This window comes from Phalacrocorax carbo, chromosome 9 (genome assembly GCF_963921805.1).
Source record: "Phalacrocorax carbo chromosome 9, bPhaCar2.1, whole genome shotgun sequence".
Lineage (NCBI taxonomy): Eukaryota > Metazoa > Chordata > Aves > Suliformes > Phalacrocoracidae > Phalacrocorax > Phalacrocorax carbo.
Window position 1 is genome coordinate 34101814 of NC_087521.1, and position 144179 is coordinate 34245992.

General features: G+C 45.9%; 1 protein-coding gene and 1 long non-coding RNA gene across 3 annotated transcripts; one reads left to right on the forward strand and one right to left on the reverse strand.

The window, feature by feature from the left end:
- Positions 1 to 70367: 70367 nt before the first annotated feature.
- TMEM260 (transmembrane protein 260) lies at positions 70368 to 106667 on the reverse strand. 2 transcript variants are annotated; one of them, XM_064461059.1, is made up of 17 exons: positions 106515 to 106667; positions 100947 to 100978; positions 100044 to 100195; positions 86272 to 86449; positions 83794 to 83907; positions 81270 to 81449; positions 78783 to 78823; positions 78330 to 78413; positions 77847 to 77964; positions 77496 to 77668; positions 76155 to 76326; positions 74313 to 74461; positions 73254 to 73430; positions 72647 to 72700; positions 72127 to 72217; positions 71383 to 71461; positions 70959 to 71045 (listed from the first exon to the last, which is right to left on the reverse strand). In XM_064461059.1, the coding sequence occupies exons 1-16, from the start codon at positions 106618 to 106620 to the stop codon at positions 71408 to 71410; spliced, it is 1875 nt and encodes a 624-aa protein (XP_064317129.1). In that variant the 5' UTR covers positions 106621 to 106667; the 3' UTR covers positions 70959 to 71045; positions 71383 to 71407. The 2 variants fall into 2 exon arrangements, with proteins under 2 accessions (XP_064317128.1, XP_064317129.1); XM_064461058.1 differs by lacking the exon at positions 71383 to 71461 and having other exon boundaries at positions 70368 to 71045; positions 106515 to 106666.
- Positions 106668 to 111531: 4864 nt separating this feature from the next.
- Positions 111532 to 116032, forward strand: LOC135314956 (uncharacterized). The gene is made up of 3 exons (XR_010374368.1): positions 111532 to 111836; positions 114733 to 114843; positions 115932 to 116032. It is a non-coding gene; the product is annotated as an uncharacterized LOC135314956 (long non-coding RNA).
- Positions 116033 to 144179: the final 28147 nt, after the last annotated feature.

Here is a 144179-nt window from a genome sequence, read left to right on the forward strand (position 1 = left end):
ATAAGTAGACTGAAGTAAACTGCTGATAGATTGAAGATATTGTTCTCGGTGTTTCTCCTCTCGCTTTGTTCATTACATTACGCCTATAAGCTTGCATAAAATGTTCATTGTGGCAATGCGCCTTTGTCATCAGTTCTTGTGGTGCTCTGTATTTTTATGAAACGTAGTTCATTCACAAATGGAGTGATTAGGTAATCTATGCCCGTGTGTATGGGTGTATTTTACACACAATGCAGACGCATACAACACACAATCCCAAACACATACTTATCCATATAAACAGAGGGACCAAACCATCATGTCCTACTTACGTTGAGCAAATACTTATAATCCAGTTTCTAGGGTTCATTCTCAAACTAAAATCTTGTTGACTACGGACATACTTTGCTGCCTTGGACCTGGCCCAACAGCAGAGACACACAATGCCAGCTGGCACTATCCGGCCCAGGATTTCAAGGCAAGACACATACAACAGCCCAGGATAACCCACACGACACCTGTGTGACTCCTTATCATCGGTATCATTATTTACAAGGAGGCAGAGGAGTTAAGTGGATACCTGCATCTTGCAGCAAGGAGACAGGAGGTGGGAACTTATTTGTGGTGCTTGAAGCCTAGCCTGGCTCCTGCTTGCTTTGTTTATAAACCACACGCATTAGGACATGGCCAGGCTAGAAAGCTGGGCTCCTTTTTAAAGAGAACAGGTACCTAACCCCACCGATTGCCCTCATTTAGTGGGAGACAGATGTCTCGTTCCCAGGTTTCTCTGCAAATCAGAGCTAGTCACTCCATCACGTAATTAAAAAACTGTCCCACGTCCAGGACATGGCTAAGCTTCCAGCCAGCCTTGACTCTGTTCCACGCCTGTACATCTACTGTGTGCAGTATATAAAGGTGTGATTTTCGTATGATTCCTCCATCACTCTATCTTCATCCTATTTTTTCCCCTTTATAATCTATTTTATTCTAGTTATACAAAAGAGAGAGGAGAAAAACTCTCCTTTGTTGTTTTTTTTTTTCCTGAACAACAGCAATCCTCCCCCTCCAGCTTGAGTCTGGTTGAGCAGGGCAGGTGAAATAGGAGGCCAGAGATGATGTGTGATGACAAGAAGCTGCTGAGCTACATCCCTTGGAGTGGGGTGACAGGGGGAGGCCCCAGAGTCATGCCTGAGCTGGAGGTCAGGTGGTTCCTTCCAACCTGTGAAGGAAATTATTGATGGTAACATCAGAACTTGTGAGGAGGAGAGTGGCACCATGTGAGCACGAATTTCTGTTGAAACCAGGAAGGCTTCCAGCAACAAGACCTTCAAGAAATAGTTAGGCAACTCAGCACTCAAAGCCCCTGGTCCTACAGTGGCCACCATCCCTACGAGTGACAACACCTGAGTGACCTGCACCATCAGCAAGGATCTCTTCAACTGCCAAGAGGAGGAGGAGAAACCTATGAAGAAGATGATTGGGCAGGTGATGGTGCCATGCCACATCCAGGATGACGACCACTGGACAACACATCGCCCTCATCAGGGTATGCTGGGATCTGGAAAGGAGCTCTGTGAGAAGCTGAGGTAAGAAAGTGAAGCTGTGGGAGAGCCTGAGCTGGTGAAGTCCTGGCAGAGCAAGGCAGGTGAGTATGTCCCACCCTGCCTGCAACAAGCATCCAGCCACCATGGGAGATCCATGGACCTGCACTGCCGGGCTGGCTGCAGCACCTCCAGCCCATCCAGCCCTGATGGCTCCATTCCTTCAGCTCCATTTGCAGGATCTGCACAGCCAATGTCTGGCACTGGGCACATCATTAGCTTCCTCCTCAGGTAAGATGGGCCCATGCTATTGCATAACTGCTTTTTTGCCACTCGCAAGGGGCTTTTCCACTCCTAAATGGCTTCATTTTGATGTGTGGGGCAGCCAGTACTCGGTGATGCGTTCCAGTAATCCAGCTTGCACCCTGCAAGTTTCATTCTGGCATCTTAAAGCCCCAAACTCTTCCTTGGAAGGCATCTTCTCTTTCTAGCCTTGGTAAATACAGTGTCCAATTGCAAAATGCTGATATTGTGCAGCATGGAAAAAGCTTTTTTCCCCCTGAGTTTTATTATATACAATTGATTATACACCATTTTTCTCTCCTTCTGAAACCTGCACAATTGGACTCATGTTGCCAGAAGAACCTGCTGTTACCCAGCCCCAGGGAGAAGAAACAGAGAGCAGGAAGAAAGCCATGTTTTAAAGCTCTTAAAAGTTTTAAAAAAACATTTCTCTATAAAATATCTTGCAGCTGTATGTACCAGAGGCCTCCTGATTGCCACACAGTATCGGAGTCACCACACCAGCCTATGTGCACTTCTGTGTAACCATTTCCAGGCAGAGATGAGCTCGCTGCCTTCCCTCTCCCAGGCCACCTCTGCCTTTCATACTCAGGATACCAGTGTCTTTTTGCCCCTCGCAACCTGTTGAGGGACACAACATTCCTCAGTAGACCAGAACCAAATGAAATTCAAGAAAGGAAGGGGCTTGCTGAACCCTATCTTCCTGCAGGGTTTGACTCCTGGTCTGGAGGCTATGAAAGACCGGAGGATCTCCAACAGCAGAGACATGGCAGAAGAGAGAGAATTAAGCCAGAGACATGACTCAGAGATTACATTTCTAGGCATTGTGGTTCAAAGGTTGGGCCATGCTTCCTCAGCAGATGGGTCTGGTTGCACAGCACCATGCTGCACTGTGTGGAGCTGTTAGTCTGGGATCAGAGTAGCCAAACAGTGATGGCCGCACTGGGATTCACTGGCCCAGCATTGCTGGTGTGGCTCTACATCCCTCCACGTCCTGGGGTGGCCTGGTCAGCACAAGCTCTGGACTCTGCACCTCACTGCACTGGTATAGATGGGCCAGGAAAGAACAAGAACACGGTAGAAGATGCAGTATGAATCACCTGGGATGAGCAGGGCAGGAGCATGTGGGATTTTTTGGTTTGCCAGAACTGCAGCATAGGTCTGAGACCTTTTTCCCCGGAGGTGGCAGGCCAGCTGGGTGCCCTTGCTCAGCCCTACCCACCCTCACGAGCACCGAGTAGCTCCTGGCTGTGCCACTAGCAGTAGCTGGGACCAGCGCTGCTCCTGGGTCTGCGCAGGGAACACATAGCACATAGCGTATACACACACAAGTGACCACTTGCAGCTCCGCTCCCAGCCGGGCTGAGTTAGAGCCACCTCACCATACGGCCCCTGTCTGCATCCTGCTGATACAAAGCCGGCAGGTGAATAATCCTCACTGAGCATCAGGTGAGCCGAGTTTAGCTGCAGAGCATTACAGCTGGTGGAAATGGTTTGAGCCTCCAAGTGCTTCTGAGAGGAAAGGGGAGGATGTTGAAAATAAAAAAAAAAAAGTACAACCTTCCTCTACCTGACCTTCTTAACACAAAAAAAGGATATGTAGAACAGGAGCCATTATTTTTAGTATGGGGCTTCAAAGATGGGTTCAACATTTGGGTGGGTATTACGGATTATTCCTTTACATATATGAAAAAGGAACCTAACATAGAGATAGACTGTAAGACCCGAAGAAGCCCTCCTAACGGTGAGCATTTCCATGGCCAGAAACCCCCACACTATCCTCTAATCACACTTCTATATAAATATATATCCACATAGGCTATTCTTCCTAGCTGTGAAAATTTCCATGGGTTGGAGCCCCCAGATTATCCTCCAGTCATGATTATGTTTACACACACACACGCACACACACAAATAAATAAATAAACATTTTGCTCAAGGGAAAAAAAGCCCAAGTTTTCCTCCATTCTTTCTTTTTTTTTTTTTTCAGGCTATTTCAGCTGATAAATCGTCTTGATTTCCTGAATTATTGCTGCGTAGATCGGCATTACAACAGCCTTTGCACATCTCGGTCTCGCTACCGAAGAATGTAAAAACACTTTATGTGACTTAGTTATTTTTTCAGTGACTGAGAAATGCTAAGCGGTTGGGAAGGAGCAGTAAACACACGCTGCTAGCGTATAGAGTAGCCTTCCGAAAAGGATTTCAGGGTCGAATCCTGTCTCTGTTTACACTGCGTAAATCAGGTGTAACTCCAGTAAAGCTAATAGAGGTAGTCTGGTGCCAAAGCCACGGGGATAAAAGGATCAGGCCCTCTAAGCTTTAAAGTTATGAGTCTTTTCAAACTGCAGATCTACTGTCAACATTTCGGTGATTACTTCTCTTTTTTTCCAACACACAAACATAAAATAGTAACAAGATTATCAGATTAAAGAGCCAAAGAACAGCCAGTTTATTATACTTTTGCGTCTAAACCACTCAAATCTTATAGGTTTCCTCCCCACTCCACATCTTGAGGGGGGAGGCTGGTATGTTTGGTTTTATTTGGTTTTAATTTTTTTAATGGCAGTCCAGTATAGCTATGTAGGAAAATAAACCAGCCCTAGTGTTATGAATTGCATGGTGCAGCCAGCAAGAAAAAAATGCTCCCAGACCCCCAAACCAGCCCTTCTGGACATTTCAACTTAAAAAAAAAATATATCTTTGCTTTCTTTTTGTCAGTCCCCATGAAGAAGAAACGACAGGACAAACAGAATGAAAAGGACAGAGCTGTTTAAAGCTAAAAATGTGCAAATGCTGCATTCTTCCGGGAGAGGGGAAAAAATACAACCCACCACCTTTGCATCTGTATAAATTATTTAAATCAGAGATGGTTACTGTTAAGGGTCTTGAACAGATTGCATAACTGTTGCACAACTAATGTGTACAAGTGTGTCACTAATTTAATTTTAATTTTACTGTATGAGTTTGTATAAGATCCCCCAGCTGTCATGTGCTCATCATCTGTCACAGAACTATCACTAAGCCATGCTGGGCTAAGACAGGATTATAAACGATGAACTGCCATGTGCTCTAAATCTTCTTATTTGCCTAGCCTGGAAGGTATGTCCTGTAAAATTTGATTGGCAGCGTGCTCTATTCTGTCAATTGACTTTGAAGGCCTTTTCTATTGGCGCTTTGAGCGGATCTCAGTAGCTGTATTGACTGTCACCTGCTGACTCCAGCACGTGCCTGACCTCAGCCCCGCGCCGAGGCTCCTTCCCACTCGCCGCTGCATCGCTGGGCCGGCTCGCTCTGGTGGCACGTGCGGCACATAAGGGCATATGGCTGCCTAGCTGTATGCAGAATAGAATAACTGAAGCCAAGCAGCCCCGCACTGTTATTACAGCAGATGGGGGAAGCGTGGCATTCAATATTAAGACAGATGCCACCTCCTTATTCCACCTGTCTAGAACTTGGACATGGGACAGAATGAACTGTCTGCCTAATAATTAAGGAAACAAAGACTGCATTTATGAAGCTCAGCAGAGCACCATATCTGCGAAGCATACACAGATATAATTGTCGACTATAACAATAAGGAAATGTAGACTACTGCTCATCAGATGCTCAGATACGTGTACACAATTACAGTAGGAAACTCTACTGTTCCCAGCTGCTTTTGTAGTCTTTTATTTAGGCTGGTTGTGTATTAAATTAAATGGGAGGAACAAGTTGGCTGGCATTATTACTATTATAAATAACGCTTTAAAATTACAGTGAAGTTCCTTAAATAACAAAGCGCCTACCGTTCCCCCTAACAGGCACTGCTGCTATTGTGCTGTGCCCTTTCTTGCAAATTTGCTCTTTGCTTCTCAGTAGTCAACTGTTTTTGTAACAGCCAGAGAGAAGAAAAACATTCTTTCCAGGACCACTATTATTTTCACGTATTTTTACACAACAATTTGCCTCTTTCTTTGGCGTTGTTAAAAAAATGATGACTGTGTAAAAAAGAAGGCCTGGCTTCTTGGCATTATTCTATGTTACGTTTCTGTTATTTAATCCTACTTAATTTGGGACCAATTATTGTTGAACCTGCCGTGCTTTGTGATGGGAATGATTGTGCTGGAGAGGGCCCGATCCTTCCCGGGTTTGAGCCTGGGCTTGCCGGGGTGGCGGCGGGGCTGTGCAATTGCACCAGGTCTCTGGCCCTTGTGCAGGCCATGTGCCTCCAGGACTCTGCAGAGTCTTGCAGTTATCGTCTGTATCTACAGTGTCCATATAACAGGGTCTGCAATTATCGTGTAGGCTCAGTAGCACCTGTATGTTGTCTGGGCTTGGGTCTCTGCCCTCCTGAATGGCAGGCGTCAGGGTGGCCAAAGGTACGCCCCCCATCAGGGTGTGTTCCTCCCTCGTAAGGGAAACCCCGAGCACGGCCAAACCCAGTGATGCTGCTGACGGCCCCAGCCTCCCCCTTATGCATCTGCACACCCCCACGAGTTCGGTGGAATTGGGTGCTAGGATGTAAATTGAGCAGGTGAGGGTGCGGTGGCCAGGCCAAGATATTTCTCTGTAGAAGCAGTATGCAATTAATGCCTACGATGAAGAATCGAATGTGATCGAGGAGGTATTTTTAGTATCTACTTACCTACCTCCAACCCTCTCTTAAATGCCCTGCACTGATGTGATCACGCCCATTCTTAAATCTTTCTAATTAATTTTATTCTTTTTTGACTGAATGAATTCAAAGGCAGCTTAAAAAAAATTGTCTGTGTGTCTGTCCTGGGATTTATCTGTAGATGGCAACTGGAATAAAGATGAATAAGTTGCAGAGAATGAAAATGCAGGAGCAAGTGTTAAGGGCATGTGTAATGCGTATACATTATATACGAGCTTAAGGACACAGAGAGTGCCTATTGTCTCAGCAAGCCGTCAAAGTGGGCTTTTACATTTATATACATATATTTGTATATAAGTACTGGCATACATATATAGTCGCTATAAATAAAAAAGAATAATTGCATTTTTAAAGGTAGAAAGATCATGTGCAACACAATAAATGAAACTTGATCTTCACATTTATGTGCATATATAATATATGTACTCATTTAGGAACATATATGCTTAAATATTTACAGCATAATGTGATTAATTAGACGTCATAGATATATGCGTGTATTTAAATATATACACATAGACAGGCATGCTGAACCTAATGTAGTGCTGTAATAATACTGAATGATTGTTCTATACTAATTTATAACAGATGTATTTAAACCAGACAGCTCGTCTTCAGGAAAAAACAACTACCAGATGTATTAGAGTCTCCAAAGCACAGAAATCGCATGCAACAAATTGCAAAAAGTAATCAAAGCCTGAACTTTTTTTTTTAGTAGAAAAGCTAGCATTTAAAAAGGCACAGATACATGTTACAAGACGAGGATCAATTTGAAAAGATCCCACAATATCTGTTACCGAGAGCTTTGTTAATCTTTAAAAACCTAGAATAGTTATTTATACAGAAGCTGTGAATTAACTAGGCTTTAATAAATAGCTCACAGGCACGTGTGTCAAGATTGTGCTTTTTGTTTTTATATGTGTCTGTATGTGGAAAAAAAAAGAAAAAAGGAAGCTATTATTTGTTAATTTTTTCTGTAACAATTATTTCAAATTAAAAGCCCATCTGACGAAAGGCATATGGATGGAGAGGGGGTTCAGTCCTAATTGAACAGCCCAGGACTCGTGAGGTTAATTACAGATATTAACGCTGTTGTTCTTCAGCTTCTTGCCCTCACGAAGGCTCCAGCTTCCAAATGACCTGGCTCCAACAATAAGACTCTCTTTAGCCCATTAACTAATTGATAAAAATGTGAGTGTTTAGAATGAGTCTAATTAAATCACCGAGCCTTACAATTACGAGTCCATTTGGTAGCTGTCGGGAGATGGGTAACCTCAGCTGGCATTGTAGGCGAATAAAAGATAAAAATAAAAGGGAGCTTAACCAAAGATCATTTTGAAAGCTGTTCATTTGAAGACAAAGTACACATTTGCCTGAAATGTATACATACACCACTTCAGACTAGCAGTGTCTTGAAAAGAAAATGGAGCGTTTAGCAATCATGATTTTTTTTTTCCCAGCACATGCATGAAATTCTCTGCAGCCTGTGTGATGGAATGAGCTACTTTTATAATCACTTCTGAGTTACAGTGAATACCTAGATTCTTCAAGAGCACCCGAGTGGCTGATACCAGGTACCTCTATGTTATTGACATTTTTTTTCTCACTCTTTCCTAACTGCAAACTCTCTGCAGACTGACATCCCTGAGTCCCCATTCTGGTTGTGGTTACTGCTGTAGGGACAGTCACTAGTTCTCAGATGTCCTGTTTGTGAGGTTGGCTTGCTACGGTAGGGCAGATTTTCTCATATGCTTCACAGGTGCCCTTGGCAAGGGAGCTGGAAAATATTTTGTGTGTAAAGACTCCTGTTGAAGGTGTGCCTAATGTCCTAAGCATCACACGCAATTCTCATCTCATGGTGCCAGGCAGAGATTTAGATCTTAAAAAAAGATGAAGAGGTGAGTGATAATGTTTGCTGAAGGAATGGCTTCCATAGAAGGAATCCTAAACTGACAGAGACTTCACAGGTCAAAAAAGAAAAGATTGAAGTTGGTTATAACAAGAGTCTGTAATATCAAAAGAGGGATGGAGAAGGTGACCAGGAATGACGATGCACCGTCTCATGGGAATATCAACCAAAATGATTATTTGATAGATTCAAAACAAATGAATGAAGTAACTTTTTTGCTGTTAAGCTGCTGAACTCATTGCCAAAGGAAGTTTAGGATGCTAAAATTCTAAATCAAAAAGGTCCTAAACAAATCGAAGGAAGAAAAATCCACCCCAAACCAATAAACATGAAGACACTCTCTACCTTAGGAAGTCTCTGAGCTGCAGACATCTGGAAATTGGAACAACATACAGAGGAATTTTCACTGTATGTCTGCCCTACCCTTGTAGTCTATAGCCATTACCAGTAACAAGATATTGGGCTAAATTGCTTTTTAATTCACTCCAGGACTGCAGTATTTTTCAGTCTTAAGGTGCTTCTTCAATGAGCAGACTACAGAGTGTGCCCATGATGGTGTCGTAGGCACGCAGGGAGCCTGGAAGGAGTTTTCCACAGCCTGTGCATAGCAGAGAGAAGACAAGGCTCATCAGGTCAGTGAACTATGGAGAGTTTGCCTTGGCCCCTGAAATATGGCCAGGGAGCGAACTGCCCTTACAGCATTTCTTGGCTCCCTGCATCGCTCTAAGGCACGTGGCTGGAGTCCACCAAGATTTGTCTCTGCCCAGTGACGAAATGGCCAGCATAATGATTTGCAGGTAGTCATGTGTCGACTAAGAGTTCCTTCCCTTAGTGGATGTCTTCCCATTATTTCCCAGGACAGAAATCTTAAAAAGCCCAAACCCTGTAAGACAAACAAATCCCAAACACCTTTCTGTGTCACTACGAAGAAACCACGCTGCTTGCTGCCTGGCGCGAGTCTTTGCTGACTGTTAAAACATACTTAGAGGGATACTGGGGGTTGAACTAGTTTCTGTGCATGGTTTGATGACAGGCAATGCTACACATCAGCATTAACACCAAATACACTTAAGTCTCAGCTTCCAGGTGTCCTCTACTGCAAGTGCTTTCTGCACAGGCAGGAAAAATATCTGTCCAATGTTAGCATAATAGGAGAAGTAGCCATCTCCCTATCTTCCACTTTAACAGCCTCTCAAATCTTTCTCCTTCTTCCTTTGATGAGGAAGCCTAGCTCAAAGATAAACACTTATCCTTCTCTTTGCTTTTCTGCTCCTGCTCCCTCTCTCGACACAATGTTCTTGTAGTTCACGCTCCCCACTTTGCTTATGGGAGAACTCCCCGTGATTTCCTGGGCTTTGGGTTCCGGCCCCACAAAGCAATGGGCTGTTAATAGAAATCCTCAACCAAGCAGGACATCAGCCATGAGGATATGGGTCTGGGCTCAGATGGTATTTCAGGTGTTGTGACTAGGGAAGGCAGAAAAGCAGACTTGGATCTAGTCAGAGCTTAGTTCATTTCCGGCTTTATCGATATTTAACCAGTCTTGGATGCTACCCAGGAGTGACTTGGCAGCCAATTCAGAGCATGGAGCACAGGTGTGATACGCTCCTGCCAGTTTGCCTCACTCAGAAGATGGGCAGCTGTGCTCTGCACTAGACGATGCTTCCAAGCAGCCTTCCAGGGTAGCCCAAGGTAGGGCCTGCATCCTTAGATTAGCCTTGAAATGGCAGAGACAAAGATAAGCACGTGAAGGTCCCAGAGAAAAAAGGTGATCTCTTGGGTAGACCAAAATGAAAGTGAACATTTCAAGACGTTGCTGCTATCGGGGTATTCAGGACTGGGGCTACATCTGTTCACAAATGACCTGGAGAGAAAAGGACAGAGGTCTTTTAATAGATGGAGCAGGCACTGTCTTCCAGTTCTTCAAGACTGTCTCCCTCTGCCAAGCAGCACAGCTTCTGCCTTATCTGGATTGACCTTCAGCCAAATGGCATTGATCCACAGCTCTGCCTCAGCCAGGCTTTGGAGGGGGAGGGAGATGGCACAGTCAGGCAGGGGTAACTGGGGCACAGAGCTGGGCACTGTCAGCAGGCGAGTCTATGGCACAGAGAGCTTCACCGCCCCTTTTCAGGGAATTCACACATCTTTTAAGGAATATAAATTGCAAGAGCAGGTCTGGAGGGATGGGACAAGCTGGAAATGGAGGAGGTTCTGATCTAGCTTCTGACAGAATGGAGAGGCTGAGTCGAGGCCCCTTGAGCTCTGCTCCAGATGTCTGCCTACGCACTGACACCAAGATAAATATCTCCATGAAACTCAATTAATTAGCAAAGAGATTTTGGTAGTTAAAAAACACAAGGATTGGAGATGGTTGAAATTTTCTGTATTTTCTACATTTTTCATCTGCCCAAAATTTTCTGAAATTGTTTCACAGCAGAAACTCAACCTTCAATAAAAAGGAAAAAATAGCATTTTTTGGAATGAGATTCTGTGCATGGATTGTGAAGGCCAGCAGAGGGAGGAGAGGGTCTATCAGCCCATGGTACACAGGCTGACATTTTCCAGTCATTCACATTTTCCTCCAGTGGTGGAGGTCATTTTCAAATGGGAAGAGAGAACCCTTAAAAAATCCAACATGGTGCAAACAGGCTTTCGTGAAAAGCCTTGCAAGAAAGTGGAAAATAGATATATATATATTTTGAAAAAAACTAAGAGATTGTCAGACTTAGGTAGTGGACTGCTGCAAGAATTGGTGCCTGCCTACCCTCCCTTTTTTCTTTTCTTATCTCAGGAATAACCCTCCCCTTAAACCTCGTGTCCTTTCCTGCAGCCCCCCATGCACGTGCTCCTATATACAGCAATTGTATAACAGTTCCTACCTGACTCCTGCTCTGCCAAATCACTCCTGTCACCAGAGAATCACAGCCTTTGTAGCTGAAATAACAGCATTGCTGGGCAGAGGGTTGAATGAAGGCTGGATACTTGGCAATCAGTCTTGTCCAAGGGTACTTGCAGAGTTGCAGCTTGATTGGATTTAATTGCCTAGGATCACACGCAGTATTATATCGCAGGTGTGAATGGAAAAGTATTAAAACACACAAAAGAAACATAATTCAGCTCAAGCACAGATTCAGAGCTGCTAAGAAGACACCTTCTGCATAGTAAAAAACTCTCACTGTCTTTCATGCTCTCAAGCAAGCAAAGAGGATGTAATACAGGAGGCTCAAGAATGGGGGTGTGTGCAGGGAGGGGCAAAGTCATTTATAAATGCCTGCGGTAATATCTGAATTGAAGTGTTACCCTGCAAGTCACTATTTTAAAGACAAAGAAACTACTTACAAATATAAAGTTCCAGACCTGGGAACATATGGCGTAACTTCAGGGTAATAAAGAAATGGCCCATTAAGGAATGAAACGCTTGCTTAGCATCTACCACGCCTGCTTTAGCTCAGGACTTATCATAATAATTGCTTGGTAACATACTAAAAATATTAGTCTGCGTTCCACCATAGGCCCAGGAGGATGAAGAGAACAGGTTTCAATTTTAGAAAGTGTCGTATCCTTAGCATGTAGTCAACAGTGGCTGTCAGCCAGTAACTTTTTTAGGTCTCTGAACTTCAAGATTTAAGGGCACAGATCAGAGAGTTATATATTTATATTCTAGGGATTCTTATACTTTATTACGCTGACAGAACTGATTAAGATGAGAAAATAATGAAGGCAACGTTTAGATACATTTAAAACCAGTTTCTCACTAACCATCAGCCAAAACTGTCTTGTTTCTGACTTAACTTTCAAGCTGACCAGCAGATTTCAAGAAATTAAGTGAGGTTTGCAAAAGGAGTTTTAGTAAACCTTATTTTGAATCTGTGAAATTCAAGAAAACATTAAGAAAATTCTTTTCATATGTAGATGTAACTTGATATAGCCATGGAGAGGAAATGACAATATTCTGCAAGCATAGACACACCCACTTTAATGCATATAGTCTCTGAGGCTATAAAATATTCTCCCAGCAAGTCCAAAACACTTTCTCCTACTCTGTGCAAAAGATGAGAAGATCCAACCAGCCATTTCTACCAGCCACCACAAAGAAACTGCAGGCATCTGCTCAGGTTTTAAAAAACTCCGTCCCTTCGTTCTATCTTCCCTCCCTTATGTCAAAACCCCATCCCAATGCACTGTTGCAGAGGAGCACTGCAGAAGCTCTTTGTTCCCCTGCAGGCCAGCCCATCTGCCTCCAAGAATCTAGACTTGATCACAAATGTATTTATAATGTACTGGTGAAAGCATTTACTCAAAATTATCTCATTTTCCCTCAGGGAATTTTCAATTAAACAAACACAAAATAATTATTTCCTTTAATTACTCATCTCTGCTTACCTGGAGCTAGGGCACCTTTGCCCTGTTACACATCTGAGAGCTGTCAGATTGATTCATTAGTATTTATTTGTTTCTTATTTTCAGAACATACCTATGTACTAGGGGCCTTTAATGCAATACTGCTGGTGTCAAAGGGAATTTTTTCCCTAGATGTTGACAGCAGAGGTTCAGTTCCTATGCGGTGTTCGGGAGCCTTTTCTAATGAAGCAAATGAGCCGGCTGCAGCAGTTACCAGGATCTTGAGGTGGTGCTTTGTCCCCAAGGCTTTCCCTCATTGTACCACACTTATCAAATATCAATCCCACCCTTGTACCATGTGCCAGTGAGGCTCGTCCCAGCTGGGGGATATGCAAGATGGGGTAAGGCTGATTTTTACAGCTGTACTGCCCAAACCAACCCATTAGCAATTCCCAGTCCCATGTATCCTACTTTGTGTCTCTGCTGAGCCTACCTCTAGCAATGGGATGGGAGAATATATTTCTCTCAAACCTCCAGCACTAGGGAGGACTAATTCTGTTCTCAAACTCTACAGCCAGCTGTCGCCAAGCCTTGGCAAACCTTTACAGTTCTGCTTAGTGCAGGAGCTCTTATAAATACCTCCATGCCTGAACGGTCTAATGGCAGAGCCTCTGCGTACTCTCATCTCAAAAAAAGCAAGGATTTCATGAGAGAGAAAAGGAGGAAGAAGGTGGTCCTGAAACCACTACCCGAAGCATCTCTCAGCCCAGGGCCTTGCAAGCAACAGCCTCCCCCAGCCCTGCACAAACACCACCAAAGTTCTGGTGTTTTTATCCTTCTTCACATCCCTACAAAGCTTCCCACAGCTCCTGAAACCTGCTGATTTTGCCTTAGAGAGCAGCCCACAGAGAGTCTGCTGGGATGCAAACAAGAAAGGGCTGGACAATACCTCTTAAGCCAGTGTTAATATGACCAATAAACAAAATTATTTTTAATGAAACCATGAATTTCAAACTGAATCTCCCACTCCTGGCCCTGTGCACTGTCCTTCAAGCCTTGCCGGGTCTCACCTGTCTCTTTCCAAGGTCCCACCCAGACCCTGTTATGCTTTTCTTGTAACATTGCATATCGATGCCCTAAGGAGGAGGGCAAATAAAATCGATCTTCCTTACACTGCTGAGCAGCCTCAAGCACTGGTGGTGAATCAGGGAAAGACTGTGACTTTTACCTCCCACAGAATCCCCTCGGGCAGGAAGGAGTCCAGGTTGGGCTGTTTGTTCTTTAAATCTCAGTTCCATGCAGTGCAGCCATGTAGAGAGAGCTTTCCTGTATCAAAGGAAATGGAAAATATTTTAAATCTCCTAAATATTGCCAGCCCTTCAAATCACATGCCAAAATACTCCATATTTGCCTCCTGGGAAATGCAGCCCTGAAACAATTTTTCTGAGACACCAAAACTGAGCTGGTGAAGGAACTGTAATGTCGCCATGGGGCAAAAAGTACCTTCCCATATCAGTATTGTAGCTGAGCACGTTCTAGAGACATCTTATTAGAATTCAGTCCCAACTTACATTTGCAGATGTGTAAGTTTCTTTTACAACTATCAGAAATAACCAACCTTTTAAAAACAATCCCCCCACCAAACAGGGTCAAAACATCTCTCTGCAGAAAATTTGGTGAGTTTATTCTATTTTGCCAAATTATTTGACTGCCTTCTCTTTAAAACCTTCTCTTTAAAAGTCTTCATTAAAGTAATGTCCCTATAACTGTTCTTCCAGTGGAACACATCATGCAAATCTACTGGCAAAATACTGGCAAAGGACAGAAAAGATCGGCATCATATGCAACAACCAGCCATCATGCTACAAGTAGTCTTCTGTGAAAAACGAAACATGCCATGAACAGAAGATTTTGAAGATTTTACAAATAAGCCTTCAGTAAACATGACCGAACTGCTCACATGTGTGAAGCTAGTCATGTACATATGCATTTGCAGGATCAGAGCTTACAGAACCAGGACACAGAGGGAGTTAGAAGATAATTATCCAAAGAGACCTACAATAAATATCTGTGGGCCAAACAGCACCATATGTACTGTATATTGATTTGGTAGTAAAGGGATTACTTGAGTGATAGTGTCTATTCTGTATATTATTCAAATACAACAGATGGGAAATTGGCATGCCGTGTAAAATACAAAATTCAATATTCACCCAAGTGGGCTGATAAATTATCATAAACCATTTATGAATATCCCTCAACCATGAAGCCTAATAATAAAATAAAATTAAAAAATGGAACTCTCAGCCCAGCTCTATCAAATGGCAGAGACAGAGGCATACTCTGGAATAAGGGCCCTGTTCTGCTATCCAAACTGATCCTAGGCTGCGTCGCCTTCTGCAGATGGTCCCATCAGATCCAATAAAAGGCACATTACAACCGCTGATAAAAGGAGGAGTCCTTGATTCCATCCTGAAGAGGAATGCCAATTATTAGAAAAGTTGGTATGAACTGGGATGCTTAAAAGAAATAAACCTGAAGACGTGGCAGTAGTACATATTTTATTACGCAGTTTTTCATGGGCAGTGAATAAACCAGAAAAACCAGAGCTGTTTGACTGAACGAGAATGGGAAGAAGATTCAACAGTCCCAGACAAAGACATCAGCATATTGAAAGCACCATGACTACAGGATTCATGCAGAATATTTCACCTAAGGCAGCCAATACAACACAGTGTTCTCTGATCCCCCCTCAGTCTGCTGAAAAGACTACTAAACAGAGACTTCAAAAAATAATCTCTTGCAGGGGATAGCATCTTCGTTAGCCTTCTTTCCAAGCAGACTGCTGTTTTACATTGGCCATGAGATGGACAATGGCAGTCACTTGACATGTTTGGACCTCAGGTATATTGTGAATATCAAAAGCAAAAGCCAGATTAGAAGCAAGCCTCCAGTCCCCAGCAACCGACCAGGCTGAAGTGCTACTCTTCACATTTCTACTGACAAGGGGGATCCCCCCACACACAGAAACCAGTTATGGCCTGCTTTCAACCCCACAAGCATGGATCATACAAAAAGTAAGAATTCAGGGCAATGAAAATATTTGGAAGCCTAAAGGAGGTTGTTTTCTGATCAAAGAAAACTTTTAGCCTGGTCTGTGTGGGGAGGACAGATTTGGGGTTGGGGACACTGGCGGGGAGAGAAGGGAGGCTTGAGGGCTGCAGTTTCATTTCTGCAGGTATCAGCCTCAGAAATTTAGGCTGGGAAGTAGGGGGAAACATAGTCTCTGCCCAGAGGGTAGCGTTCAGCATTGTCTAGTAATAAGCAATTTCTGTCTCTCATAGAACAGCTCATACCAGGTCTTAAGTGGGCAGCCAAACTGATACATGAAAATTAGGAATATCCTCTGTCTTCCTTCTGTTAGTTTAACTGCCTGATAGACTCTTTTGTCTAGACTGAGCTATTGCACGTTCCTGATAAACCTATCTGTAAGCTGTTAAGAGTATTGACAGGAAGTTAGCCAACATGGCACCATCTGGACCAGGTCTAGCCAGCCTCCATGACCATGGCCAGCGATGACTGTGGCCAGCGATGACCGAGCCTGTCATTTTCAGGGTTATTAAACAGAAAAGGAAAAATTATACACACACACCCCCCACCCCATTTCTATCAGTGAATCATTCTAGAAATAATAATAAAATGGCAGATCTTTAAAGATCTCATTCTCCAGAAGATAAGTCCTTTGGAAATGCTGCATCTTTGTTCTGCGGCATGTATAGTTGTATCCAAATGAGGTATCTAGACAAAAGAATGCTTATTGTGAGTAGCTCTGCTGAGAAAAAAATTAAAGGTTTGCTTTCAGCCATAGACAAGATTTTCAGAATGAAGCGGAAATAATTCAGAAGGAATTTATAGTTAGGGGAATTAATCCTCAAACGATGCACAAAAATAAATTACCTGATTTTTAATATTTCTTAGCATCCAGCAGCCTCGTTCAGCTTTCTCCTTGAAAGAAAGGCCACCTGATAGAGGACCACAATACGGATTTATCCCTTGGTCTTTGGAAAAAAAATCCCACTCGTTTCTGTTCTTCAGAGATCCATTCAGTGTTGTACATCTTTGCACTTAACTCTGCTCTATCTGTAAACTGGCACATCAAAAGAGAATCCCACTTATATGAATATGATTCTTCAGCTAAACTCACTGCATCCCTAGGGTATAAACACCTCTGTTATTAAATTCCAAGAATTTAGAGGATGACTAGACTGGATCACCTTCCTGGTTTTATCACTGACCTGCTCTTTTAGCCAGGACACTTCATCTCTCAGGCTTTCTATATAATTCCCTATACTTTGCCTGTCTTGCCTGTAGGGACCACTTAGTACTCGAGGATCTCCGTGCCACCAGCACCACTGAGGCCAAAAGTCACTGTTCATGAGATAAACTGCACCGTTCATTATCAGTATGTGTGCTAGCTCCTTCAGGTGAGAGACAGAAAAGGAAGGGAAAGGTGCATACATCCTTCCATGGTCATGCACGAGGAATCAGGTGAAAAGACATCCAGAGTCATCTCTTGAATCCCTTGATAATAGTGCTGGGCAGAGCTGTGGTTCAGAGCGGTTCATTTGAACTTGAATACAGACATAAACTAGACTTCACAGCAACTTCTCACAATGACCAGCCTTAGAGAGGAAATCTGACTCACACCTGCAAAACATTTTCCCTAGCAATCACATAAAGCAATTCTTTGGGATTTCATCTTTTTCAAGCCATTGACACCTCTTTCCTCCTTCCACTTTTCTTAATTGTCTCACACATGAGAATCACCAGATTATCACCACAGAACACCTCAAGAGACCCTCTTAAATCTGTGGTAAATGAGTGTCCTGACTTTCAAGACCTTGCAGCTGACCCTGTTGATCCTGCTTAGGCAAAGGTCTCCTCTGCTCCCCTTTTTATACACTGACTTGAACTTCAGGACCACTGGGCCATAGGCTGAAGATTTGTCTTTGTTCTTGGCAACAGGGGCACGGTGTGTGGACCAGAGCAGCTGCTGGCACGCTGCTGATCTCAGTTTTGCACCCTGTGCCTGTGAGAATGGGAACCCGGCCCATTCTCCATCCTTTCTGAGGTAATGCCATCTCAAACCCATGCTTTGGCCACTGGTTCCCCTGCCATTTTTTTTTTTTTTTTTTAACAAATAAGGGTTTCAGGCTGTGATCTTCTACAGTCTTAGTTGCCATGCAAACTGGGTCCTTTTCCTCCTCCCAAGAACAGCAACTTCTACCTGTAGCATTCAATTTGCACACGGATGTCTGATCACACAAATACAGGCTTTTCTTACACCCCTATTATTTTAACATTTGCTTTACAACTGACAAGCAATTCCACTTTTGAGGTTGTGTAGGTTTTTGCACCCAGAGCAACAGTGCATTAATTTGCCTTTACTATAATTAAGAAATACAGGACAATTCAGTAGCAAAGAGAAAAAAAGACGGAGAGAAAGAGAAGCCCCCTGCAACATAATTGGTCACTGCTATGAATCTTTACTCAGGGGACAGATAGCACGACCAGAGGTAATAGCTTACACACGTATTCTTGAGCTGTGCAATAGATGGAAAAGTGTCCCAGATGGATTGGGCAGGGGCTTAGTTCCGGGATTATGATGAGACAGTGGGTAATTATTGAGTGGCATTGCCTCAGCGCTGATTATATCTGCAAGCTTGTTCCTTTCCTTCAGAGGAAAGCATTGATAAAGATAAACCATGCTGCTCTATGTCCTTCATGTAGCACAAAACAACACATTTCAATCTAACAGGATCAGGTCTCCACTTTGATCACAATCTGTTACCTAGATGTCTTTGCAAATTAATCAGCCCTGCTTGTTTAGCTCCAGTCAGTTTGTACTGCTAAATTAATAAATGTACTAGGAGCAACAGAATACATAATTAAATTCTACAGTTTAATCTCCACATAATAATTTTGACCTTAGTCTGGGGCCTCTGTTATAGCCAGCAACACATTGAATAGATGCAGACCTTGCAATGCAGCTTACACTAACAATCTACCTTGAACGATTACTCAGGGGCACCATAATCAAGAGCCAGTAAATCAGAGAAAGCAGGATGCACAATTAGGAAAACAAAATTGTAGCCACAGCTTCTAGCTGTATAAAATAAAAGGGAGCTAATGCAGCATAGGCATACATCTACCTCAAAAATATAGGAAGATGCTCTGCCTTGGTCCAGTTAACCAGGAACAGTCGTTTTGTATTTCCAGTATCCGCATCAAATGCAACCCAGAAGAGCAGAGGACAGCTGATGTTCTTCCCAGAAACACTTGCAAACTTTTGAGAGAAGAATGGGCCATACCATGAAAGGGTTTTCTGTGCTGGCCTTGTCAAAGACAACACCACTGAATTATTATAGCTGTCCAATATATCTGTGTATAGTGGACACCTTTCTCACATATTGTATGCAATTTACATTTAAATCTGTTATCTTCCCTCTAGTAGATAAATGCCTTCCCCTGTGTAAATTGAGTGTCTTGTTGCAGGAACTGTGAAGGGCTTTGTTCTGTGCATTTTACACATTTGCTTCTGATGCCGATTACCCCCCCCAAAAAAGATCAAAAATATCTACTGTTGCAGTAATGGGAAGAGAGAGGTAACTGTTGAACACACTGCTCATAGAACTTGATGAGGAAGGGGTATGGTGACCACAGGGAGATTTTACCTTTGACTTGCAGCCTGCAAAGGACATATTCTAAGGGACTCACAGAATAACCCCCCAAAAAAGGGAGCCAGAGGCTAAATGTCAGCATTTAGGGCTCTGCACATCCTCTGCACATTCGTGGGCATCCATAATCACTGACTGAGCAGATAAGAGGAAGACAAAAAGGTGAAGCCTCCTCTAGGGTTTCCATCAACTTCTGCCTTCCCTGTAGACATGACAGTTCAAGGGTACATGTGCTTCCTTCCTACTGACAACCAGCACACTAGACAGACATTCTGGATACCTGGTTCACCTGTAGAAACTCAGGACCTTTCTGTGAGGTTTCTGACTTCCCCAGAAGTCTATGTCTTGTTGCGGTAAAGGTAGGTACAGATCTACAAAGATAATTTGGAACAGAAGTCCAACTTCTGTTGCCCAAATGCCGTTTCAGATCTTAGCTCTGCATTGTCATGATTCGCCGTGTGTGTTCCTCACTTGTAACAGTGTTGGTGTAACTACAGGCTCTTCAGGGCAGGAGTGGTATCCTTCTGCCTTTGCCAAGTGTCTGCCACACAGCTCCCTGGACTCCAGCTAAAGGCCCCATCACTGTTGTAGTAAATCAACAATAATTAATATATGTATGGTGAAGCTACTCACTAACTCTCTCCCCAGATGTTTTGCTCCAGAACACATGAAACATCTTGATGGTCACTAAACAGGAGACAGAGCAAGTAAGGCAGACTTACGAAGCTTGCTGGTGATTTCAGTACTTAGCCTGACACACCTCCCAGGACACGTGGTGAGAGCTAACAGCTTGCTGTAGGCAAAGGCTCTGAAGCTGTTTCTACATAGGAATGTACAGTGGCAACATATATAAAGTTACAGGGTGTCCTGAGAACCCTGATCTCGATTCTCACTTTACAGGCAACACAGACAGCTAGATTTTCGTATATCCACACACCAAAACCTAGCTGGTTATTTCCAAAGAGATTAACTACCATGAATCCCTTCTTTCCACTTGCATCTTTCTGAGGTTTCTTGACTAAATAACAAAATGAGTCCCAGGCAATGTCTCAGTGTGTTGATGGGATTGGGTCAGATACTGCTTTGTTGACTTTTCGTTTTGAGCAGTAAGGCTGCAACACACAGCATAATTGCCTAGGAGATATGCACAGAGTAACGGTGAGACACACTGGATTAAGCTCTAAGATGAAGCCCCATTCCCGTGCTTAACTTCACCCTTGCTTGCCTTCAGGAGAAAGCTCAGGGTCCCCAAGGCAAAGAGGAATTGCTGGCTGCCACACAGTCAACATATCAGGCTCTAACATAAAAAGGCAGTGGTGAAGAATCAGAGAATGCTGTAGCTTGGTTCAAAACCAGCCTAATTCATCTGGTTTGGACTGGTTGTTTTGGGGCCAGCAGACTGAAGGCACCAATGATGTGATGCTACTGCAGTTGAGCCGGATCCTCAATCAGTATTTAATAGATCTCTAGAAATTGTTCCTGTTGTAGACAACCCTGTTGTAAATAATAAATTAAAATACTTGCTTTAAAAATCAACACATCTGAAGAAATAAAAACAGAATGACAATGAAAATATCTGGCAGTGATTGTACTTATGGATTTCCTTTAAAATATTTAGGTTAAAAACCAGCTAGCTGTCTTAATGCTTTGTGACTGGAGACTGTATCAGAAGCTTAAAAAACAGTTTGGCAGCCAACATTTAGTAGACCACATGAGCAGTAAAACATACTGACAGAGCTCGAACTCTTTGTCTAAGACCTTGACTGTGGTAACTGGCATTAGAATCCTCTAAAGAACTGAAGGTAAATTGTATCTCATTCACATATCTGTAAGAAAATTCAGTGTGATCAGTCCAAGTGAGAGCAATACTCAGAGAATTCGAAATAATTTAACATTGGTGGTCAAACTCTCGAACTATGTGCAATAATAGCATGGGATGGCATAGAATTACAGCTGGCAGTGCATGTTCCTCTTAGGCTTGCAAGTTCTCACCTCTGCTGACAAGGTGTAAAGTCTCTGTGTACTCACAGTAAAATGCCTGTGGCCAAAGACCATGCATTACAGGAACATGTTTGGACTCACAATTTATGGTGCAAGCTTGTTTACCATTTACCTCATTGTCCTTCTCCAGTGCTCACCCAGGTTTAGAGGAAACTCACTGCAGAACGGGGTAAATGGGTGAACTGGAAACTTGTTGAGTCAGATGAAGTTGCTTTTAGAAGGAGAAGTTCCCAGCTCATAACAATATCTTGATCTGATGGGAACACAGCAGAGATGCAGTAGCAAGTGTATGGGGCAGACTCTTGAAATGAATCATCTACAAAAGCAAAGGCATCAATCACAATGCATGAGAGATGGCAACACAACCTGCTGAAAGGTCACTGAAAACCATAGTAAACCACTCTCGCTAGGCACCTACTGCAAAGCTTGTCCCTGCCTGCGTAGGACAGAGGGAAAAAATCCTCCAGCCCTGCTGTTCTTGAGAAGTGTTTTGGATGGATGGATGGATGGATGGATGGATGGATGGATGGATGGATGGATGGATGGATGAAGTTATGGCATAGCACAGTGGGACTCAAGCAAACACAGATGCCCAAACTGGAGATGTCTCTCTCTGAGCTATTCATCTGCGGCTCGTGTTAATAAATGGATTGAGATAGGCACTTTAAGTATCTGATTCTTCTCATACCTATCTTAGTCACCTAAGCTTAGGCGATTTATATGTCTCTGGGCTGAGCTGTCAAATGGCTCCGTGTCTAGAACCTGTTTTCCTTGCCTATCAACTACACACTCTTCCTGTGGCAGCTCTCACAGACCACTGTCCCCAAGTACTGACTGCCGGGTAGATAATGGAGGAGGACTCCATGACTGGGGAACCAGCCCGGTCCTCTGCAGAGAGAACCATTCACAGCAAGGTCATGCCTTCACCCTGGCCACACAGACCTCCTCAAAACCTTCCCCCCTGCACTCGATGTTTCTGTGACATCCATCAAGGTTGGATGTTGGTATGATAAATGAGGCATAAAGTGGTATCATACTAAATTAACATGTTTTACAGCTTTTTATATTACAGAGAAGTGTAGACCACCTTACCATATCCAAGACTCAGGTCTTTTGGCAGATGTGTGTAACCTAATCAAGTACAGTACTTAATATACTTGCGTTATTTTTCGTGTGTAGTGTGCTCATTTTCATGTGTCCATGTAAAGTGATACAAACTACTCTCCTCTTTACACTGTGTACATGTACCATTTATTTTATTTATTAAAACAAGATTATACATTATGGAAGAGCAACCAGACATGTTTTGTTTTAAACAATTTTAAAAATGACATTCTTATAACTAATTTATTAATAATCTGTTGCATTAGTGCTTTATGTTAACAATTATTATTACTAATCAGTAGCAAGACACGATCAATTTAAATTTTCATATTTATTAAAAAAGGGAGAAGAAATGCAAAAACAGCACTAGGAAGAAAATTTACAATTCTTAAAGAAGAATAAATGGACAGACTCTTTATACTGAAAGGACAATTCAGGCAATCAGCCCTGTTCACCATTTATATCAATTATAAATTTAAAGATCGACTGGAATATGGAAATCTCTGGAGGCCAGGGATATTAAAAATATTATGCAGAGCTGTCATGCACTGCTTTTAAAAAATAGACTCCAAACCTGTGCGTAATGTTGGAGCAGATAAGCATTTGCAGTCAGGTTGTTGATCCAAAGAGAGTAATTAAAGAAGGTGAGGTCTAAACTTGTCAAAGTCATTTTGCCCTACTTTCCTATTTATAGGTTTCAAAATGGAAAAAGCCTTCAAAAGGATTTGCATCCTAGCTTCCCTCTGTAAAATCCTTCTGCAAGAGATTTGAGAATTAGCTGCTGTGCCTGCAGTATATTAAAATCTTTGACAGCCATCCACTTGGGGAATCCCTGGGAAAAAAAGAAACAACAAAAAAATAACCACCTCACTTTGCTTCAAAAGGTTCACAGTATCACTTGAAAGTGGAGAATAAATCACTGCACTTGGTAGTTGTTCCTAAGGCTTACCCATTGGTGGGGTCCTGCAGTGGGAAGAGGTGTGTGGCCAGGCTGGCGGTGCAGCACGTGGCCTCCTGCACCCTGTGCAGCTCCTCACCTGCTGTGAGCCAGGGCCTAAGGTGACTCCCTGCCCTTCGACCACAGCCCACAGCCGGCAGGAGAGAGGAGGGGCTCTTCCTTCTCTCTCAGCATGGTTTGCTTGGATGAGGAGTACGTCTAGTCATCTTTTCACCTTCCGCACCGCAGCCAACGAATCTGAGCAGGCACTGGAGAGGTGCTGTATGAAGGGTAAAGAAGAGCAGCTGCAACCATCTCTCACAGAAGCTTGCTTGAAAAGGCAAGTCAAGAGAGAGAGCTGGGCTTTGCTACTTTTAAAGAAAAAAACCAAAATTGTTTGGGTGAAATTTTCTCTACTTTTCCCTGCACCAGTAATTTTTAACCTTCTTTAAACCCATTAGAAATACGTTGAGAGAAATGTTTTACATGAAAAAGAAAACAAGATTTTAGCCTTAAAAGCTAAAAAACCCTCTACATTCTTGTTATTCAGTATTTTTAACAAGCCCCAGAAAAATTCATCCTGAAAAAACTTAAAACTGCAATCCTCATAGAAAAAAAGGAAATATACAGCTTCAGTGAAAATTGTTCAAATGCTACATTCTCAGCTACAAAAAAATCCTTTGTATGGATTCTTAAACATCAAGTTTCCACTTAGCACAAGAAATAAGAAGTTTTCTTTGAGCAGGCCTCCAATAGACCAGGCCATGCTTTTTAAAATTGACAGCTGAGCCCTACTTTGCCCTGTGACAGTGCAGTTAAATGCAGCCTCTGGCTCAAAGTATATTCTTATGCCCCATGGGCAAATGAAGAAACATTCAGCGAGTAGAGAGGCACGTGTTGTCAGTGGCACTAAGTTATCCAACAATGTAACTTCTCACTTCCACTTATCTTAGCTTCCTTGTGCCATGCCACAAAAAGGCAGGGACCTATCTCCCTCCAACATCATAGCTGTGTAAGCAGATAAGATGAAAAGGACAGCTAAAGTAATAAAAATTAAAATCTTTTTGGCAGGCCAAGAAAAGTGCTGACTCATTTTCTAAACTGTTGCAATTATTTGGAAAAAGAAGTCAGTGAATGGTTTTGTTTCTCGCTCACTCAAATTTCCAAGCCATCATTAAGAAGTTTGAATATTTCCCGCCAAAAGGATTAAAGGTGAGTGGACATGGGCATACATCATAAGAGAAATTGCTTCTTCTACCTTGGCACTTTTCAATCCAGAGGGATGAGTAATGCATGAGGAAATGTGTTTTTATGCCCACAATGATTTTGCTGAAGGAAACAATGTGCAAAGTGTCATTTAGATAATTAAAAATGAGAACTAGCAAAAACAGAGTCCAGAGACAATCAAAACTTGCCCAGAGGCAAGAAGATAGGCTGGAGGCCTCCTTTCTGTTATGCTTTCTCTGATTTTGTGGACCAGATTTTTAGCTGTGTAGCATGATACAAGCCCACCCACAGTCAAGAGTAAGCTGGTTTGCAACAGCTGAACATTTAGTCTACCAGCTTTATGGCATTTTAAATTCCTCTTTTTAATTCTCCCATTTTTCCACTGCTATTACCCTTCCAAGACAGCATCCATCCCACAACACCTTATCTACAAAGGGCTCTGCAGAAGATATGACCCTCCAGCTACTTCAGTGTCCTGGGAGGAAAGGCTGGATCACTTGCTTGCTACTGTTATACTGTGTTAGTTCTTTTTTCTTCCTTAAATCTTAGCCTAAATTTTCTGAGAGTGAAAACCAATGTTTTTGAAAAGGAAAACCCACTCTCCACTATGTACTGATGTCTCTAATAGGAGATATCTTCAGACCCAGTCTCTCCATCTTCAGTTTTAAATTAGTCTTCAAATGACATCCTTATTTGCTGCTTCTGCATTGCTCCCACCACCTCCTCCCCTGGCTTGCAGAGATGCAGTCACTGACTTCAGAAGCATGCACATCCCTGAAATCCAGCCATTAAACACAATACTTTTTACCCCAAATATCACAGGTATCCTGACTTAGGAGCCAAAGGCTCTGCAAGACGATATAGTGACATATCAGTGGTAATTGTTCTGACAAGGACCCTCTGAGCAGTGTCACTGGAGGTGATAGTGGCTGGCAGACTCCAGCTTAGCAGCAAGGTCACTGGGGAAAGGCAGTTTCCACTAATGCTGTCAGGCAGTGGCCATGCACAGCAAAACTGTAGACATATCTTTCTGTCCATGAGTTGTTCCTGAGTGACCACCATCCTAGGGGGCAAGAGGTGGCAAGAAGAATGAGAGATAAAGTGCAACACTTAAAAATGCCTATACTTTCCCCCTTCAAATGTAAAAAGAAAAAAAAAAAGAAAAATATCACAAAGGAAGGAGAAAGGGTTTGCTTCATTTCTATGAAGTATCTCTGCTAAGGAACTGGCAAACCCCCAGGCCTGGAGGACCTCTATCAGAGCAAGGGAGACCAGGATGCGGACCTCCCTCCATTTCCATGGCTCGCCCTTGTTGCCCAGGAGCACGGTTCACCACTCCCTTGCAAGTGAATAGCTGTGGAAAATGGCCCGTTCCCTGCTCAGGTAACTGAGCCGACTCCATGGCACGTGGCAGAGCTTTCACTTCTCTGCACACCCAGGATCCTGGCGTCTGCCTCCTATTGCAAGGGCTGCAGGCGCCAATGTCAAAGAGACATTCATTTGGAAAGAGGATGCTCTGCAAACTGATATGCAAATAAAAGCCATCAGCAAGGAGATGCAGCAGACACACATGGGGGCTCACACACATTGTGCTCTCAGTAGGTTCAGCATTTTACTGACCCAGCCTTCCCTGGAGGTACCACTTGCCCAACAGGTGATGTTTGACTCAGTGGTCATGAGGTGACAATGTGTTAGAAATAGGAAATTCATATCATTTGTATTCCTTTTCCTCTGCTATTCTGAGGGTTGAAAGGGCCACCATTTTAAATTTAATTTACAGGGTATACTGTCTATCTGTTGGAAACACGAGGAAGCAGACCTTGTCCTAGTATTTATCAGACACATGCCGCCCATCTGCTTGAGCTGGGTCGAGGAGGATTTGCTGTTAATCCTTCAGACCCATCTGCAGGGGGTTCAAAATGCTGACCAGAAAGCTAGACAAGATGAGGTTTATTTAATTAAAAAAACTGCTCCGGAGGTTACTGGAAATCACTCTGAAGAAGAAATAGCTTTTGATCATGTCACTTCTAGGGAAGGCGGGAGGGGAAGGGGGATGGGGGAGGCAGGCAGAGTTTTGCATCAAAATAAGACTGTGACTATCAGTAAATAAATAAAGTGATAGAGCTGCATCAAATAAACCTGCTCCTGTGAGGGAACATTTCTATCTACCTGTTACATCAAATACAGAAAAGCTAAGCCCCCACTCCAGTTTGGATGTTTCACCACCACATTGCAGGGCTTGGCCTCTAATCTGGGCCAAGTATGAAAGGCAGAAATTGGGTTACTCGTGCACGCACACACACACACACACACCCCCATGCTAATCTGCAGGTTTGTTTGCATGGATCTGAAAAGGAGGCAGACACAACCTAGAAAACAACTTCAGAACTGCAGCAGGTTAGTACTTTAAAACCTGGCATTGATGTTTGCCTGTTCTTTGGAAGAAACACAAGTTTCTGGGAAGATGGCTAACCTAAGCTTTATTACTTTAACAATTAATTGCAGCTTTTCATAATCAGGGCTACAACCATCCAAGATCCATTTATGTGGAAGTGAGAAATAAAAAAATCCCATCTACATTTGTTCTGCTGAAAATGGACATCTGTTAGTAACGATATTATTTCTAATGAAATATTATGTACACAACTGGTTTAATGCAGTGCGTCCGTTTGGGAGAAGTGGCTTTTCGTGGGAATAATCCCTGTTCTTCCAGCTCCTGATTGTTGTTTTATGGCAATATAATGCATGACAATTTTCAAAGTAACTCGTGCAGACAATTTGCCCCTACCTCTCCCAGGGCCCTTTGAACTGCTGGACCTGTTCCTAATCAGATTCCTGTACTGGGGTTACACAATCATTTTCTTTTTCATTTTTTTAATCACAAACATCCTTAGAAAAAGCAAAAGCAGAGGCAGAACTGAGCACCAGGGAGAACAACAGGCAGCAAATAGCAATATTCCTGACAATAAGCTGTGAGAAACGAGGTCTGGCTTTGCTGGTCCTATACCCAGCACACCAGTGAAATAGAGCTCCATCTAGGGACAAGGTACATCCATCCTGCAGAAAAGAGGGATTTTGGAAACCATGACCAGGAACAATGGGGAGATCTTATTCTCCTTCAGAGCGGCAAGTAAAGATTCACACTGCTTGGGATCAGATAGCAAGCTTTCTGCTTTGTGGCAGAAGATAACCTCAGAGCAAAGTAACTTTATCTACAGCAAATTGTTCCTTAGCTTCCCATTGCAGGATTTGCTTCACCTTAGTCTGAAGCAAGTGGTGCTGGCTGCTATCAGATAGATGGCTAGAGGGATGTCTGCTTTTTTTTAATAGACAAGTTCCCAAGGAAAGTGCTTGGGCAAGGCAAGAAAATGTCATCCATAGATTGTGGGGAGAGAAATTCACTGAACTTCTTTTATGATGACCAGGTTAACCAACTATGCAGAGATTTGACCATATAGATATAAGGTCTCTGTTGTTTAGCAGGCCACTAAAAGAGATGTTCTCTCTTCTGGATGTACGGCTTCAAGTTATCCTGAGTCTTTTGTTCCCCTGAGCCTCCCAGTCCACATCTTTTTACTTTTTACTGAGTAAACTGGGCATTTCCCGTAGTTGTTTCTTCTCAGTCATGTAAATGTGACATTAACCCTTCCTAACTGTCCATCTCAGGTGCTCACAGCCCAAGGCTGTGTGAGGGATCTGACACCCAGCCCTGCCTGTCCTGTCCTTGCTGCACGGACAGAAGATGTCACCTGCTGCCTTAACTCACCTTAACATTTTTGCTGGCAGTTATTTCACCCATAGCAGCATTGACAGAAAGAAATATGCACCCCTACTTGCCAGGGCAAATCCAGGCAAGTTCTGGATTTAGGGTATTGCTGAATTTCTATTTTTCTAAGATGTTGGACTGAGAGGCAAAGTCTCTCAGGGTGACAGCATGTTTCCTTCTGCCATCTCCATCAGAGGGAGCTGGAGTGCAAGCACCTCAAGGCACAGCATAGCCCACCAGATCCTCTTTCACGGGTTTCAAATCTCTGTGGGGCCTGAAGGTCACAAGGCATAACATCTATTTCAGACGCCTCACAGGACTTAAAGGGAATTCTTGGCCAAAGTGTTTAAAAAGTAGCAAAGCCCAATTTCCCAGTACAGAGACTTAAACTGCACAGAGATCCTGTATTTACACATGCAGCGTGGAATTTGCACATGCAATTAAGTTGATTGACATTTTCTCACTGTGTAGATACCTTCATCAGCAAACATTTGTGCAAGCAATCAAGTGAGCTATATTTTTAAATGCCCACCCTGGCATGCAGAAGGAAACGTCCCAGCCAGGCAAGGAAACAGCAAGGACGCAACTTCGATGAATTCATCTGAGCACCTATCAACAAATGTAATGAACAGGAAACCAGAAAAGCAAATGACAAAAGCCATTGGTTCTGGGAAAAGTGCCTAAGAGATGGTGTTAAAAGTGTCTCAGGAACAAGCAAAGATCACCTGGTATGTCATTTTTGTCATAATTACTTGGCAAAGAAAATAGTGAACTCAAAAACACAGTGGTGCACCACAGTCCTCCTGTTAACAAAGTGAGGCTATCGATCCCATCACTCATTTATTTAGGAGATAGAATTTTAAATAGGAATGAGAACATAGTTACCATCAAATCAGCTGTCAGCTGGATGTCACCCTAGGCAATTAGCATGCTCCCAATGTGCTACAAATTTTAAGCCCAAATTATGTCCTCAGATGCCTGCGTTCGGCTCACACTGGCTTTGCAGAACACACAGTTTAGAGCACAGAAGCAACAGAAGATCTGCAGGTAGATATTGCAGAGGCTTTAGACAAACAGCCTTGGCTGGAGAAAAGGAGTGGGAGAGGAGATCCACCGTGGATGCTGCTAACAGAGCAGAAAGTGTGAAAAACCCTTCCTGCCACACTAAGTAAGCAAGCCTGCAAATGTGCTGTCCTCTGCCCAAAGCGGCACTGGAAATGGACTGTAAATACATTTGTAAGCACTACAGGTAGTTAGCTATTAATATTTTTTGGGCTGATAGTTGGCAGGTATAAGTCATCTAAATTCCACTGATTTCCTAGTTCATACCAGCTGTGGCTCCATCTCTGTGTTATTATTAAAGACAATAAATCTCTTCTTTGGGGCAAATTTAGTCCTAGCTATGTCATGGTGACTGATTTACCTCCACTGAAACTAACGTGGGAAAGTCTGAGCTCATGTGTGGAAAATGAGAACAGAACGTGGCTGCAGCATTTGTTAGAGTAGAAAAGGACCACCTTCACACATACGTGAACATATTTGTTGCATGTTGGATTGATTTAACATTTTCCCTTAGAAAAAAGAGGAAACAAAGTACCTTCCTTTCAGAAAATGAGATTTTACACAAACTAAGGTTTTCCACACAGGGAAAAAATGTTTCCCAAACAGAAAACCGACAGGCTTTGTTTTGTCCTACGTCCACCTGAGCCAGCACACTGTGTGCTGGAAGACTCATGAATCCCCCAAGTAGCTCAACTGCTGGAAGAAATAAGGGCGCATTATGGTGGATACAGTTTAGCCAGTGGTGGGTTTTCCTGGGATCACATGAAACAGAGCTACAGCTCTGTAAGCAAGAGGATGTTCAGGCTGAAGCAAATGATGGCCTGGTTCAAGCAAAACTATTTCATTTTAGCTCAAAATATCAACATGAAACACTCTGACATTTGCAAATCGATTCTTTTTAGGAACTACCTGTTCCAATCTGAGATGAAAACAAATATAAAGAATACCAGAATTTCCCATGGGACAGAAATTGTATTTTTCAATGAACAGTAGGAGCTATCGCTATTGAGAGATCACTTCACTATTACAAAGCCACTGTTTTCTACGACTATGTCTAAGCTTAAATAAAACACAGTTACGAACCAAACACTTGTCTCAAAGCTAGATGGCCAGCTGGCTTCCACAGTGCACATGTAGATCCCACAACTTCCCAGTCCCCTGTTCCAGTGTGCCTTTCATGTGGAAAATTTTTTCTTAATGCCTACCTGGAATTTTCTGTGGTACAATTTGTGGCAGTTGCCTTTTGTCCTTTTTCCGTGTGACTCCAAGAACAGTCTGGCTCTGTCTCCTCTATCACCATTAATTCATTGAAGGCAGCTTATAGATCTTGTTCCTCTGGCTGAACAAACCCAAGGCTCTCAGTGCACATCCTGTGCTACAGGCTCCTGATCACCTTGGTGGCCTCTGCTCCTGGTCACTGCCTTGTATCAAGGAGCCCTAAACTGTACACATCTCTGTATATTTAACCAGTGAAGGACACAGGTGACAAGGGGTCTGATGTTTGAACTTGTTCGTCACATTTCCTTTCCTTAGCATCACAATCTGCCTCATGGTTTCAATGGCAGTGTCTAACTCTTAGCAGGGAGTAACAACACACCTCAACTCTGTAAGCTTGAGTAAACCAGCTCAACTCTGTGGGCTTCAAAATGGAGCCAGACTGATTTATACCTGATCTGGATCAGTTTGGCTGACTCCTGGACAACTCTGTTACCATTCCCATTCAAACAGATGAAGTCATGATAGCAAATCATCCACCTCCCTATTTCAAACAGCAAAATACCCAAGGACACAACAAATGTTCCTGGGGAGAACAACCCAGTTATGGTATTCATAAATGGAGCAGACGGAGCTGTAGCTTGTGTGTGTTTGGTGGTGGTTGGCGGCAGATGCCAGCATATGAGCAGAAAGAAATGGAAAAGTGAACATTCAAGAAGAGCAACGTGTAATTCTTTGCACCAAAGCACACAGTAGTCGTGCTACAAAACTGACTGCAAGGAAAATCCTAAATGTATTTTCAAGCAGCTTTTCATCACCTTTTAATGCAAAGTAAGAGCTGAAAACAAAACAGGGAAGCCAGCTCTCTACATACCTCCAGCCAGTGCTCTGCAGAGAAGCAGTGACATCAGGAAAAACAATCTCAAACCACAAGCCACCAGAAAGTGCCCCACACATCCAGCGTGAATAACCACTGCTACATGTGACTGCCTTCTCCTGAGACCCTGGTCATGTGTCTGGGCATCAACTGCTTTTCCCCATCACACAAACCATCCCTCACAAAACTGATACCCTGTGGAGGGATACCTGCTCTTTTGGTTGCCATTAACATTGTGTTTCCATGGGGTGCTCCACCCTTCTGGCCAAGGATGAGCTCCCCAGGATCTTTGGTTGTCCCCTGGTTTCTGTGTCTTTTTACCAGGGGGTTAGACATCTGGCCAAGGGAGGGCTTTGCTCCTCAGATACCTGAGGAAAGGCTTTCCCCAGTCTAGCTTTGCATGAGACCCTAAAACCCCCAGAACATGAAGCCTTTTCGCAGTTATTCGTCTTCTAGTCTCATTTTCTGTTCTCTTCTCTGTTCCAAAATATTTAGCCTTTACGTTTCAGCCACACAAACTAGACACCATTGACTAAACCTAGGCTTCCACATTATCACAGCAATTACACATCTCCTGTCTCCAACTTCTTTAAATAGAGCTGATTAATATTCAGACTTGCAATCCCTTGATTAAACAAGACACCCACAAGGAAGACACTACTAGAGACCAGTTGCCAAACTGGAAACTCCCTGTCAAAAATTATAAAAGAAAAAGGAAAAAAAACCCTAGCTTTTTTCATCTGCTTCCTATGAAATCTCAGCTGTGTCTGTGTCACTGTGCAGAAGGCAATAAGAGACGATGTCGACAGATGGGGAGCTGAGGACACAATTCACCCAGCCTTCAAGAAAGCTTACAGTCTCGTACTATACATTAATCCACAAGGTCAGTAATGGGGAGGGGGGGGAGACACTAACCGTGTAAGCAGATAAAGAATTAAGATGGAGGTACCAGACAAAGCGGGCATGTCTGCAGTATTTAGTGTGGATGGGGGAATCTGGTGGAATGTCACAGGGGACATTTCAGCTACGGGGCCCTTTGCCAGAGGCATGACCAAAGGGGGAGAAAAGAGCAGAAGGAAAGAAAAGGTGCAGTAGACACTCATCCAAGTGACAGTCAGTGCTGAACAGGGAGTAAATTAATCTAGGATGACACTGACAGACTAGGATTAAGTAGCTCACCCATGTCATTAGGTTGCATGCACATATAGATGAGCTAACAAAGACAGGGACAATGCTTACCCCAAATAATTGAGGACACAAGGAAAAAAAGGGTCAGGGGAAGGTTATAAAAATAGTAGATTAGGAAGCTTCCAGAGAAACCTTTCAAGACAGCCCTTTCCTCACTCACTCCCATGCTAAAATTTCTATTTCTATTCTGATCACCTCTCCTGTCACTTGACTTCCCTTTCTTCCTAGTTCCTCTCCTTCGTCTCCAGCCTGTCCAAAATACCAGTTCATTTCCCTGATTTACCGCATGCATCTTGCTCTCCAACCACTACATTACCTCCCAGCCCTACATGCAATCCTTTCAAGCTCCATTTTTTTCACAGTAGCCGTCACTATGGCTGAGCTGATGAGGGGCAATTAGCTAAGAAATATTAACTCAATCACCTGCCATCACGGGTCCAGAGCAGATACAACCAATGACCATCACTTTTTAAAATGGTTAAGACTTTTAGGATAGGCTCTGAGCTGCGTCTGCTAAGCAGGGGGCTCTGCTTCTCTCTTGCCTGCACCACTGACTCTGTGTGTGACCAGACACACCACCTCAATTCTGTAGTTTAACTCCTTCTGCTCTTTTCCAAGCCTCCTAACTCCTTCACCTGAAATCTGCCCAGGGAGTTCCTCTTGCTTTGGCAGTGTGAAACGCACATAGCACAGCCTCTCATGTATGGTTTCAGGACTTGTTTAAGCCAATCTACAACAGCACAGCTACCAATAAAGGACAGGGCTGCATTTTTTCCTCTTCTTCCTTCATACTGGTTGATATGCTCAAGTTTTAATTATTTCCAGGGTTGAGGTACAGTTCACTGTGGAGCTACAAGAACTCTGGAGCGGGCACAAGGAAGGAGGTAGACATGCATATTGGGAGATGGAGGCAGCAAGGGGCTTCAGGGCCCAGCTCTGAGCTCACCTGGAATACCAATAATACTGACAAGAGCCTCGCACACAGTACTGATTTGTCCATAGACCTGCCTGACACTACACTTTGAGTTTCTTACAGCACTCGTCTCTTCAGGGTTCTCAGTGCTCTCTGCCAGCTAACTTTCACTCTCCAACACTGGAATAACGAAAGCTGAAGACTGGTAATAGTCACATCAATGTGAAAGTGGGTTAAAACACATTTGGTAAATTAAAAAATGTTCATACTCACTCAGAGCTGGCAATGAGATAAGACCTAACTATGTATCACCCAAGTGGGAAAATGAAAAGAACTGTTTACCCTCTAAGGCCACTGTTAATAGCATCTCTGCCCAGAGCAGGGACCTTCATCAAAGATGTGTGGCTATCCTTTTGTTTCAGTTTTCCTTCCTCAAGACTGTTGCAATTAGCATTTCTTAATGCAGCTCAGCTGAAACCACCACTAATACAATCCAAAGTTGCTAACTACAATGTCATTGTGCACCGTAACGAATGTTTGCTTAAAGATCAATAGGTGAGGCCAGTGTTAATTGTTAAATTAAACATAAACATTGTCAAAACACATCCATCGTTATTCTTCCACCTGATGACATGAACCTGGAGATCCTTTGGTGACCTTATATTCAGGCTCTGTGACCTTCAGATGCTTTACATCAGATTATCTTTACTTTATGCAAACTTAGTGTTTTAATAGATCATTTTAGAATACAGCGGATTGCAGAACTCATGCAGTCTCAGGAGGGATTTCTTTGAGAAACAATCTCTGAGGGTGTGAAAACATCTATAGGGTATTTGGGAACATTTGCAGGGTACAGGAAAACTTGGGGTTAACTATGTCACCATTTGGCTGCAACCCTTTATGATAACACCCATTTCTGACCTGCCTAGGTTATCTGCTGGACTCACCAGAGTCATGAAAGTGTCGCAGAACAGAGTATTTCAGGTGTCAATTTTCAGATGCTTTGCTGACTGGTGGGATACTGTTCCTATTATCTAGTCAAAGGAAGAGTCACAGTTCTGAGGAAAGGCACCACAGATGATGCAGGAAGCCTCTATGGTGAACATAAAAAGTACTGGGCTCCAGCACAGCACAAGCACCACTGCTCTCAGTGACTGAAGTATGCAGTTACATTGCTTGCAGCAGTGAACAGGAACTGGTTCCTGCCCTGCTCCACCTTCCCACTGTGCTGCTACTGCCAGGCAATTAGAGCTTGCCAGAGGCTGCAGAGAGCCTAAAATAATTACTCCAACATTCATTATCTGTCACATGCATCTTAGGATGTTAAATTCACTGTAGAATTTGAACGGCTGCACTAAGTCATCGAGTCTGGTTCTTTGCACCACAGGGAACAAAACTGCATAGGTTTCATCAGTTTATCAAACACCATGTAAAAACTATTGAATTTTTTTTGTCCTGATCACACTGGTGGGGGCTGTTGCAGAGCCCCCTTCCTCTGTCAGTTAAAAGCTTCCCTCTAACTGCCAACCTTGATTTATTCAGAGCCAGTTCCTGCCTATTTGTTCCTGTGCCAGCATTTCAGCTTATATAGCTCTTATCCCTCCCTAGTGTTTACCCCCCCCGATGCATTTCTGGAGAGCAGGCCTATCTCTTCCCAGCCTTCATGTTATTAGCCCTGCTCTTTCAGCCTTCTTTCATAAAATAGGTTCTCCATTTCCCCAGTCACCCCAGTAACCCTGCCAGTCTGAATCTTAAGCACGGGTAACCACAACTGTCCCACTCAGGTTTTCCTTTTTACCTTCTGCAACAGTATTAAAGTTGTTATAATTCTGCAATAAAATGGACATAATAATGGATTGTGATTGTTCCGTTCACAGCCAGGTTGCATAGTAGCATATCTTCATTCCCTAAGCACTTAACACAGCCTTTCACTACGTTTTTCTTTTAAGATAAAGAGTCCACAGTTTAAGGCAGCAACTTATGTTATTGGTCATGATGTGCGTTGACTTTGTACTTCACAATACCCAAATTCTGTAAATTGATTGGAATCAACAATGATCCCAATTTTCCATCAGCAGTGTGTTTGGTTAGCTCCGGCAATTCCATAACCACTTTCTAGTTCCTCATTTCTTCTTCCCAGGTCACCTTCCATCCTTGCCCCTTTGACCACTCTTCGCCCTATGAGAGAAAAGTGGTTTTAATCCTCACCTTCTCCATTGTCATCACAAACTCCCTGTACAGGACAATATATTCAATTCTGCAGAGGAACCCAGCTAGACTGGGGCATCACACTGTTCTTGACTCCTGCTCAGTGAAAGCTCTCCAAGGAGCCCAGCACAATCTCTCTCTCACAAACCCATTTTGCATTTATCCCATTTTTCATGTGCCTTCATGTGTTCAGTTATTTAAAAAGCTGCTCTAAAGCACTGCATAGTATTGAGGTATAGCCAGGAGTTTCCCTAATCACTTTTCAACAGCTGCTTCATCCTTTATTACAGGTACCGTGTTTGCTACTTTCCAGTCAAATGCTCAGGGCAGGGTACTCAGGCTTTGAACAGTTTATTGAGAATCTTTGCTACAGGGATGGTGATTTCATGTGTCAGCTCCTGCACTCTCCTCAGGCCGATCTGATCCTTATAGACTTGAACACACAAAGTGCTTGGGGTTCTGCATATTGCACAGATCCACTCCAGTTCTATTCACTCATTCCCGTTAGTCGTCTTCGTCCCTAGGGAAAGCCGAGGTAGTGTCCCTTCAATGTCTGGATGACACATACTAATCCCTAACCCATGCTTATTGCGTGGTAGACCCATTCATTCTTTTTCTTTTCATTTATGTGGCTAGTGAGCCTTTTATTGTTTCTTTTCCTTACTGTACAAGATCCTCTCAGTTAACTTCAAATCTTCATCTCCTAACCTTCAAGACATGGCTTCTTTACCTGATCTACACCTTCTCCCATTGCTAGCACATTACGTTTCACTCCATATACCCTTTTCAAGTGTATTATTTATCTGTTCAGGTCTAAATGCCTTCCTGACAGGCTTTTCTCACTGGTGAACAATGCAAATTCCAGATAACTTGTACACCTTCCTTTAAAGAAATCCCCAGCATTTTACATGTCCAAACCCTTGAGTTGTCTTGCCCTACTAATTTCACCTGCTTTACACACCAGCATGAGTTACTGCTGGCGATGAAAATGGACAGTTTGGGGACCCTCTTTTTCCCTTTCTTGCAGGAGGGCTGAAACTGTTAATAGCGATAGCATTTGTTAACTAGCTACTCAGTTAAGGGCAAGATGAATAACCTGAACGGGTGTACAAGTAAGCTGTCTTCCCAGCTCTAGGCAGCTTTGCAGTAACAGGGAATGTGTGAAGCTTTGTCTGTCTGGGCTCTGATATACAGCCTGCTGCTTTTTATAGTCCCTGGTTGAAGCCTAGACAACACCCCAAGCACCAGCTGAGATTTTGAACCCAGGTTAACAGGTAACAACTCTTCTGCACCATGATCATCCCATAGATCAAATTGCCTGTATCATTGAGGCTACACATGTCTCTCTTCAAGTCTGCACTGGCACAACTGAGCTGTTATCGGTGTTACACAGAAATAAGTTGCCTTCTGATGGGATTCTTGAGTGCAGCACTGTGTAAACCCTGCAGTTTTGATTTGCTGGAAGGAAGAATACCACTTTGATATTCACCCTCACTTCTGTCAAACAAGATACGTGCTCTGATCTGCCATGACTGCAATTTCATAACTTCAGAAATACAGTCACACAGCAGCAAGGATGTGTTTTTGCTAAAGTCAACAAACCCAACATGATACTGTTTTAGGCTTCCTGTTATTTTTCACTGTGTTGTTAAGACTGTTTGGTCCTTTCCTAATAAACACATTTATTCACGTTACATAGATCTGAGATTTGATAATTCTGTAGAAGCGTAGCAGGATCCACAATAAAACAGTAATAATAAACACTGAGATTTCATCAAGATAAGGAGGACATGCAGAGCTAGAATTAGGAGGACTGCTAAAGAATTAAACCAGCCTCCTTACCTCCTCTTCTTTCTGAAAAACCTGGGGAAAAAACAACAAAGCAAGAGATGGAAAGAGATAGAAATCTCCAGAATTCAACTTCTCCACACCATTAATTATGGCAGTTAGAAGAATCAAGCACTTTGGACAGATTTTGCCCGGATTCAGGAAAGCGCTTTAACATGGGTTTAAGTTTACCCTCTGTTTGGAAAGTACTTAAGCATAGGCTTAACTTCGAGCAGACGTTTAAGTCCCCTTGACTTTAACATGTGCTCAAGTGCTACCTACAAAGGAAGCATTTTCCTGAAGCAGGAGACCATCTTGGCTTAGGCACTGGATTAGCTGTCAAGAGACGGGGATTTGTTCCTGGCTCTACCCATGGCCATTGACAGGGTGAGCCCAGGCAAATAACGTTTCTGTGCTTCAGTTTCACCACCTGTAAAATGGAGCTAGCTGCACTGCCCTTCGCAAAGCACTCCAATGTTGACGCATGAAAACCATTATATTTAATAAGTACAGATTCACAGCGTTATACTCGGGCCTTTCTTGCTTCATCCTTTCAAAGAACTGACGCTGGCAACTTCTGGACAATGACGGATCTCGGTTGGATGTCCTCCCTATCCTCCCCTGTTATCATACATCTCTTAGAAACACCACCTTATTTTTATTTTAGCATAAAAATTCCATTGAAGTTAATGGGTTATTAAGTTGTTGGATGCATTTTACACCTTCATATGTGAAGTGAGTTTGGATTTTCATTAGTTAGAGCTAACACCAATTTTCAATAAAATATTAACCAAACACACACAGAAATAGTTCATGTGGATCTATCCACTACTTCAATAAAATTAATAGACTTAGATATTTACTCTTGCCCCAGCAGTAATATTTTCCCACATTACACTTCAAACAATGAAATGACACTAAATTAATTTAAAACAAATTTATATTATTGTTATTTTAAACAATACTTAATTCAATTTCAGTGTTTGGCATGCAAAGTTTGAAAATATCAATATTATTGTTTAATGTAAAAAAATAATAATAATTCAGCTACAAATTATTAGCATATGCAAGCTTCCCAAATGACTTGCAGGGCTGGTATTTACATTAAACTGAAAATGAGCAAAACCAGCCAGATGTAACTGTGCCATTCAGAGAACAGGGCTGCTAAGATTTGAAAAAAAAAAAGGGCATTCAGCCCCAACGTCAGTCCTCTTACCTGCACTTGAAAAGCACTCTCCTGCTCATCCAAGAGAGTGTCACCCTGGGTTTGCTGAGGCTGAATGGAAAACAGAGGGGCACAAAGATGAAGAGAGATGGGGAGATAACCCACATGTTGCTCACTGTGGAGCTTTTGGGCTATATTTGTCACCAGCAAACCTCTAAATATGTGGCAAATAGCATAATTTCCCTCACAGATGGGAAAACTAAGGCACTGCAGCTCTTCTTACCATGGAGGACAGTGGTGATACGGCCATGTGGGTGGGGGGACACAAGCCCCCGCCACTGCATTCCGCCCTCCCAGCCACAGCTCAGCCTTCTCCAGCCCTCACCTCCTTATCTCCCCCACGATCAGCATGGCTCCTGGCACAGCAGGGTCTGACCCTGGTGAGGAAATGCCCCAGCCCGTCCTCCACAGGGCAGCCGTGGTGAGGCCTCCCATCAGGGCCAGGGGGTGGCAGCAGCCATTTTGTGTGTGATGCTCCCTGCTGTGGCTTCCCATCATGGCGGGCCCTGAGGGGATGGCACCTCGAGGGCAGCAGTATTATTACTTAGTAATAGTATATATTATATACGATAATATAATAGCCTACATTGTTCTACCTCTAAAATATTATTGTAACATTTAGATTAGCACATATGCTGCAGGGAGATTAAATGTCAGGTTCCAGCTCAGCACAGAACAGGGATGGTGGAGCACTGGCCGTAGCAGGCAAACGCTTCAGAGGGATGGCTCTACCCAGCTCTTTCCTTAAAGGAAATCAGATGCCCTGTACTATCTTGGTTTCCCCATGGTCCTGTTCGGAAAAAAGCTGTTTTAATTTTTTGGGCCAGATATTTTGGCTGAGGAAGTAAGAGAAGGCTAAAATAAGACTTGGGTTTGTTTGAGCTGCCTGGAGGCTGCTGGGAGGATGATGGCATTTGCAGAAATGTGGGGCTGATTTCTAGTGCTTTCACCCATGTATGACCGGTTGGGTTAGCCAGCCAGCATCACCCCTTAACCTCAGCATTGCTACGCTGTCTGCTGGCTATCCCATGGCCAGAGCAATCTGTGGGATCAAATGCTTCTGCGCATGGGATTTAAGACCAACTCACAGGGGAGCAGTGTCAGCACTGTGCAGGTGAAGCCCACTTTGGGCAAACTGCATTTGAAACAACAAACATTTCAAAGCTTGTAAACTATGTAGAAAGTCAAGGTGAATAACATGCTCCTTGAACACTCCACCAACAGGAAGGAGATCCTCCACTACTTGGAAACAAGCTGCTCCCTGAAAATTGCCAGGACGGCTCTTACCAGGATTTCCTGCTAATGACAGTCTATTGATGGAGCCTGGGGATGCCCACAGCAAACAAGTGACTGAAGACAAACTTTGAGGAAATCACAAAGTATACTTAGATTCAACCTTTACCTGCTAACATGATCTTGTAAAGCCCTTTTAACAAAGAGGCACTTTGCCATTGAGGATGCCTTCCCCATGTTCAGCACTCAAAGGAGTTCTGATTCAGAATAAAACAAGTGGCTAAAAGAGTGTGTGGTATTTAGCTAATTATATGTTTGGTAAATTTGTGTTTTAAAACAATGCTGCTTGTCTCCTCCCTTTGCAGAGTGCCAGTTCACTGGAGTGTTTCCCATGGATTGGCAATTAGATGTAATTAGGACTTGTGATTTCCACATTTGTCTTCATGTCACAAAGTTTACTACGAAAAATGCTCATTTTGATGGTAGGCATTTTCTAATTGCTTACAGCCTGCAGCAGTAATAGAAACCATTGGCAGCTGCAGCACCTGAGTTTACTGTTGGATCAAGGCATTACTCCCTGCTCAACTTTTCAGGAGGATTTTGCAGCTTCAGAAGTCAGCCAGCACTTTGTCTGGGTCAGCTGCGCTGAAGTCAAGGACAGGGGACTTACACCTGCCTGCTGGCTGACACAGCAAATCAGCTAGTAATTTGGGAGGTGCATAGGAAGCCAGAGTTTTAGTTAGCTGCTAAAAATCCAGAGAGGAGGAATTGAGCTCTTTTTCTTTTATCCAGAAAAACATGTTAGTATTAAAGTACAATTTTAGTAACCTTTTGGAATTCAGGGCCGTGACTGACATTACCTCAGTCCAATGCAAGGCATTTCTGTGTGGTTTGTAGAAGGGACTAGTCTGCTGTGCATTTCCAAGCTGGATAGGACAAGAAGCAACAGGATTAAGATTCAAAGGAAATATGAATTAGGCAGTAGGAAAATCTCTGCAGAGTGAGAACTGCAAAGCAGTGATCTAGGTGGTGGTACAGTTTCTTCTAAACTGGAGATATTTAAGAACAGGTTAGGGAAATAGCTAGGAGGAGTGGTTTTGGTTTTGTTGGGTACTGGGACTGGGAGATGGACTAAACAGCTTCCTAAAAGCCTTTTGAGCCTTATTCTTTGGTTTTATGAGTAGCCCAAGTCTTTCTTAGTCCACCATTGTGCATATTGTCTCTCTGTGTGTGCATTTGTCACATAAGTCATGTGGGCACCAGTCCCCTCTCCTGGCTGGATCTTCTAAGCTCTTAAATGCATTCCCCTGAAGAATGCTTAGCAGAAGGGCGTATTTGACAAGCACAATTGGAGATAAGCAGCCCTGAGGAGTTTTAGGACATTGAAGAAAGAAAATAATCTTCTGGTTTCTTCTTTCCACAAAAAAGATTTAAAATAACTCCATCCCCTCTGGACTGCAGAAAGAGACACTCTAAACCAGATAATCTCCAGCTCTTAGACAGAACATTTTCTCTGCTGATCTCAAAGATCTTTGCTAAGGAGGCCAGAAGTGTGATCCTGTTTTGCTGATGCACACAGGTGTGCAGATCTGAGTTGTGACCACACTACCAGGTAAGCAGAGGTGGGAGCTGCTTTTCCTGCTCGGAGGCAGATCCAGGCTGTGCTCACCCCTTCTTGCAGATGGAGAGCACAGAACCTCCAGCCTGTGCATCTGTGTGGGCAGACCAGCTGGGGCCCAGCAGAGCTAAGCTTGCCATGTCTAAGTCCATCAGCAGACACCATAAGACCAGCTCTTAGCACACTGCAGATGCTTTGTGCCTCACCAACTGCTTGGCAACATGGACAAGAGGCGTGCGTGGGTCACAGAATATAGTGATTGGTCTCATTCCTCTTCCTCACCATGCTGTGTAGACATATCACTAGCAACTGGCTTATGTTCACCCCACAGGTCATAGCATGGAGTAGAAGCAGAGCTCGAGGCACCATCCAGTCGTCTTGATGCTTTCCAGGCTTGTGTCTTTGCCTGGAGCAAGCACACTTATGGAAGACACATGTGGTTGTGCACATTCCACCTGCAGAGGCTGCAGCTCTTTGTCTAGTAAATGCTGCTGTGACAAAGCTGTTCCCTATCACTCCTTTTTATTAAATATTTGCTACAACACTGGCTCAGTGGTTTTCTCAAACTCCACAATCTTGGGTTTAGGACTGACAATAGAGAAGCAGCACAGAAACAGTATATGTCTGCACGGGGATAACACCTAAAAATTCAAAATCTGGTAGTTCTGACATCACACAAGACTGTTTCTTCAGTCAAGCTTTGGGAAAAAAAAAACAACAAACAAACCTAAAAACTATCTAGTTTATTTTTGTCTGGAACCGCAGGGCAGATGAGTTTTCCAGAAGGGATAGAAGGCTGCCATCGATTTTATTATTGAGTCAGTTTTAATGAGTCACAGTATTTTTGGAAGGCTTTTAAGATTACTGTAAAGTGCTTAGTTACAGTGGCTACAGGTGCCAAGGCAGGAAAGGAAATAACAAAGAAATGCACAGCAGCTGTATTGCTACGCTTCCCCTCAGAACTGGGATCAGCAGAACAACACACATGGAAAATGCAAAAGAAAATAGGAGAAGATGTAAGAGTTGACAGAAGTCAGCATGGTCAGCTGCTACACTAAAGCAAAATGCATTTTATTTAAAGGACCGCCCAATGCTCCTATGCTGCAAGTTGGAAAGGGCCACTGACAGACCCTGGATTGCCAGACGTTCAGTGAACTGCGTGTTTGCCTTTCAAGCTGTCCTTTGGTTGTAAGTCATTTGCTCCCATAGCTGCCAAGCTCTACCACTGCCATCCTGTGTTGAATGGAAGTGTGGAAACATCTCATTTAGCAGACGAGAGAATGGAAGGCAGAACAGGGGGAAAAGAGGTGGTATGAAGAGAAAAAAAATTTATTTTCCTTTGTGATTTGAACAGACTTACCTTTTTTTTTTTTTCCTGTACCATTCTGAAATACATAGGGCACAACTTTCAGAGAGCTCACAGAGATGGTCTGTGTTAGATGGCAAAAAATCATTCAGTGTTTTCTACTAAAATGAATCTACTAAAAAGTACATTCTAAATATCTGGGGATGGAAACCGAACAGCCTCAAAAATACAGGGCTAGAGAAAAAAACTTCCAGTTATCACATGATGTGCCAGCTAGATTTCCAGATACTTTCCACGAAGATGGGACTCAGACACAGCAACCTGATTTCAGTGAGCGAGCCCTGAGCAGGATCCATTAAATATGCACATGCCTGCCTTTGCTTCGGCATAGCAAGTGACAGAATGCACAGCTGGAATCTTGCATATGCAAATACTGGTTTGTACATGCAGATAGCTACACGCAGCCCAGAAATCAGTTCTGACTTTGGAGGCCCGTTTTAGCTCTCCTCCCGCCACCCCCACCCGCTCCACCAGACAGGGACATGCAGAATATTCTCCAGGCTGCAATAGCATCGTGAAGGGTCACCGTCAACTTCACAGCATCTTCCAGCATCCTCAGCGCCGGCATTGCTTGCCCTGGAGATGCCACATAGCAACCTGGGCACCAGCCACCCAGCGTTTGCACACAAACACGCACACACGAGTGAGGCAGGGAGAGCAAAGGAAACTACTTATTGTCTGCAGCGGAGTGGAGTCGCAGCAGATCCAGTCTTGTGTCTGCTCTTCATGCGTGACTGGCATGAGTCCCACCGCTAAGTCCTTGGCTGCCGGCCAAGTGCAGAGTGGCAGGCACCTGTCCCTGCTGGGAGACCTGGCGACCCCGACTTGCCCTAACGGTTAGTTCTTTTCTAACATCACGTCTACTCGAATTTACCTCAGGATTTCCCCCCTCCGGGTGCCAGGGAGCTAGGCTGATGCCAACTGCTTCACCATGGATAAAGCAAGGCGCGTTCCCAAGCTGCACCCGGGCACCCTTGAAGCATTCAGCTGTACTCTCCTGGCTGGAACAGATGGGGCCCATCAAGGTGTTAGCGTCCTCCACCACATCAGCAAAATAGCCCAGCACTGGGACAAAGTCAGGAGAGAAAAACAAACCCCAGCGGGGCTCCCTCTCGACTGTCCTTAAAATGCAGTTTGAGACATGTGTTGGGGAGCAGGCCTGGCTCTGTGCTCCCACCTTGGGGGTGACAGTGGGCCTAAGATGCCCCCCCGCATCCTTCACACAAGGACATTGTCTCTGTACCCAGGGAATCACAACTCCCACAGCTCTGGGCTGCATTTTCGTTCACTTTCTTTGGGAAACCTGTTCCAGCATGTCCTTGCCTGCTCTTTTGCATCTGCAGCAGCACCTTGCACACACAGATCAAAACCTTTCACAAGTGGCTGTGCTGGAAAGGAGGACAAGGAATTTAATTTCACAGGAGAGGAAACAGAAATCAGCCAGGAAAGGTTTTTTTTGCAGGAAGTTTAGGGCAGAGATAGGACTAGGACATGGATGTCCTTATTCTGGAGGCTGTTTCTTACATAAAACTCCACTTTCTTCAGCGTTACAAATGTGAGTGGAAATATTTCCAAAGCGTGGAGAATTTTTGAGTGATCTCCCATTATTTCAGCTTTATTTATGGGCTCTTGTCCCAATATAGCCACATTTCACTTATCCTTCTGAAGAAAAAGAACAGAAGCTTTTGCTTTCTGGCAAATGATCTGCATTGGAAATTGGCAAGTTCTGTGTACCTCATCTTCAATTTTAACGGCATGAAGTTCATCAGATAGAAAGAACGGCAAATGGGGTTGAAGAGACTTGATTTTGTATGATTGGCCTCTGCCAATAAAAATGGAGTTACACTCTGTGCAACAGAAGCTGCCTGCTCTGTGAGGAGGAAGACAGGGTGGCCGAAGGCAGAGCATCCTAGCTCTACTGCCTCATGCCAGGCACTCGGAGGCTCTGCAGCTGCCTTTCTCCTCAAGCAAACATGGTCTGTGGGTTTCTTCTGTCTGTCCTCTCTCTCCTGACCACAGATCTTCATGGCCCAAGCTCTCACCTGCAAGGGGGATACAGTACCTATAGGCTGAGAGGTTTATCTCAGCAGGCTCCACTGCAAAAGAAATAACATGAGGAAAACTAAAGATCCAAATCCTCTCTCTTATAAATCAATGCTCATTTTGTATTTAGGTTCAAAGAGGTGCAGAAGCCAGCATAACCAAGGCTGGAAAATAGAAAGGACCGAGCAAAAAGTGCTTTGTGCTAGAACTACAGACCAAGGCTGAAGTCAGTAATATTCTCAGGTCTGCTCATCTGTGAAAACAGGCTAAAAACAGCCTAACAGCAGCAAGATGAAGGAAAAGCCATCATTTAGGGCAGTGGCAACTCGTTAACCCAAATGACCTGCATCTCTGGTGAGCGCTGACCCAAGGACTTGCGAATTTACCTCCACTGCCCAATAAACTGTCACTGCCCAGCTTCTCTAATTAAAATAGTCCTGGATTTACAGGACCTACCCAGAGAATAAACTGGAATTTATCAGATTAGCTAAGCCAGATCATACGTAGAGCATATAGGCTGGCCAACAGCCTACTTTGGACCAGATTAACCAGCTAAAATAATTGGGGATTTTTGCAAAGTCTGCCCCTAAAGACTGGCATTAAAGAAATGCACCAAAGACTGAGCATATATTGCAGCCCATTTCTTTTTACCCTATTTAGTTCTTAGCTTGATGTTCTTTGGCAATTGCTGGGAATCAGCTTTTTATCTTTCACTAACCAGTGAAAAAAATCCTCTCTCTGCAGCTCCTTCAGGTGAGCTGTGACAGTGGGAACTGGAGGATCTCTAAGAGGGTAGGAAGGCTGTATTTAATGTATTCCTACACCAAAACTGTTCCCCTTATTCCTACTCTCCGGTCCCTGCATTGTCAGCCTTGTACAATGAGGATGATTAGTGGGGAGTTTGTGGGCTGATGTCTGAGTGAGAGCAAAGCTGCATCTTGTCCTGATCAAGTCAGATGTCCTTGCTGGAAGAGGATGAGGAGGTAAGAAAATCTTGCATCCTGGAAAGGATGGAACCCAGGTGGCTGCAGAATGCCCTGGGGGCTACATGTAAACTGGGGACCTTTCTCCTGGTCTCCTCAAGGGAATATGTGGTGCAGCAGTGCATCCCTCTGCCTGTTCTCACCGAGCTATGTGCATGGGAACTGGCAGCGACATTCTGGCAGATGTTTCTTTTGAGCAATATGGGCTTCATCGTGCTCAGACAAAACAGGTTTTGCTACCAGAGCCAAAGGACTGCAGCCACGGGGAGGAGCAGGAGGAGGAGCAGAGCCAGGAGACACCTGAGAGCTGCATTTCCTGCTCCTGTTCTCTGTTCTCACCCTCCCTCAGCAGCAGCCCCTGCCCAAGCCAAACAGACAGCAGAGCCACGGACATCTTGTTCCCCTCTGTGGGTGCAATCACCCACTTGGCTTGTGCCTGGAGCAGGCCTTGGGCATTCTCAGCACTGCTTTAAACCTAAATACAACCACTTCAGAGGGGAATCAAGCCTGAAGTCTTTTGGGACATTTCTATGAGGCTCTGCTTTTCAATGTCACTGCTTTCAGCCTTTTCCCTTTTCCTTTCCTTTTCCTTCAACATTTAGTGTTCTTTTACTACACAGAAGCCATATTTAACAAAATGTGTAAAATGTCCTAAAACCAGGAACATCGTATTCTGCTGACTTCAGCTGTGAGACATACCAGCATTCTCTCACCTCTGTTCTCCTTATCAAGGATCTGTCTGAACACAGCCAAGAGGGGAACATGAAATAGCAGATGACAACTGGGGAAATAAGATGCTGCTGTCCTAAGCCAGTGCTGGTCTGGAGTCCATGTCCCTGAACAGTGAGGCAACAGAAAGAAGCATAAGTCATTAAAGGAAAGAAAAAGACCTTCTCTCCCTAATTTTGGCTTTGTGAAGGACACAGGGAGGATTCTGTTTTGTTATAAAGTGGAAACAGTCAGGGTTTCCATACAAGAGAGCCACAGCTTCATCAGAGCTGTGACTGGTTCAATCAGTGGCCCATATCATCATGTCTCTGCCTGTCCTGTAACTCAGTCCTCCCTCACCCACCACTCTGGAACATAGTGTTTGGAGGTCTGCAGAAAAACATGAAAAACCTCACACTTCTCTCACCAGCTTGTCATGGTCTTGGCTGGGATAGAGTTAATTCTCTTCCCAGTAGCTGGTACAGTGCTGTGGTTTGGATTTAGTATGAGAATAATGTTGGTAACACACGGATGTTTTAGTTGTTGCTAAGTAGTGCTTCCACTAGTCAAGGACTTCTCCAGCTTTCCATGCTCTGCCAGGGGCACAAGAAGCTGGGAGGGGAGGGAGAACAGCCAGGACAGCTGATTCCAACTGGGCAAAGGGATATTCCATATTATATGATGCCATGCCCAGTATATTGACTGGGGCAGTTGGCCAGGGGAAGCCGTGATCATGGCTTGGGGACTGGCGGCATTGGTCAGCCCGTGGTGAGCACTTGCATCGCTTGTTTTGTGTTTTTTTTTTTTAAATGGGTTTTATTTTTCTCTCTCTTTTTATTTTCCTATTATTATTATTATTACCATTATTACTATTACAATTTTATTTTAATTATTAAACTGCTCTTATTTCAGCCCATGAGGTTTCTTACATTTGCTCTTCCGATTCTCTCCCCCATCCCACTGGGGTGGGGGCAGTGAGCAAGCGGCTGTGCCGTGCTCAGTTGCTTACTGGGGCTAAACCGCAACACAGCTGAAAGAACATTTCCATTCTCACGAGCACACATCCATCCGAGCTCAAAGCAGCAGGCTTATTTCAGCCATGGCATTTGCAAAACCCAGCCCTGCATGCACAGGCTAACTCCTCTTCTGCACCCATAACAGCCACCCACAACAATTCGGCACTTCCAAGCTAAAGTAAGGGAATCTGTTGCTTGCTGCTGGTTAGAGGATATGACCCCAGGATTACCATGAGGCAAGCAAACCAAATGCTAACTGGCCTGCAAATGAATCTTTACATACCTCAAACCAAGGCGTGCATCTGCTTTTTGGGCAGAGGGACAGCTGCCACAGCAGGGGAGAACAGCTCAGACCCAGCATTCAGTCTTGGCTGCAGCAACCTGCCTCCTGAACTTCCACATGTGAAATTTCTAGTGATGTAAATAAAGAAGCCCCATATACTGAACAACAGCAAAACATAGTACAGATCCAGGCAGTAAGGCGTTTCTCCTGGGTGCTCAGAGAGGCCACCCAGCTTTAGCTATGCTCTAACCAAGGAGTACTCAGAGGGCTTGCTACAGGTTCCGAGGCTGAGCCCCGAGTTTTCCACCAAAGTCAGCATTTCACCCTCTTTTCTAGAAGCACGTCCAGCAGCTGACCTAAGACACCCGCACGGGGGCTATTATATAACAATGGAGATTGTGTGTGTAGTTTATGTAAAAACATTTAATCTCACAGCTGCTTCCCTCCCCTACACCCTCGGCAAAATTTTCCTTCCATCTCCTATTTAAATACCTGATATTTGATCATTTCACAGGGTTGGCAAAACAAGCACAATGGAGGCAATGTTTGCTCAGATCTATTTTTGTGTGTATGTGTGCGTGTGAATTTTTGGCAGAATCAGTGTTTGCAAGAAGCAGATAAAACTTTTCTGTTCAAGAACCACTGACAGCCAGGAATTGCTGCCTGCCAGCAAATCTCTACTTACCGAGGGAGATCATGTCATTGTTAGCCAGGTAGAGGGGCTGGAGACAGAAATCTAGAGAGCTTCCTTGGTAGGCTATAAATGAAATAAATAGTTGTTTAGTAATTACTCTAAGACAGTAAATCTCTGTGTGTGAACCCACTTCAAGATAAAATCCAAACGTGGTTTGCCCTGCTTATACAGCGCAGATGCATATGCATCCTGGAAGCTACATAACCCGGTAATATTTTATTCACATCACACTCCAAGGAGCTCACTGACTGGAATTCAATAGAAACTGTTCTCTGTGTGAAAGTAATTTCAGAAAGTAATCTAGTTTATGGAAATGAAAGGCATCAAAACACAAAAAACACTGTTTCTGTACAAGTGCTTTGCTTCAAATATTTGACATGGAAATTTATATAATCCCTCTGGGGCACATGGGTTTCACGAGTGTTAACATCTTTTGAAATGAATTTCACAAATGTTTATTTGGAATACCAGGCATACAAATAATTTAGAATATCAAGGCATCTTGTTGAATCAGTCTTAATGATACAGATCTCAGATGGCTGCGAAGGTTAAAAGGTATGAATTTTAATTGGGTGTATGGAAGATGTCATTTTCAATCATTGCGCTGCATTGCCAGAACTATCACTTACCAATTCTAAGCTTCCTGCTACCTCCTCCCTGACTCCCTCTGTTACTTAAAGACCAAAATGAAACATTTTTCACATTTTATTTGTGTGCTGGGCATGTATTAAATACAGAGTTTTGCTGCCTATCTTGGTTTATACAGGACCCCATCACCGCTGTATTGCAACACTTCTCAAGCAATAAAGAGGTTGACTTTTTCCAGACAGATAGTGGTATATTGTCAATCCAGTTTTAGAAAAAGTTAAATGATTAAAGGCAAACAGTGTTGAGGCCATCTGCAGCTAAGACGCTGGTCAAAGTCAGATTTTACAGCTGCCTTCTCTCCTCCCTGCTCCCGTGGTGGGCCCTACTTACAATATACTATAAATCAGAAGTTAAATTCTTTCACCGTTTAAAATCTATCTCTTAATTATTAGACCCATATTTACTTCTGGCTTTGGATAACGTGATGGATAAGTGTGAAAAGAAAAACGAACTGGCTACCTGTTAAGAGATCTTTGTCCATCCTGTGTGGCAAAGGAGCAAGAATCCTGTGGGAAAAGATATCGTGTGATTGGGTAATTAAAAATTATCATAAGCCATAGGCAGTAAGAAGGCAAATTAAGCCTGCAAAGGCAGCATGAGTTCTGAGAGCTCCTCAGCTACTGAGTGCTCAATATTGCCACTTTAACACTCATTTTAAGTTTGTTCATAACCTAGATTTGTAATCAGTCAGACTTTGTGCAAGTTACTGGTTTTTCCTGTATTTTACCCCCCAAAAAAAAGAAACTTGGGAGGGAAAACTAAAGAGCGGTTCATTTGTATGGAACAAAGTGGTCGGGCCCTTTGGTGCCTCACTCACTAGCTAACCTCAGATGGGCTCAGTCAATGCGAGGGAGTTAAGTAGGGCATGTTCTGGGGAGAAAAAAAGAGTCCTTCTCCCATTCAAGAGCTTGGGCCAGAGCAGGCGCTGTGCAGACCGTGCCTTCCGAGAAATGAAGCAGCCAAATTTCAACAAACCTCTAAAGAACGTGCACACTACTGATAACTTGGCCAAACATGGGTGGATTTCAAGAAGGGCGTGAAAAGCACTTTGTTCACAGGCAGCATACGGCCAATTTCCTTTCTACTCCCAAGTGTGATGATAAAAGCTCAGCAAATGGCTCTGAGATTTTTTTTCTTTTTACAAGCAAATTTTATTCCAAGAAATAGTCATTGTTTTCTTTGAAACATCCATTGTCAGCAGCAGGAGCAAAATGAGTGTGAGGCAACCATCCAACCCACACAAGTCTGAACCACTGGCAGAAAAAAACCCATTGGTCTTCTAGCAGGACACATTAAAGGTGCCCTGCTATAGACTGAACCGTCGCGTCTGCCGACACCCAGAGCAATTCTGATTTCAAACACATTTCTATTTGCTAGGATTGATGGTCTTAACTATTTAATAGCAACCATTCTTGGTCAAACAACTGACAGTCAGATCAACAACTTTGGCCAATATTTAGAACAAGAAGAGAATAAATATGTGATTGTGCTCCCCTAGAATAACACTCCAGGCTCTGGCAATCTGTGCCTTCGGGATTTATGGGCATAGTGGCCACAACCAAGTAGGAGTGAAGAGGACTGACCTGCTGTGAGGCACAAATGTGTCTAGACCATCCCTGGGAGATGCTGCACAGAACCTCTGATGAAAGAGGAATCCATGAGCCTTTGGGGCTGACTCAGGGTTTCAACACCTTCACAAGAAGAAAGTATTTCCTAATACCACCCTAAGAAACTCCCATTTTAAAGGAGGCAGGTTGGCCACAAAATTCCCTTTTTTTTTTTGCCCTCGGTTTCCCAGCTGTTCTCTTCCCCACCCCGGCAGGTAGCTGGGACCTGATGCTGCAGCCTGGTAGGGCCCGTCTCCTCTCCATGGTGTGTGAGCACACACTCCCCACTGCCAGTCCTGAAACTCCCCCCTCATTAAGGCAGGCTGGGAGAAACACAAAGCCCTCTGTTTTGCTTGAGTCCCTCCTCTGAATAGGCGGAACAAATGATAAGCACAGAAAGCAGGAAGAAAAGTTGTCAGAACGGGGCATCAGTTTCCCTCAGGGAAAGGCTGTCCAAGCCCTCCCCTTCCCCTGTGCCCTGCTCAGATGGGAGTGAGCCTTCCCTGAGCAACCTGGACATTGGCTCCCTCCATCTCTCCACTCGCACCAACTTTCTTTCCCCCTTCCATTACATGTACTACTCCCTTGCAGCCTTGCAACATGTGCAGGCTGTGTCAGGCCGTGAGCAATGACAAGGCGGTTGGGCTGGCTTCCAAAACTCCTCTGTTAGCACAGCGGTGATAGAAGCATCCCTTGGAAGAAAAGCACCAGTGGGAGATCCTCAGGTTCTTTTCTGAGAAATGCTTGTGAGTTGTGATGTCTTTTCTGTGCTACAAACCATCCTTCCCAAACAGCAGAGCAGGAAAGAAAAGGAAGGTTTGGGCAAAGCTGCTGGTTGTGCTGGGGAACAAGCTCCCATTGCAGGCTGGAGGGAGTTAAAGTCTGCCCTTGCTGGAAATGGGGTGGCAAAATGGATCCCCTACAACGAAAGGACTTTGCTGTCCTTCCCTGTGGAGCTGAATCACCTGGTGCTGCTACTGGTTTCCAGTGATGGTTGGCTGTATTTGCCATCAGTAAGGTCACTGCTAAGGACACGCAAAGCTTCGGTGTGCAAAGGGGTCCCTGACGCAGGGCAGAGCTGATGCTGGATGCAAGGTGGGGCAGAGGCTGTCTGATCTCTCTGTGGCTGCCCTAGTAACTAATGCATTTCTCTACTGATGGCTATGTGCACAACACACAGATGTTACAGATATCTAACTAACAGGGAAACCAGTTAAGAAAGAACTCTTTCAGGCACAGGATATATATGTGTCTGTATATAGTAGGATATAAGGCTCTTGGAAAACCCAGAGTCTTTAGGAAGCAAAAGATCTGCAAGACTCCCACAAGTGAGCAGCTTAGGAGTAGTTGAAAGGCATAGGAAAAAGGAACAGGTATCTTCCTACAAGCCTGCAGCGGAAAATGAGCATCAGGCAGGGGGGATCTTTTGAATTCTCAAATCCAAACTCCTGTCTGCGGTTAAGTAATTCACTCCCTTACTCAAACCAAGTGCCAGGATCCGTTTGTATTATAGGAAGTCGAATAGGCAGCTGTTGGACTGGCTACTTCAAATACAAAATACAAAATAGTGAAATACTGAAAGTGCTAAAAATGGTCTTTTGCAATTTATGTGATGTTTCATTAGAAACCACAGTTCAAGGAAGGGGCTTAAATGAATGGTTGCCAGTTTTGTGTCTGTCAAGTACAGGAGAGCAGTTCAGAACACCAAGAGGTCAAGACAGAACATTTCATTATATCAAAACCACGGCCCTTCATCTCACAAGCAGAGTATGGCATCACTTCCAGGGCACACACATTTCATCCCAGTTTACCAGAATACGCCAAAAGCCTGAAAAGCAGTGTAAATTGCCATGGTCATCAAACATGACAGCAGCTCCAGGACTTTTTGGGAAGCACCTCCAGCACCAAACAGGAAAGTAAAACATCCTAAAACCCATTTGAGGACAAGAAGGGTCCCCTTTAATCACCAAGTCCTTCCCGTCACATTCCCCGGCAACCAAGTCATACAATCCCATTTCACAGGCTGAACAAGCATCAGCTTCAAATGAGCTGGAGCATTTGCCCCAAGGCAATTCCCAAATCTCTGTTGTCTGAGAGTCTCAAACTCTCTTCTGATATCCAGCCTGAATATATTCTTCATCAGTTTATGTCTCTCTGTATTTGCAGCAGCATGATCCATTAAAGCTAGGCAGCCTCACCCCTCCCACAATCAGTCTAGGCACAACCAGCAGCCGCATTCCCTTCAGCATGCATCAAGCTGGGATAAATCATTCTGGCTGTGCCCAGCTCCTCTCTTTATTCCTGCCCCAAGTTCAGAACAGTCCCCTTTTCTGTTCCCTTTCAATGTCCCCAGTCTCAAACCCAGGCAGCGCACCAAAGGAGCTCAGGCAAAGATCTACCTCAAAAAGCAGAGTGCGCTGCAAAAAGGAGATTGTGTCTTTCACTGCAGAGATGAAGTTGGGGCGGACAGATGTCCCTGAAGGCTCCAGATGCTGGGACAGTTGTACCAGCCACATGCAACCGTGAAGGTGTTCGCCCTTCACAGAACGTTTCTGCTTCATACAGTGTAGGTAGTTTCAGGAAACTCTCCTAAGCTGGGCCAGGTGATCGCTGCTCTCATTGCAAATGCTTTGGAAATTAGTTTCACAAGCAGTCCGGATCTGGGTTGCTCGCCTCGTAAGTGGGGCACACGTCTTTTTTCCAGTTGATACAAAGCCCCAAATAAGCCAGCTTGTGCAGGTCAGCAGGAATTTGTGTTTCTTGGTTTTTTTCGCTCCTCCTCTTTTGTTGTAGTATTGGAGGCAGCGGTTAAAAATAGCTAGGTAAACCCATGGTGGGAAATGAATGTCCCTCACTCCACACTTCCAGCCTCTAACATGCTCTATCCAAAAGCGGTCACCAAGGCTGCATGCACTTTGGGGTCAGCCCGCTGGCCTGAGCCACCCCGTGGCACTGCTCAGCACTGGCTGTAGCTGGGGCAGCGCATGGGCAGGCAGAGCAGTGCTGTGCACCCTTGGGCATCGCAGGAGCAAGGTGCCCTGGGATAGGGGACTCAAGGTGGAAACCTGCCATCAGGACCCATGACTCTCCTACCAGATGATCCCATTCCTCACTGTCCTTTGATTAACAACAGTCATAGGATGATTAGTCCCCTGGTGAACACCTTGAGCCCCCTAAATGAGTTCCCAAGGTTGGAGAAGAATTTGGGGTAGAGTCTAGAAATCAGGATGGGCTTTCCAAGACCCAGAAGGCCATCCTAAGCACCTTCCTCCTCTGTGACCAATGTGCTAATGGTCAATTAGCCAAACTACCGAGCAGGAGGGAGCTGGTCCTCCGGGCTTCACCTGTGGGACAATTCACACAGGAGAAAACCAGGTCCCCTAGAAATGCAGGAAGTGACTGAGAATCACCAAATTCCTTCTTAACCATTGGTTTTATTTCACCGCTGCTTGAAGTAGCTTTGGAGGAATTTCAAACCCATTTCAGCACTCGGGGCAGTTTGATCACACTCATTGCAATCAGTATTTATTTGAATATGAACAAGGATTGCTGTGAATGGTGGTGAGGAAAGATCACATCTACAGGTTGTCATCTTGCTCACAGGAAAATAAGCTGAAAAAAAGGGCAATCAGCATCAAGTGCCTTGCCTGGGAAATAATTTTAGTTCCAAAATGTAATCATCTATATTGGATATGATGTTTATTTGTTAAAAAGAATATAAAAATGGAGTTTGGGAGCTCTCATGTCTATAAAAAGACTACTTCTGGCCTTTATAAATATTAATATGGAACTCTAGAGAAGAACAATACATAACAATAATGAGAATCACCAAATCCCATCATTTTTGACATTGTCATATCAACAGCTTAAGGATTAGCAGGTGAACTTTAAACATATTGCTTCCAAATAATAATAATAACAGTAATGATAATAACATCAGAATGAAAAAACCCTTACTGCATTATATATTCTTGATGGCTTTCTTCTTCTAATAGCGTTTACAGCATCATTGCTTTGAACATTTGGATGACATGCTTAAAAAATTAACCTGAAGAAGGGGGAGGTCTTCTTATCTCTTTCAATTCTTGCAAAGCTTTGCTTAGCCTCATCTTTGTTTCCCACTAACCCCTGACATTGACAGAGTCAAAGGCCTATCAGGTAATACCCTAATTTCAGGAGGATTTTATATATACATATATCTATGCGCGTCTGCAAATGTTTTGTGCACGTGTGTACGTATATGCATAAAATGAAGCAGTGTTTTAAAAGATAAAGTTGCACCAGGTGTCAACTTTCACACCTCTTACTAAATACGCATGGTAAAAAACGATGCCACAATTTCATTGAAAATCCAAGCTATTGAGATCTAATCGCTGCTTAAGCTGTGGCTTTATTCAAATCTGGATCACCAATAGGGCTCGGGATGTAAATGAAATGCAAAGAGAAATAAAGCAAAGGAAAAAAATCTGTGATAGCCCTTTCCTTCAGCCATTTGATTCCCAAGTCCTTATCAGTCAATTAATGCATACTAAAACTTCGGTGGCAGCCTCAGTTTAACAGACCTAATAGCTACAGCAAGTCCCAAGCATTAGCCAAACAAAACACACTTTCAGCAGCCTTAATATGAGACTGAAAAAAGGTCAAAATAGACAGGCTTTACAGAATAAATCCTGAAGATCCATTCTAATTTCCACTCAAGGATCTTTTAAGCAGTTCTTGGATGCTCTTTATGGTACTTTGATCCAAGCATAGTTTCATTAAAACTTTGTGGCTTGGTATTTTTAAACCTGATAGCTTTACTAAACTAGTTCTCAAAATGTTAGCTAAGCCGCTATGCATAAAACTACTTTACTGTCATGGTGTCTTCTAATATCACCTAAGTACAGGCTGTTGCAATTTTGAAAATGAACCTTTTCTACATTCACTAGATCTCAGCTTGGGAATTTTTGCTTTCGCACTTGAAGGCTGTCTCGCAGTATAAAGGGAAGGTGCTGCCTTACCCCCTTCCTCTCCCCCTCCTTGAAACCTAAAACTAAAATTAGCTGCTGTACCTTATTTGTTCTGGAAGCAAGTTACACAGTACTTTTATCCACTGTGGTTTCCAATTGCAGGATTAACACTGGATGCTAAAAAAACACCCTAGAAAAATAACAAAACATTAAATGGTGGTTTAAAATCCTGTTTAATGATGGCAGGATAAATTCCCTAAAGACCCAGGAAAACAAATGTTACTTCCCACCTTCATAACGTGGCATGTTAATAAATCTGATTTAACTGCCACAGATAAAAATCCCTGTGCTTCCAGAGATTGTCCTTTGCTCTCCTGAAAATGAGGATGGCTGAAAGGTTAGGCGACAATTTTCTTCCTTTCGCCTGGTGTTCACAAAAGCCTTGATTTCTCAAGAAGCTTTTGTGGTGAGTTTGCATTACAGTAGTTAAGAGAATTACAGAAAGATGGCTTCAAAAGAGGCTGGGCTGAGTTTCTTAGAGAAAATATAAACAAAGTATTATTTTTAAAAATAGTAATAAAACTGAGGAGATAGGATTCGCACAGGCACCCTGTCCAGCCCTGCTCCGATCTGAGCCAAGGGCCAAACTCCAACTAACTTTCACAGGAGCAATTTGGCCAGTGCTGGGGAAAAAAAAAAAACAGAAAAACTTGCAAGGGAGCCCAAAAAACTCCTCTGGCTGTTAGGTGGAAGACTGCTTCCACGCATGGTGGACTTTTAAAGCCAAGATGGACATTTAAGGCCAAAACAGGAGCTTATCTGTATCATAATACATGGAGGTGCAACTTCTGTTATCTGCATAGTCAATCCCTGTCCCACATGGGTACAAAGCATCACACTGAAATTGGCCTGATGCTGGCTTTAACCACAGCCCAGTGGCTCTCTAGGGCTGCCCCATCCAGGGTCTGCTCCCAGGATCCACCCTCCAGCCTCACCTCCGGCCCCAACACCACCAACAAAGGAGGCAGCAGTGAGCGTGAAACCCTTTGGCATCCAAAAACTCATGAGATATTAATGGGTAAAAGCCTGTCCCATCAACCACTTCTTGGATAAGGGTTGCTGTTGACTACGTTATGGGAAAGGCCACCAAACCTTTGCTCTTTAATTCCTCACATGCTCTCAAGAAAACCTGTGAATGACCGATTTTGTGAGCAGCCACTGCCCGGTGGGTTGGGATGAGACTGTCCCACTTCTACCTGGGTCCTCATCGCCTTGCAGAAATGGATTGGTTGTTTTTGCTGCTTCACACACCTCCGACGGGGTCAGCAGAAAATCCTGTCAACTGAACGTCTGACAAAAGCGTCCTGATGTCAGGTATAAAGAATGCCACCTACAGCTTAATGTCTGCAAAAAACCCCTCCGACTTCAGGCAAACAATGAAGGTTTTTGTCTTCTTAATGCCCAGTATGCAATCGAGTGGAAATGCTACTTCCATCCTTAATCTACAAATGAAATTAAAGTTGTTGAAAGACACATGATAAACCAGGATCCTTTGTTTCTTACAGAAGAGGGGAAAAAATTGAAACCACTAAATATTTTAGCAGATTTACTAAATTTCCAATTAAATCTGGAATTATGGCAGAGCCTGTATCTCCCTCTCACTCCACCACACACATTTTTTATTTGAATAAAGTAGGTTAGATGCGGTGCTCCCTCCACCCACCCACCAGAGCAGGAATATTAATGAAGCAGATCTGTCGCCAGCGTGCTGGGCCAGCAGGGATGCTCGGGCATCCCTGGGCCCAAGCGTGTGGGAAGGGCTGGTTTATAGGGGAACAGCCTCAGCTATCCGGAGGGAGCGGGATATGCTAGGCAAGAGCACCCTCTGCCCGCTGGCAGGAGGGTCTGGCTCTATTAACATGCCCCCCATCCCTCCCCCTTCTTCCCTTTGCTGAAGAAAGGTCACGGGAAGCAGCTTACACAAGCCAGATGAGGTGGAGACCAAATCAGGACTAAGATTATATGTCAGGGACTTATAGACAGGAGCAGAAGAACAGTGTGCAGTGCTGGTGCATGCTTTCTGCCCATTTCGAACCCTTCTTCTCATCTCATGGAGTGTTGGTGTTGTCAAAGTAAGGATAATAGGTGTCCCCTGGCTCCAGGGTTTCCAGTGCATACGGCCGAGTTGGCTCAGACTTGGCCAAAAAGGTTTGAGAGACATGGATGCACTTGTGGCTCTTCCAATCTGGCCCAGTGCCATTTGAAATTGAAGGGAAAAGGGATGTGATGGTTGCCCCTTGTGGGAGACACAACCTTTCTCCTCTGCCACAGGTCAAACAACAAAGGACAGGCAGACCCACAGGGAATCATTGACCCTGAAGCCTAGACCAAAAAAAAGGTAACACTGGCTGTAAGAACAGGGTCAGGTCTGTACGGGGTCGGGTCTTGGGTCCAGCCAGCGTGTTGTCCCGCCTCCAACACCAGCCACACTTCAGAAATGAGGTGAGGGAAGAAGCACAGAGCAATCTTCCCCAGCCACGTCCCTCAGCTTCCAGCAATTAGTGCTTTAGAGATGCCTTGATCAGAGCTTTTGCATTTAAGACCATCCCCTCTATGTGTTAGTTCCATGTCATTTCTGACATCTGTGGGGATGTCAACTCAAGGACGTACAAACACCAAAGAGGCTGGGGAGACTCTCACGATGAGGCACTGCCCACAGTGAGTCAGACCAGCCGCAGGAGCTTGCTGTATGGGCAGGCAAGGATGCCCTTCTGCACAAAGGCAAAGGCATTCCTCCCAGCATGGGTCCTGGTGCAGCTTATCCTTGCACGCCTTTTGTCACCCATGGGTGCCACCACTGCATGGGTACCACTCACAGGCACAAAACTCTGCTCCACTCCTGCATCCTTGGACATCCCTTCCCATCTGCAGGGATAGCTGATGAATTTCCTCCATGCTAATGCTACAGCAACACAGAATCAAGGAATCATAGAATCGTTAAAGTTGGAAAAGACCTCTAGGATCGTCAAGTCCAACCGTCAGCCCAACACCCCCATGTCTCCTAAACCATGCCCTGAAGTACCGCATCTACACATCTTTCAAATACCCCCAGGGATGGTGACTCCCCACCTCTCTGGGCAGCCTGTTCCAATGCCGGACCACTCTTACAGTAAAGAATTTTTTCCTAATATCCAATCTAAACCTCCCCTGACACAGCTTGAACGTGCCTCAACGGAAAGCAACATGTGATTTTGGAAAATGTTTCCTGTCACCTGGTGAAACCTGAGCTCTGGGGGACACCAGAGAAGCATTTACCCACCAACCCCTGGCTTGCTTCTCTGTTTCTCCGCCTCCAGGATGAACCAGGACATGTCACTCACTTCTCCCAGGTATTCAGAGCTGGGCCGTGTGGCTGCCTGCTCAGCACACAGCTCCACCATAGCCCTGGGCAGCTCTCAGCACACCAAGCCTTCCTCAGAGCGACCGGGAGGCAGTTGTGTGGGACAGCAGGGACTCACGCAAACTGCCTTTGCCTCATTGCTGACCGCAGATGGCTTTCCTTTCTTGTGCATTAGCTAAGACTTCCCCTCCCTGGATTCTCTGTGCATCACTCCCTCCTGCTCCACCTCTGCTCCGGCCACTTGTCGCAGTGCTCAGGGCAGGCCCCCTCCTCTTTCATCTACTCTTGGGCACCATCTTGCACAGGAGAAGGTATTTTTTTGGTGCCACTAAAACAAAATAACAGGAAGATTCTGGTTTTTTGCCTTGTGTAGCAGCTAAGCCCATGCAAAGTTAGTACAAGGCCTTGCCATGGCACAGAACAGTTGAGAATAAGGCTAAAGAAATCAGCAATTGCACTTATTTTCTCTGCTTAAAAACAGCTCAGTTGGTCCATTGCAACTTATTCCTGCTGTCTCTATTCATATCTTTTCTTCCAGGCAGCTGCCAATTGATGCGCACGTTTGCTTTGAGTGGGATATACCAGGAGGCCTGAGCTCTAAAATGTTGTTTCAGTCATATTTCAGTATTTAGCTTATACACATGCCTCTATAAGGCCTGGTTTTTCACAACCTTGTGTGCCAAGAGACCTAAACAGTGTTATTTGCTTGTGGTCAGAAAATGCAAATTGCAGCTGCAGAAGGGTTTGCCACCTTGTGTGGGATTTCCTACACTGCAGAGGCCCGCGCCTGAGCTGGGAACCTGGGCTCCCTCCAGTGCTGACCGAGAGAAGGGGACCCCCGGCCACGCGATCCCCCCGATCTCCCTGGTATCGCTGCATTGGGATGGGATGAATCACCCCGCGCTATGCCGGCTGGATGCAGGCTGGGCCTCTTCCAGGACAGGCTCCCCTGGGCTGCTGGGGAGAAAGAAGGCTGAGCTGCAAAGGGGATCCCGCAAGGGGGGATTTGGAGAGGTGCCTTCATATGCCGCTGCTCCCAACCTGTAGACCCAGTTGGCAGGTCAGGATATGTCCCATTTTCCATGAGACATCAGGAAAGCTGAGGAAACAGATGCAACTGCAGGAAATTCAAGGGAAACCTGCAGAGATGTGAAGTTACTGTTGCAGGGATGTGCTGACCTTCTAGAGCCACCTTCCAACCAGAGCTGGACATGACTGGAAACCATGGAAGGGTTTCCATCCTGTACCTCAGGGCCAGGGTAGGAGTGAGAGAGCAGTGACATGGGGGGTCCCAGCAGTTTGGGGAAGCGTGGGCCAGCAGAGACAAGCTGTGTTAGCAAAATCCTCATCCTCTCCACCATTTCCCAGCACGATGCTTGTGACCCTGGAGAAGACCGTAAAGCAAGTAAACTCATTTGTATTCTTATATTTTTGTATTTCTCTGCTCTAGCCATAAGGGCTGGGAGATATAGCTTCCTGCCTCAACAAGGACCTCAAATCTTTTTTGCAGTGATAGGTAAAGGTATGTAAGACATTTTGCATGGCCACCAGCTAAATCAAAAATAGTCCTAGGACACTAAAACCGTTGCTGTATTCAGGTTGATTTCAGGACATCTCAGCCACAAGAAATGCATCAGAAATGTAAAAAAAAAATGTAATTATGATGATTTTATATTTTCAGAATTTAGGCCTGAAAGCCACCCACTAGGGGTGGGGTTTTTTTTAACAAAACACATGACTTCTCATTTTGAACACGGACAGTTTCCATTTTAAAATGGGCCTATAAGGAAGAAGGCTGTGAAGCCGAAAAGCTCAAATAATCCTCCAAATGAGGCAAACCATTCCACTGCTGGATGAACGGAGCATCACGAGGAAATATTTCAACAACAGAAAAGATGGCCTTTTCTAATCTAAACTGACTACCCTCCAAAATCAATGATTGCCATATTTCCTAGTAGGAATTCCTCCTCATCATTGCCATGTAAATGGTAGAAATACCCAGTACTATTAACCTGACCTGGATACGGCAGTGGGAGATGGACAGCCCCGGACATCAGGACATTCAGCTTGGCTAATGCTGGAGGAAGAGCTGCAGACGGAAGGTCTCTGACGGAGGATATGGACAGGCTACTGAGTGCTTTGGTGCAGCAAGGGCCCCGGTGCCATGAACCCATGGAGGGCAAACAGCCTCTTCCTACCAACAGAAGAGGACACAAAACCTGGTTGTAATGGGTTCAGTCAATCTCCATGGCTCTTACCTCCTCTAAGGGGAAAAGGAATTACCTGCCAGAGGGCTTACAGGGAAGGCACTGCTGCAAATTTCCAACCTATTGGATGAAACTCCACCAGAGGGAAAGGCAAGAGCAGCCCTCCCTCCTCCTTGGACCCTGCGCCTCCAATTTTGGGGTTCTCGGGTCGGTCACAACAGAACAGCAGCACCCATTGCTGTCCTGCCGCGCTAGAGCTGTGGGTTTCCACTTCTTGCCAGTCTCAAGCTTAGCAGAAGGTGTGGAAGGCATTTGGGGTCTGAGGGATAACCCTGCCAACCCAACAACGACTTGGGATTGCAAGAGTTCTTGGCTGTTTTCTCCTTGTAGAGATCTCCAAGTACATCTCAGACTCCTGCCTGGATTGGGGGACTCGTGATCTCTGTCCCTCAAAACCAGAGGCAACAGAGCTCCAGGACAACTTGCTCCTGCCAGTCTTGTAGGCACAACCACGGGTTATATGATTAAACAGCAGCACTGAGTTTGCAAATCTGTCAATCCCATACCTTTCATCAGCACTTAATTCACAAAAAAAAAAAAAAAAAAAAGTGCCATACCAGCCCTTAAAAGCTTTGGAGCTGCATTTCTCATGGCTGCAATAATACTTACTTACAATATGGACTCTAGCTGCTTTTTATGTAACTGCTGCTCTTAATCAGCTCAGTATTAGCGGCTCTAACCTGCTCTTGCTTGATTTATTTTATTTTATTTCTAAAACAAACATAGATTTACAATCTCTCTGATTTCCCAGCTTTTATGCCACTCCACTGAGGCGCTTTAAACATCTCATTTATCTCCCATACGTTGGGAAATTACAACCCCCTCCTCTCCAAAACAAACAAGCAAGCAAAAAAACCTCCAGCTAAAATCTACACAGTTGGAAAGTGTTGATTTAAACAATAACCCTGAAACAAGATAGGGAGAGACTAGAACATGAAACAGACTTTTTTTTTTTCCTTGCATATGTTGAGCTCTGAGGTTGTTTGCATCCAATGTTGACTTGTTCCAAGGCAGCATCTATTTATATGTTGTGAAACTAGAAGGAAGCAGTGTGAACTATATTTTTCAGTCGTTTGAGAAAGACTGCGCTGCTGCACTTGTTCTAGCACACGTTTCCCTCCCCTTCCTGCCTACTTCATCCGTACTTGTGCAAAGGGGGCTGGAAGCAGTGGGAATAATTTGATGTTTTGGGCTTTTCGAACAAGGTTTGGATGGGAAGCACATGTTAACAGTTTTTCCGATCTGTATCATTTATGAAAAAAATTCTTCCTCAATCAGACAGATGATTTATGGGTTATGCTTCTCCCGGTTGATGCATTTGCTGAATACAGAAGGACTGTAGTGAAGAAGAATATCTACCCATTTTGCACGACTGAAAGCAATGCTGCACACGAGCGTCCTAGCGTGTTTTGCTAATTGCAGAGTTCACTGAATGCAAATAATAGCGGGTATTTTAAAATTTTTGTTGGTTTAGACTTCTCTTAGATCTTTTCCCCATCTCTCTCCTGCCTAATGCAATCACAGATAGTTTATGCTATAGTATGTGAAACTACTGGGAAACTTTCTCTTCCCAGTTAATATTTAGTTATATATAAGCATCTCACAATTCTCCATAAATAAAAGGGACAATATTCCCCTCCTTATAATTACTTTCAACCTTATTTTTTTTTTCCACTCTGAAACAACATTTTTATTTGCCCACAGAAAGCCGTGCAAAAATACTGCTGGAAGAACACAATACTAAGATGCATCACCTCCCTATTAGCAGTCGAGGTTTGAATTTTTAATTCAAGATAACATCCAAACACTGAACCAGTTCACCGTACTTTATCAAGCAAACCCAGCAATTTAACAAAACATAAAGCAGGCAAAACATGAAAGTCTCCTATGTATGGCGGGGGGGAGGGAGGGGAATAGTTATAAATCTAAACCCTCCATTCCAGACCACATCCCCAAATGTAAATAAGCACACAAGCATGTTGCTACATATTTTTACAGAAATAATTACAAACGGCCTTATCAGCGGCGGCGAATTCGGCAACGCACACATCATTTATCCGTTGTGCCCTCTGCTGGATAGAGCACACAAGGCAAGCAATATTATTTCTAATTAATTTTTGGCATCATCACTTGGCATCTGCTTTAGGAATGCAAAGCGTGAAATTTGTAGTAGCAGGTTTAATATTTGATCCAGCCAAAAATATTTTTGCTACAAGGACTTACCTTTGGTAGTGTTTTCCTCCCCGCTCCCCCCCTCCTCCGCTCCGTGTTGTTTCGTTGCCACCGAGCCTTGTTTACGGTCCAAATGAAAAATCTGCCACCGAACGCCATACGTGGCAGGAATAATTTCATGCTGTGCAAAATTTGTTTCATTTCACATCCTGTAAGAATAATTACTTAGCATAATGCCACTTAAGCTGTATTTCTAGCTGCAAACATTAAGGAAACGGTAAAAAGCTAGATCCTGGTTGAGAGAAAAAAGGGTATTTAGGGGTCACTGGGGTTTCTTAAAACTAGTTGCTTTTAACAACAGGGAGAACAACAAGAATTAAAATGTTATAAATGATGTCACTGAATTTAAAGCCACAATAAAACCCAATATTTTCAATGATATTCGAGGTCACCCGTGTGCTGGGGCACATGGATAGGACACTGCCTTCAGAAATACAGGACAAAATGCCTGGCCCATATTGCCCACATTTCTTATGTTTCCCATGTTTTCTGTAATCAAGCTTATTTGAAGGTGACAATTACCCAAACAGTCCTAAATAAAATAACAACTGAAGAGGCTGGATCCGCCTCATGTCATTGACTCTAATTTTTACATGATGGAAAACAGGGCTCAGTAGGTTTGGAGGAGAGTCGGTTTGATGGATGAGTAGGGTGTATTGACCAAATATCAGCATAAGTTGTGCCAAAAATACCTTAGCACTTTGGGGCAGTGTGGCACACCGTGCCAAAGCAGGCTCCGACCTCCCTCCTGGGCCCCACAAGAGAAAAAAATTCTCCTCTACAGTCAGAATTATTCATGGTTCACTCTTACCTTCTAGAAAACCAAACTTCAGTCTTCAATCAAATGCAAGACTGGCATGGTCTAATGGAGTTAGATCAATTAAGTTTAAGGATCAAAATTACTATTGTGGACTTTTAGAAGAAACCCAGCTTTCTCAGTGCCAAACCACAGCTTGCAAGTAGCAAATTCTTACTTTTTCTGTCCCAAATGTTGGCAGAAAATAAACACTTACAGAAAACTTCTCTTGAGAACTACCTTATCCCCCTCATTTTTTAACCAGCAATGACAACACTCGTGCACCTCAAGTATCCAGGCTGACCTTCATCTTCCTCAAGGCCATTATGTCTCTTCCTCACTCACCAGCAAACCCATGTTTGCTGTAGTTTGACCAACAAGGATTTACTGATAAAATTCACTGACAACCAGTATGCTTGTGTTGGGTTTGTCCAACCCGACAAAAGGCAAAAAATCTCAGAGTTGTTAGAAGGTGGCTATGAAGGATCGCTGGATGGATGGAGGCTGTCAATCACAGCCCACCATCTCCAACCAGCCCTCCTCTGGCACGAGTTCCCCCAGCTCCGCTCATCTGAATAAAGTTATTCCAATTTATACTCATGCCTTGTTTCCTCTCTGTTTTGAACAAGCCTTTATTGAAATGTCAAGTTTGAATATAACAGGAGTGTCAAGAGGCAGCAAGGGAGAAATAACAAATTTTAGGAAAAAAAATAGCAATGATTTGGGCACACAAGTCCTTCTGGCCTGAAACAGGCAGCAGGTCCTTGCTGGGGAGGCTTTATGAGCAGCAGAGTTCTTCAGGTGACATTTTTTTAAAGTGGCCTTACGGCTAAATCAAAGGCCCTGACAAAAAAGGCCCCCAAATCTATCCAAAACCATCCTCCTCTTATGCGCTTTTTCCCCAAAGTTCATCAACCTGCTGCTGTATCTAACCGGCAGTGATGTGTTACGACTCCAAAATACCCAAGAGCACTCAAACGCTCCCATTGGAGGGACACGCGTGGAAGGCATGGTGCCACCAGCACCCTCCATCCTCGCTGCGTGGTCCCTCGTGGCCACGGAGCCGGGCAGTGTCTTGCAGCCACCTGGCAGGGGCAATGCCACGAGAGCTCGCTCCAGCTTTGTCGGGCAGATCCAAACCAAACAGCCTTTCAGAGGCCACTGAAAATGATGTCTTCATTCCCTACCACAAGCAGTACAGGAGCTTTAGCCGCCTGTTTGCTCATGTAGCACCATGCCAAGCTCCACGGAAAGGTGGATCTGGCTCTGGCATGGGTGGGCTTCGCCAGGGTACACACATTGGCATCCCAGTGCAAGATGTCATCCTTAACGTGGGCACCTTGTTTCATGAGTCCCCCAAATGCAGAGGCTGGGGAATACATCAACAGGAATTTGTGCTCTAAAATCCCCAGCTTGATGTCTTCCAGGCTGAGTTGGCCCACAATGTTGTCACTTATCACATATTCACAACTTGGCAAAAGTTTTATTCTCTATTTAAAATATGCAATGGGGGACGTGGGGTGACAGGGCAATAGGTATGTTCAAATTAATGCAGTGTTTACCAAAATCGACATTAAAAAACAATTCACATGAGAACATCCAAGTGCCTCCACACTGAAATATCTCCCATCCATAAATCCCGTCACCAAACCCAGGGATGACTTGAGGGCAGCCAGAATCATCCCTGGGCATACGCAGACCTCAGCACTGCTCTGCTCGGCCTTCAAGCAGTTGCAAACTGTCAAGAATGATGGTACCACCTTACAGATCATCTCCCAGCTGCTTGCAGGAAGCCTGGCCCACGAGCAGGTTTTGGTAACGCACACGTACACATGTAAGACACGTGGACATCAACTGCGTTTCAGGATGGATCGCCCTGTGCGGCGTCTGGATCCATGACTCTCTTTTACAGAGCAAATCTAAGTTGCCAACATCCTCACGAAGGACAAGCCCAACAATTTAGCAGTTTCCTTTTTTTAAATTTTTTTTTTTAAACTCTGCATTGAATCCCAACGGGATTTGGGGGTTTTGTTTTAATGGTGAGGCAAGAATTCACTGATCCTCCCCATGGTGAAGTTACTTTCAAGTCAGTGAAAGTTCTTGGCCCGCGATGAAAAGTCTTTGCCAATTAGCGCTCAACAACTTCAATTCATCCCTCCTGGTTCAAGATGAGTAGGAACCTAATAAGGCTGCGATAAAAGGGCAAAAGGCACTGAGTACCCAAAAGGGATTAATGGGCTCTTCCATTTATTTGTCTTCCTAACAGCTGAACTGTTACAAGTATTGACGGTCTTCAAACGGCCCGGGTGCCGGGGTCTCCAATGGCCATCTCCAGCTCCCCGGCCCCGAGGGGCGAGGGCTTCCCCCTGGGCAATGCCAAAACCAACAAAGCCCCAGGGATCAGGTAATGAAACTTCAGCTTTTCCCCCCTCCCCTCTTTGAGATTTATTTACTGGCAGCTGACAAGGGGCAAATTCAGCTGGAATTGTGTAGTCAAGGCCCTGTCAAGCCTTCAGAGGCACCCTTATGTCGAATCACCTTCCTGACTGGCATGTCGCTGAAAAGCCCTCGGCGCTGGTCCTTAACAGCTCCCGACAGCACAAAGGACACTCCAGACAGATGCCTACATGGCATCCTGCAGCATTTTAAAAGAGAATTAGTGGTTTTAATTATGGTCGTCGTATGAAAGGAAACCATGCAAGCTCGGCAGGAGACCTTTGATCAAACCCTTTTGCTAGCACAATGCCGCGGAACTGTGACTATTCCTAGCAAGGGGCCTTTTCTCGCTGAATGACTCACCAGTGATCTTTGAATGCAGACAAGTTCCTCGCCCTCCCTCTTCATTAGTGAGCATTTCTATACAGGCCCTATATAGTGCGTGGAGTCTCGGAGCTATACAATGGGGGGGAAAAAAGAATCCCTACAGATTCTGGCCTCTACTTAGGAAGTGCTGAAGGACTCTGAGTGACTTTATTCATTAAAACAGGTTGCTATTAATTAACTGTCATAATAAAATAAAGAACTATTATTTGCATTTCTTAGTGCGCTCCCTTTAGTAATATGTATAAAAGATGCTTGTAACAAAAATGAATTTATAAGGGAGAAAAAACCCTCAGAAGCCTTTTTCCACACACACCCCCAAACCCCCCTTTATTTCTTTTTTTTAAGGTCTAGGCAGCAGGAGCCTGACTAATTATTAGGACCAGTTTTGCAAGAGAACAAATAGAGGTAAAACACAAATATGAAAGTAATTAGGAAAATGCAAAATCCTGTTTACTTGGCAACCGATTCATGCAACTGAGACTAACGAAGAGCAAATCAGCTTTGCTTGTTTGATAAACTTAAGGGTGCCACCTAAGAGGAGCTGATAAAAATTAAAACTTCTGCCAGCATCCCTCAGCACAGGCTTTTAGCGAACAGACTCGGAAACATCCACGCAACTGCTTCGTCTACAAGCACCAGCAAATCTCATTTGAACAGATTCAGGGGGAGGAATTTTGTATCTTCTGTCTCTGTTAAATATTGTCCCCTTCGCAATCGGTTGTTGATGATATCTTGGAGCCGAACACCAGCACGGACACCCATAGCACAGGATTCATATGGGCACGGCGTGCGTGAATGGCACAGTTGCAACCAGTTTCTGCTTTGCTCCCTAAAAAAGCATCACGTTTTCACTGCTCTTCACACCTGGGAATGCTTTTGCCGGTGGGAAAGTTCTCCTTGCAGTTTGCATCGCTGCTTATTACAATCCATGACGATACGTTACTCGGTGCGGGCTGCAGGCTGGGATACCTTTGTCCAGCCCCTCTTTTCTCCTGAGTAGATAGTGGAATCCACAAAAGCTTCCAATTATTTCAAGACTATGCAGCTAAGGAGGGGCATCTAATAAAGATAAAGAAAACCCTCAGCTCAGTATATTTGCTTGAATGGATTTTCAATAATGCAGGTAACAAAAGCATTCAAAAATTGGATTCCTGAGCTTTTCTGCTAGGCTGAAGGACTGATTTTGAGAAGGGAGAAGAAAGCCGGCCCTGAGAAAGCTGCACGGAGGAATGTATGATATTCCCCCGCTCTGTACAAACACTTCTGCAGGGATTGAGAAAAAGGAAGAGATTTAAGTGAGGCACGGTCGACCTGAAATGTAGTCAATTACAACACAAAGAGTTAAAATGACACCCCTGAACCGCTCCTCTTCCTTCTCCCCCCCCCCGCTTTGTGGCTTTGTAACCCAGAAACTGTAGTTTTCTTTCTTTTTATTGCTCATTTCTCATCTGCTGTTTGTACAGGAAGCATTTATAGAAGCAATGGGGGGAATTGTGATGGAAATCATACTATGAAAATAAATCAGAATGAGAGGGAGAAAAATAAAGGATGTTATTCTGCAACTGAAGTTAGAGATTCCTAGATGGCAGCTTGATTTTTATACAGACAGCATTCAATGAAAGTCAATCTAGGAAAATCAGCACTTAGAGACAACAACAATAGTCTACTTTCAAAAGGATCTATTAGGATTAGTAACCACGCGAGCCTAAATCTGCGCCTACATGCACCTCAAACCACAGACCAGCACGGCATCCACATGCAACACCCCTCGCTCCTGCGCGCATCTGGTCTGCTCCTCCAAGCCTCTAGGAAGCTTCCAGAGATGCCACTTGATAACACCATCTTTACGAAAGATGTTTCTCCTCTGTAAATTCTACTAGTCCAAACAAAGTCCTGGCCTGGCAGCAATTTGACTTCTATAAAACACTGGGCTGAGATCTCACAGAACCACAGAACAAAGTATGAAAATTAGGATGAACACAACTTTCCAGTAACAATACCAGAGTTTTGGGTCTGTTTTAAGCATTTGAAGTAGATGCTAACTGACATTTTGAAAAAAGATGCTATTTTATGTCTTTTTCAGGGGTAGCAGGGTGGATTCATGCGCTATTCTTTTGGTTAAAGCTCCTGACATCTCTAACATTGCAGTTCTGGCAACCCCAGTACCTGCGAGGATGTGGCAGAGTAGACGAGCGTTAGGGGCTCACACAAAGAGGCCAGGGAGAGCATGGTCCCGGGGAGCTGCTCTCATATCTCCGGTGCAGGGTCTCAGCACTGCGGTCCCTCTACCCCAGGTGGAGGCAGCGCAGGAGATGCCACACTGCTGCCTACAGTCACGGTGCTCTGCAAGGGAAAACACAAGTTGGTCGCTCACTATTGGAAACGCAGAGCAATAAAGTCTATCCCAACATAAAATCCCAGCGTAATGAAAATAACCATCCCTGCAAAGCAAGGGAGGCAGAAAGAGCTGGGCTGGTCCCTACCCACCATCCCACGCGAGGAGCACATCGTGCCTGCAGCACCCCTGGCCACAGGCACAGCCAGGGGACAGAGGACACCCAAAACAGCAAACCATCACACTCCTGTGAAGGGCACTGTCCCACATACTTGTCCTGATGGAACCTACCTAATGACGCTGCCCTGTGACCATAAAAACACACAGACACAGCACAGCTGAAGAAAAATGTCTGTAAAAAACCTCTTGGCTCAGTAACAGAAGAAACATTTAAAGGCTAAATACAGTTTTTGTATCTATAAAGGATGCTACATTCATAAATAAAATTAAAAGATCTTCATAGTACTACAGATTTCACAGGTTTCCTTTAAAAGAAAACTCTCCTTTTTGAAACCCAGCATTTTATTTAGTGATGAGCTTTTTTCCCCACACACAAAACAATACAAACAGTTCATTTGGCAACGGCAATCAAAGACCAAACAACAGTATGTTCCTGTGGAGGCAATCACGCTTGATTTCTTCTCTGCTGCCATTTCTGTCATCTTTTAGAACAGTTCTCACGTTGTCGAGGACTAATTCAGATTTTAAGACTTAAAAATTTCAGCACTCCAGCAGGCGGGCGGTGGACTGGGCACTACCCAGCTCCCCGCCTCAGATCTTCTTTCATTTTCCTCAGCCCCTGCAGCTCTTTCTTCAGGTGCTTCACAGCCTGCAGAATATCCTCCCGCTGGGGATCATCCTCCGCTTTCTCGGTGTACAGAAGGAAATGTTTCACAGTTTCAGAAAGCAACACTTCGGGATCCACATCCACCCGATGGAGACGCAACATCCTCTCGCAGGCGATGGCGTAGTTTTTGTGCCAGTTCACCGGGTGATTTGGATGAGAGTTGACAATTTCTTTGTATGACTGTTAAAGGGACAAAAAAAAGAAGAGGGGGGGACAAATTAATTAAACGAAGGGGACCAACAGCCCTCAACAGTGCTTCAAAACTGCCTGTAAAGGAACAGATGCTATTTAGATGTCCAAGTCCAGAGTCGGAGCATTTCTGTAGCTCACTCTGTGTTTGCCATGTGCTGCGCAATAGCGTAAATCAGAAATCCAAGGGGGGCTGAAATGTTTCCCTTCCTACAGCAGCTGTTTGTTTAGAAACGTTACAGATGATCGTGATAACCCCATTGCACATTATGTGCTTCCCCAAGAGAGGTGTTACACCAGGCTGGGGGGGGGAATAAAAGAGATTTACCTGCTGTGCCTGGAAAGACATTTACTCAGTATTTCAAGAGATCAGGACGTCTTACACAGGACTTATGCAGTCTGTTGACCTGAATGGGAATATTCATAAACTCAACAGCAGGCGCGCACCCGAGAACTTTGCAGAGCAGCAAAAATCACAGCAAAAGGGGTGAGTTGAAAGGAAACTATTTGTTGACTCTCTGCTGGGGTATGAAACCCTCCTCCTCTCTGCTGACACACACTGATCGTTTTGTGCATCTGCTGGCATCTCGGGCAGTCCAGTATTTCCAGAGATACCTACACCAGCTTATGGGTGTTATTCTTTGGTGTGAAACGCAGCAGAATTAATCTGCAATGAGAAGACTCTTGGATTTTCCACTTGCTGGCTCAGAGGCGTGACTGTGTAATGACAGCGGGGAAAAGTGCATAGAGGGGACTTCAGGACAAGCAGTGTCTTGGCATGGGTTTGGAGCCCAGCACAGACAACATAATTACAGCAAAAGCAGGGTGTAGACTGGTTAGCTTTCAGCATCCTCCGTGACCAAGGGGGCAAGTAGGAATGGATAAAATCACTGAACAAATCTCTTTGGATCTGCTACATTCCCAGGTTGGATGAGTAAGGCAGAATGCAGATTTCAGGACCTATATGGAAACACAACGTTTCTATGGAGTCCAGAAATTAAAAACAAAAAGTGAAAAAAAAAAAAAGTATGGAGACTGCAGGGAGCATTCATAACCAAAAGATATGACTTACGGTGTACGCAAATGTGTAAAGTTGTGATTTAATTTCTGCAGTCACTCTGGCAGTTTCTGCAAGGTCAAATATGAAGAAAGCTGTTTTCATCCTAGAAAACCAAGAAAAACTTCCATATAGTAACCGCACAACGTAACCAGCTCACATCACATGGTTATACACACCTTCGACTTGTCATACAGCCCTTTCATTGGATGGGACAGTACCCCAACTTCTCCATCTAAGTCATCAGTGGTACAAATTTCTCTCCATGATGTACTTTCTCACCCTATGTCCAAACTGCCCTCTGCTCCTTCGAGATACTTTGAGCAGAACCTTTTGGTGAACAAAATCACCACTCTCCTGAAGGATTTGCCAGAGGCAGCCTTCATCTCATTCTGCCAACCTTTTCCTTCCAAAGCTTGGCACATTTATATCCAATAAGGCCGCGCACCATCAAGCTGCCCGCTTCAGTGTGTTTTTCCATGCCAGTGAGTTGGCATCGCCCACCGGCTGTCGGAAGGGAGCGAAGGAGCATCACCTGGCTTGCCACATCTCCTCGTTGGCGACAGCTTCCCAGGAAGAGGGCTTGAAACTAAATGGGAATGAGAATAAAATTCAGCCATCGGATCCATGTCACTGTGTTTCACTCACCACACAAACAACCCTTCTAACCCAGGCAGCTACAGACCTCCCAGGCAGAAGAAAACCAGTCATGAAACCAATGGCTCTGACAGCAGGGGATCCAGCCATCCTCAGTCATTCATAAAACTTTATTCCTCTCTCTCCATAGAGGAGCCTTCGGTATATCAGGTGTCCTAGCTATCCTTAAAGTGAGGGATGCTTTTTACCATCCATCACAGTTCAGTCTATGACATTTAAAGCCTTCGATGTCCCAAATCCTCAATGTTTTCTTGCTCCTGATCAAGTTTTAAGATCGGAAATGGACCTGTTATTTGACTAGAAATGCCCTCTCTATTTTTAATACTAATAAAACCACCACATGCTGATTTATTATATATTCCAAGCCACAAAATATTATGATTATGGCTCATGTTTAATTTCATTGACACTGCAATGGAAACAGCTATGCTGCTGGCAGAAGAATGATGAGCAGGAAGGAGCAGAGTTGTGCCTCTGCTTTGTACCTGCCGTAGTCTTCAGTCCAGTTATAGAGATTTCTTGTGAGACGAATCCACTCTCCTGGGTCAAAGACAACATCGGAAGGAACCAACTTTTCACATGTACCCCACGGCCAGAGCGAATAGCTCCTTCTCCAGGTTGAGTCCCCTTCATGAAGACCTATGCAGACAAACACTTCCTTACTGCCAAAAAAAATCAGAGAGAGCAATCATGAAGCCATGCCAGAGACCGTGGGACACCCCGCGTGCTTGAGCAAACCACGCACGCCACACCGGCAGACAGGTCTTAAGCAGCACAGCATTTTCTGCTGCACAGATACCTGCCCAGACCATTTCACGTCGAAAAGGGCATGTCTCTGGGTCAGTCTGCAGAACAGCTCTCCCACTGTAAGTGAACACCCCATCTGCCATTGCACATCTTGCACAGCCAGTGCAGGAGACACATCCTCTCCCCTATGCTGGGCTTCACAAACGTGCCAGAAGCCACAGGAGAAGCCTGTTTCTTCCTGATGGCACCTGGCAATGCTCTTCTGCCTACCCACACTCGCAAGGCTCACCCTGGCTTGTCTAAATGCAGATGCTATTCTTATTCATGTGAGTATCTAATCCTTTCTCCACTCTTACTAAGCTATTTTTATATGATGATTATTCCTGGAATACATTCATTCTATGCTAATCAGTTGGCCACAATGTTCATGAAGGAGAAGCAGCAGCAATTTGTTCTCTAACCATCGTCATTTTGAGTACACGGGAACGTTCCTTTTTTTGTTACGAATTGTATCAACAACAACAAAAATAATCAGTAAATACCCTCTGCTGATCACCCTCCTATTTTTCCCTCCTAAAAACCACACCAACCTCAAAACAACAAGCAACATTATATCCAGATGGAGTTACTTCTGCATAGGTATTTGCTTTAATTGCAAAAATAATCTCACCACCGGGGAGGAAGTCAGTGGAGAAAATTGGTCTTCTGGATGCAATACCAAGCTGTTCCATAAACAATTTGAAGAAAAAAAGGTTGAAGATTTTAGGAAAGCTGTTACATATGAAAAAAATGCTTACTGTTTATTTACTTTGAGGAAACGATGGAGATTAAAAGCAAGTGTCCCATCAGGTAATACTCCTTCCACAGGATTCCACCGGTTCCCAGGAAAGTAAACGCCAGGTAAATGCTTTGCCAGCTTGGGTAGATACCATTCATAAGTCATCATCTATCACCGAAAATATAAGCAAAATTAAAACATGAAACAAAGTTTTCATCCCTTTTACACCCAGATGCTGCTGAAAATTATTTCTGCATGAGGAATGACTATTTGCTCAGTAAGGCTACCTCCCATTTCAGCAATTGCCTGGGACCAGACCAGGTTACCAGTGGTTTCTCATGAGAGGCACATGGTCCTCCCTGTTGAGGGGGCAAAGGAAGCACAAAATAACTACTGCTGGTAAGACACACAAAAAGATTTTGGTTTGGTTAAATATTGAGCGTTGGGTTTCGGGTTTCTCATAGAATCACAGAATCATAGAACATCGTGAGTTGGAAGGGACCCACAAGGATCATTGAGCCCAACTCCTGTCCCTGCACAGGACAGCCCCAAATTCACACCATGTCTCTGAGGGAATTGTCCAAGTGCTTCTGGAATATCGCCAGCCTTGGTGCCGTGATGCCTCCCTGGGGAGCCTGTTCCAGGGCTCCATCACCCTTGGGGGGAAGAGCCTTCTCCTAATGCCCAGCCTAACCCTCCCCTGGCACATCTCCCTGCCATTCCCTCAGGTCCTGGTGTTGGTCACCAGAGAGCAGAGACCAGCCCTGCCCCTCCTCCTCCCCTCAGGAGGGAGCTGCAGAGCGCCATGAGGCTGCCCTCGGCCCCCTCTGCTCCAGCTGAACAAACCCAGGGACTCCAGCCGCTCCTTGTACTGTTTCCCCTCTAAACCCTTCCCCAACTCCGCGGCCTCCTCTGGACCCTCTCCCGTAGCTTTATACCCTCAATGTCCTGCGGTGCCCAACCCTGCCCACAGCACTCGGGGTGAGGCCGCCCCAGCACGGGGCAGAGCGGGACAATCCCCCCCCTCGCCCGGCTGCGATGCAGGGCTTGGTGCCCCCCAGGGCACGGTCGGCCCTCTGGGCTGCCAGGGCACGCTGGTGGCTCGTGTTCAGCCTGCCATCGACCAGAGCCCCCAGGTCCCTGCAGAGCTACTCTCCAGCCTCTTGTTCCCCAGCCTGTAACTTTTCAACAAGTCACAAAGCCAAGTGCAAGGACCGATGTGGCAGTGGGAGTGTAGGTGTCCCCTTCTGTAAGGGGTTGGTTTCTTCCCCCATTTCTCAGGAAAAAAGGCAAGAGTGTAACTACCACCCAGCACCTCCATTTTAGTGTAAAAACCAGAGGCAGAAATCTGCAAAACCACCCTTGGGGGACCAAGACAACACAGGGGATGCAGGGAATGAGCCTCAGCATGGTAAAGCCCTTGGGAGAAACCCCAAAGCTGCATCGCCCATGGGGCAACTGCTGACCTGCTGCCCTCCAGGCTGCTCCCAGAAGCCGCCTGCTGCCCCAGCATCCGTATTTCAGCGCAACCACAGAAAACAGCAGGGACAAAGCTTCCTCAGCAAGGCAAACATCAGCCCTGTGCCACATCCGCTTATCTGCCACGATGAAGAACTTGGGCTTCCCCTTCTCTCTACCCACTACTGCCCCCCTGTTGGCTTTTTGGCTTGAACGGGGCTTGCACACCACGCTCCATCTCAGAGATACCCATAAACCTTTAAAAAAAAATCAATTTTATTTCTGCATCATGAATTCTATTTGAGCAAAGAGACCCCCTCAAGGAGAGAAAAGAACAATGAACTTTTGCTTCCCATTTTTAAATCTTCCTGTTGCCTCTTTTAATATTACTTTCTGAACCTACCTCCTGGTCCACTAAGGTGATATCTGGCCTCATCCCTTCGCAATAATGAACGTAACGAAGAGCATTCCCGGGTAAGTCTCCTCTTAGCAAAATCACTGCACCCGCCGGCATAGAGGACAGCAGATTCTTTGCAAACTTATCAACAACATAGTTGTTGCTCTGATCACAAGCACTTAAGAGAACAGATAAAAAAACCCAGTGTCTTAAAAACAGGTATTTGCACGGCTTTGCATATCTTCAGAACAATTTTATGCAATAGGCATCGGTAGGTGAAGTCCTTCGCCCTGGTCAGATATTGCTGAAAAACATCACCTCCATTTACAGAGAAATCAAGATACAGAAGTGAAGCATTTAGACTACAGTCCCCCAGAAACCAGTACCAGAGGCATAAGCCACTACAGTTTTGCCAAAATACAAACCCATTGCATGCCCTCACCTTAATTCTGATTTTTTTTTCTTGGGCTAAACCTGAAAACTTACTAGTTGGAGCTGGAAGTGTCAGTATGACAACAACTCTGTAAAGCATTTGAAATCCTCCATATCCCTTTAATGCTTTTAATTAAGCACTAAAAAAAGCCATGTTTTTGTAGCATCAGGCAGAAGTAGGTTTACATTACCTGAGATTAGATCATTTTTCACTACACAATCATGTGTTGCACACACTCCGGGTACGGACCCAGGAAGAGGGCACTCCATGACATGGCTCAGGGCATAAGCTACAACTGGCACCCCTATGGACCAGCCTTTGGGAATAGATGTGTGCGAAGGAAGGATTCCCGAGTATGAAGTTCTGCGTGTTCTATACTTTACCAGTTGGTCACCCTCTACCTGAGCATCCCTACTACCACACCGATTCCTACCCAAGCCACTGAAGAGTCTTTGGTGTGGTGATAAGGAAGCGCTACTCTACAGATGTAACTCCTCAAAAAGGAAAAATAAGAAAAACCCCAGGGCCCCAGGTTTTCTGAAGCAAAGCAAGGCAAGGAGGTGACTGTTCAGGTCAAGTAAATTCTGCAAACCTTAGGAAATAAAAAACAGAGTTATGAGTTTCCTTCATTAGAAGTTTACATATCTACATAGTTTTCTTCCTTCAACCTACACGATACCCCTATTTACAGCCTGGAGTTGGTGCTTGGTGATTTTCAGGGAGATCAAACCAGGGAGTCCCACAGGCTGTGGCCACGCAAGCTTAGCTGGGATGTGAAAAGTGCCTTTCCCACTTCAAGACAAGGACAGAAAACCCCAGCAGCAGGGGTCGGGGTTTACAGCAGCACCCCGACCACACGGCACCCCGCAGCCCTGCGAGGCTGCAGCACGTCATGCGCCCGGGGGATTTGTTACCTGTAATTTGCCCAAAGTTGAGACACGACAAGAGCGAGAGCAGAAAGCCGCTCCAGCCACGGCAGCGCCCGGCTGCCCTCCAGCGCGGCACTTCCGACCGAGGCGAGCGCGGCCAGCCCCAGCCCCGCCAGCACAGCCACCGCCGCGTTGCTCTGCAGCCAGAATCGCTCCACCTAGGAAACAAAATCCCAGGGGCCCTATTTCTGTTTCCCCAGCTATAAGGAAACAGAATACGCAGCTGTATTTTTGCACCTTACACAGCTCCAAGGCAACCACCTGCTCCTGATTAGGTGGTTTTAAGGCTTCTTCCAAAAGTTAATACCCCAGAGCAGTTTTTGGAGTGCAACTTACCACGCCCAGAAACAGAGGTTTTGTAATGTCCAGATTTGCTCTCCAAGAGAAGAAAAGGGAATAAAGACAGAGCATTCCAGCGAAAAGCCAGATCACGGGTGACTTCTGCTGCTTTGTCCTATATAAAAAAATAACATGCACTCTAGTGGCTCAATGAAAAAGGGGACAAAAGTTATACGTGCTTGAAAACCACTACCTCTCTGCACACCTAAATGCATTTAATACAAGGAGCTGATGAGCCTTTCTTCACCTTTGCAATTTATGAAACTTCTGTTTTCAAAGCACAAAACCATCAGGATTTCAAGATTTTTATGCTTGGCATCTAGAAAGCCACAGGGTTACCAGGAGCAGGGATATTTTGTTCTTAATTAATAGATGACCACTGCCAATTGCTGAAGTTTTTGCACCAGCAAGCAGAAGGCAAAGAAAGCTGCCCACGCAGCCAGTAAGAAACTAACAAGCCAAAGTCCTCCTCCAACTTACGGCAGTGCTGTGCTCACACAGGCCACGAGTGCCAGGGCGAGGACGGGAAGGGAGAGCTCCGACTTCATCTGTGCCAGCTGAAAACTGTAGAGAAATAAGTGCATGGATGCGTCACCCCCCAAATCGCCCCTTGCACTCAAACTGTCAACAGAAGAAGGGAATAAGCACAACATAACGTATTCCCATTCTGCTGTGATTAAGTCTACCAGAAATGGGAACAAGCTCAGTTTACATGTCAGGATTTTGAATGAAAAATCACTGAGGAGGGGGATCCAGCATTCTTCCTTCAATGGGGAAGACAGACGGACATGCATGCTGTCCCTGCGCCAGATACACAGGGCCCCAGCTCTGGACCAAGACAAGGAAAGGCAGGACAGGAGCCACTTTGGCCAAAATGACAGCAGCAGCAACGGGCTTCTCTCTATTAAAAGGCACAGTCAAGATTTTACTCACACCAGCATCTCTCTCATACTGGATCCTGTCTCGGACTTGGCCTAGATTAGAAAGAAAGAAAACCCATGAGAAACCCCCCCACTGATTGCCCTATCCCTAGAGCAAGGGAAAAGTCTTTTTGTTTTCTGTTTGCAGAGCCCTGAGCACACACAGGGCTCCCCAAAACCCCCTCAGGTGGTACCCCAAGATGGTCACAGGGACCTGTTCCTGAATCGCTTAATTCCTGAATTAATTCTTGAATTGCTTCAACAACAAAAAGACAGCAAACTCTACACAAACCTTCACTGCAAGATTTTCTCCCACGTTCATGTTTTATGTTATGCCACTGTGCAGGGTTTACCACCTGGATAAGTGTTTTTTCAAGGTGCTACCAACCTATTACCCTGTGACTCGAGCACATTGTGGTTTAGCTATGATCTCTGCTATATCATACAGAATCATTTAGGCTGGAAAAGACTTTTAAGACCACCAACTTGAACTGTTAACCTGACGCTGCCAAGTCCACCACCAAGCCATGTCCCTGAGCACCACATCTACACGCCCTTTCCAGGGACAGCGACTCTTCCCTGGGCAGCCCGTTCCAAAGCCTGACAGCCCTTTCAGTGTAGAATTTGTTCCTAATATCCAATCTAAACCTCCCCTGGCGCAACTTGAGGCCATTTCCTCCAGTCCCATATCTCCACAGTGCAATTATTTTCTGGGACATCTCCCCACAGCCTGAGACAAGCACGTGGGCCTCAGTTCCTGCTTGCTTACCAGACTCGCCCCTGTACCCTCTGCCCTGGTGGAGGCCACGCCGTATGAGATTTATATGAGGAATATGAGAAATTTTATTGCAGAAACTTGCAATCCATGGCACAAGTCTGGGAAAGATGACATGTCTGGTGGAGGTGAGGAATTACCTTCATAGGTGCTTGTTGGAAAAGTGGTGACTACCAGATAAAAGATAAGGTAAACAGATCCAGGAGGTCTGGAGGGAATATTTAATCCCAGTAAAAATTGAATAGTTTATAGCATTAAAGATTTAATTAAAAAATAAAAGAGGATGGAGAGCCAGCCCAAGGCTCCTGCAGCACCACTGCCACCTCTCTGTTTCTTGCAAAGCCCCACCTTGCTGGCAGCTGGCGGCTTCTGGCCCCAGACACATCCTTCACAGGAGATGGCATTTCTGATCCTTGGCTTATAGAGGTGGAACCCTCTCCTGAGTCTTTTCTTTGGGGTTTTTTTTTGACCCTGCCTGACCTTAAAATGTGGGACAAAAGGGCGGTCTGTCCATCCAGGCATCAGGACCAAATGCTTGGATTTTGTTGCATTTATTCCTCCTGCTTCAGACAAGTTCATCATAAATGCAATTTGTGGTGTAGGATTATACGCAGTCCATCCCTAAGCCTCCTGAACATCAACTTGAATTCATCACATTTGATGGAGAAAGGAGTTAACGGATTTGCATGCCTTGGTATTGCTCTGCCCAACAGAGTCTCATTCTCAGCAGACGGCTGGGAACAGGACAACAGGGGTAATCTCAAAAGTTCTTCAGAGAGTGGATCTTATACCTGTAGGAGTTTTTGAAAGATTACGTGGCAGTAGCATGCATTATCAAGTCTCTTGCCTCACATCCTACAGCCACCCAGCTCTCCAAGGAGGCAGTAATGCAATGGCAACGGTGCTCGCTGCGTCACATTGGCTAAAAGTGGGGGCATAATTTCTGAGGATGTGAGGCTTCAGGATCCCAAGGAGTGACACACTATGTAAACCATACCTTTTTCTTGTTTTTTTCCCCTCACTAGTGAGATTTCCTAGCCCTCTGCACTGAAATCTCTGAAGCAGGAAGGACAGAAGGGGTGCCGAGCTCTTGCTTTCCTTGGGTGGCCAGAGCCAAACATCTAAGCTGTGGCTGGAGGAGGCAGGTGCAAAGCCTATGCTCTGCAAGCAACTATGCAATACCTCCCTCCCTTAGTAAGAGCACAGACCTGTCAATAACTCAAGCCAGAGGTTTCTGCAACCCCTCAAACCTAGCACTCATTCAAATTCAATATTAGTAACAAGTACATGAAAAGGAATCTTTTTTAAAGGTACAGCAATGAAAACTGTTTGTGACCTCTTTAAATAGCTGAGTTAAAAATAAAAATATAATTCAATTATTTGTCTTAAAACAAGGAAAAAAAAAAACCACAAAATTGATGTCACCACCTCCCTCTAGCACAATTTGCTCTTTGGGCTCTTACAAATACGGGACACCTGTACAGCTCCCAGTAAATAATACAGCTTGCCCCGTAAAGGCAAAGAGAATTATTTCTTTGCTTTCCCATCCATGTGATCCATTCCCAGAAAACCTGATAGATCAGAAGGTCAAGATCAGACATAAAATTTTGAAACAGAAAACATTTTCAATTTCTTCCCCTACAAGCCATTGATTGTCAGAAATAGAAAGGTTCTGCTATTGCATAAGTTAAAAGAAAGTCATTTTAGAAAATGACCCTTATTTACCAGATTGAATGTCCCATATTCTTCCCTGAGAAAGTGGGTCAAAAATCCTTGAAAAGTCGTCTGGTCTCCCCATGTCCAACGGGCTCGACTGAGGTAGGATGAAGCCGGCAGATAGAGATAAGGCAGCAAACCAGCCAAGAAGCATAAACCCAACTTCAGCAAACGGCCTAGGGACAATTCCTGCACCAAAATATGTCATATTGCATAACAACGTTTATTTTAGTTTAATCACGCTGGAACTTCAAGAACAGATAAAGAAAAAACATCAAATATATTTACACAGAGCTGATCTCTCAATTTATAGTAAGTCCCTACAAAATGCTATGTTAAACCTTACGATTTTGTGGATTACTAGGAAACTGCATCAAACTGATCTCCTTTGCATGGCAGGGTGAAATTTAAGTGAAGCAAATAATATTAGCTAGGACTCATGAGTATCATACTCATTGCATCTTTCACATTTAAATCATGGCATGACATGCATAGATGGCTGAAGCACTGCAAGGCTGAGATAACCCACTTTGCAGCGATTAAGAGTTGGCTGGTATTCCATCTGGCAAAAAAAAACCAACCCGCTGCTCTAGTACAACTACACACATCATCACCATCATCAGGAGTCAGTTTTGCCATTTACTTTATCGTGATTACACTGGCTAAATTGGATCGGCCAACTTTTGGGGTGGGATTTTCAAGAGTGCCTAAGGGGTGAGGAAGACAAGACTTTCAAAGGGACTTCTGTGCCTAACTCCTTTAAGTGCTTTGGAAAATCCCACCCTAGAATATTGCACGCTTGCTTTTTCGTTAGCCACTGCCCTGTCAATCAAAGCACTTCTTCAGCAGTTGGGGTTATGGGGAAGAGGCACCATTCAGAGCGATGATCTACAGAGCAGAAAAAGTAGCTTGATAATGGTGGTGGCCAGAGTCCCTTCAGAAGAAAGCTGGCTCTTTTTTACTTAAATGGCACTGTTTTCCATCTAATATCCCTCTTGTTAGGTGGTTTCCTGCAGCAGGCACTACTGGGCTGTCTAAAGTATTTCCCAGGAATATTATATTGGCACAGGATTGTCCTTGCTGGAAATCACAGAGGTCTCTCTGGACCTCCCCAGTTTTAAAAAAAAAAAAAAGCTGTTTAAAGAACACAAACACATTGCAGAAGTGAGTCTTCCTTGTGTTAAAGGAAATACATAGCCAGAAAGGGGTTTGCTGCGGATGCTGAACAGATTTTGGATCAAGCTTGTCTGAGTTGCATCTCATCTCCTGCAGCTTGCGTGCTTCACTCCAGGTTTAGTTATATCCTGTGCCATTACTCAGAACCACACCTGATTTATCAGGTTCAGGGTGGAAAAATACAGGCAGGACCGGCCCAGCACAAACCTGTCCAACTGTCACCTTCACAGGGGCAAAAGAGAGAGAGGGAGGGAGTAGGTGGAGGCTTCTCAGGGACATTTGCAAAGCGATCAGAGCATCTGCGTTGTTGAGATGTACAGCCGTTTTCAGGGCAACGCAGAGTTTCTGCGACATGCCTGCATTCAGCCTGATGCATTGACTCACGGATCACCTAAGGAAAACAAGAGCATTGCAGGGCCCCTGAACGTCAGCCGGGAGCCTCATCCAGACAGTTGCGCACCACCTTCATAAGCCGGGCATGCAAGAAGGTGTTTTCACCTTATTAAACTTGCTCATTGTGTAAGATAGAGCTGTAAAAGGAGGGACATCTTCACAATGGGACCTCTGGTAGGAGATGAACGGGACGTATTTGACCGGATCAGAGGCTTGCTCTTTCACCGAAGGTGGGCCTTCCTTTAGTCTTCTCCAGCCAGCACGAGCCAGGCACTCTTCACCTGAGAGCTGATCTCCTTTAGGACTCTCACGTTCTGGCTGCATCACAGCTGGAGGCCACTGAGCCTGGCACATCCCAGGGGGATGCAGAAGACAACTTACCCCACAGACAAGCCTCTGCACCCTTCTTGCCATGCTGCTTATTCCAGCTGCACCTTCAACTATCAACAGCAGCCCCAAGATGCTCTGCAACGAGCGGACATGGCTTTTGTTTGTTACCACCAGGGAATCAACATACAGAAACTCATCTCCAGACGAGTTAATCGCATGAGAAAGCCAGTGCTGTCAGCCAGAAGAAACAGTCCCCAGACTGCACAGGCCTGTGACTTCTCACCAACAGATATTTATCTGCTTTCCTGTTTGGTAGGTCATTGAACATGCCCTTATTTCCTACGTGCTAAGGAGTTTTCCGCTCCGAGTATCGGTCTTGTGGCTGCGTACGGGGTACTTGCAAGCAGGAGACAGGGGCAGGTCGCAGATGGCTGGTGTGAGCAAAGCCCCTAAATTGTGATCAGCAGCTCTGGTGTCAGACTGATGGACTGTAACTTCAGTGGGTTATGACCGACCGGTTTAGACAGACATTTGTCCCTGCTTGTACATCAACACAGAAGTGGCACAAGTGCTTGGAAAGAAGAATTACTCACTGCCTTATAAAAACTGAGGTATGGGTCAGCAAAATACGTACCGCCTTTCTGAAAAGCCGGAAGAGAACCCAAGGCACAATGCATACGATATAAAGTACTATCGTGTGCTGATTGCACAAACTGAGCCCGCAGCAAAAGGCACCAAGTTTAGAGATCTGAAAGGCAAAAAACCCCACCACATTCATAGTTACTCTTTACAGCTCACAAGAACATTCAGAGACCATAAGAGCTTCAGTGCAGCCCACAGCACACTTACAGGAGAAAGGCAAATACATCGGTGATCACCCGTCAGTTGTAACACAGGCTATTTCTGATTATTTACTGGGAGATTTCATTTGTTTAACAGAAAATACAATTTAAGAAGCATCCAGCGCAACAGCTACATCTCCATGTATACAGGGATCATCTGTAGCACCATCATGTCGTAATGACGCAACAGGGTCCGATTCCTGAACCCCAGCTGCACAGGAGAGACTGCCCAGCCCTTAACTCCCAATGATGCCAAGTTTTCAGAAGCCATACCCTAAAATAATGCCATTCTGTACAGAGACCTCATTTTATATAAGAGGAATGATTTTTTCCTCTTCAGGCACAGAGGGCTAAAGTCAGGGCTACACAAACTTCCTAATGAAAGGAATAAAATATGATATCCCTAATTAGTCTGGAAGCTCATTTTCAAGCATCTTTGAAAGAGTCTTCTCATAAAACAGGTAGTGTGCCCAGTCTATGCAGCACGGTGCAGGGTATTTCTGGTACTCGCGGAGGATTTTGCACAGGTTCATTATTGGCAACCACGGCCACCCCTGGCTGATGCTAAGGAAAGCCTCTCTCTGCCCCATGCTGCCATATGCTCTGCTCTGTCCCAGCACCATCCCACCACTGCTGTGTCCTCTTCATTCAGTGGGGGTGGACAATATTACAAGAATGACTCCATATAGAAACCCCAGGTCAGTGCCACGTACGCCACCAGCCACTGCTCCTCCTCCAAATTTGCCTCTTCCTCCACCATCCCTGGCCACTTGGTCTGCGTTACAACCTGAAGCCAAACCCCAGGGCAGCTCCTCGGTGGGCAAAAAGCCACCAGAGTCCCACAGACGTTGAACAGGAGCCAACAACCCATCCTCACCTCCCCAGCCATCCCCAAGGAGGGCAGCACTTCCATCTATCACCAGAGCATCACCCCTGCTTATTTCAGTCACCGGCAAGGATGGCGTGTGAGACTCAAACACTTCCCTTGGTGTGGTGATGGGATCACCTAGTAATTTTTAATTGTCTGCCCAGCAGACAATCCTTGCCCATCCTTGCCACGGAAACACCTGCTGTAACTTCTGAAACACATTTGTGGGCTTCAGCGCTGCCCTGCAGGACTCAGAACAACCTCAATAATTTTTCATGTATCTTGATGAACTCCAAGCATACCTCTGAAGATGTTTGCACGACTATCTGATTTATAAAAAGCTCTGTGAGCTGGCTGTTGGTAGCCTGGCTTCTTCAAGGCATGGGATGCCAGACACCCAAAAAACACTGAAACAAGCTCCTTAAGTGCTTCTCAAAATCTCATCTGAAAATCCCATTGGAAATTGGGCACGTGAAACGTGGAAGCAGGTTGGAAAATGCCCAATTCCATCTTTGTGGAGTTCAGGTTGTGGAGATCTTGGGACAGTACTCGTCAGGGAAAATAAAAAAATCCAGTGGTGAAACAAGGTCTCTATAACCAGTGATAAAACGTGTTATTTGAGAATTCATGAAGCTGAGTAAACTACCACTGTGAACTCCTGAAATTCTAGCCTAGCCTGACAAAAATCCTTTTATTCACACAATTTACAGGAGTCACAGCAGGCAAGTCTGAGAGGAGAAGAGATCAGATGTTCAGACAAACAGAAGTAGAAAGAACAAGACTTCCGAGTAAAAATATCATTTAGCTGTCTAGCCTGTTTATAAAATAGAGAATATAGCATTAAATTTGAAGTCTCTGTATTTAGCAATGCCATTATTTTAGGGGCATATTTAATTTCAAAAGAAGAACTGATTGAAAATTTGGTCATTTCTGTTTCCCAGTAGAAACCTGGGTTTCTGATTAGATGAAGTTTTTGTAAAATGTATCTATTAACACCAAGGAAAAATATCAGTTCTGGAAACAAAAAATTGAACACCCACAGCCTAGTTTGAGTCTTTAATGCGGGAAATGAAACTTTGCACTAAAACGTTTAGATGAAAATGATATTGCTTTTCTTGTTTTCACCCTGTGTGCATTAAACAAACCAACTCCAAACCCACCCAACAGGTCCCAACTCAGCCCTTAAGCAAAGTGGACAGGTTTTTCAATGTTTGGCACTTTTGAATATCCAGGTAGGGCAGGGACCGACACCACCCAGCACAGGTGCTGAACCCAGTGCCAAAATTTGGCCTTCTTTATTTAAACAAAACTAAATCAAGACTAAACGAATAGGAAATTAAACAGACGCATGATAACTAATTGAAAAAATAAAGAACTGTTCACTTTGCTTGAGATGTTTTACCTTTGATCTCTCTTTTGCTGTGGATGCCTCCTCAAAATGCACGGTGAGAGCCATCAGCAGCCCCACAAACAGATTGTTTAAGCTAAAAACCTCCGCCGTGATGGACCACTGCCATGTTAGACGAGAAAATGAAAACACCCCCGCAGCAAGGATTCCTCCAGCATATGAGCCAGAAAGCCTGCAAACACAGATAACATGAAATCTTCTTTTCCAACAAAAAAGCCTACTTTATTGTCCTTCGTTTTTTAATTTTTTTTTTAAACATACTGTAGCAGCAGGAACGATTACTGCCACCCAGCACCCTGCCAAAACATTATATGGTTAATATCTTCCTAATAATTTCTTTGTACTGAATTGCAATTGGGAAGAGCAGGTGTTAGCCAGCCCGTCTGTTTGCAAGCCACTCAACACCAAAGAGTTGGCTTCTTCTCGCAAGCACCACGAAAACTTCCAGTATCGAATTTGGTTCAGAAGCCCCGATGAGCGACGGCCCAGGGGGTGATGGTAGGCCGAGCCAGGGAGTCACGCATCTAACGGGATACTCTCAGCTGGAGGAGACGCCAACAAGGGTGCAGCCTTAAATTCATCAAGGCACTGAATAAAGAGTGGATTAGAGCTATTCATGATGGACAGCATTAGCAGAGCTTTCCTGCGGGGGCGTTTAGTGTCTCGGAGGTGGGTAAGGATTGTGATGCCCATGGTCACGGCAGGGAAAGGTGCCCACCGGGGTCGGGAGCGGGAAGAATGGGTGTCAGCTCCAGCAAGGGGGAGAGAGTGGAGGAAGCGGGTGAAGCCGTTGGGATGGCTGTGAGCCCGAAAGCTTGGCACCTCTGTAGCTCCCAGATGGGATTACGGCACATGCTCCCCACGGAGCCGCTTGCCCAACTCGGCTGGATGCTGCAGCTGGCGCGGGGAGCCCACGAGGTGGGATTTAGCCCAGGAAGCCTATTAAGACCATTCTGCAATTGCGGCTCTTCCCACCCGGTAGCATCGGGAGCGGCTCCAGCTCTGCCTGTTTGGAAGGTCTCCCCTTCGGCAAGTCACCCTGAAAAGACGCCATGTAGGGCACCACAACCACCTCAATTATGCCTTATCCAAAGACATAAATAGCTGTGGCTATGGTCAAAGCTCCTCTCCAGAAATTCACCAACCCACTGTGAGACTAAGGCAGCCTCTACCACAAATTGGGTATTTTTTTAGGCCCACCCCAGGCGCACACACTTCCATTTAGTCCTAACATTTCCAGCAGTAAATTATAAGAAAGCCAACTTCATCAAGCCACCCATATAATTTGCGCCTAAATACTGTCCATATCCTCTAGTACAGCAAAAGTCCCCAGTGGTTTGTTCTGCCCATCAGGGATTGGAAAGTAGATATCCATGTAGGACTTGCTTATGGGGTTCCTCACGTAACTCTGAGAGAAATGGAGACCTACAGCCTCTACGAACAAAGACGAGGGAGCTGCTGGCACAGCACTCCCTAAGCAAGGGCTCCCCTCTCCTTAGTCATGCTCTCCTTCCACCTTCCTGAAATGACCTCAGTACAATGAAAAGCCAATGTATTTCTGTAGATGTCAAAGGACTTATGAAGTCAGAATGGGAATTTTTAATCCATTAAAAATGGGAAGTAGGGTTCATGGGGAGAAGACTGGGATGAGGGTTTGGGAAGACCAGGTCTCTATTTCTCCTCCTGCCACCTACACTGGACATCCTGGGTGGTCTGGGACAAGCCACTCTGCTGCTGTTGACCCAGGTATCTGCAAAATAGGACTAATGATTTTTATCTCTTTTATAAAGTGTTTTCAGATCTGCAGCCACAGGAGGTAGCTGGAGGGCGAGAAGCAAGGCAGTTCAGTTAATATTGGGGAAAAAAGAAACCAACTCTCAAGTGTCTGAGGCCAGAGCAAGACAAGCTTGGGGTGACACAGAAGTTCAGCATCAAGATTGCAGGAAGGAGTCTTGAAAAATCATTGGAAAGGGAAAAAACTTAAAATTCCCAACTGACAGCAGGTGGGACTGTTTCAGACCAAATCTGTGTCTGCAAAGCACCGTATAAGAAGAAAGGTGAACATGGGGCCTCTTCTGTAGGAAAAAACTTTGAAGTATCTACTGCTGCCAGCTGAAAAGCCCTGGCATGCTGTGCTTGCCCAGCCCTGACACTGCCATACAGGTCACTTCCAATCCAGCCCTTCTACACAATAATTGTAAGATAGGATTATTTTTGCATGGCGAACACCAGCATGTCTATAAAACGAGTTGCTACATCCTTATCTAAGTCCACAGGGTAGTGAGGCCTTGTTCAAATATAAAGCTCCCAGCCTGCAAAGTCATCGGTGTAAGAACTGCACCACGGATTTCCACATCTCACCCCCTTTGCCCACTCTTACTTGAACCTGCTCCAGCCACCAATGGCTGCAAGATCAGCAGGAGGCCCACGAACCAGCGTTCGCCAAATTCACCGAGGCTAGATGGCCCTGAAGACCAGCTCTGTTTTCAGTAGCATCAAGACAGATTTGAGGCTGAATCTAATGGCACTGGGTGACTCCAATAAAGTCCTGGTGATTTGGTTCACACAAGTGTATCTGCCTGCCCCAGTATAATGGGAAAAGAAGTCTAAGGACTTGTTCATAGTCATTGAAATGACTGGTGATGAACCCCATGCCTCCCACAGCTCTCCCGTGCTCACGGATGCATCCCCACCATGGTGGACTCTTCCAACGCCTAAACTTCACTGAAGTTCAACACAGGTCCAGGTATTTGGCATGAAATTCTCCAAGGCAAGACTTGTCACTCATTGCATTAATATAACATTTCGAAATCACACAATTGCATATAGAAAAGGTGTTCACAGGCATGAATGCAGCTCTGTTGCTTTTGCTACCAAGCCAGCTTAGCAGCCCTGACTCTCTCCTCCAAGGGAGAGGTGGGACACACATGACCTGTCTGGCAAGGTTTTCAGCCTCAAAGGCTCTGGCTGTGCTCTCCTTCTCCCTGTTACTAGAAAGATGTGGCACCAGAACAGAAAAATGAAAGGTGCAATGGAGTTTGCAGGAATCAAGTCAGGAGTGGTTTCTGCTCCTAGAAGAATAGCAGGAGAGGGCAGCAGGGCCATGTGTATTTACAAACAGAGAGAACCCCCGATACACAAACCCTGCTACACAACATCCCTGTGTTTTGACTAAACCCTTTAAACAGCACAAATTTTTAGTTATAAAAGAACAACTTTGTAAATCCGTTTGAAATTCTTGCAGGGAAATAAGGTAAAAAAAGTAAAACAACCTTTTGAAAAACCTTGGAATGAAGAGCAGCATTTTAGGCAAACATCCCCATCATGTACCAGTTCTCCTTGTCTTTCCCAGAAAAGACTCCAGCGTATCATTAGAGTTCAAATGAGATGAAAGAAATCCCGTCCTCTTGATAAAAAGTCTCAAACCTGCTATTCAAGTATGAAATAAGGTTTAAGCAAAAGCTACTCAACCCAAAGCTTAAAGACTTACCCCAGCTATGTGGGGCAGGGGACACCTCTGCTCGCCGCCCAGCGCAGGGTCAGCATCCAGCACCAAGCACAGTCCATAGATCTGTTTGTCAGCAGAGCCGGTGTTGCCTTTAGTTTCCTGTGAGACTTGTGGGAAAGCCAGGCTGCCAAGCTTACTTTGTAAAAGCATGTTGCATGCACGAAGCACTAAGCTCCTACAAGTATACTAGATGCTAAAAAACCAAATGGAAATGTGTTGCGTTCTTGAAGAACATCAAGACAGTAGCTTTGGGAAATGCAAGCTGGAGACCAAGAGTTTTTTGCAGATTCTGTTACCAGCAATGGAAATGATGGATTTATGAGTTTGCTGATTTAGAAGGAAACACTGTTAGAAGTGGAAACAATCAGAGCAGGTATCTCCAGATAAGGATGAAGACTACCTGGCAAAAAAATCCCCAACACATCCAGCAGGTCTACCCAATGCAACAGTGCATGGTGCAAAGTAGCACCAGCAGGACAAGCAGAAATTAATCCTATGCAACAACGTCAGCATGATGCTGGGTTCAAATTAAATCAACCCTGCCTTGCAGCTGGGCTAATACGGTTATGCTCCTCATTTTGATCGACTTGAGGATCTCCGTGCACTGCTGCACTCTGCCATCCGGCAGCCTCTTGGAATTCTGCAGCGTGGAGTGACACCGTGCTGTGTCTCTCTTGCCTTAGCATTAAGACAGCCCCCAAACCCACACCTCTTAGTTGCTTAACACTGTCTCTCCTTTTGACAGCACATCAGGGCTCCAGAGCAGAGAGCAGCAGTGATTCATCCTCGCTTGACTTCTACTCATGGTTCTGTCTTCAAAAACAACATTTTTCAAATATAGTTGAGGTGCTACAGAAACATGGCAAAGACCCATGACAGCTGGATCCTCGACTAGCCTCCTGTAAAAGTAACATCTAAGAGGGCTTTATCCCATTGCTTCTGGGGAGCAGGGAGAATAGCTTCCTCCTCACCTGCAGCCAGTATGCTTCCCCCAGTCTTTGGAACCGGTATGAGAAAGAACAGGTGACTGGAACAAGAGGATCAATGAGTTGCCAACAACGAAGCCACGGCAATGGTAACAACCACCCCATGTTCGTCTGTCAACTGTGTAGGCATAAGCTACCTCGCAGTGACTCCTCAGGAAGAAAGGCTTTACAAAGAGCAAAAGGTGGGCAAAACTCCACTATAAGGCTCTGTCCAGTGGAGGTAAGATCCTAGGCTTGGGCTAGGTAGGGACTATCTCTTGGAGAAGGCTGGGTCACCTAGAAGAAAGTATTCAGAGTAGTAATACCCTGCCATTGGAACAGCCTCAGCACACAGAAATCAGGTCATGAAAGAAGAGATTTGCAGCCAGTGCAACAGTGGGAGAGTCTTCATAAATTCTCCCAGGGGTATGACAGCTCTACCACCGCCCGGCCTGCTTTGAGAAGGACTGAAGCACCGAGCTTGAATAAAAGCTGCCTTCTAGGCTTGTTTATCTTACACGGACGAAAAGCCAAGGGAACAGCTTGCATTTTTGATTTTGCAAAATAACTCATCTGGGGCAAGACATGCTCAAAGCACACGGAGCAATTTATCAAAACAAACCAAGGGGGAAGAAGGTCCCTTCCTATCAGTCGACCAACTCTAATCTTCTGAACATAGGCAGAAATTCCCATCATCTGAAAATGCACTGAGAAGGGGCAGAAGCAGTCGGCAAAGGAGAGGTCGCACAGTCCTTTGTGAGAAGTATTTTCCCATGGCATCCCGAAACATAAAAGGAAAAGTCTAAAAAAAAAAATTATTATTATTTTGTTTTCCTTTTCAGGCATCCGAGTGAAAGAATGCGCAGCTGGGCCTCAGCTCCAAGGGCGCAGGCAGCAGAAAACTGCTTTAATCAGGAATATTTTAGCTGCAGTTTTTTTATTAAGAGTTTGCAGGAACAATTGGGGAAACTGAAATGAGATATGATAATCTGTTTTTGCAATTATAGCTTTTAGCTTCTGATTTGCTGGCAATCACTAAAACATGTCAGTTTGCGATTCAAAATTCAGCCTCTCCTCTAAGTTTGGTGAAACTTTCTGTTAGCCAAGAGCACAGGTTACAGCTATATGCATTTAACAAAGAACTTGCTCAGTGTTTTTATTTTTTATTTAGAAAATAATGGCAGACATTTCATATTTAATAATTTGCAAAAACTTATTAAATGTTTGGTATAAAGCTATACATGGATGGGAATTGGGAGTTTAATTAAAACATTTTCATTACATGCAATCTTCAGTGCACCAGATTCATAAAGAAGAAAACTAAGATAATCAGAACATTTTATATTTGAAGCTGATGTATTAAACACTGGAACTACCTATCAGTACCTAGGGAAATAAGCTGATTATTTCTGCCTTCTGTTCCCTGCAAAACTTTACAGGTAGCAGATCTCAGCCTTGAATCTTTTTTTTTTTTTTTTAACTCAATGGAATAAGAAAAAACTTTCCTGCTTTTTAAAATCTCCACTAATGATCTAATTGATGGATTTATTTTTAATTTCAGTCTCTGCCTGCACCTGCAGATGATGACCCTGATGTCAGCGGTTCCCTGTACACTTGCCCAGGCTGCTGGTATATCACCAGCAACTTCTGCCTCTGCAAGGCTGTGACTTCGCTTTGCAGTAGCAATGATATATCCTTTCAATGTATTTTTATTTCATGGTATAAAAGACTAATGCATTAAAGGTTTAACATTTCAAATTAAACTTAGGGGATTTCTCTTGTTTGATTTATAAAAACAACACTTTTTGTTTTTAGGTAGGTTAAAAAAGAATGGGACTTAGAAGACTGAACAACCAAGCTTTCCACAGATACTTTTTGAGTATCTGCATTGGTGCTGAAATAGAAGATCTATTTAAAAATAAAACACAGATAAAAATCCAAACATTAGTTTAGGACCTAAGTAATAATAATTATCCCCCAAACCCCCAGTCCCTCTGGGTTTGCCTGCCTCTTAGTCACAAACACTCAATGGACAAAAGGCGGTTTCTCTTGCTCTCAGTGCTGAAGAGCCAGCGCAGGTACTACAGGGAATAGCAAACCAGATTTTATTCTTCCTCAAGGACCTGGAGCTGAATAGCCTCTTAAGCCCTGCCCGCAGCCTCCGCACCCGGTGCTGGAGGAGGAGATAGGACAGTGTGGCTTGGCTTGCCTATCCTGGTTGAGTCCTCATGGCCACGAGGAGAGAACTGAAACCAAGCAAAGGGGCAGGAACACCATAAAAAACATCCCAAAACAGGCATTTTGGTTATGACTGATGGCTGTCCTTTGCATCAAATGGGACTGGAGCATCACATGACTTCAGCGTTCCAGTGGACCCACTATTTCTCAGGGTAGGGGCGAGCAGGCACCATCCTCACCACCCTCCATGTGCATTCAGTGCCACTCCTGCTCGATAGACGCTCACATCCAGCTAGGGACTGCCACAACTTATTTTTTAAATTTTTAAAATTTATTTTTAAATTCTTTCATTGAAACATCACAAGTTGAAGAGGGGATGCTCTAGCCTGGATAAGGAGCATTAAGCTATCAAGGATTTTGGCTAAGGGCAGTTGGTCCTTGCACAAATCCTCCTGGACTGGATGTGTCCAGTAAGGACACCACTCTGTAGGGTAATATTGAGTCCCTGCCTGTCCCCTTGGTAAATACAGGCCTATAAATCATAGAATCATAGAATCATTAAGGTTGGAAAAGGCCTCTAACATCATCAAGTCCAACTGCCAACCCAACACTACCATGTCTCTTAACCCACGCCCTGAAGTGCCGCATCTACACATCTTTTAAATACCCCCAGGGGTGGTGACTCCCCCACCTCTCTGGGCAGCCTGTGCCAGGGCCTGACCGCTCCCTCAGGAAAGACGTTTTTCCTAATCTCCAACCTAAACCTCCCCTGACGCAGCTTGAGGCCGTTCCCTCTCGTCCTGTCACTGGTGACCTGGGAGCAGAGACCAACCCCCCCCTCACTCCAGCCCCTCTCAGGCAGCTGCAGAGAGCGAGAAGGGCTCCCCTCAGCCTCCCCTTCTCCAGGCTAAACCCCCCCAGCCCCCTCAGCCGCCCCCCAGCACACTTGTGCTCCAGACCCTGCCCCAGTCCCGCTGCCCTTCTCTGGACACGCTCCAGCACCTCCAGGCCCTCCTTGTTCCGAGGGGCCCAAAACACAACATTCACAAAAGTCACCAGCACGTGCAAGAGGCGCCTTGCACGCCAGGGCCGCGCCACCTCACCTCCTCTCACCGGGAGGACCAGGCTGGTGAGGTGCCCCAGGATGGCAGCAGGGACCTCGGTGGGCCTGGACGCCGGGGATGGGAGGGGTGCCTGCGAGGGCTCGGCAGGGGAGTGAGGAACTTCAAGCCTCGCTCGCTCCCAGGCACCCGGCACCGCACCAGAGCATGTGGCGGCCCCTTCCCAAGAAAGTTTGGTGATTAAATCCAACGCCTCCATGCCAAGCTATGCCAGAGCAGTTCAGTAGGTAGCACAACTCACAACCGATTGATAAAATGCATACACAGCTGCACTGCTTGATAAGTACTGCCCCGTACTCACACCTTTCTAATAGTGAGTTGTAAAAAATGTGCTTCCAGCCATTAAAACTGAGAACTTCTATCCCAGTGTCTTTGCAAGCAGAAAGGGTATATTACTTAGACCCATTATTTGATTCACAATCCTTAGAAAATAGGTACGCCTTTATCGCGGGTGCCTGTAATAACCGATGCCTACTTCCTGCAGCCGAAAACCCCAACCCTTGGTAGGAACCGACTTTAGCTATTTAAATGTTTTATAAGTATTTTTTTTTTTTTGTAATTGCAGAAACTTTTCCTAATCTGACATTTGTTAAAACCCCTTATTAGAAATTATGCAGCCGTGGAAAAAAAAAAGGGGGGGGGTGGGGGGTAGAATAGACTAAAATATAAAATAAAATAAAAATGAGCTGGCTTCACAATTACCAAGTCAGCCCATGCAGCCCTTCGCTATTGTACGGAGTGGCATAAACCCCCCGGCGGCCTATCAGCTCCCTGGCAGGCAGGGGGCTGCGCTATTCAAAGCGAGAGATACAAGCTGCAGGGCAAAAACCTGGCAGCTCCCATCTGACCCCCCAATCCCCGGCTGGTGACAGCTCCAAGCTCCATGGCAAATTAGCCCTTCTCACATTACAATTGCAGGAGACAGATTCCATTAGCGGTATCTGAAATTGAGTGGAGAGCTGCTCCGTTATCAGACTTGACTCATAAGCGCCGCTATTAATCAGAGCTATGATAGCATTTATATATTTCAAGCTATCTGCCGCCGCTGTGATATTCTGCTACAAAGGGTTGATGGGACTTAGGGAAGGGAACAATGGAGCTTTCTGGGAAAAGCAGAGTAAATCAAGAAAGTCTGTGACTTCCGCACATTCTGAAGGGATTGCGGTTTACATAAATTTTCTCCCAATTGGAGATTGAGCTCTTCCTCATCTTACACATGGGATTTAGTTGTCACTCAATGGTAACAGCTGTGAAAAGGTGAAGCGGCCCACCGCTCAGAATATTGCCTCCGCTTTTAAAGCAATTAACCCATGAACAGGAGGATACCTGGTGATATCAAAGGGATTAAGCCAGGCAGTGCATTATTAACATTTCCTTGAACTAATTCTAACTCTGACTAGCTGTCAGAAAAGACTCTTCAGTCTTTTAAAAAAAAAAAAAACAAAAAAAACAAAAAGAGTTTTTTTGCCCTGCTTCCTCCACATCCCCCCCCCCCCCCCCTTCAAAACGAAGCAGAGTTATTGCAGCCTAATGTGCCTACTTCAGAGCAAAATGGAAATGAACAGATTTGGTAATGTCTTCAAACAGACTGAACTCAGTGCTGGTTTATTATGGGGACAAGGGGGAAAAGTAGATACATATATTTGTGATCTATCTATATATCTCAATATATATATATGATCAGTTACCCAGAAGTCACAGTAGATGTTCTTCTAAAAGCAAATTAATACTTGAGTACCTTCCCAGCTTCTCTCCCTCCTAAAACTTCCTAACTACTTGTTACTAAACGCTTTTGAAATGGCGAAGATCTTTGTGCTGTGCTACAACAGCGATAATCTGTGATAATCTGTAACCTGGAAAAATCCAAATACATCCTGTAAGGAGTTTTCTCCTTCCTCAAAGCCCAATATTTTGATTTCCCATGACGGTCAAGTGGGCACCGGCACAGCACGCAGGAGCACTCCCCTCTCACCCCTCCATCTTCCCCAAGCCGTGCCCCAAACAAAGGGAGTCAAACTGTTTGGGGACAACTCCTGCTCCAGCAAACCTGCACACCCCAGGGACACAGAGGGTTTCCCCCCTGTCACAGGCAGACGACGACTTTTCCCAGCACGGGTTAGTTTTAAGGGACCATCAGCCATGTCAGTTTTACAGGACCATCCCTCTGGAGATGGCCACGAAGGTGACCCATCCTCCTGGTGCTCCAACATGCCCGGTCCTTCTCAGGGACCTTCCCACGAGAACTCCAGGACTCACCTCACTGGAGCAAGAAACCTCGGAGCCATCAGGATGATCAAGTGCCATTTCCAAAACACCTTTATGATTTCAAAATGATCCCATAATTTTGACGATTTCATTCTACAACATGCCTAATGCTCATTTTTGTTGGCGGTGGGATAAAAGTTGGCTCTGGTTTTCATATGCACCCACAGTGGGTTACTTGGAAGGTTGGGGAGGCAGGAAATGTATATATATAATAAAAAATATATATATTAGTCCAAAACTGAACACGATACCTGGAACAGCAAACCCAAGAGACATGAACTGCTTGGTTTAATGCAACATTTTCCCCCTTTTAAAAAAACCTGTGTGCAACTCAGCCAGGATAAAGCCGGCAAAATCTTACCAGAAGTACTTGGGCAATGACACCTTCTACTCTGCTACTGCCCCTGTAATAAATTGGCTTTGTATATTTTGATACAGCAAAGCAGCCAAGCTATGAAAGGTATACACCGGAAAAAAAAAAGCACTTAAAGCAGGGGAAAGCATCCTATTTCTCTTTGCAACCGAGAATGCAAAGGATGCATCATCTGTGCAGAAAATGACACTTTGGCAATCATATTATAAGAAGATAATTGGTTTACTTTGTAAACTTGCTATGCTTTGCCTCCCACAGTAAAACAAATAAATAGTTGTTTATAGAAACAATCCTATAGCCGCACTTGCTGCGTCCTAAAAACATAAAGCAGCTCCCCCCCCTCTTTGAAAGCAAAGATGAATTATTTCCCTCAGTTCTAAGCAGTCCGAGAAAACTCTTTGTAAATGCCATTTTATGATAATTACAAGCAATTTATTAAGAATGTGCAGAAGGGGAAAAAAACCCCATATTTGAGAACTAATTCAAAGGAGTAAACCGCTGGTTCAGCGATAGTCTGGATTACTGACAAAAAGGCTTTTTGCATCAACGCGGTTCGACATAACTTTGTTTTAAGAAGCACAATCCGGGCTTAAAAAAAATATAATGAAATGATTAGTTTAACATAATATAATATAATGAATTAACAAACAAGATGTTGGGGTTGCTTCCTATCGACCCCGGCAGTGTCTGTGCAGAACATCCCACCAGCCATCACCTGGCAGAGGAGAAATCTGTTTAAGGAATAAATTCGATCCTAACCCTGCACACGCCGTAACATCCCAAACGCCACCCAGGCACGGAGGGAACCGCTGCTCCTTCCTTAAGCACTAAAAGAGATTGTCCCGACCTGCCGAGCAATAAAGTCGGGAAATGCCTCTTAAACAAAAAGAGTCAATGGGGAAAAAAAGGGAGAGATTTACTGTACGGGGATGCTGGGAGGCACAGAAAAACCCTGCGAGGGTAAACAGCAACCCTGCCCGGCTGGTGGGGAAAAAGAAAAGGTTTTAGAGGTTAAGTTCAGGTCAGACGACAAATGAAATTGTAACAACCCAACTGACATTGTATAATGTCTTCTTCCACCCGATCAATAGGGCAGCGTCAGCCCCATTACCATAGAGATGGCTTCCTCCCCGCTGAAGGGTGGCTATTGTTTGAGGAGAGAGATTTGCCACTTGAACTGTGTTGCTCCCGAAGGATGTGTACTTCATCAATTATTTGTATTCCTAACATCTACATATTTTCATATTAGCATCCACACTTCACGCGGCAGGAGGAGCAGGTGCTTGTTTTTCCTCCGGTACCTCACAGGGGTCACCCCATCAGCTAAATTTTAATTATAAAACCAAAAATGCGCGGCGATTTGTTAGACCAGTTTAGATCCTTTGTGAGTCCGGACAAGCCCGGCTAAAACCAAAACACGCCGCCTTCAGATAGTTACGGCTGCCGCGCAGACCGTGCCAGTCAACGCTTTCTGAATGGTATTTTTTTTAAAAAAGTAAATGACAACAGAAAGAAAAAACTTTTTTTGCTAAATGAATGTTGTAAAAAATAAATCCATTTTAAGGCACTTAAAAGGAAAAATATAACATTGTAATTTGGAAATAAAACTGACCCACAGTACCTTACAATCCAAAAAATCAATCGCTGCTAGGCTGAATAATTGATTCCGCCAGCGCCCTGTATCTATGAAATAATTTTCTCTAATTCCTAGTAGTTTCTAACATCTCCCAGTTCCACATTTTCCCTTCTTTTGTGCAAGTTTTAAATTTGACAGAAGCAACATCTTCCAAATCCAATTAAACGACAACAATAAAAATTAAACCTCTAGGAGTGTAAAAATAATTCCCAAATTTAGCTTGTCATCTCTCTCCTGTATTCTTATTTCCATAAAGTGACGATCGCATCATTCATAGGCACAAAACGGGCACGCAAGGAACTGTCACACCGGAGTTAAAACTAAAAAGCGGGGCAGATCTTCACAGCGACTGTAATACCCGGGAATAACCGTAATTTAAAAAACATAAAATCAGAACCCAATATTCAAAACCTTTAGCAACTCCTTGCAGGAGTTTTTAATATAATCAAAACGAGTTGTGCTCTGACGCCGCCCCTGGCACTGTGCACAGGAGGGCAGCGCCACTTCCAGCTCCCCAAATATGTTATAAAATATAGGATATTAAATTAAATAACGCCGACTTAATTACTTGTATTACTCAACAGTAAAAGCAATCGCTTTAAATGCCTATATATTTAGGAATTACTCAAGCAATTCCAGGTGTGCTTTGGAGCTGATGCTACGTGAATGTGCAAAAGCAACTCCTCTTCAGCAGAGGAAGATGCACCCAGACAGACGGACCCCGTGGACTGAAGTTTAAGTGCACTCGGGGCTCTCGGGCTGGGCAGGATCTGGCCCCCCTCGTTTATTCCTGGCTTTATTTCTAGGTTGCACTCGCTCTCTGGGAAGGTTTCCCCGAGGGGCGACGCAGCTCTGGAAACGGGTGGGAGAAAAGGGCTTTTGTCAAAATAATCTCGCCCCGTCTCATCCCCAAGCGCCCCGATATCATTTCAGATTTCACTATTTGCAGCCCAGAAACGTGCCCTATTTTCCCTGCAAAAGAACATCAGAAATTGTTTGTACGGGTTGCGATAATCCTCTCAAATATGGGTCAGGCTGAGGTTAAGAGCAGCCAGAACTTGCACATCAAAGACGAGCGGGGTTAACAAAATCCCCAACCACGTGCGCATCCCGATTGTTCCCTTTTCTCCCGAGGTTAGAGGTCTGGAGAAAAACGGATGGGCTCCGGCCGCCCTCCCCCGCGGCCGGCAGCACCCACGCCGGGGAAAGGCGGCCGGTGCCGATGCTTGCCCTGGTCCTTGGGTACCGCCGGCAGGCAACTGCCCATCCGCCTCCGCCGGGAGCTGCAATTAAACCAAGTTCACGGTTTCGCGATAGGTGAAGCTCATCCTGTTAATTTAAACAGACCATCTGCATCTTTCGAGAACGACAAACTTCATTAGTTCTGGTTAGTTAAACCGAGCGGTGATTTGTGATAATGAGCCTGAACAACCTGTCACGTCCGTGTGAGGGAAAGGGCGCACTTTTTATTATTACTATTATTATTATTTAACAGAAAGAAAATAAAAGAGGGACCTTTTGTGCGGGGAAAGAAGGTCAAATTCAGATTAAACCACTGTTAGGTTAATCAGAGGAACTAATTACAGCTGGAAAGGGCGGGGGGGGGAACGCTAGTCCCAAGGCCAGAGGGGAACAGAGGGAGCCTTCGGAAACGTCCCAGGCAACGGGGAAGTGCCCTGCCAGCATCACGCCAACGAGAAAACACCCCCAATGACTTTACCTGAAAACCGTGTAAAAAAGCAAAGAGGCGGCAGCTGCTCCCAACAAGCCGCAGAGGAGATTGACTCGGTAGGCGGGGGAGCCGACGGGCAGCAGCCCCGTCGCCAGTTTGGCCAGCAGCGTGAACAGGGGGTAGCCGGGAGGGTGGGCGACCTACGGACAGATCGATACGGGGTTGAAAAGGGGTGAAATTCTATGAAATCAAAAGGAGAGCCGCACGCCGGGGTCCGGCGGCAGGAGCCGGGGGATCTCCGAGCGGCGCCTCTCCCCGACCCATCCGTTCGTATCAATTTTAACTCCACAAATATTTTTCCTTAGTGGATTTGGCTCCACGCCTCGCCCATAATAATGAGGCGGCGAGAAAAGGAGGTGCCACGTTTCATTAGCGTGCCTTAAAGGGCTCCTTGTTTGGGTTCACAGTATATTAGGGTCATTCAAAAGGCTGGGGTTTTTTTGTTGTGTTTTTTTTTTTTTTAAAAAAAAAAACCAAACAGCTTCTCAACTATTTTATTGGTTAGCAAGTTGAAAGACCACACTGCTATCGGATTACCACCGCGCTGACAGTCCTAAGGTCTTGCCTAAAGGGATCATGCACCATAATAAAGTTTATTAAATAATAAAACTTATTAAAATTGTTAACCCGATTTATTTTATTCTCCCCAGCTTATACAAAATTTGGGTTGATAATAAGCCAGCTACTGTATATACAGTAAAGCCTTTGCTTTATAATTTAGTTTAATTGGATTTAAAACTTGAAGTAAATTGTCGCGTGCTGTACTTATAAGTTAGTAAAAACTGTGGTTTGAAAATAAATTAATCTACTTTACTCCATGCTTAATTAAACTTCCTTAATTCCTAAAACTGTTAATGAGAGCATTGATTAAACAATAAAACTAATACTTACTCCAAGCTCATATGCGGCTGTGATCAGCTCCCCTGTGAAAAAATAATGTAAAACCAATAATTACTATTAGGAAATGACACTCCTCCAAAGTTTTCAAAATCCAAATGCTTGCATTGGGGTTTTGCATTAATTTGACTGGATAAAACTGTAAATCTGTAGAGATTTAACAGCATGAAATTTTCTAAGAATATTTTCTCCCTCTGATGTCATTGCACAAAATATCTTTTGTGTGTTTTCGCGAGACTTTTATGAACAGATAAGTTAAAGTATAGGTAGGCTCGGGTAAAGAATGGCTTGAGATACTCAAAATGCAGACATCCGTGCGTGTGCATTTTTAATTTAAAACCAATTGACTCAATAACTTTCAAGCATTACAGCTCGCAACGCTTAAGCTGCATTGTCTCTTAAACAACCCGCTTGTTTCTCATTAAAAAAACCCCACAGCTTTATAGTTTTAAAGAGGGAAAATACAATCATTGATCGTGCAAATCTGCATCCATGTATTTGGGAGCGCTGCTCTCCCTTGACACTAAAGCGATTCTTGCAGCATCTGCCTCGCCAGAAACTCTTTTACCTGTCAGCGGATGCTGCATCCAGCAGCCGCCCCCACTAGAAACACCACTTACATTTTGCATTTCATTTGTATTTTATGCCAGGACAAATAACCGCCACAAAAAGATCCACGTTAGCATAATAGTAACACTTGGCATTTTTAGAGCACTTGACACAGAAGCATTTTTCAACGCTCCTGAACGGCGTATATTAAACGTATTCAATAGGCGCGACACACTCGGGGACGAAGGACACAACCAAGGGGCAACAAAATTAAAAATTAGGCTGCTTTTCCTTCTTTCCTTCAAATTTCATGATCCAATTTTACAGACCCTGGTCACTGGTCCTGCTAATTTTGCAAGCACCAACGTCGCAGCAGCTTTGTCCCATCGTTAGATGGTAAAGATGTAAAATGAAGGATGGTAAATTCACAATATTTTAATTCCTGCGCATTATTGCCTCCTCACCACCCAACGCAAAGGAGGAGGATTCTATAAATGACGCTTTTAAATCTTGACATTAAATTAAACAACATATTTTAAAAGGAAGATCTAAGTCAACCCACTATTGCTGTTCGTCACCGCTGTAAAATTACAGCTATCGCCCCGCGCGATGCCCGGGGGACCGCCCTGCGGCTTTCTGCACAGAAGCCTCTCAGATGTGGATTTTACGGCACTTGCAAACACCAGCTATTTTTATTGCTACTCTATTTTAAGAAAGTTTCAACCTATTGCAAGACAGCCTGAAAAAAAAATCAGACGCAATGGGAAAACCATCCATCCCAAGCTGAGCCCTTTAGTGTCAGCAGCTCCGATGCTTCCAGGGCATGGCGAGGCTGGGAAGCAATCGATCCCCCTGCACACAGCAAGGTGATGCTAATAAAGGAAACCCCAAATTTGGCATCGCAGGGGTTCCCCAGCGTGCCGGCACGTGCTGCTCTGCGCAGCGGCAAGCAGCGGATGCCCATCGCATCGCGGGGATTCTGCTCCCGAGCCAGGCACAGATTTGCCTTCATTAAAGTCCTTCTGGGATACAAGAATACATGCACCCAAAATGGTGCTAAAGATGATTAAGTTCATGCTTGTTGCTATAATATTGGTTCATATCATGGGCAAGAATAACCCCAAAGAGATATAGACACAAACCAACCAGAAAGCTGCAAAAAAAAAAACCCTAAACCAAAACAAAAACCCCAAAAAAACCCTGGTGGATGCCACTGCCAAGCTTTGAAAGCCAACAGCACAACTTTGCCTCGTAAGAATTAAGGAAAAAGGAGTAAAAGAAACTGCAAAAATAAGCTCTCAGGCTGCAGGCCCGGTGAATTCCACTGGGAAAACCAAAGGGAGCACACAACTCCTACCACTTCAGGTAAGGTTAATTCTCCATCTTCCACCCACATACCCGCACATCACTTACAGCCTCTATGGGCTACGTAAGATATATATATATAAAAGATACAAAAGATATGGGCTATGTAAGTGCAGAGCACCATTATTAAATGACAAAACACACAGAGTAAGACTACAGCACCCAGAAACTTGATTTCAATACATTTCTCATGACAGAAAACGATCTGTGGCATCTTCAGATGCCGGCTCAAATGGGAGACACTATTCCTGCATAATCTTGGTGTCCATATGTTTCTGACCATCCAGCTTGATTCCCCAACAAAGGCGTTCAGGCACCAGGCCCAACGCTGCCTGAAAACTGATTTATCCCCAGCAGGGTTGGGGGCCAACGTCTGAAACCTCAGAGGGAAGGTTTGGGTTAGTTCTTTCTTTTTTTTATTTTAACCTGAGTTTATTGGATCCCTTTTTAAGTTGTTTTAACATCTTTGGGTGTTTCTGAATTAGCTTTAAAATGCATTCTCTCATTTCTTTATTAGAACACTAAGTAACACGAGAAAGCTGCCAATGAAAATACCTACTGCCTTCTATGGTTTAGGATTACTGCAAACTTCAGGAACAATTAAAAACATACGGATAGCTTAAAAAAAATATAATAACAGGCTCCCTGCCTGAAAGCAGATACAGCAAATCCTTAAGCACCTCTTTACTCACACAAGTAGCTTCAGTGCTTTTGATGGCACAAGTTTGAGCCCCGTGCTCAGGGGCGGGCAAGTTAATCGCCTTGAGCAGGGCAGTGCAAAGACCTGCCGGAGACTCCGGCCAGGCGGCAGCTCCGAAGCACCCCGTGGGCTTCTCAGGCCATGAAAAAGCAGGGGAGTAACCCAAATAGTCTTAAGACAATGCAATGAGCTGGCTGCTGCCTGGGACAGGCACAAGAGGACATCAGGGACAAGCCTGTCTCTGTTCAGCTCCAGTAACCACACACAACTCAGGCAGCAGATTTAGAAGAAAATGCAAAACCAAAAAAAAATTAACTAGATGTAGGGAGTGAGATCATGGAGCAAGATCATGGAGCCAGCTGGGGGACACCACGCTGAGAGACTGCCTCTAATGTAATTCCCTCTAATGCAGGTTGCCGGAAGCCTGTTAAAGCATCCAGTCCCCCAGCCCGGCCGCTCCTGGGACACCTCTCTGCTGCACCACCGTTTGCAGCACACACCTGGTTCGTGTCCTTGACACCTCTAAGAAAAGTTATTAGCAGCAGAGCGATACACGCTGCACATATTTAGTGCATTTCTACACGCGCAGCTGCTGTGCTAGGAAGAACCAGGATGCCTCTGGAAATTAGGGGAAGAGCAATCCCCCCTCCTGCCTCCAAAATGGGATAAAATAAGCACAATAACCCAGGGAAAGTGGGGTGAGCCCATGCCTGTGCTGCTTGGCCGCCCACAGTACCCACCAGCATAGCTCATTGAGCAAGGAACGGACCCCAGCACTGATTCATCACCAAATCAGGAGAACCTGCATCCCACTTCATAAAGGGTGCTAATGGTTATTTGCATCCCAGAGGCAAAACCCAAGCTCAAGTACAATTAAAAACCAGGTTCACGCAGCATGAACAGCTCAGAGCACAGGCACCCTGCGCGTTCATAGACACGTGTTTCCCATCAGGGAGTACTTTAAAAGACAAAACGGAAATAACTGTAAATATATCGATCATCATGTATTAACTGACACAACCAGAAGGAGCAAAGCCAGCCCTTTTACAAACTCGGGAGCAAAGCCATCGGGGTGCACATTTGCCAGCTTAGCCAGGGCACGCTCGCACGCCTTGCCTGGAGCTCGGGATGCAAGATCTATGGAAAAAGGATTTTAAAAGAAATTCTTTTAATACAGCGCTAACAGGGTCCCTCTGATCCACACATGGGAACAGGATAAATGGACAACACAAGGTTGCACCAATGTCCATCTACACACCAAAATCCCTGCTCTGAAAAGCCAGCTAACCAAGGGGAGTGAGCTTGGCGTAATGAACACACAGCTCCCTCCTGTTATCGTTGACTCAAACACCCTTCACTTGAACCACTGCTCAACTTTACATTGGTGTGTGAAATGCTACACTGAACACACCGAATACAGGCTGCCTTAACCCTGGCTAGACAAAACCACCCTGCTTTTACCAAGTGACACTGTCTTTTGCTTAACTCTAAACAAAAACTAACAGTAAATTTTGAAGAGTTGTAGTTAAAATGTGTATCTCCCTCTCTCTCCACACATACTGAAGCTGTAAAATATACGCATCCATTAAAAACCCATTTATTTATATGGAATTTTATGCACTGCTTGGATCCGAAACCAGCACAGAGTTAAACAGACCCACTCAACGCTCTTCTGGGATATGAAAGAACGCAAGGATGCTCAGTATCTACTCCATAAAAAAAAATAAAAATCAAAGCATCACCTAGAAAATCCAAGCCCTCCTATCCCCAAACCACAGCTGCACACATGCTACAGAAGGAAGGCAGTTTTTAAAGCAAGACCAGATTAAACCAGCAAAACCACAGAAAGACCAAAGAGGAGAATTTTGTCCCGTCTGGTGGCATCAGCAGCACAAAACAAAACATAAAGACAGCTTGTCACTGTCAGCAAGTCACACTTGCAGGCAAGCAGATCCAAAGATTTCATTGCTGCACTGGCTGCAGCTGCACAGGCCAGAGAAGGCGACAGCCCAAGCAGCCATACCACATCTGGCAGGACAGCACATCTGCCTCCTGATGCCACCAGCCGCCCGCAGAGCTCCTGACTAAATCCTTCACTGACAGGCTTAGATAAAAGCAAACTATTTGCTGCAAAGCAAACAGGTGCAGGGAGAGGATCAGGTCAACAGAAGGTGGCCAGGGGGCTCCAGCCCCAAGGAGTGACCATGCTGCGCTGACCCCAAAGAGGTGAGCCCCCCAAGGTGTGACGGTGCGCCAGGCTCGGTGGGGTGAGCACCCCAGGGAAGGATGGAATAACCCAGCTCTGGGGGTGTGCAGTGATACAGGGTGTCCATGATGCACCAGCCTGTGGGGCAAGTGCCCCTATGGGGAGGATGCAACACCCCAAGCCCAGTGGGGCGAGCACCCCACAGAGGGACTGCAATGCACCAGCCCCTACAGGGGGCGTGCAACTCTATGGGGTCACAGCGACTCACCAGCCCCTATGGGGGGGGTTCAACCCCACAGGGTGACTGCAACCCTATGGGGTGACAGCAATATGCCAGTCCTATGGAGGGGGGTGCAACTCTGTGAGGTGACAGCAAACCTATGGAATGAGCAACTCTATGGGGTGACAATGATGCACTAGCCCCTACTGGGGGAGTAAAACCCTACAGAGTGGCAACAGCCCTACAGGGCGACAGCAACGCACAAGCCCCTATGGAATGAGCAACCCCGTGGGGTGCAGCGGTGCACCAGTCCCTGTGGGTGAAGGGGGAGGGCAACCCTATGGGGTGACAGCGATGCATCAGTCCCTATGGGGGCATGCAACCCTACGGGGCGACAGCGATGCACCAGCCCCTAAGGGGCGAGCATCCCTACGGTGCCACCTCCCCGGTGGGGCGGCCCCACGGGGTGCCCCACCGCCCCTCCCCGGCTCGCGGGCGGGCTGGCGACGCTGGGTACGTTACCCGCATCCCCGCCGGGCAAGGCAGGCGGCAGCGTGGCCGTGTAGAGAGCAGCCACGACAGCACCCAACGCGCCAGCCCCGCTCCCAGCCCCGGCCCCCGCGGCCATGTGCGCCGCCGCGCCCGCGACTTCCGGGTCCGGCCGCGCGGGGCGGGCCGGCTGTACCACTCTACCCCCTCCGGGGAGGGGAGCAGCACCACCTCGCCCGCCTCCCCGCTCCACCCGCGCCGCCACCCCGCAGCGCCCATCATCGGCAGCGCTCGGACAGGGACGGCGTAAGGCCGCGGGCCCGGTGGGGCGATCCAGCGCGGCCTCCCGCCCTCTCCCTTCCGCCGCACCCCCGCCGAGGGGAGTTGGTACAGCCGGAGAGGGCGGGGCGGAGGAGCGCCCCCTTCGGGGAGCGCGGGCGGGACCACCGCGCGGGGGGTGGGCGGGGCGGAACCACCGCCCGGCGGCGGGGGGACGGCGGGAGCGGGCTGCACCCCACTCCCGGGACTGCTCCTCACGGCGGGGCCTGGGCCTGGCCTGGGCCTGGGCCTGGGCCGGGCCCGAGGATTTCTGAAACACCAACTTTCCAAATTCATGTTAAAAACCCCGCCGTGAGGGGTGGAGCCTCACTGCACTTGTCCCGTTACACAGATAATAAAAAATATACGCCCTGAATGGGGCGACAGGAGATGCTGGTGAAGTAAAGGGTTGGTGTCAGCAGACAGGCTATTGCAAGTGTCCATTCCTGCCGCGGGAGTAGTTAGGGAAGGCAAATGGCACCCTGAGACCCATCGGTAGGAGAGTAAAGCACATCCATGAAAATGAGTAGGTATCTACATCCAGGGAACAAGAGGCTGGAGAGTAGCTCTGCAGGGACCTGGGGGCTCTGGCCGATGGCAGGCTGAACACGAGCCCCCAGCGTGCCCTGGCAGCCCTGAGGGCCGACCGTGCCCTGGGGGGCACCGAGCCCTGCATCGCAGCCGGGCGAGGGGGGGGATTGTCCCGCTCTGCCCCGCGCTGGGACGGCCTCACCCCGAGTGCTGTGGGCAGGGTTGGGCACCGCAGGACATTGAGGGTATAAAGCTACGGGAGAGGGTCCAGAGGAGGCCATGGAGTTGGTGAAGGGTTTAGAGGGGAAACCGTACGAGGAGCGGCTGGAGTCCCTTGGTTTGTTCAGCTGGAGCAGAGGAGGTCGAGAGCAGCCCTCATGGCGCTCTGCAGCCCCCTCCCAAGGGGAGGAGGAGGGGCAGGGCTGGTCTCTGCTCTCTGGTGACCAACTCCAGGGCCTGAGGGAATGGCAGAGAGATGTGCTGGGGAGGTTTGGTCTGGGTATCAGGAAAAGGTTCTTCCCCCCGAGGGTGGTGGAGCCCTGGAACAGGCTCCCCAGGGAGGCATCACGGCACCAGCCCCGCGACGTTCAAGGAGCACTTGGCCAAGGCCTCAGAGACATGGTGTGAATTTGGGGCTGTCCTGTGCAGGGACAGGAGTTGGGCTCAATGATCCTTGTGGGTCCCTTCCAACTCACGATGTTCTATGATTCTGTGATTCTATGATCATGAGCGGCAAGGCCATACCTGGAGAATTGAGACAGATTAAAAAGAGGCTTTTGAATACAAATGAAAAAGGTATAGGAGAGGGTAACTAAGATAATAAACAGCCTTATGGATTAGATCTAAGTGGAGACGTTAGAAAATTAGGTTTGCATTTATTAAAAAAAAAGAGCAGGATTAAGGGTTGACACGACTGAAAAAACGCGCATCATATTCTGGGGAGTGGAGAAGCTGGTGCCAAAGGACCCTTTTGAAACAGCCAGCACAAAAACCCCAAAAAGGCATGAGCCGAAACCGAGAAAGGTATTAATGGAATTTAGGGAAGGTCTTTGTACACACTCCAGCTCTTATGTACAGAGACGGCAGAAGAAGCTGAAGTAGCGACCCGCTCAGAAGTTAATCGGGTTGCTTGAAGGAACTCGTATTTGAAGGTATAAACACTGGCTGAATAACGGCTGGGCCCACGTGGCTGCCTTCCATCCAGAAGGCAACCGCTTGGCTCTGTGGTGACCAAGTGAGCTTCAATATACTCAACTCGTTGGCAGGTTTCTGCCGTTATTGGCTGAGATTCATCGGGGAGAAGAAAAAGATATGTTGCAATCCTCCGCCAGCCATTGTCACTATGGTAATGAGAGGGGTCATTGTTCCCGCACCCGTTGGGGCTGCTAAAATGTAATTTTAGCAGCAAAGTGCGCAGTCTGTGTGTGAAAGCAGGCTGGTGGCGAGGCTCTTTATCCGAAGCATGGCTTTTTTTCTGTGTGGTATTTTTCTTTCTTTGTATTTAACTTGGAAAAGGCATCCAAAGACAAATGTTAACCATGACTGATTACAATTATATTGATGGGGGAGGTAGCAATTTAAAGGCAAATATCGAAATGTGGAAGAATGGTTGGTAATAATATGGTAAGGACAAACTATTCTTTAATTGTCCTGCAAGTTGTTTTATATCTTTGTCATGCAGAAACTGGAACTTTTTAGGGTGCCAGTGACAAGGTACTTTGCTGTAACATGGTAGGGCAGGCTCACAACTGCCTTTGTCGTACTGAATAACTGCCGCCGTTTCAAAGGCCAGGATTACAGACACACTTTATGCCAGCTCAAACGCTTTGGAGAGTGCATTTACGTTTTCCTTCTTTAAGCAGAAATCTACTAATTGATGAGATTTGACTCCCCCTTCTTCGCCTGGCGTGACCCAGGGAACCGACCAAGGCAAGAAGGACATGCGGCCCCTCTTTTTTTGTTTTTCTCAGACCCAGGCAGATATTTTTTAACCATTTTCATTCGTGCTCTGGAAATTGAGAGTTGTCCAAACCCACCTTAAATTCACCTCGCTGCAAAGCAATCACAGCGACACTCTGGGCTTTCTCAAAGCCGTGAGGATGGGCTCAACAGCAATAAAAAAACCCACCACACTAGGGCAAGTGGAAAGCATTTGAAAGATGGCCTTGCGGTACACATATTGAGTTATTAAAAAAAAATCCCTGGAACTTGTAGCACGAGAGCATACTCTAGTGGCAACTGAGCAAAGAAAGTGCTCATGGTTTGTGCAGTGTCCTGACGGTGAGATGCCTCCCACCTTTCAGCGGGAGGCTTAGTCTCTCCTATCTCCTCCTGCTTCGTGCTCTGCGCTCAGCCCAACAGGAAATACCCAAGGCAGGCAGAGAAAATAAACAGGAACTTCTAAAGTAATTTAAAAACACAGCTTGAGAACATATCTCCCCAAAATGGCTGTGTACTCAGAGAGTTGTCTTTTCATGAGGCTCTATTGCAGATTTTCTCCCGAGACACAGTTTAGAGGAGGCAGGAGATAGGAAAAGGGAGAATAATACTTAAAGCAAATTCTGTTCACCCATGGCAGTGTCATTACAAACTTGAATGAACACAGTTATTGCAAATAAATAAAAACAATAGACCAGAACCAGTTTTACATAAGAAAATACTGAAATACTGTTCAATTAGTCCTAAGCTTTAGTTAAACCTTTTCTTTTGCCCATCAGGTGATAAGGTTAATACAGAAAGCACTCAACTGCTGTACTTGTGTAACAACAGTCAGCATCCATTTAATGAACTTACGTGTATACACATTTAGCAAAGCTTCAATATTGTCAGCGCTGGACTGGCACAGAATTTTAATGGCAAAGTAGCCAGCCCGGTCTTCATTGTAAACAATATCCCCATGTAAGGAAAGCATGTCCTCATGGGGACCATTAACAATACAAATAAGCACGGCTTCTATATTTGAACAAGAAGTTTGGCAGTATTTCCACTGAGGATATATGTCTGCCTGCAAAGCACAAAAAGGAAGATTATGCTACTTTTATTTGTTCTTAAGTGGCTTGAATAAGCTGCATTTTATGACTTCTTGGGGGTTTTTTGGAGGGGGGGAGGAGGGGAGACCAGGCTGATATCCCACACTTAGAGCAGCATGGCTGCAGTAGCTAGGCATGGTGCAGAGGGAACTCCCAAGGGGAATAAAGTAGAATAAAAGCACACTCGCTCCAGTGAACATCCCTCTGGCCCTGATAACGGGGCTCTCGCTGCCCCATCCTGCAAGCGCACACGTTGGGTAGTGCTGAACTGTGCAGCCTCCGGCTGCACCAACTGAGCTGCGAGTGTGGCCCAGGATGGGCCACCGAGCACGGGTTTGGATGTGGCTGGTCACCCAAAGCACGTGTGTGCCGGGATACGCCGCAGAGGCGGCTCCTTGTGTTCGCCCCGGCTGTCTAAGGGACCGAGCTTCACGCGATTGCACTGTACGTGACACCCCCAGTGCGTTGTGAGCCCATCAAAATTCAAAAGAAAGGTAAAGGTCTCCCAGATGTTATTACAGTCATGGCTATTTCTTGCAAAGCTGTGCGGAGGGGAGATACCCAAATCAGTGTGTGCAGTGGGAGGAAGGAGGAACGCAGCTGTGACCGGAGCTGCTGGCCGGGCTATCCGCAGCCTGGCTGCTAGCATCATGCTGGCCTGGGGAAGGGGATCCAGGGGTGGTTACGGTCAGAGGGGTGGGAGAATCTGGGGGCTCAGATCCATGGGAAAACACCCTTTGTTCCACCAATCACAGGACAGCTTGTTCATGATTTAAAAAATGAATTTAATTTTCTTCCCCAGATAAAAAAATTGTCTGAACTAATTTCCCTGTGCAGATCTTGTTTCCCACAATTTTGCCACTTTGTAAGAGAGGTTTTATTGTCATGCTGGAGACCGCCAGTCCCTGCCTCCACTCATCTTAGTGGCCTTCCAGCTGATTTTCTGACACACTGAGCAGTCACAGATCCCATTTTTCTCAGCTGGTTTTCCCAGAACTCTGAGAATGAGCTCTATGTTTTCACACCTGATTTCCTTAAACTAATATTATTTATTTATCCATATGCCTTACTGGCAGGCTCAGATCTGGTGTCTGATCTACACAGTGACTCCACAAACACATTAGACACCATCTTCTCACGAGTGTGGCTGATGCACCACATGAGGGCCCCATTCCCTTCATCCCTGGACCACTGAGTTATTCTGTGATTAGAATTTGCAAGAAAGGAACACTTTTTACCACCGCAAAACACATTTAAATGCTTTTCATCCTTCTTTTAATTACAGGCATAGGACAGCAATTGCCATCTTGTGCCTTGGTGGCCAAACTCACAGGCTGGCTCGAGAAGTGCCCAAACACAGCATGTAGCTGAAGACCTGCAACAGCAGATGGTGCTTCAGGGGTCTCCAGTGTTTCAAGCTCTCCTTCCTTCACCTACATTCACAGTTCCAGTAAAACTCATCAGATAACTCATTTAGGTAAGAATTTTACACGTTACCCCAGTCCTCTGTTTCATTCCTATTTATTAAGCTGCAATCAGATAGTATCAGCGAGGATCATGCTCAGGGAATTAATTTGAGCAAAGGATCCATGTCAAGCAGGACAAGGATTGCACCCTCCATAATGCTGTCCTTACCCGGGTTTACCACCATCTTCCCACCCGGCCCTGCCCTATCTTCATTGTGTTCTTGCATTGAACAAATCCCCAATGCTGCTACCAGTGGTTAAGCTACCACAGGTTGTCTTTTCATCTAGTTGGAAACTGATAGATTTCCAGAATCAGTTCAGAAATCTGTGTTCTCCCATAAGGTCATTGTGTTAGTCTTATTATGGTAAGGTTATAGGGGGAACCTTTTCTTCTCCAAGCTATTCTGCGGAGGTGAGATTACTGGCCAGGACCATGATGTGCTGATATATGACCAAAATTAACTTGAGAAGATGCTGAACAACAGCAGGTGGTGTGGAACAGCAAGAGAGGAGGCGATCTAAGATGCACTTCAGCCAAGGACTCCCTTCTTTTCATCAATAGATTGCTCCACAAAGAAGAGGTTCATGTCCCATCGCCAGCTGTGTGCCTCCTAGGAGGAAGGCAGTGAGAAGCCTTATATATAGGTAGAGCTAGGACTGTGCTTATAACCAGACTCTGGAGGCATATAGCCCTGCCTGCTCCTACCATTGCAAGTTAGAGCTACTGCAGCTTTGAACTCCGGGGAGACAATGCTGCTAAACCTCCAAGAGAAGGGACTTGCAAGGGACTCCCATTTTCCCCATATACAAGCAGCCCTGCTGATGTAAGGTCTTAAAGGTGTGTCAGCATGCAGGAAATACTGTTTCTGTGATAGTTCATGTTACCTGGAGACCTTTAATGTAATAAATCCAAATTTTGGAGGAGAGAGGGTTGGAGGATTAGCCCATGGGCAGGATTTTGAGTTTGTTAGGCTGAGTGGACTGGTTTGCTTTTCCTAGGCCAGATAGGGGCAGGTCTCTGTCTCAGCCCTCTTAGTCCTTGCTCCAGTGGGAGGTAGTCCTAGAGATGGTATTTTTATACACAGTAGCAAAACACAGTAATTTTTCTCTTATGTTCTCAGTAATGGCAGAACCCTTTAAGCATGTCTTCCATAAAATTCAGGCTGGGACAGTGAGATTCTCCATAGATTCAAAAAGCAAGGCTTTGACAAACCTTACCCATGTTTCCTTTGGTATGCTGGTGGCTGAGAGGAGTTTGTCCGAGCTCAGCAGCTACATATCTGTGGGTGGCAGCAGCAACCCCACAGCTCAGACAGACGTCTGCCCTCTGTACATGCTCTTCCAAGCAAAGCTCCTGAATGTGCTCCATCCACTTGTTTCAAGGTCTGTACAGGTCCTGCCATTGTTCTTCTTAGAGGTCAGGAAGCACAAAAACAGAACCAAGATATTTTGGCTCCATCTCCATTTCCTGTAGAAGGCCAGGCTAAGAAACAGATTAAATGGATTACATTAAATCCAGATTAAATCCTGGCGTATACCCAGACCTAACTTGCCAGCTCGCTCAGTGCCCATGTGGCCAGAGCATTGCATGAGCAGTCCATGTTCAAGCTAGTTGCCTTGTGAGAGATGTAGGAAGGACCCCAAATTCAATTTATAAGCTTGACTGCAGCTGTGGGACATCGCCATGAGGAGATCATGGCCCAGTAGCAAAAGACCAGATGAGAGAAGCACACTCTGCCCAAGCCACATCACAAGTAAGGGAACAACTGAGCACATGTTAAAAGACAGCCTGAACCCAGGTCTCCTCTCCTGGTGTGCCCCAAAGCTTGCTTCAAGCTCACATCTGATCATCAGCTGGTAACCTTATAGGATGGCCATAAGGTGATCTGGGGTATGGGCCCAGTTTCAAATACACAGAATCACAGACTGGTGGGGGTTGGAAGGGACTTCCGGAGATCACCCTGTCCCACCCCCTGCGTGAGCAGGCACCCCCAGAGCAGGGGCACAGGGCCGTGTCCAGGCGGGGTGTGAATGTCTCCAGGGAAGGGACCCCACAGCCTCCCTGGGCAGCCTGTGCCCCTGCTCTGGCACCCGCACAGGGAAGGGGTTTGTCCTCATGTTTAGGTGGAACTTCCCATGTTCCAACTTGTGCCCATTGACCCTTGGCCTGGCGTTGGGCACCACTGAAAAGAGCCCAGCCCCATCCCCCTGACACCCGCCCTTTAGATATTTATAGGTATTTATAAAATCCCCCCTCAGCCTTCTCTTCTCCAGGCTGAAAAAACCCAGGTCTCTCAGCCTTTCCTCATCAGGGAGATGCTCCAATCCCCTGATCATTTTTGTAGCTCTTTGTTGGACTTGCTCGAGCAGTTCCCTGTCCTTCTTGAACTGGGGAGCCCAGAACTGGACGCAGCACCCCAGATGTGGCCTCACTGGGGCAGAGCAGAGGGGGAGGAGAACCTCCCTCGCCCTGCTGCCCACACTCCTTTTCATGTACCCCAGGACACCGCTGGCCCCCTTGGCCCCAAGGGCCTGGTGCTGGCTCAGGGTCACCTCGCTGCCCCCCAGCACCCCCAGGGCCTCTCAGCAGAGCCGCTCTCCAGCAGGTCCCCCCCAGCCTGTGCTGGTGCGGGGGGCTGTTCCTCCCCAGGGGCAGGACCTGGCACTGGCTCTTGTTGAATTCCCTGAGGTTCCCCTGGGCCCAGCTCTCCAGCCCATAGAATCTAGATCACCCTCACAGGTGCTGTCAGAGCTTTTCCTCCTGAGGCTGAAGCAGAGAAATGCACAAGTTTCTGTATGTTGAGCTCTCAAGAGTTAGAAAACATGAGCACAAATCTAGGGCACAAGTGTTACACCAGCCTTTACCCGAATGCCTGTGGCTGGATTTTGTTGTTATTTTTTCCACAGGTCATGCCTCACTTGGTGCTTAGGATGGATGGTGGTTTGGAAATCAATCAGGGAACGTTTTCATAATCAGAAAGAGCTGATGAAGATGCTGGAGGCTCTAAGGTGGCTGAGGTGAGGACCAAAGGCAGAACCCCAGTAAATTGTCATGTGAATGAGGCCTCCCAAGGAGGGAAGTGGGACAGCTGGACTGGTCCCATTAAGACAGAAAACTTCCAATCTGGCACTGCCTAATCTCATATTTGAGGTAGAGTGATCTTGCCCTGAGCATCTTTTTAACATCAAATAGCTGTTGGTAATCACATGAAAACAACATTTAACATAAAGCAAGGCACCAAGGACTTTGCAGAATATATTGATGTTTCCTAAAACTGTTATTTCAAGGTTGGATAAGAAGAAATGATATGTACATAGGGCAGTTCCTGAGATCTTCAAAACCTTCATATTATGTTAACTGAAGGGGAACAGCTTCTACAGGCGCCTCTTCCCCTCTCTTGCACCTGAAAGCCCAGGACAGGTGACTACAGCATTACATGGTCAGTAGTCACTACAAAACCTGCTTTTATGTTAATGCACTTGTAATTTAGAAGCCGCCTCCTCCTCTGCTTTCTGTGGCCTGGTATTTTCAGGCTCCTCACAAGTCAGAATGAGAAAAATGCATCTCATTCTTCAAAGGCCAGAACTGCTGGTGCAGAAAATAGCTAAGTGCTAGGGACTGAGCTCTGCTTCTGCCTTCATTGGGATAAATTCAGCATCCCTCACTGCCTTCAGCTCATTTATTCCCCATTTGGTGTAACCGAAAGCAGAATTTGCCTCTTGCTGTTTTTCAATGGCATTAAGGCCTTTAAAGAAAATCCTACAAAAAGATTTAGGTGCAAACAAAATCTCCTGCTTTCCACAAATCTGTCTGAACTTACGCTGTGAAAGGAAACGCAGGGGAACTGAAACCTCTTGCAGAGGACGGTGGACTCTCTAGCAGGGTCAGCTGTGCATATATTTACACATGATATTAGCAGGAAAAAAGTCAAAATGGGTGCATCGTGACCCAAGGTGGTCCAAATGTTCTGTGCTATCATTACTGCTGGGGTCAAAGGCATTGCCGGGTGGTGACTTGATAAGCATGATGAGCTAACAAGCGACAGCTTAATCAGCACAGATAATTCTTCTGCAATATATGAGATAATTACACCCTTTTTCCTCAGTTTTAGGAACCTTGTGGATTTCTTCACTCATAAATATGAGATAGTGCCGTACAACTTGACCTTCTCAAACAAAGGTTTTGCAGAAGGGAGTGTAATATCCATCGGCTTACCTAGACTGGTTTTTTGTCCACTGCAGCTGATCGTCTGGAAAGAACACCAGGAAAACGGCAAGAAAAACCTTGTAAATTCATTTAATTTTTGTACACATGGATAAAACCAATCAGGTTCTGACTTTAGGGAGCCGCATGTGTTATTTTCTGGGAGAGACCAAGGACAGGATGGAGGCATCTGCAGGGTCTCGTCTTTCATCTTCCCCGGAAGAACCCAGCTCCGCAGCACTTCTGGGGAAGGAAGCTCTCCACTAAGCACTGTAAGCCTTGCATAACCCATCCTTTCACCTGGCACCTCCTTCCCCTGCCCTGGCCAAAATCACACCTCAGGAGGCTGCTAGTAAGGCTCCCTGAAACAGCTATTCTGCCTAGAGGCTGGAGACAAAGAGACATTGTTCAGACAGCCCCTCGGTGTTAAAAAAGGCAGTGGGAGAGCAGGAGGAAGGCAGGACAGTCTGCGGACCCTAGGGTGGCCGTCTTGAATCGCTATGTTAGTCCTGCACTCCAGACAAGATGTGTCAGAAGTCCAGATTGGAGGGTGGAGGATATCCTGTCTCCCACCTCCTTTGGCTCGCCTGGATTTCTCCCATCTTGGGCCGGCTGGAACTGAAATAAAGAGTCAGGACTGTGCACTGCCAAATTCCCTTGGTTGTGGTCAAATAGGAACGGCTGCCCATCTCCGCCCCTCGCTCATTTGTTTGTGCCTGTAATAACTGGATTTCCCAGCTGGTCTCCTAGCCCAGGACCTGCTTAACTCCAGTGAGCAAACACGAGTAGGGGAATTCGGTCCAAGCAGGCAGGTGCAGCGGCTGGATAGCTTGTGGATTTCCCTTCTGCCGCAAAACAACGGTTACCGCACATATGTTGCAAAGATAAGCATTGTTTGCCATCAGTAGAGGAAAACCCAGAGGCTCACCACAATTTGGGAGTCTTGCTATCAAAGAGATGTGAGAGTGAAAGGTGTGTGTGAAAATAAGGGAGGATGCTATCTCAGCGGCCGAGGAGTAAAAGATGAAACATTTTGGCTTTGGCTTCTTGCAAACAGGGAGCGCATCTGTCCCGGAGATAGTGAGTACAGAGTTACATCTGTGTCCAGCACTGATGGGGGCATTTCTGGAGCATTAGGCTCAGGTTAGGCTTCCAAAGGAGACTTGTGAAAACATAAGAGAGGTCTAAAAATTGAAGTAAGCACCAGTAGGGGTGTAAAAAGCCCCTTCGCAGTTCCATTTAGCAATCTACAGCTTAGCAGAGAGGAGGGTGGGCGGTAACTTGACCGTGGTCTGTAAGTACCCCATGAGGAGAAGATTTCTGACACTGGAAGGCTGATTAATCGAGCGGACAAAGGCAAAGTGAGCCTGAAGTGCTAAAAGCTGCAATTAGATAAACTACACCTGAAGTAAGGTGAGTGGTCCTAGTGAAAGGAATTAAACGCTGGAGAAATTTGCCTGGGGTGGCAAGTCCTGGTTCACCCCTCTGCGTGGTGATGGCCACACACACCACTTTCTCCTCTTGACATTCCCTGTTTTTTCTCCAGCTCCCTTTTGACTTTTCCAGGAGATGCAGGGGACGTTAGGGCTTGAGATGACTCAAATGTCCCTCAAACTATGCGTGGAGACAGAGACAACAACAAGCAGCCCAACAGAAGGTACAGGCCAGTGGGGTTCAGTGTTTACCCAATTCCCAGACCAGCCAGGAAGACTTGGCTTTCCACTAAAGCATTTGCTTTAGGGATGGAGACTCCAGATTTCTTCCCCTGTCCCGTGCAATGTTTCTGAGGTACTAAGACAGGCAGAGTGGTGCAGCCCTGTATATAACAGATGATCTGTACATACAACCAGTGCCACCAGTGGCACTGGCCTTATCCCACCCTGTAAAGCAGCATCCATTCCTGAAGTCCATGGAGCTCCAGGAGGCCAAGGCTGGGAGGAGAGTAAGACCTGTTTCTAACAGCCTCTAATCCTTGCCCTCCATAATCAGTTTTAAAATGACCATCAAATCTTCCCTCTGGCTCTAATTGAAAAAGTGATGTCAGCAGTAATCTGCTGCCCCAATTTATCTCCATATATTTGGGCAGTTTGGGCTAATGCATTGTTTCGTAAACATATGTTTTAACGCAGCCGTGCATGCACACACACAAAGAGAAAGCTCTGAACGTGCTGCACTAGTTACGGAGACTAATGCCTTAAATATTACTTTTAATACTAATGTCAGATTATTAAAAACATAATCCATTCTCCTGATTGGACCTAATGTAAGCAGGAGGATAAGAGGGCTTCTATCCATGCATTAACACATTTCATGGAGTGTAAAGCCACTTTCTTCCTCTTAAAACATAAGGTCAGGAACTAATAGAATCTGTACTTCAAGTGGGGTTTTTTAAAACATATTGCATAGAAAGTTTAGTGAAAGTTAATCTGTCAATAAGTGTTGGCTGGAGCTGTGTGGGTAAACAAGAAACAAATGTAATTCACATGCAATTTTTTCCTGTTAAAAACCTATCTGTGCACTTTAAAACATTTATGTTTAAATAGAACAGAGACCAGCACTAAGAAGCACTCAGCCCAAAGCAGCTTTATGTAAATGTGTCGTAAGGGACTAAAATAAAGTAAGCTACCCAAATCTCCCAAAGATAAAGGGAGAAGGGCTCTGACCCCGTGTGAATTCTCCCCTCATCCCAACCATGTGCCATTCCTGGGCTTCATTTCCTTTCCCCCTTCTCATGCACCTCTCCGGGGCAGCATTCCCCACCTCCCTCCGGCCTATCCCACACATCTGCATCGTGCCCAGCCAGCGCTGGGGCTCGGGGATGGTTTGGCAGTGGCGGGGCAGTGTTCTTGGCACCCTGGTCCCAACCAGCGGGTCTGTCACCTCTCCATCACACTCAGCCTCTGCCAGCCTCCTCCTTGCCAACCGCAGGACCTCCTCAGCCACACATTCCCACTGTGGCAGGCTGGGTTGTTTCCACAACCAGCCCCCTTCTCCCATTTCCTTTGCCCAACCTCTGGAGAGCGATTTGGAAAGCCCAAACAGGCCACTGAAGGAAAGACTGTATCCACAAAGGGCTCATTTTTGCACAGGACCAGCAAATTTGGCAAAACCACCATTTCTAAGCAGCCTCAGCTCTCTGACACTGGCAGAGGCCAGACAGCTGACCCTGCTGCAACTCATTTAGTTGCTTATGCGGAGGTCGGGGGGGGTTGGCAGGCAATTCAGAAAGCAGGCTTTGGAGCACAGAGCCGGGGTGACAGTTCTCCCTGGAGGAAGGCACACAGCCAGCTGCCCAGTTCTGCCTCCTCCTTGCTCCGACAGTGCATCTTCTGGGCGGCTCCACCACCACCCTGTTTAAGATAGGAACCATTTGGTTCCCCTAAAATGGAACTAAGAGCCGCTGCGGGGGCGCTGGCTGCCAAGGGAGGGAGAGGAGAGGGCAACGGGAGAAGCAGGAGGTGGAAGCTTGCGCTGGCAAGGTTGGGACTTGGCCTCCGTGCTCCCAGCCGCATGCCAGAGATTTAAGCTTCATAAACAGGCTCCAGGAATCAATCTCAGGAAGAGATTGATGACATATGGATTTCATACATTCAGCAAATGAAAGAAAAGCTCTCTACGGCTGCATAGGATTAGCAGAATTTATATGCTGTTCCTTATAGCAAGGGTCCTGGAAGAGGGCTGCATGGCTGAGACGCCGGCAAAGGCACGTGTTCAAATCTTTGCACCATCGCTACTAGTCGCTTAGGGTCATACTTATCTCATGACATTGGAGAGGGCTGACACCCTCCAAGCCGGGCAGGAGGCATAGGGCAACCCACAGGAGAGCAATAGGGATGGGGACCTGGAGGGAATTCAGGTCCCTATAATGAGGACAAGCAGTTTCCCCTCCCTGTCTGTGTTTCCAGTGGCACATGTTGCGAGTGCTCGTTCAGGCAGGTGCCCAAAGGAGCTGGTATGTGGCACAGGTCCCTGACTGCAGCGCAGGGATACTGGCAGCATGGGGGCTATGTGGTGCTACATTTGCGGCCATGCAGCCTCTTCTCCATTGCCAAAATGAAGGTGGGGCCTTGTGAGGAAAGGCAGAGTGCTTGCTAGTGTGGCTACAAGCTGTCGGGGGGTCCCCCTGGCTCTCTCTTTTTTAGGATCCCGCTGTTGTATCCTGACACAGCGTCATGCCAAAGCACAGGGAGGTGGCTCTCCATGTACAGGGATGGGGACAAAAGCTGTGTGGCTGCAGCAAAGGGGATGAAGGTCCACCCAGGCTGTCACAGCCTGCTTCATTCAGGGCTTAAATACGCTGCATAGAGCCTAGAGAAGAAACAGCGGTGAAGAGTATTGGAGGAAGGGACAGAGAGATAAGAATAAGAATCAAAATTTTGGCTTTTGTCCAGTTCCAGGGAAATGTGGAACAGAGAGATTTGGCATTTCGCACCCTGTCATACAATTTAGGCAACACTTGCTGCGATGGAAATAAGTTGCTGGTGCTGCTTTCAACCCAGCAACCATGGGCTGCTACAAATCCTTTGGCCAGCGAGTCTAGTACCACCAAAATCAGACAGCAAGACCTTTCACTCAGCAGGTTCAGTTTCCAGAAGAAAACTTTTTACTTTCATATATCCTCAGGACACAACTGTTAACCCTGTCAAATATCATGCACAAGTTCATGAGCAAAGTCACTGAAGAAGGAAGAAAAAATAGTGGAAGAAAAAGCTAGGGTACTGGAGAGTGAGCCCCAGCCATTGCATGGCCATGTAATTTTGGTAAAACAGTAACACTTTGAAACAAGTGAAAATTGGTTTGTGAGTCTGATGGTGGTACAGAGCAGGAGGGAGCTGCTCCCTAAACCCTTTATGTGGCTTGTGTCCTTAGCAGAAGCTGAGCACGCCTTGGGGGATCAAAAATCCCTACAAATAGGAATTCCTTGGCCATCTATAAGGCTATGATTTTGTCATGGCAGCCACAGAAGCCATGAATTTGAATTAACTCCATGAAATCTTACAAATGGATGGAGAAATACCTCTAATTCAGCAGATTCTTTCTTTCGTTTCCAAAAGATGGTGTCGTGCCATGAGCTGATGGCAATTCAAATCAGAGCAGATATCACTCAGCAGGGAATTAGCTCTTGTAGCTGTGCCTGTGTCCAAGACATGCAGCCGAGTGGGGATGTGGCAGGAGTTGGGGAATGCAACCAAGGTCAGAACAGGATGTGGAAATATTTGAGCAAGAGCTTGCCCTGGGCAGAGCAACATTTCGGCAATAGCAGATCAGTGGCAGTGCTGACTCTTAGCAGCAATCGAAGAGCAGGTACCGGAGCTCGCGAAGGGGCAGTGGCTGGTCTGGCATTGCCAGCAGGGCACACCAGTGTGTGCTTTTTTGTATTTGAAAATTGACCACATTTGGCCAAATTCAGAGACTTCATGGGTGAAATTTTCAATTAAATTCTTGAAGCCCTCTTGAACCTTGGTGGCACTGAAGCGATAGCATTCCCGCTGCGGCCGCTGCCCTCTGAGATGTCGGTCGGTAACCATCAGCAGTGCTCTGGTGAGATGGTGACGGGTATAAACTCACAGATGGCAGCTCCAGCTCAGGGTCACACCTCCACCAGCTTCTCTGCAGAGTAAATTAGCACCTCCTCGTGCTGTTAGTGAGAGATGTAGCTGGCTGGCTGTGCGAGTGTACGTGGCTCAGGCAGGTGTTCGTGACAGGTATTTTACCATTTAAAAGCACCTTTAAGCCAAGTGCCTCATTTGGTATCATTACAGGGACTTCCCCCTTCCACTTATCTCCTCCGTGACATAAGCTAAAATTTGCTGCTCTGAACCTGTAGCCACATCACCTGCTAGAAACTCCCTTCTTCTTTACATATAAGTGTCTCTTAAGCAGCATCACCAGTGTGGCAAGCAACTGTGGGTTTCATTTCCAGTTTGCCTCTCTTTTGGGATTCCAGGCACCAGAGACAATGTCACAACATCTCTGTCCCCCTGATCCTTCAGTACGATCTACCCTATTCCCACATAGCCCAAATGGAGAGGAGATTTCCCTTACGAGAGCAGGATAAGGGCAGACAACAGCTTTATGTCTCATTTATTTCAGCAAGAGCTTCACAGCAAAGGCATAAAGTTGGGGCATGGTGGGACTTGTCATCCTCACAGTAGATCATCCCATCCTTAGGCAGGCAGAGTGGGGCTAGGCTGGTGGTGGGATGCCCTGAGGCAACAAATTGGCCATCTGAAGGGAAAGTAAGGTGTTAAATAATGATGGATTATTTAACGCCTGGCTCCTGGGCAGCCAAGGGCACAGGAGTGGGTGTGGAGAAGGGAAAACTCAGCACTTGGCCCTCCTGGGAAAACCAGCATCAGCTTGGCTGTGTTTGAGCCCCTTAATCCACACCATTTTAATTTACAGGCCATAGAGAGGAACTGATTAAAATATGTTTTCATTTCAATGTAGGTAAGTGCATCAAAATATACTGTTTTACTCAGGGACCAGCTCTTGAATTCCTCATTTAGTTTGTGTTTATCCTTTCTTTGCTTGCCTCTGGTTCAGTTTGGCTTCCTGGCTGTTGCATCAATGAATGCGTATAATCCTGTAAAGACTTGGCTAAAGCATTAATCAGAGTAGCCTGATGGAAGCCATGACTGATAGATGAATGACCTACAGGAGGTACAGGACAAACTACCCCACAAATGGCCTAGAGGGATGCGGAGAAAGGGAGATCCCTCTTGCTGAGGGCCAGCTGACCCCATGCCCTATGAAAGGCAGTGGGTGTAAGATAATACGTCATTGTTTTGACCTCCATATAAAAGGAGAGTCAGGAACCATGTAAGCTTTGCACTGACCCAGCAGGGTCTGCTTGTCCTTGTGCAGGAGCAGACGTGTTAGCACCTTGTCCCATGGGTCAGTAGCACGTCAGGACCAGGTCATGTAAACAGGGAGGCTGGCTACGTCGCTGCCATCCTGCCGAGCCTGCGGCTGGTATTTAGGAGGCAAGGCTTGCACTGGGCTCTCTGGTCAGTACATTCACCAGCCTGGAGGTCTCTGAGGTGGCACCACTGGGACCTACCACAGAGGCAGCCCGGTGGCTGCACTGTACCTCCCAGGAGTGTGGCAGTGGCCCCAGTGCTGCCTTGTCCCCAGGGCCAATTCACCCTTCACTTGTGGTCCTTCAGAAGTGGCTTCACCATGTCACCCTCCTTCCATGACCATGGCCTCCTCCAGCAGACACCTAGATCCTACCAGCTTTCATGACCCAACTCCATAACTTATCTTTCCTGCTTGGGAGGTCTTCCCCATCTGCCCCTACCATGGACAGGAGTGAACAGAAGAGAAGCAAAGACACCACCCGTGAGAGGAGGCGGTTTTGGAAGGTGGGACAGAAGGTGGACGTTACATTAAGGAGTGCTCTGTGTGACCGTTACACAACTAAGTTATGGCAACTGGTTTGCATGTGGCACGGGGAGAGAAGCAGTGCATTTATCAAGCATGGGAGCAGCACGCTGGACATTACAAGGAGAAGAGGCTATAAAAATCACCTGAAAACACAGGCAGCTGAAGTTCAAAACATTAGCAAATTTGGCAATGTCTCCTGTTTAGCAGATTAGTGAGTAGTGAAACAAAATGGGGCCAGAAGCTAATTATGTGGAAATATTTCTATTTGCACATTTCAATGGAAGGCGAAGTGGAGACTATAACTAATACATCTCCACAACTGACAGGAATATTAAGTTTTCTGTCGTCTTGCTACCACGGCTACCTTTCTCAGCATGCATTCTGTCCTAGTTCCTATTAAGGTGAGAGCAGAATCAAACTCATTAATTGTCTGCATTTTAGATATGATAAGAATTTAGTGGTTGGTGTTAATTAAGCTACAAAACAACTCCTCTTGCTGCGGTGTGCATTCCAAGTTGGAGCAATTAATTCACTCACTTAAACTGATCAAGATTTAATTACCATCACTCTGTGCAATTACTCCATAATTAAAGTAATTTGGTTCATTCCACTTGCTGACAGTGTCATTGAACAGCCATTCATAGTACCAAAAGAAGTGATAATTAACTTAAAGAAGAGCTCGAGGCAGTTTTACACAGACTTTTAGTTATTCCTAAATATACGTATATGGGAGAAAGAAGCCTATCACATAATACAGGTGCTTCCCTCAGAAAGGGTTTCGGATATTTTGTGTTCTTTATTTTTTTCAGCCAGCACACTGGGGCAGGCCCAATTTTGGGTAAGGGTCTGGTAGTTGTCACCAGACAACATGCCATTTCGTGCAGGCAAGCAATAAAACCTGGACCCCTCCAGCAGTGTAGACATTCCCTGCCTGTTCCTGGAGACTCTTCATTAGGAGAGAAACAAAATCCTCAATAAACAGCTCCCTCCACCCAGATAATGCTGCCAGCTCTTAGACCTTACCAATTGTCTCTAGACAGAGTGAGTTCCTGGTTGCTGGGACCAAGGGAAGGTTAACCCGGGGTTTTTAATGATCGATATTCTTAGTCCCCAGGTTTGTTGACAGTAGCTTGAAAGCTTGATGTAAACATACTCCAAAAACTGAAACAAGTGAAGACAAGGTGTTTGTTTTTTTTTAAAAAAAGCATGTGATTCTGAATCTAGTCTCATGTTTTGAGAGTGGTGGAATCTGGCTCAAGAGGGGTTTTTTGAGTTGGAGTGCTGGAGACACTACGAATAAAACATGATGGCCTTAGAGCTCACCAAGAGCATCTCCACAAAACCTGACCTACGGCTGTTACCATCTGTCAGGCCACCCTTTGCTCTGTGCAGTGTCTTCACCTCCCATGGGGTGTCAGTGCTTACAGCAGCTAGAAGCACAGGCTATCGGGGTGCTTCACCGGCTGCCCTTGACCTGTTGCAGGAACATTGGTGGTGGCCACAAGGGCTAGGTCAGTTACTCAACATAATTTCAATGGGAACTACAGTAGACATCTGCTTTACCTTGTGTAAGGCACTGTACTTAGGACAAATGAAAGGCTAGAGCACTCGGGAGTATTTTTGTATATACCAATGTCATGTTCAAGATAATGTTAAATATCTGGTTGTGATGATCATGGCACATCTGTTCAGAACTCAAGTTTGTGCTTATTTTTTTCTAGAAAACAATTTTGCTGGTAGAATTATTCCTTAAGAACTGGAAGTGAAATTGCTGCCTGTTTTCAGAAGAGGGTGTTTGTACTCAAAACTAAAAGGCTGGTACCAGAAACCTCTGTGCTAAGCCACCTCCTAAGAGGTTGGATTTATTAGACCAGTCTAATCTTTCCCCAGTAACCTTGTAAAATGCCCATGCCAAGCTCTCTGCAGGACAGGCAGAGAAAGAGGCAGACATATCCATCTGTCCTTACTTTCAAAGGATGCTGAGGCTGGAGTGGGAAAGACGACCTTCAACAGATTGCCCACCCATTTCAAAGTTAAGCCTTCTCAGCCCACACACAGAAATTCAAGACCTGACCTGTCACAACCATTTGGACATGAAGTATGCAATATTTGTGCTGAATTTTTTTTTCTCACCACAAGAGTGATGTTTATCTAGAGGATCCTCTCAAACAAGAGGAAGAAGCACACTAGCTATACAGGGAGCCGTTCATGAGTATCCAGTCAATTGCTGGTATCAGCCTTTGCCAGGATCTCTGCTGTCTCCATGCAGGCAGACACACAGGATTGTCACTTAATCTGAGCTATCTGAAAATTCATGGTCTGTTTTTTGTTAAAAGTACAGATTCCCACTTCTGGAAAGAGAGAAACACCTCTGGAGAGCAACTCCTGCCATTCTGAGAGGGGCTTAAGGTGGATGGGATGTGTCACCTCTTCGAAGAGCCCATCTTTCCCCACCAGCATCATGGGGAAGCCAGGCCAGCTTGAGCTGATCAAGACAAATCCACGCCACACTTCAATAGGACCATCTGTCCATGCTCAGCCTCCTCCTACAGCAAGCACAACATCCTCAGTTTTCTCCTCATATGCACATCTCATGGGTGCCCTTCACTGGGGGCAGAGGTGGGTGTTGAGGTGAACGCTGGTGGTGGCACTACAAGATGTATGATCTTCCCTCGTAGCCTGCACACATCCTCCTGGAGCATTCTTGCCCTTGCAGGGGACCTCAAGTGTGTGCATAACCTGCTCCAAGAGCACAAGGCACAGGGAGCAGCATCAGGTTTGGAGGTCTTTCTTGTGAGAGGAGATGAGAGGAGATGAAAGGAGATGGACCTTCACAGACCAGGAGAAATAACATCAGGGGTCTATGATTGCATCTAAACCCAGGTAAACATTAGGTGTCCTTGACCTGATGGTCCTGACCATGGACCACAAAAACACACCAGATTCCACTGGTGGTGAATCAGCCTGGAAAAATGAAGTTTTCTAATTGTCAGAGCTGGCTGATTCTGATCAGAGCAGTGGGAGGAAAACAACGTGGTTTAAGCAGGTGGGCAGCTAATAAAGGGGATTATGGTCCCTGGCTCCATGCAGCAGCAGGGTCTGCCTGGTCCCGCAGTCCTGCGACCCACTTTGGAGGTGGTGGGGACCCTGCAACTCCTCTCCTGGTGCCTCTCCATGAGCCATTAAAGCTGCAATTCTCAGCAATGCGAGACCCCCTCAGAAAGCTGAGCTGTGCCGTGGTTTATTCCTACACCTGCACCATCCATAAAGCAGAGCCTTTTGGTTGGGCTCCCAAATTCTTGTTAGCCTTCTGTGACTCAGCGGTGGCTAAGTTAATGTCAGCTCTACCCAGGGGAAAATCTTCAATATTTCTTTTTACTTAAAAAGAAAGAAAAAAAAACCCAAACGTTATTTTTAAGCTCCTAAAAGAGCATTACAAAAGAATGAGGAGGAAGAGAAAAGAGACTATGTAAAGATTGCTTACCAGAGTCCTTTTACGATAGTCAGTCACACAACAGAAATAGGTGGACATTAATTCATGCTAACCTTGAACACCTAAATACCATTAATTCATCAAAACTAATAACGTTAATTCCTTCAAAAATGAGATTAAAGACAGGCACCCCTTGCAGTCATAATCTGTGGCTGATGACACTAAAATGAAACCTCCAGTATACAAAGCTACCAGCAGAGCTTGCAGAATCTCATAAATTGCAGCTGGCAATACATAAATCCTCAAGACAATATACATTATTTTCCAGGGAGCGGTGTTTGCACGCCAAACGCCAGGCAAAAAGGAAAGCAAAGCCGTGTAACTTCTTTCCCAGCACAGGAGTTGTTGTCAGAGGAGCGTGATGCCATGCAGACCAACGCTTACCTAAATCTGTCAGGGCAGGGCAGGATTTAGGGCACACATCACGGGAAACACGTTTGTTTTCAGTCTGCAGACCCAGCTAGCAGAAACAAAGCATAACTCAGAGCTGGAGGTGCCCTGATCTTCTGGCAACGGGTACGTGGCTTTGGGCACACCACCTACCCTTGCTGGTGGATATTTGAAGAGCTGGAAAAGGTCTTTAGGAGGACCTGCTGTTGCCTCTGATGGGTGGTGAGATGGTGTTAGGGTGAATAAGGGTTCAACTATGCCTTGCTTTCTCCCTGGGGCTGCATCCAAAGCCAGCTGTAAGTCAGCTGAAAGCTTTACTTTTGATTTCAGTGGGTTTGGGCCATTGGCCTGGCGGCAGATTCGAAGTGGCACACTCTAAGGGCAGGCTTGGGCCGTGACAGGTGAGAAATATTAGATAAAGGTTAGCACAACTCCTCCGTCTCAAAGCAAATGGAAATCTGAGAGTTCAGCTCCCGTGTTCAGGGTCGGAGCTAGCATCAGGATTTGCATCTATCTGCCCACTTGCCATGTCTTGTCCTCTGCCTCACCCTGTCTCCAGAGACATGGAGCGGCCAGCTGCCGTGCCCTGCCTGTCCCTTTCTCCCTCCTTTGCTTACTCCTTGGTGGAGATGTCCCTTTGTGCTTCTCCAGGGAAGTGCTGACCAGGGCTGGATGTGGAGTTTGGTGATGGGAGAGCCCCTCATCTGCTCCTGAAACATCCTTTTCTACTTTAACTACTCATATTTCAAGTGCATGTATCTGATCCCAGTGCCTGGCTGAGCATCACCAGGGTCATGTTTAGCGTGGGTCGCCAGTGTGACCCTGCCACTGAGGTCTGTCACACATCCTTTCTGCCCTCCCTGTTGTACCTACTGCATTTTTCTTTTCTTCCAGACTTGGGCAGAGGGTTTCACCTGCACCCAGCAGGATGGGCTACTAGACCACAGCCTTTGCCCCAGGGCTGCATTTGCCTCTGACAGCAACATGGACTTGTGCCCAGAGGGGGACCCTGACGGTCAGCTTGTGCCATGTCCGGCACACCTCTGGGTGCTGGACCCACAGCCATGTGCTGCCTACATCTGTGTCTGCACTGGTCTAGGACTTTCACTGACTCCACCTGGAGAGAACAGAGTTGTGGGCAGGCCTGGGAGGGCATTCACAAACTTGCAAATGCACAAATATCTATATATTGCACTCAGAGGTCTCCAGTCTACGGGTCATGGCCAGGTTGAGAGCAAGATCGCCTACTACTGCTGGTGGCCACAGAGACCCAGACCTGTTTGCGGGAGGCAGCGGGATGCTGCTTGCACTGCTGGCTTGCCCAGCAGCACTGCCCAGAGCCTGTGAAGAGCAGCGGCTGGTACCACCAACCCTTTGAGGCAGCACCGATACATCCAAAACACCGGAGGCATTATTTCAGATTAAGCCCAGATTAAGTCCATTTAATTTTAACTCAGATTAAGCCCCTATTTAGAACCTGGCCCTGTTTCCGATGCAGCTGGGCTAACCCCCCCGAGGGGCTGTGAATCACAGTGTTGGGTGCCACCCAGCCTCTCCCCCTCCTCTTAACACAGACCAGTTAAAACATTGAGTAACTAAAATAAGGCCTGGCTGGTGAAAACTCATTTAAGAGTGGAGCCGCACATGGCTTCTGGGATGGGGTTTAATGCTTCCTGGCTTCCTGGCTTCAGGAGGGACCCCAACGCCTGCTGCAGTCCATGGGGGCTTTGGGCAGACGTGAGCACTAAGGAGCTGCGCTGGTTTAATCTCTAAATAACGATGGAAATGCAAGTGTATGTATTACTCCAAATGAATGTATCACCCACACATGCTACGCTCTCTGCATATTTAATTACATGGCGCTTTCTCCTGCCCTGCTTTTTAAGAAACGCTCCACAATCCACCATTGCCTTTCAAAGAATAACTGATTTAAATGAAATTTAGGGAGAGTTTTGGACCCGTTCAGACTAGCTGGAAAACAGCAGTTGGGAGAACATAATCAATCTCACTCTTTTTTTTTTCCCTCTTTGTGTTACCAGGGCACCTGAAAGGTCCAAGTCCAGACCAGACCCAGCTGTGCGAGGAGGTGCATAATCCCCAAGACAAGGAAAAAACAAAATCTCTATTTCTGAGAGGTAACGGTGAAGTGCAGCACGCGAGGGATGCGCACAAGTGTGCAAAGCAGAAGAGCAAGATGCTTTTTCTGTGAGAGCTACAAGTCTTCAAGGTTTCTTAAAAACCAGGCGCCACAGCAAAGGCAGGCTTTGCAGCACTTGGTTTTTAATTTGATAGATTTCTGGAGTAGCTCTTACTCTAACCTGCCCACCACAGCCTTTATCCTAGCCCTGCCTTGGGCTGTGATATTAGGCCACTGTGCGGTGTGTTTTCACTTCCTATTGACTGGTTGTGTACTTCCCTCCCGCTAATCCCCTGTTAATGGACACTTTCTTTGAGCCAGCTGAGATCCGAGTTATGTTGTCTTTGTGCTTCTTGCAGATTTTATTACTTGGATATCTTTGTTTTCATTATTTTGAGATTTGAGGATTTTGTCTCTTTCCTTCAGATTGATTCGCGCGGTTAGAGACGGGCTGGCCTCCCACGGCTCCTGTTTGCATTTGATCCAGGAGCGGTGGGAGAGCAGCTTCTCGGCTGCAAATAGCACAGTCCCACACTTCAGCTGCCAAAGCCTAGGGAAGACTCGCTTTCGGCTTTCGCTGGAAAGTGCCTCTCGCCTGAAAACAAAAAATAAAGCAATTCCGCTGCTCCCCTTGCTGAACTGGGGTGCATTGGTTTCAACCGGGCTCTGCTTGCAGGTGCACACCCAGCAAGCTAGAAACCTCCTGCAGCAGCAGGGAGGCAGCAGCTTGAGCAGGCAGAAGGGCAGAGACCCCCAACTCTGGTTCTGGGGTGCCAGGGGACCCTGGGAGCTTCCAAAATGTGGAGCCAGAGGCTGACGGAGTGTGTCTGGGTGCAAGCTGTCATGATGTGGGGAAGCCAACAGTGACACCCCTGGACACAGTACCCATGGCAGTGAGGATACACGAGCACGGCAGGTTCAAAGACACCACTCTGACCTACAGAGGAGGGAAAAAGCACAGCCTATGGGTCAACGAGGAAGGATGGAGAGCCCAGACAGAGTCTCCCGGCAGTGGGATGAAGCAGGGTCCCTCCTCCAGGAGGGATGTGAGACCTGCTGGGTGAATCCAGGGTGGAAGTGGAGGGCAGGGACAGGCTCCGGTGGGAAAGCTGAGAGGTGGAGATCCAGCAAAGCCACCAGCAGAAGGGAGACAATTACAGATTCAGTCTTCCCAGTCAACTTTTCTCCTTCTGACACAACCCTGACACAGCTATATGACCATTCCTTTGTGTATATAAGGTTTAACCCTGTCATCCTTAAGATGGGCACTAAGCCGGTCCAGGGAGAAGAGGCAGTCAATGTTGGCATAACTGGTGCTGTCCCTGGAGAACTGAGGCTGCAGGCGGGGACCAGACCGAGGGCTGGTGGGAACCAAAGCAAAGTTGCATCAGGTTTTTGAGACAAGGCAGGAAGGTGTTTTCTGGTGCAAAAATCAGAAACTTGCCAAAGCTTCAGGGGATGAGTGAAAAATAGAAAGCCTAAGAGTTCAGCCAAAGGGCAGAGCCTGGTGCTGGTTGCGGTGGAGCTATGGCCATGCTGTCGCCGGAACTGAGGACCTGCTGTTTGCAGACTGGGAGCTGCCTCCAGCCAAGTGTCAGAGCCTGAAAAACTCCTGGCGTATTCAGCATCCCCACTTTGTCTTCTTAGTGCCCTCTTCTCAAAAAAAATCAAAAACAAAACTGGTATTTTGATGCTTCCTGATAAAAGTTACATATGTCAAAAATGACCTTTTGGTTAAACAGCAATAGCTGGCATTAATCCTATTATTTCATCATGATTATTATTGTTTTATCAATCCAACGCAGCTGCCATTTCATCCTGCACTAAGTGAATTGAAGTTCTCAGCTGGGGCACGCCATGCTCTCAGATGTGTGAAAAGCTGATAGCCACAACATGAATCACTGCTCCTTTTCCCTCCTGGGACCCCACACTTGACTCCAAGTCTACATTGAGATGGTCAGAAAAGTCATCTCAGCATCAAGAAAGATAATCTCTTCCCAGATTGTGAACTTCATGGTTACCTTTTGCGGTGCCCATGGCTCCTCACAGCTGGGCAATGCAAGGACACTTGTTAACTTCTGCAAAAGGAAGAAATGTGGCAGAATTGCTGACGTCCTACAAGAAATAACAAATAAATATAAGACAGTTCTATTCCAAGACTGATTTTAAGGCAGATAAAGATGAGGGCTAAAGCATTTCAAATCCAATCCAACAAAGTCCTTAAGCGCATGCTTTAAGGCAAGCAGAGGAATAATGCCATTGACTCAAAGGGGTTGCTTATCTGGTTATAGTTATGAGGGTGCTTAAGTGCTTTGCTGGATCACAGTGCCAGGTGTGAGAGGTGAAACACCCTGCTCATCTGCCTGTAATGGCCTCGGCACACACGACCACGCTGGGGTGAGCTGCTCACAAGTTTCATGTGGAGATGCGCTCAAAGGAGGGTACAGCGTGACAGAATTAATTATAAGGACAGCAAAGCCTGAAGAGATGGCTGGGGGAGGTGGTGGGGTCTCACAGGAGATCTTTATGAGCCAGTTAGACAAACATCTGTCTGGTTTAGAGATCTCTGATCCCACCTGAGGGTCAGGCATGGATTAGGTGGCCTTTCGAGGTCCCTGCTAGCCTTAGTTTGGGTTTATGTGCAAGGGAAGGGCTGGATTCACAGGAGGTGGTCATGCTGAGCTGGCCCTGCTGAGCCCTGCCGAGCCCTGCCTCTCTGCTGCACTGACCATAGATAGACATGAGAATGGGCATGGATGTGAGCATGGGCATGGGCATGGATATAAGCATGGGCATGGGCACGAGCAATGAAATTATCTCTGAATCACCATAAGAGCTTTCTGGGACCCAAGTGATGGCAGGTGCCTGGTGGCGGTGGGCACCTGTGCTGGGACTGGGAATGACCCAGCCCATGCAGTGAAGAAGTGACAATCCATCAGAGCAGTTCCCTTCCTCAGGGCTTGCCGAGGACCTCATCTCCAGAGAATGCAGCCAACGCAACGCGTCCCTTCTACGCTTGCAGCCCTGCGCCTGGACTCCAGATGAACCGAGGCTGAACCCCTCTCCCATGACCAGGGTGACAATCCCAGAAGAGGACGAGCCTTAGAGGATCCCTCTGTATTTAGGAGGCGGTGTCGGATGGTGCCTACTGCTTCTGCAACTCTTCATTTGTCCTTTACAAGGTTCTGTGATTTAAGAACGTGTGTTAAATCTTCTGCAACAATCAATTCAAATATACAAGTTTGGCTATTCAAATTACTTTTCCAAAAGTACTTTAAAATGCATTAAGTTATTAATTGCCTGCTGGCACTTTAATCAAACGGGAAAATTGACATAGCCAGAGGCATGTATTTTTGTGGAAAGGAAATTTATTTAAGAAGAAACAGCGGCTCTTACTGCTTAATTTAAACTGAGAAAACTGTGGAAAATCAACTGCTATGGAAAATTAATAAAACATTTCCAGCTGCAAACAGTGACTAATTGTACAAGATGAAGACTGCCTGGAATTAATAACTTGCAATCTTCTGTGTGAAGAACCCCCTACCAGTTCAATTTACTGGGAGATTAAATTACTTCTAAGTTTGCCATATTAAAACAGAACATGAATAAAATGTTAGTGAAAGCACATCTATTATTTACTGTCTGTGATATGGATATAATTATTTCCAAACAACCACAATGTGACGTGACTGGCAATATTTAAATTATTTGCTAGCAAATGTAGTTATACCACCTCGGTTCGTATAAAAGCAGCCCAAATGGGTTTCTGCAGATGGCGTATTCCTGCCACGGGGAATTATCTCTCCACCCTCTGTCCTGTGGTGCCCAGCATCCCTGTTTTACCACCAACACTACTGTGCTTCCCCCACTGCCCTGTGTCACATAAACCCCATGCCTCCTTTGCTTTTCTCGATGTTTATATTTTTCCCCCCCTTTTAAAAGTTGACTGCACTGAATACCTGGTGCAAACAAGAGCTTCAGTGGTGGTAGAACATAATCAGGTGAATGTTTTCCTTGCGTGCAAGGGATCCGTGCTGAACCCGGCGCAGAAAGCTCACCTGTGGAGCCGGCAAACTCATGCTTATCTTTTTCAAAGCGTGCCAGGTTCGCAGGGTGCATAAGCTCATTTCAAGGGAGCAGAAAAAAGGAAGGCAAAAAAGGAACAAATCCAGGCAAGAGGGTATTTGCTAAAACCCAAACAAAACCCAGTGGGATTTCAAGGCGACCTGAGGAGGAGCAGGAGGTGGGAGAGCCACGGAGGATGAAGGAGCTGCCAGCCCTCGGGGACACCCACTGGGATGCCATGCTATGGCCCCGGTGTGTCGGTGGGTGCTGAGATAAAGCAAAGAAAGAGGTTGTGCAATATATGGTTTAGGTGGAGGAGATTTTCAAAGCTCTAAGTGAGCTGGGAATGAGGGGAGACCACCTGGGACTTGTTTGGGGCTGATGTGGTTGACCACATGCCCACTGCCCTGCCATGAGATGCAAAACACTTCCAGGACCTTAGCCTCTCTCCAGCGCTGGCCTGGGTCAAAGTTACACATGGATTGGTACCTTCACATCTTTTCCTCACCTCTGCAGGTCTGCTGCACAACTGCTTCCAGCCAGGGGTGGTCCTATGGAGGTGCATGGGTTCCTGCGGTGAAGAGGTCCACAGCTTCAACATGTGTTCTGCGAGGAAGGGCTTCCTTGGCTACCTGGAAGTGATGAGCTAACCTGGCTGAGGGCCCTGCTAGTCTTGGCTTTATGGGGCAAAATGAAACACTGAGCCCTCCTCTGCCATCCCCACTGCTTGAGGCTCTGCAGACGTCTGCCACCTCCCTCTTCCACTGATGCTTTTCTGATGAGGCTCTTGTTGGGATGGGCTCTCAACAGGAACCATTGACACTTGTGCTTAAAGGGATTTGGGCATGCTCTGTGAAAATAACTATGGCAAAAAAAAAGGGAAAGATGCTCTGTGGTAACTGTGAGCATCCTTATTTGCCATTTATTAGTCCTAATCCATCCTTCAGTGTCCATCCCAGATAGAGGTGAGAGGGTCCCTCCCACTCTCTGCCCAGGAAGGTGTCATCAGGAGGATGCTGAGCCCAAGCAGGAGGCCCTGCAGACACTAGTCAGCTCACACCCAGCTCCTCAGCTTGACACTTGGTGAAAGCAGCTCTTGTTCAGCAACAACCTTTTGCAATGTGCTTCCAAGGCCTGTGTACGATAATGAGCCTAATTATGGCCATCGGGCATTGAAAGATAAGAAGTCCTTCTTCTCTGTCCACAAATAAATGAGTTGTAGCTCAGATCTGTGGGTTAGTAGAGGTGGAGATGGAGTTTCCCGAAGACGCTTTCACATTTCAGTAATTGAGCATGTCACACTTAATTGCCGTAGGCCTGCCACTGTGCAAACCTGGGGACCTTTCCTCTTGATGTCAGCTTAGACCCGATTGCCTAATTGCATTACCTGGGTAATTAGATAGAAAAATAGTAGCCCTGTGCTGCACAATAGTGAGGATCCACCTCCTAACAGAATTAGCCTGGCTTTAATGTGGAAAACTTGTATACACACATGGGCACACAACGACATACAACTTAAACCAGCTCTAATCACACAGATTAGACCCAGGGGCTTGTTCCTTTAAAGACGTAGTTAACATTCATACAAATTTTGTTCCAAAGAGCCTCCTTTGTGCTGTAGTTCGGATCTCAGCAACTAGAGGTGTCAGAGACCATGGGAGCCACCGTGCTCCCACCATGCAGCACCAGATCACCCAGGAGCTCAGGCCAGGCCAACCTGAGGTGCGCCAGACCGGGATGCACCGGCCACAGAGGAGCATTTTAGGCTTTGTGGAAGCACGGTGCTGGGAAAGGTTTGGGGTGTTATAGGTTTCCTCAGCAAGTCACATGGTTGTTCGGTGCCTGAGTTGCAGCGGGTTCTCTGTGGTGGTAGCAGGACCTGGAGAAGATGGAGGGAGCAGTGTTGTAGGCAGCAGGGCTCGCTGCCACCATGACTTGTTGCCACCATGCCCTGCTTTTTTCTCCACCAGGGAGTAGAATTAGATTTGCTCTGGAGTGAGTTCAAGAGCAAGAAGAAACCAGTACTCCCCCCATGGCAGGGTGCAAGCCTCATAAAAGCAAGTGGCTGTAGCGCTCACCTGGAGACCCGGCGAGATTTGTTTGCCTGACGGTGCCCTTTCCTCCCCACAGGCACAGAAGTGGGGACGTGCCAGCCCACAGCTGCATCGTCACTGGCCGGGGACGATCTGCACCGGTGTCAGCCACGGTGTGACTGGTGAAGAGCAGGAGGAAAAAGGCATCTCCCTGCGGATGGTGGCTGGTATTTAAGGCAGGATCAACCCCTTTTTCAGCCCTCACTCTGCCGTTCACCACTGGGTGGGACGATCTGGCCTTTCTTTGCTTTGAAGGGCCCATTCCCCATCCCACCTCACCTCTGCCTGCACTTGTCCCACCCGTTCCTACCACCCTCAACCATCACGTTTCCCTCTGACGCGCCACCAACCTTCCCTTTCTTGCTGCCTTTTGTTGTTTTTTTTTCCTCCCCTTTCTTTTTTCTTCTTTTTTTTTTTTCCCTTAAAGAGCGAACAAAACAAAACAAGAAAAAGCAGTGCCAAGCCGATCCTCTTAACCCAACGTTCTTACCCCGGGGAGGGCTCCGGCAGCACCAAAGCGCGCGGCGAAAACCCCCACGCATTTTGTCCTGCTTCTTCATAGCAACTCAAGCAAATTGAAAGCCGCGGAGGGGTGTGCCCCCAGGCACTTGGTAAATCCACTTCCTTTGTCATAACAAGAACAAATCCCACCTTTGAAGTTTTTCCTTCTTGTTACAAGGGGAATGTCTTTTGTTTAATCCATTTTAGCCTTTAATGCCTGACCTGGATCAATCCTGTTGGGTAGATTACACACTACTCATGCAGACTTTAAACTACCCTACAGGGATTTTTATTTCCACCCCCTCTCCCCACCGCATTGGTGTGAGAATCTCAGCAATAATCGGCATTACGACTTTAGACCATCACTCACTTTGAAGGAGGAGACTGTCCTTTAACAAAGGGGAGGGAGGGGGAGGAAACCCTCAAATATCAAACAGATTTAATCAGCTTTGAGGTCTTTCAATCTCATATTCATACTGGATCTTTATTAGTTATGAAAATGAGTGCAGAACTTGGCTGGGCTCTGTGACTCCATGTCTTCCTCCTCTGTTTCATGCTCCATTCGGGACTCGCAGGCTTCCCGGTGCTGATCTGGGGGAAAGCCTGGGAAATATTAGTCCAGGACTACTGCAAACAAATTGTCAGGGTGTCCAGCACCCACGTGACTTCACTGTCACCCTCCATCCCATTGCTCACACAAGTGGAAGATACTGAAAACTGCTACCAGGAGGACCCAGGTGCCCTCCTCGATGACCCAGACATGTGCAGTGCTGCACAGAGGATAAATCTATGCGTGAACCCATAATGACCATCTCTTTAAACCTTACTTAGGACTTGCTGTAAAAAGAGGTCACCTCAGCTCTTTCCAGCCCCTTATTTTGCAAAAGAACCTGTAGCATGGGCTTCCTTTGCTCTCTAATTACTACTTATAGCAGATATGTCCTGTGCTGAAGCCTTCCTCTGCCTGCAGTACCTCTCTTCTTGATAGCATTGAAGAATTGGCTGTGCTGTAGGTCTCACTGGCAGATTAACATTGGATTTCTTGCTTTTTCATGTGGTTTAAGGGTAATCACCAGCCTTGTTCTTGAAGGGATGCAAAGCAACAGGGCTCAGGCACATGCAGGGCTGCAGGAGACCTCCAGAGGTAATGGCAAGCAGCATTTCCCAGTCCTCCCCAACTCAAGCACCAGGATGGAGCTAACAACACTCCCATCAGCCTTGCTTTACTCCTGGTGGCCACAAAGTTGGTGCTGGGGAAGTTCTGAATGACCCAGTCCCTCCCCAGGAGCACCCTGTCCTGGAAAGCTCCAAAACGGAGACTCCACATGGGCCCTTCATCATGTCATTTTTCTTCCAACTCAAACCAGTTTTGCCTCAAGTGCAGTGGTTCCTGCTTTGACCTTTCCCCAAGGAACAAGAGGGCCAACTCCTGCTCCAGGAGGCTCACAGCACGTCCCCCCTCACCAGCCATGGCTCAGGATCACTTCTGTTCTTTCCCTCTGGACTCTACCCAAGTTGCTTACAATGTTTTGAAGCCCCAGTCTGGACATGGTTCTTCCCCTCATGCCTAGTAGGAGCATATGAGGCAGGTCAAGTCACTACCAGGGCTCACATGACTCTTTTTATAATAAATCTCCAAATTAAGTTTTTCTTTAGTGCCACATTGGCCTTAGGCTGCTCTTTGTTCTGCTTTCACTGTTGCTTCTCCATCTCTTCTCCATTTTACACTTGTCTGTCTAATTTTTCCCTCCTAACTGTACCCAGGAGCCCTGGGCCTTGAGGATTTATATCTGTTCATTTCTGACCTCAGTTCTTCAGGGTCATTTTGGATTCCTGTACGAAAGCTCTGATATCTCCCCCTCTCCAAGCTCCACAGCAGGCATACCAGGTCAGTGTCTCATCCAACCCGAGCACTGCCCCATGGGTAGATGCCCTTTTGCCGCAGGGCATGGCAAGATGAGGCCAAGACAGAATGTGGGACTTCCCCATGAGTGGGGTTAAAAGGGAGACTTGTCTCTCTCCTAAGATCCCAGCTAAGTAATGAGTTGTAACCAACGCTGTGTCACTAAGCAGACCCTTTTTAGGAGCTGGGAAGACTGGGAACTTAAGGACATTGAGGATGTGGGACTCCCATCAGAGACCAATGAATGCCAAGACAAAATTTTGCCAAAGTTGGGTGACTCAGGGACATCTTCCACCCTCACTCTCCCAGCAGCTTGTGACCAGCAACAGCCAAGGTCACCCCAAGCACCCATCCCACAAGAGGTGGGAACCGTCTGTTCATGCCACCACCAGTGGCCTCATTTGGGGACTTGCTAACAGGAACCACAAAACGCCCACCAGGACCCTGCTGCATCACCCTAGAGGAAAAGGCAAAGAGTAGGATCATTTTACAACAAAAATACCCCCGGGGTTAGAGTGGCCGTAGGTTAGAGCACAAGACTTTCCATCCCCATTCCTGACAGCATCAGCCTGGGGGATAAAGTGGCTTTTCCTTGGCTTTTCCTAAGGCCAAGCCCCAGCAATGGAAGTGGCTGAACATTTTGGCACGTGGCGCTAGCAGCCAGCTCAGGAAGGGGCCAGTTACCCCCCCGATATCCCTCAGTACAGTCAAGTAAGGAAACGTCTTGTTTCACTTTTTATGAGATTGATATGCTTTGAAATTAGTAACCCTCCATTAACTCTCCAAATAGCTCTGAATCATTAGGGTCAGTACGTCTGTACTCCTCAAAATGAGCTTTTACCTGAATTAGCATCTCAGAGAGGTAGGACTCCCTTCCCCGGTTTTAATTCCAGCATCTCATTGCACATCAGGATGGTTTTGGTGGCCAATCCAAGCCCTGCATCCCAAATACATTCAGGGGAACCTGCTGGCTTGTTTAAAATGTTCTTTTTCCTTCCCATTCTTTACTAAATGCCTATTATATTAATGTTTAAAATCCATTTAAGTTCATCATGGGTGGCTTTGTGAAAAGACACCGGCTCCGTCACTGTAATTAGATGATTTATTGCCCTCTCGTGGTGACACACACTAACTAGAGAAGCTGTGATTTAAATTGGATGATCCTTCCAAGAGTGCTTGAGTGAGAAATAAAGGGAGAATTATTAATACTATTAGAGAGCAGCAGCGTATATGTGTGAGGGATATACTGTGCTAGGAGAGGGATTAGCCAAAACTTGCTGTTTTGCAGCTGAGCTCTGCTTTTGCAGGTGTCCAGCCTGAGATGGGACCAACATCTCCTATCACCCGGAGCTGTGAGTGGGGCAGGGTGCTGGCACAGTGATGGCATGCCATGAAAACCAACATGTTAGCCAAAATCACTGGGTTTAGAGTGGGAATCCAGGGGGTAGCCACCACCCTGGGATTTACTGCTCCAGCCCAGCCAAGCGTCCTGGCTCTGCCCTGTGAATGGGGCCATCTCTGCCCTCCCTCCTTTTCAGAGGCTGATGGCCACAGGAGGAAGTTAAGTGGGTTATTTTTCTTTTTTTTAAATTGAAATTTTGGTTCCTCTCTTCTCCCAGCTGATTAAAATGCATTAAGTGCTACATAGGTGACAAACCTTCTTCCCTTCGAGTGTGCAACCCTCCTTGTCCCCACTCTTCAGAAAGCTTGATGACTCCCAAAGTTAACCCACTGTAAGATAATTTCCCATCAGTGCAAGTGAATCCACATTAACATTTTTCTTTTATTTAATTAAAAAGCCAAGCTGGCCTGAACTGCAATAATTCGGTATAAAAACTAAGTATAGACCTAGCCTGGAGCTGTTATTCAAATGCCTGGGTTAATACAGTGTAAAACCATGAGCACATCCTCTTATGATGGGGCTTAAATCTTTTAAGAGTGGCTTATATCAATCTAGTTTAAGTCAATTCCTCACCGAGTTAAGCTAAATTGAAAGAAGCACTCAGACCCCAAACACAGAGCTGGTATTACCTAATCTCTGCACATAGCAAGGGCTTCGGCCAGGCGCCTGCCGGCACACTGGGAGAGGACAGGGTACCGGGGAGCCTTGGCCAGGCCCCGTTGAGCACCAGGGCAGAAAGTTTCCCAGTTTGATCCCTACTGCTCTTTGCAAACACAGCTGCCCCCTCTCAAAGGTCCCCTTTGCTGGAGACCACGGCGTGGCCGTGTCCTTGCAGAGGTCCCTCTGCACGGTCAACTGGACCATGCTTTTGCAAGGAGCCTTCATCTCCAGATCATAAGCATCTGCTCTTCAAACTTTGGAGAAAATCTCTAATGTTTGCCTGATCCAAAGCAGAGGGTAGGGCTAAAAAAGCACAAGAAACGGTTTCCTTGGAGGACATAACTGCTACAAAAGAAGTGCCAGAGACAGTGGATGGATGCCCTTTGACCACCAAATGTGTGTGTGCAGATGGGGATTTTCCACTGGTAAAGGAAAAACAAAGGAAAAAAGCTTTCCTCCTACCTGACACAAAGTCTGGCGGCCACACACTGGTTCCATGCCCAATTACATGAGCTTTGCCATCAAACTGGGGACATGTTGGCTGCCAGGAGGCCCAGGAGCTCCTATCAGGAGCAGCATGACATGCACAGAGGTAAACTTCTTTGTGGTAACTAAATAAAATCAAGCCTTGATTTTTGGCCTAGCCTTTAAGAAGCTCCTTGGTTGGGTCCCATGAGCCCGTGGGCCATCAGCCTTGGAAGCACCAGCACCCTTCATCTCTGCCCTCCTCACCCTGGCTCTGAGCAGCACCCTTCCAAAAGGCAGAGTTCCAAATGTTGTGACGTCTGAACGCTGCCTTTACTTGTGTTCAGCCGTGTAGCCCTCCTGCCCTCTGCATCTCTTACCAAAACCAGGAAGGAAACATAAAGTCACCAGTGGTGAAATCATCAAACTCCCTTGGAAGATCCCTCTGGAGATCAAATAGACACCACTTTGAGGGTCTCACCATTCCTCCTGTTCCCAGAACTGGAGTTGTTCTTTGGGCAGGACAAGAGCCAGGGTTTTATGTGGACTCATACACACTTGGGTGAGCGCTAATGGTGAATATAAAGCCACCTGGAAAAAAATAACCCTCTGCAGAGTGATGCAGAGTAAGAAACCTGCTGCTGAGTACTTTGAAGACTACTAAATAAATAAAAAGTCATTACAGACAACACCACCACTTAAATACAGAGATTAATGGACCCATAAGATTTGACCTGAAGAACCTCCCCTGTCGTTCTGCAGACCTCCCGGCCAGCCCGACGCCCCGGCTACCCAAGAAACCAACTCCTTTACCTCCATGGCAGAAAAAGGCCAAGGGGGAGCAGCTTCGGCAGGCCCAGAGTCCTGGCCGTGGTGAGCTGAAGGGTGGTTTTCCTGCAAGTTTTGCATGTGCTCAGCCAAAAAGGACCAACCTGCAACTAAAAAGCATCCCAGGCTACCCTGCAGCCCTGCTCGGATGCTCTCAGCACTCGCAGTTACTTGTAAGGGCTGGTGCTTGGGAAAGAAGCATCGTTTACCTGCAGAAATAATGCCCGTTAAAGAAAGAGGGTTATTCTCTTTCTCTCTTAGCGCCCAAAAGGTGTCTTGTGTTTTTTCCCGGGTGATGCCGTCTCTCCTGGGTGGCAGGGTCTGGCCGTGCGCCGTCCCGACCTTGGGCATTAGATGGCAGCAGCGCCCAGGGATGGAGGGGCCCGGGCAGCCCCCGCCGCCCCTTCCCCTGCACCAGCCAAGGACCCAGGTATCGGCTTTGGGTCATTTCTGCAGACCGGAGGGTTTTGCTCGTATTGTGCATTACAGTCTTGGACATTGGCAGTGAATATGAAGGTATTTTGGTAAGGAGCTTTAGGTTGTCAGCATTAGCTGGGATGCATTGCTGACTGTGGCCTCCAGAGCACCTTTGGGATTGATCCCAAAGCAGCTCTACCCCTGTCCCAGGCTGAGGCTGGAAGAGAAGGGGCTACCCCGGAGCACCGGGTGGTGCTGAGGGCGCGGGCGGTGGGGGCAGAGAGCTGGGCACGGCTCCCACAGGTAGTGGCTCCACTGATCCATAAAGAGACACAAGGCCACCTCCTTGCTCCACGCAGAGAAAGCATCTGCTGGGAAAAAAATGGGGGAAAAAAAAATACACTTTTATAATACAGATTAGGGCCAACATTCAATTTTGGGCATGATGTGGGGGCATTGGGATACCCCGCTGTGAGCAATGCTCCACCTCCAGACATGCTTTCAGGCTAACTGGTCTGGATCCCACAGCGTCTGGTGTCACCAGCACTGACACACCACAAGTACCCTCGTCCCCAGAGACCCAATGGCAGCAAAATGGGTAATTCCCTTAACCTACTGCCCAAAGAGGGATGCTCTGCAAAGTCTCAGGTGTGAGTTATGAAATCCCCATGGCTTTTCGGCTTCGTGGATGGTGTTCAGGAGATGCTGGGGGTCCTTTTCCCCGGAGCCGGCTGCGCAGCCTGCGGCAGAGGGGACGTGGCCAGCAGCCCGGGGTGATGTGGGGCCGCGGCTCCGTCCGAAGCGCTGGAGCGTGGCCAGGCTGCTGGGAGCTGGCTGGAAACTGCAATGCAGTCCTCTGCCAACGAGTGCCTTCAGCCCCGGGCCCGACCCCGCTGGGCAGGAGCCGGAGAGCAGCCCTTCTAAGGGTATTTTCATAAATGATGTTTTGAGCCCCAGCTTTCTGATTTTGTTCCCAACAGGAACACACCATTACATTGTACAAAAATTGGAGAAGGGAAAAAGGTTCCTTTGCTGTTCCTACAGCAATTCATGGACCCACAAAGGGACCTGTAAGGCACAGTATTTATTTTTTTTATCTGACATATCCAGTCACTCAATCTCAATTTTTCTTATCTACCATGCCAATAAAAGCCCCAGAGAAAAACCCAGCAGAGGAATTAGCAATCAAGAGCTATTTTATCAGGCCTGTGTGACAAACGCAGGGACACAGTGTGTCCTTTGGCCCCTTGGAGATAGGGGTGCCTGGTAACCAAAGGACTGTTTTACAAAACACGTCAGAAAGACAACATGGCTTTGGGGTTGGTTTTTTTTTCCAGTACCACTTCTGCAAACGCCTGGAGCGCCCATACCCACACCCTGCGGGGAGCGGCAGGCTCAAGCCCTGGTAACTGGAAGCTGCTTGACCATGGAGTGAGTCTAGAAAATATTTGCTTCAGAAAAAAAAGGGACTTTTTTTTTACTTTTTGGCTAAACCCTCGGGTGCTTTTACTCCAGAGCCCAAGGAATGATGCTGATCCCCAACTGCCTACTAGTATGGCAGCACATGGAGTGACCCAGATGCCCCCTGCAAGCAGCATCCCCCCAAATCTCTGCAAATACAAAGCCCTCATAGCAAAAAACCCACAACAGGCTGGAAATACTACAGAGAAAACCACAGATGAGCTGACTACAGTCTCCAAACCTGGGCAGGTTTGGCAGGAAACCCTTTTCCAGGCCAGGTTGGGGTCTGGCACCATGTGACCCCACCCAAATATTCCTGCCGGAGCCGCGCTGCACCTTGCAAAGTGAAAAACCAACAGCTTCAGATAAGCAAGTTAACCAGATCAATACTATCCAAGTTTATATGAACAAAAAAAGGGAAAAAGATCCCCTATAACCTTCGGCTGTGACCTTTCTCTGTCTCACTGATGAGATTCAGCAGCCTGCCTGCCAAGGAGTCGCAGGACTTGCCAAGCACTATCGAGCAACATGCCCTCATGACTCAGAGGGATTTCGTGCCTTATCACATGTGCACTGCAGTGATTTCCACCGCTGGGGTGGGGCGGGGGGGGAAGCAGGAGGTCACATTCACAAATGTTGTGAAAAAAATCCTAATTACTCCCCCAAGGGCTGTTTCGGAGCTACTGTAGGGCCAAAAGCGAGATTGAAAAGGTTCATTAAGGAAGCTGGCAGACAGATGTGCCCAAACTGCCGAGTCGCAATATGGTCCCTGACCTTAAAACAGGGAATTGGGAACCTGACCACCATGTAATGAAAGCAGAGGATGGAAGAGCTTTAAATCAGCCCTTCTCATCAAGCCTTGCGAGGGAGGCAGATGTAGTGAGGAAGATGCTATGGAGAGATTTTTCTGGCTGGTGATTTTGCTGTGTGCAACGTGCAGCAATGC

What these genes read in the sequence shown, in the direction of transcription:
- TMEM260 (XM_064461058.1), bottom strand. Translation starts at nt 106,620, where the DNA reads ATGGCCGCGGGGGCCGGGGCTGGGAGCGGGGCTGGCGCGTTGGGTGCT. An exon ending in CAGCAAAAGAGAGATCAAAG is followed by an intron (nt 83,908 to 86,271) that starts GTAAAACATCTC and finishes TTTGCCTTTCAG; the next exon opens with ATCTCTAAACTTGGTGCCTT. An exon ending in AACCTCTGTTTCTGGGCGTG is followed by an intron (nt 77,669 to 77,846) that starts GTAAGTTGCACT and finishes TTTGTTTCCTAG; the next exon opens with GTGGAGCGATTCTGGCTGCA.